Source organism: Acanthopagrus latus, chromosome 17, assembly GCF_904848185.1.
Source record: "Acanthopagrus latus isolate v.2019 chromosome 17, fAcaLat1.1, whole genome shotgun sequence".
NCBI classification, from domain to species: Eukaryota; Metazoa; Chordata; class Actinopteri; order Spariformes; family Sparidae; genus Acanthopagrus; species Acanthopagrus latus.
Window position 1 is genome coordinate 7366999 of NC_051055.1, and position 104166 is coordinate 7471164.

Here is a 104166-nt window from a genome sequence, read left to right on the forward strand (position 1 = left end):
CACAACAGATGACCTTTGGGGTTTAACAAGTGTTAATGAAAAGGCATTTAAAAAAACTTGATACTTGAACTTGATACCGCGGACATATTCGCAGACAGCTACTAAATTTCGGATCTGTCTGACGTGGAGCAATGTTAGCATTCATTTGAAGCCAGCTAGCCGTCAGCACACTGTTACAATTACAGTTAAACAAGGCGAGGACCCAAATGCAGAAAACACATGGGGGACAGGATTGGAGAACAAAAAAAACAGAAACATACCACGGGGAGACACTAGAGATGACACGGGTGGGAAACACAGGGTGGCATCACAGGAAAAACACGGACGAACTCGGATTGAACTGACAAAGGCATGAGGAAGAACAAAGACTAAATACAGACACTCTTACAAGGAGATCAGGTGCAGGTGGAGCGAGGGAAAGTAACAGGCGAGGGAAAGCAATGCAAAAACACAGGAAGGAGGGAAGACCACAGAGAGGGAGGAACTGAAAAGCAAAATGCAACACACACAAGTGTACAATGTCAAAATACAACAGGAAATACAAGAACAAGAACCGGGATCGTGATACACACAGTGCTTTTCAGGTAGCTTAGGTCGGGGCTTTTATTGATTTTGCTGCGTACGATTAGAGCGATGGCGATGAACCATAACACTGAAGTTACGGGCCAAAAATAGCTGAAAGATACTAAGGTGCTCTGAAGCGGAAGGGAACGGAGGAGCTGGGGGTATTTATGTGGGTTTAATGACCTTTTTCACATTATGGTACACAGCCATTTGATTGTGTGTGTTCAATCATTGACTATAGCAGCTTTAAGGACGAGCAAAAATGTACTGTATGAGGAACGCTCACAAGCTTTGCCACAACTTTACAGCAGTGTATACTGAATCCCTGAAGCATGCATTTGCCATCATCTACATCAGTCTGTTCAGCGTTCGTTCTGTGCAACCTTTGCACCAGGTTTTCAAACAGCGTGTGATGTTAGCGTGGCACTGTGACATATTGATCAAAAAGAAAAAATACAGCCTTTGTAGGTTCTTTAATTTATCCGTCAGGTGGACAAACTCAGGTGGACCCTTGAGCAGTTAAGGAGATAACACAGCAGGCGGATTTACATGCTGCAACTGATGCGAAAAAAAAAAAAAGGGGGCCACCTCGCTCATCATGGCCACATCAAAGAGAACCTGGTTATTAATGGGCAAGGAGAGCCCTGGAGGCTGCATTACCATCACATACACCTCGCTGTCCTCATTTATAATCAGCAACGCACACACAGTGACCGCAACGCACGGCAGTGCAAACACACACCGTGACCGCACAAGCAGGATAAACTACCTTCCCATAACAACCAGGAGATGTTGTTGCCTCTCACAATTAATTAGGTAACTTATTTAGCTCAAGATGCAATATGCATGCTAACTTAATGGGTTATGTCTGGTTTCAGGAAAAACAAAAAAAAAAAGAGAGAGAAAAAAGCTTTGATGTTTACAAAACTTGGCAGTAAATCACTGGCAGCGAACAATTACAGAATTAATGAAGATCCGGAAAACAATAGCCGTGGCTGCTGTTGCAAATACATGCATGTTAATATCTCAAAAACGCATGCATGCTAAATGTGATGTCGGACATTAGTGTGCCTCAGAGTGTATTCAGGCTTATTATCAGTGCTCTCTTACTGGTCTTGAGTGCCTGGAGTATGGAGTGATGGCTGGCTTGTCTTTTGTTGTCAGTCCATCAATTCAATCTATTTTGGACTGCGGTCCATTTTTTTTTTTTTAGACAAAATTGAAACTTTGAAACCATTTACCACATACAATACAAAATGAATGAAAAGAAACATACATATATACAGTACATAGTGAACAAATTAAACAACACATTAATTATGGGCCTGTCATTTCTCTGCCTTGTGTAAAGTATTTCAGTAAAGCTTTTTATTAAGGTCCTTAGGAAACAAGTGTAAGTTAATAAATAATGACCCACTTAAATCTTAGTAGATGGCAGTAGAAATCATCCCCATATTCATATGGTGACATAGAGTGGAGGGAGGGGGCTGATAACTACAAAACAGACAGGAAGGCAGCTAAAACATCCAAAACTCAATTTTATTTTTGTTTCAGAAATGATCATATAGATTTTAAATCCTGAAATAAGTGGCACTGCCTCTGGAGAAAGTATCTGCTATCAAATTTTCCCCATAGTCTTCAGTGAGAGTCCTTCCCCTCTCTGCTGGCACTTAAGCCATATTCTTTCCAGCAAACCGCTCTCTCAGTTTTTCAAGTGTGCCTTTTTCAAACTGCTGTTTTCAGATTTCTTCATGGCTGTTCAATAAAACTTTGTTCTGTTGTCATTCCTGGATGTTTTTTTTTGATGTGTCATTGTCCTCCTGGAGGGCCCATGACCTTCAACAGAGACGCAGTTTTGTGACACTGTTTTGTAGCACTCCAGAAAAACAACAACAAAAAATGCAGAAGGCAGAACCAGAGGCAGCAAAGTGAATCTAAAACGTCAATGAACTTCCTCCACGTTCGACTGATGGTACGGTGTTATATTCAAACACGAAGTTTGTGTAGTTTGCCAAAGAATTTCGGCTTGTTCGTTGTGTTTTGGCAACTTCCATTTGGGCTTCTTGTGTGTCTCTCTCAGCAGTGGGGCGCTCCTGGGTTTCCTACCCTTTCTGACGGCGTCCTCGTCCAAGAACTTTGCAGCACCACGGGCCTTCAACTTCAACATTGTGTGTGGTGGACCCAGGGAACATCAAGGTCTCTGGAGATGGACTTGTAGCCTTGAGATTGTCTTTGATCTTGTCTATAATCTTCTGTCTGACATCTTCAGGCTATTCTCTGCTCTTTTCCCTTTTGTGCATGTGCATTGTGTTATGCACAGTAACACAACACAGCTAAATGAGTACTTTGCTCCATTCAAACTGGCTGAATGACTGATTATTAGATAGGGGCGTTAAAGGTGGATCACCTGCTTCAAATCCAATCATTTCTTGCAACTTCAACAAAAAAAGGTCCAAATAATATTATTCTTTATATTATTATCCTTTTTTTTTTTTTTTTTTTTTAGATTTCTGTGTGGAATAGCTAGGTGAAGTAACTCATTTTTATTCACCTTTTCTGTTTTGCTCCTCTGTAAAGACAATAAAGGCCGACCCAGTCTTCGAAATTAAAATTGGTGACGTACATTTCTGCAAACCTCTGTGGGTTTAAGTTTCAGTTTTATTTTCACAACGCTGTGCACATGGTCTGGTTACATTTGGGCACAAAAACACTGAAATTAGGAGAACATCATGTTTTGGCCTAAAATGCATTTTTTGGTCGGCACAAACATGGCTGGAAATTGTCTGAGGTCTCCTCAGAAATATCTGCAGTCTCCAACTGTGGTGACTGGTTCGACCTTCTCACCTGAAACTCCACCACCATTTCTTTCACCCCCCGACTTGGAAGTCAGGTCATAAACAAGTAATGTGAACATGACACGACATGTTTTGTGGAAACGTCTTATCACATGTAGCCTGTGATGCGCACAGATGTGATATCAGTGGTTTGGTTTGCCAATGTTAATGGATAATATTTTATTCTGGCAACAGGGCTGAGAAATGCATGTGTTGGTAGCATACAATGTTTTAATTTCACAGTGTTTTGTATTACTGTGTGTTATTTAAAAAAAAAAAAAATGCCGGGGTGCCAAAAATTGTTCCAGTCTATAAGCCACACTAACATCACCCCAAAAAGGGTTCAGAATATCTTCAATATGCCTTTGGACAAGTCAACTAATATGGAAATTTTAAAACCCTGTATGGGAAAATATTCTGTGCAGTGCAAATGTTCCGATTGGGGGTCATTAATGACGTCTTTGGACAGACTTGTTTGCATGGTGGAGCAGAAGTGAGGGATTTAGGTCACATGCAAATGTCTTGCTTGTAATATTTTCAGCATGTGTTGATCCATCTGGAGCTTGCAGCAGAATAATAAGCACAAGCCTGGCTAGCATGTGCCGACATTCAAAAGGCGGCAAAGACATGCTCAACAGCTAAAGGCAACATGCTGTGTAGCTTAACTTAACTGGGCTAAAACAAGTTTCATTTCCCTGTTGGATTGTTATATAGGTGCACAGTATCCCTGTCCAAAGAAAAGCAAAAACCTGGACCTGTAACTTGTTGAATGTTGCCTAAAATAAAGGTGCAACTCTGCAAACTTGCATCGCTCACCAGGGCTACAAAGTGTCCTATTTCAGCGGAACACTGTGTTTTTCCAGGGATGAGAGCTGCAGGGAGTGATGTCTGTGCACCCTGTGTCGCTACGAAAAATTAATTAAACGCGACTTTGGGTCGTGATCACACATGTCACGTTAGATTTCCAGCGCAAGAATCCCCATGCTGAGTGCAAGGCTTCATCTAATTATGGAAAAGTTGTCAAGGCGTTGGCGCTCCTGCTTGGTATCTGCGCGTGGTACCCGTCTGAGAGACAACAGGCTGTCGGAAACCTGCGCCCACCACTGCCTCTCGGGCTAAAACCTGTGCGATGTGCAGGCCTCACGAACTGTCTGCGAAACGGAGGCGTCTCCTCGAATTACTCGTGGAATCATTCATGGGAACAGCAGAATGGTAGAAAGCTGCTGAACAGGGGTGGTTTTGATAATCGTCCCCATTCAGTCCACCACCAGCCAGGCAGGGCACGGAATTTGCTGAGAAGGTCACTTGGTGTAACAACTTGCGATGTTTCACAACACAAAAAGTACCAATATTTGCATTGGGTTATTTATATAAGGCAGGTTCTGGTGCGCTAAAGAGTATAAGGAAAAGAAAAGAAACAAGGAAAGAGAGTAATTTGAGTAAATGCAGTCATTGTTATCGATCCCATGGGGTTAAGTGCCCCTGCTTAATGCCAGAGAGGTCAAAGGTCATGACTGAAGCTGATTACGTGCTGCTCAGGCACACTTCAGCAAGCCGAATGTGTCAGCGCCACTCTACTCTAAACGAACACTCTATCTTTGACTCACAGCCAAGATTTGAGCCTGTACAAAAGCCTCAGCTACCACATGAAACAAGAAAATATACAAGAGGACGATCACATTTCACTGTCTCCATTGGCAGTGGTGTGCACATCCAAAAACATGCTATTCACTGAAAGCTGAAATGCTACTGCATCAAATAATATTACTGGATGTGACCGTGATGACTTGCAAAGAGGCTTACAAACATGACAGTTAAAATTTTGATGCACGGGCTTCATAAACCCCTTTACATTACAAAATAATGTAAATGATGCAATCACTTAACATTCCAAGTATTAAATGTATCGTTTTTGACTACCACGAATATATATATTTTAATTCCCCCGTCTTACTTTATGAATTCAATTATTTTGTGTATTACTGCATCATGTTCACACACATTGTGGTGACCCAGATACGCAAGTGTGATATGAGAAGAAATAAAGACACACTATCAAATCGTTTTGTCAAATAATTATTGTAGCAGGGATCACTTCAAAATAATCATCATCATCATCATCATCATCATCATCATCAATATTTAGGTTTTATCTTGTTGATCCAGTTAATGTTAGCCAGCTTAAACAGAACACGGCAACAACTAGCTTGTTATTATGGGACATATTTCCCCCTCGCTTTGGAATAATGAGTGATGAAATTTGTCTTCGGTCATCAAAAAGTCTGGTTCAGGTAAAAGAACAACATTTCTAATATGATCGTATAATAGCCCATGACAACAATTGATTGATACTGAATTACTGCTGTCCAATCTCATGTTTAACGCAATGGGGTCAACTTTGTTAACACACTGACAGCAACTTTTGTTATCTCTCCAGCATCGGCAAAAACGATCTTGTCTCAGTTGCAGAAGATCAAATTTATAACAGATTCAGAGACTGCAGCCATTCATTTCCAGCTCAGATATGGTGCTGAGCCTCTGTGCTTTAGAGGATTTTCCGAGGCTTGGTTGCGTCAAACCCTACATGACTGCTTTAGCTCACCTGAGAGGACACTGAAAGACTCCTGCGTGGGCACAGGGCCTCTGTGATTATAGGCAGTTTCCATGAAGTACCGACAAGATGCAAAGGTATAAGGGGATTTCAATCTTGTCTGATCATCAAGCACCCCGCTTCTCTGATGCGGTGGCTGCCGTGAAACAAAAGCAAAGCTAAAAGGAGGAAATGTGAGGTGAAACATGGTGGTGAGGTGAACATGAAGACGTTTATTTCAATAGGTCGATGTAAAGTTTCATGTTGGGTGCATTCTATACTGTTTACTGGTTCATCTGTATTCTGCAATCAATATGTTTCATTTCTCCATTCAGCCACTTTCAGAAGGGTACATCGTGCCCTTTGTGAGTGAGAACAACAAGCGGTTTATTGGTCTGTATAAAGTCCTTGAAGTGTAAACTCTTGTCTTATAGAGTGCAGCTGTGTGTTGGATGACTGGAGCTGGAACTGGAAACTGTTTTCAAGCAGTTAAGAGCGGTATATTTTCAAATGTTGCAAGTGCTCGTGACTCATTGTGTGAGATACTTTAAGATGGCAACAGACACTTCAAGGTTTTTTTTTTTTTTGCATAGAAAATCAAATTTAAAGCATTATTTATTTATTCATTTATTTATCTGTTTTTTTTTGTTTGTTTGTTACCACTTAGAATTCAGATAATACCTCTTTTTACATTAACTTTCTCTTAAAGATGAAATGGAATTTAGAGATCGCTCACATTTAACCAAGATTTATTTTATTGGTAAGGATGCCCATTAGCTGTTCCCTAAAAAATATAGCTCCTCTCCCTGGGGTCCACATTTTAAAAAGCAGAACATACCCATGTATGAATATTTAAGCTTAATACACTGACAAAAATAAACATGACTGAAATAGAAAATTGAATATATAATTGACATATCACAAACTTCTTGCTGTTGTTGATCTTAGACATCTTGGTTTATTAAGATGTAAGTGTTAAATGTTATTAAAAAGCTCACTAGTTTATCGATGCTGGATCAGATGTTCTTCTCCTCTCCAGTCTGAATCTCTTCATATGTGATAGCAGCATATATTCACCAGAAATGAAGAGACCAGCAGCAAGTAATGGGTGGTACCATAATGCAATATATTCTATTAAACTGATCATAGACAATTGTAATATCTACATAGGTTTTGTCCAATTTACCCCTCATCATCTCGGGCTATATCACAAGCCATAATGGCCTTCCACTGGCCCAGCCATTCAAAGACTGCACAATAGAGGAGCCTGAACAATTATATGCATTCAAAGATGTAGCTGGTGAAATGAGCCCCTGAGTAAATGCTGTGATCTGTAGCTTAGGGTATTGTTGCATTTACAGCAGCCATTATCTTGTGTCATTATGCATCAGCAAAACAAGTTTCAGTAGAAATAAAGGAAAAGGTCATTGAAAACAGAATGAACGCTGGAGAGTAGTTAACAACGGACAAAATGTGTGCATTAAATTTCCGCTACACTACAGTGTAAGGCCTTTACTGATCTCTGCTCAAACAACATGTTAGAGCACCCTCTGCTGGTCTTTACACTTGTCTGCTCTTCTTCACAGCTCTGCAACTCTGGGCATGTACATGAGTGAAGGGTATCAAGTGAGGCAGTTAAAATGATCATTTATAGTCAGAGTAAAACAGTGTGTGTGCAATAGTTTTTAAATGTGAAGTGGCAAATCCTGCAAACTTAAATCATGAATTGTGATTTGAATTAAAAAAAGAGACACATGGCGGCTCCTGAGAGGAAAGTGATGTTGTCTGAATTCTGCTGTGGCCACACAAGGATGCAAGCAGAACAAGCTGAGTGCGTGGTGGTGGTGGTCGAGGGCAGACTGGAGCAGGGTTTCGGGCTTAATGCCAGACAGGCGGCAGGGAGGATGGGTAGACAGACTCACACAGGCGACATTCCCTCAGGGGCTTTACTGATTGGCACTGATCACAAGGTCTCAGCAATGTGCCATTTAATGTGAGACTGTAAACAAGGTCAGAATGATGTCAGCTCGCAGCTGCCAGTCACCCGGCCCGACTGCGACCAGCAAGGTGCCACAGAGGGCTGCAGGGTGAGGCGAGATGAGCTAGTCCTCTACAGTGTTTTAGCTTTAGTGAAGTGGCTTACATGCTACTTTTGAACAGTGGCTCCCAACCAGGTGTAACCTCCCACAAGGGTAATACTGCAAGTCGCCAGTGGGTAGGCAGTGACAGAGGAAAGATTGTAGCACAAGTAAAATGAGGAAATAGAAGATTCCGAATTTGATGACATATATCTACATATTTAGACAACTAAAACCACCGAATGCCACACATTGTGCCTGAGAGTTTGCGAAAACATGCTAGCAGAGAATTATTAAAAGGTAATAGCTAAAAGCAGGCCTGTAAGGCAAGTAAACCTTTGCTAAAATTGGTAGCTAAAAGTACCGGTTTAATTGTTAAGAAAAATACATGACAACAACAGTTCATGTGTTATGGCTGACCCAGCTGGCTATGAAAAAGCCTAGCTTAGGAGATAAAAAGCTCAAGAAGTCCAGCTAATGAGTACATGAGATACAGTGCAGAAGGTACATTTAGTCATTTATTAATTTAATCTAAAAGTAATGATAATATAACAAGCTAAAAGTATTGTACAAATGGTCGTCTTAGTTAACTAATTGTGGAGGGTAAATGGTTTGAATGCTGGCTAAGTGGATAAGCTAGCTAACATGGTTAAATGGCTAAAAGCACCAGCTGAATACAGTGTATAGCCAAGCTGTTAAATATTAGCTCAGCAGTGCTAGAAATACATTTATTTTCTAAAATAAACAGATAAATGGTACAAATAGATGGTTAGTAAATGTTTAACAATGAACTTTACTGTAAGTAACAATGCTACTGTGCTGAATTACACCTCAAATCAACCCCAAACAAGTGTTGACAAACAACATGATTGCAAAACCTCAGATAAGTTCAAACTTTACGTTTCTTTAGGTTCAGTCAGACCTACCGTGTTTAGGCACAAAAAAACACTTGGTAGGGGTTAGGAAAACATACATACATACAACATCTTGTTTGCATAAACCTTATCTACATTGTTAACCAATATGTTATTATGGCGACCAGGCTGGTTCCAAACAGTTCACACAGGCTAAGTTTCATTTGATAAATTTGAAATAGGATTGAAATACATTGCTAGAATGCTAAAAGTTGATACACCTATGTAAACTTATAGATGCATGGTTTGAAAAAGTTGTAACAGCTTCAGAAGAAACATCTAGTATCTACTTCTAGCCAAGTAACAAAACCAAACTTAACACGCAGACTTCAGCCACATACTACTTTAATGTAGTATGTTGAATACCATCCAACTGAAATCCATTCAAATGATCACGTTTTGATCATGACTGGTGGTTTTTCTGTAAAGCAGATGTCTGTCATCTTTTCTATGTCGGCACATCCACAACCAAGCGGAAGTTGTTTGAATAATACCATTTACAGTCAGACGGCTGACAGCTGGGTGGTGTTGACATTGAGACATATCGATCATCATGTCAGAGTGCTGGCTGCCCAGGGCTGAATTTAAAGGGAGGCCGAAGCAAGGAGTGGAAAACAAATGTTTGCCTCGCAAAATGGTGCCTGGGGTGAGACGCTCAACATTGAAAGCTGACTGGTCTGCTTGCCTTTCTATTGATTTTGCACTGGGATGGGCAACGGGCCAGCCAAGGCCTCTGGTACTGACTGTCTGGCCAGTGATCGATTAATTCATGTAAAATACTCCTCAGCTTGAATCAAATAACACTAAACAGGAGAGACTCAAAATGCACTGTTGGACCAGAAGCCTGTTTGATTAACCAGCTGCTTTCAGTGCAGCTTCAACGTACACTCACACACACCTCATATTGTGTGTGTGTATGGCTCTGAATATTAGACTACATACACCACAGTTAATGCCTTTGGTTTCTATTATAATTGCATAAAAAATTATAGTAATTGATTGATTGATGATATTTTATATTACATGCTGACCAAGTCTGAAAAGAGGAAGTTTCTTGTTAAAATCTGATGATTAAAAAGACATTTTTTCTGCAGATGGAGTTGATGAGGAAGCCCCAGTAAAGGGGCTTATTGTGTTGCAATGACAGAAGTTGGGCTCTGGAGGGAGCCAGCGCCTGCTGAGACGCACCTAAAAAAGCCCTTGCAGTGCTTTTTCAAGCAGGTAACTCACAGTGAAGCAAACAAAAGAATAAGTGTGACATTTATCAAGACAGCTGGTAGGATAAAGGAACAGTCCATGCATTCTGGATTGAAAAAAGGAGGTTGTGCCTCAGCAGTGGGATTCTTGTGCTGGAGTCAAAACATTCCAAAGAAACATGGAGGGGCAGAACATCTCAAATTTCCAAGTCAAGGAGGACAAAATACTCACATACCACTTTTTATCATTTGGCTCACATCACATTTGATAGAAACTAACGTGTTTCAACACAGAGACTTCTTTGTCTATACATTCTGATAAAGCTGCAGAGAGGAGAGTGAGGTGTGATTTAAAATTTTTACAGGAATACGGGGGGGACAAACTACATAGAGGCTACTTTAAAAATGTTAATATCTTTATTGGACGTCCACTTTTGTGTCCTAGTCTAACACTCAGTGCATCCTCGCCCTTCATTGGTACCAAAGCAGTAGTCTTCAGACATGGATGACATTCATCAAAGCCTTTCTTTATTTGACAAAGAGTTTTTTTGTTTATAGCCTACGCCATCATAAAATTACTGCCTATTACAGTACAAGTAACCTGTGAAGGACTTTCCCCAAATATATCATAGTAAAATATAATGTGATAACAACAATAGTGCAATATTCCAGAAGTTCTGCGATATACTTTCTGTTCCACATTTTATCATTTTCCCTCCTTTAATTCATTTATAAATACCTATTCATAAAGTTATTTTTAAACTTCAATGCTTTTCACTACTGGAGAGGAGGACATCAATGACACCAAGCACAGTAACTCTACATGTGTTGTCACCATTTATTTCACAGTAATATATTAATGAGAAAAATTCTACACACAGCCGGTTTCTTATTCCAGCATCTCCACTTGGGATGATATTGCATGTCAGTAGGTACCCGTGCTGCTCCAGGGCTCAATCTGTCCCTGTGTCCGGTGCGTTAAAGTTTGCACGACTGCACAGTCATACTGTCGGCAGGCCAGCGGTACGAGTCCACGACAAACTCGTCATAATCGGTGCTGTAGGTGAGGGAGCGCACGTAGGCCTCTTTGTCAGACGGCTCCGGACGAAGCGTCGCCATGTTGTGCTCGTAGGCGTACTCCATGATCTGTAACACACAGGTGTTGGGAAGATTGAATTTTGTTGCAGTTTCACAAGCCTTCAAACAAGTGGACTCGCACAGAGACACGGTCAAGTGCTTCTGCTCGTTTAATGTGTGATTGCCGAGCTCTCACCCTGACAGCCAGTTTGAGTGAGACATCCCTGATAGTGCTGAGGGAAGGATACAACCTGCCCTCGTTCAGGTCCTTCTCTGTCACCAGATCAGCAAGAGCCTGTCAAACAGTAAACATGTAAAAAAAAAAAAAAATTGGGTGGTATGTTAAAATAACTTCCTAATGCAGGACTTTAACTACATTACTAATAGTTATGTCACACTCTGGTGTTTATGAAAATCACAGATTTCCCCACTTACACCAGATATATACACATATATGTCAGTGTGTTACCTCTGCTGCAGTGAGGAAGATTTCCTCAGAAATGTGTCGGACGGTGCAGGCGGTGACACCCAGGCCCACGCCGGGGAAGATGTAGGCGTTGTTTCCCTGACCGGGGAACAGTGTCCTCCCATCAGGCAGCGTGACAGGGTCAAATGGACTGCCACTGGCAAAGATGCCCCGCCCCTGAAGCAAAGACAGTAACGGTGGCAGTTTAATACTTTCATCCGCGAGGAGGAGTAAAATCACTCATGGTCAGGTACAACAGAGTCTAAAGGGGGGACTACCTCTGTGAGTGTGTAACACTGCTCGGCAGTGCATTCGGCTTTGCTGGTCGGGTTACTGAGGGCAAAGATGATTGGCCGTTCGTTGAAGGAAGCCATGTCCCTGATGATCTGCTCGGTGAAGGCTCCGGCAACAGCTGCCACACCTGAGACGTTCATAGATTCCACTTTAGTCTGCTTCTTTAGCAGCTTTTCTGAGCTTTTCAATGTTTTAACTTCGCAGACAGGATGTAAATTCAACTTCAGCATTCCTATATAACCTTACAGTCTGTAAATGTACTGTCAGTCCTTTCTTTCAGCGATAAATCACTGAATCCATCATTGTGCAGTAAAACGACAATGTCTGATATCAAAACATCAGATGCTTGTGGTTTTACCAATGATAGCTGTGGGTTTCAGTTCCCGAACCACATCCTCCAGTTTCTTCATGTGTGGGTGCTCGTGAGCAAACCTCTCCTTCTCGTGGGTCAGGTGGTCTCGACCCTGTGGATGTGGAAAGGACAGATGAGGAGGAGGACATTAAAGACATGAAACCATCTGTGGAAACACCAAAAGCTCTTCAAATTGTACTTGGAGCAGTTGTTATTGTCCCCAGTTTTAGTGTTGAAGGTATGACAGATTCTTGTAAAAGTTCCTCTGGTTTGGAGGATCACCAAGTTGGTAAACGAGAGAGAAAGAAGGAGGCGAGAAGAGATGAATCACAAAGAGGAGAGGTGAGATGGAAGAGAGAGGATTACTGGTGTAGTGGAGGGAACACTGAGAAAGCCAGGAGTTGAAGATGGTGAAGAGGAGGAAGAGGAGGAGGAGGAATAAGGGATGAATGACATGCATAATGTGGACAAAACAGATGTGTAACAGATGTTAATGTTCATCTCCTGGAGAGTCTTTGCAGTGATTCCAAGAAAAAGACCTCTGTCATATAAATTAATGCACCATGGGTGATGTTTTTTCTTCATTTTGGAGTCGCTGATGTCAAACAGCTTAGGAAAATCCACAGTTAGAGACTCTTAACCTGTAAATCAACCTGTGATGTTTTGTGCATCTCACTTTTTGGACGGAGGTTCCTGTCATTTGTTCTTGAAGGCTGAATGTATTGGACTATTCATTCTGGTCTATTACGACTGTCAGATTATGACAGATTGGCGCTTATGCCTGCATGTCGCGCGTTTTGCAGTTTTTTCATCCGTGCACCTTGACAATGAGTCCCTTGGAATCAACCATCCAGATCTTTTTCAAACACTCTTCCTTAGCGAGCCCCTCCTTCTCCATGGCCATGGTGATCAGCTCAGCAATCCCCATCGCTGCCTGGGAGTGGCACAAAGCGGGAGAAATCAATGTCGTCAAAGAGAATATCTCATCTGATATCACACAAGTTGTTTCTTGATGACCTGTGGCGGTGGCCTATGGCATACACTTTAAGTGTGTACTTTAAGTGTGCTGCACATACCTCCCCTGCCCCTTGGAAGACAATCGTGTGGTCGCACATTTTGCTCTTGGTGATGCAGAGGGCAGCCAAGAGCCCAGCTACTGCCACTGAAGCAGTTCCTGTGGAGTAACACAGAGCAACATCAGTTTTATTCTTCTCTTAAATGAAAATCGTGTCGGATTTGCATTTATGTGTGTGTTTTGAGTGTGTTGAGTTACCTTGGATGTCATCGTTGAACGTACAGTACTTGTTGCGGTACTTGCTCAGCAGACGGAAAGCATTAACATTTGCAAAGTCCTCGAACTGAATCAGGCAGTCCATTCCATACCTGTGAACAGAGGAGCTGCATTTATACCTGAATGAACCAACAGGAGGAGTTGAAACGGGCAGAGGAGGAGAAATAATGGGGATGGCAAAAGCTAATTGTCATCGTAAAGAGGCGAGGGGTCATTAAATTGACTTTTGCACACACTCAAACACACATAAACGCACTTGAAGAGTCAGTCTGCTCTCAAAGACTTTATTTCCGTCCTCAGGGGGGCGCCCTCTCACTGCACGACACAGCACAGTGCAGATGTGAGGAGGAGATGCTGGCTTCAGTGTTCTGAACATTCACAGTTGTATGGAAATGATGTTGAGTAACACTCTCTTTTTGTTAGAGGCCGTGTCTTAAGTGAAAACGTAAAGCCACAGAACTGTGTACACTTTTGTGTTTATTAGACACTTGACAAGATGACACCTGTTTCCCCCCGACTTTACGAGAGCACCTCACAACGAGCATCAGCGAGGGAGGTCAAACCTCCACAAAGGAGCAGAATAACAGAGATGCAAAAAAATGCGAGGGGAAAGAACACAGCGCCCACCCAGCCTCCCTGTAAAGCAGCAGAGTTCGATTTTACAAGATGCCGCTCCGACCACCTTTCACGTGTAGTCAGTGCAGCAACACAGAAGCCCGTGCCAATAAGCTCCTGCAAAAACATCATGCAACAAAAATAAGCCATAAGCCCGGCGTTATGAGACTGTAAATTAGATTTAGCAGCGACAAAGAGGAATCCCAAGTTCCCATGCCTTCTGAACAGATGGACTTCTGTTGAGGAATTTACTGGATGTTTGCAGAGTGACTGCTGCTGCTCTTTCTCCAAGATGAAAGACAGGTTTTTCAGCTGGACCTGGTGAAGGTGTCCAAGAGAGCGCAACGGCTAAAAAGCTAGTGACTGATAGATGCTGGAAAACTAAAGTCAATGAATGCAGATTTCAACAGTGGCACTACTTCAATCCAATTTGCAACTGAAAAAAATCCTCTATTGTTGAATAGCTTTTTTTCTGGACATAGCTGTCCTTGCTAGCTAATAGCCTATTTTGTACCCCAATTTTGCCACCCCGAATTAAACTGAGCACATTTAATCAACTTAAGCTAGAAAGCTAATTAAGCTAATGTTAGCTATAAGACCTGGTTGAAAATGTGTCTGACTTTTAGCGTTAAACGACTCTTCCAAAAATAGGAATCCAATAAAAAGGGTCATGTGTATTGCAGTGTAGAGCTAATTTGTCCAGGTTTGCTAAGCGCTGCAAGGGTGATGTTTTTATGTCGGCTAACCTGACAGGTAGCATCGCTTCCTTCTACACTATACACACTTAAGTATAAACTGATCAACATTCGAGTTGGAAAGTTAGCGTTACAATAATTTGCAACTAAACATGTCAACGCTTTATAATACAAATGTGGGGTATATACTGAGGAAAATCTCCTATGCTCGTGTAAACCACTGACCTTATTTCAAGCATCACATTTAAACTCCAATTAAAAAAAAAAACACTGACTTCTAGATGAGGGAACCTGATGAGTGATGAATGATAACTATTAGTTTTTTAGGACTCGTTCTAGGATTTCATTCGAGCATTACACTGTTGAGCTAGTTAGCTTACTTGCTTGCACAGGTTAATGTTAGGCTTTATTGTTTACTTTCAAAAAGGGTGGACTTACTAGTGGGTTAACAAACGTAACACTGTCATGACTCTAAGATTCCATAAAGGACCCAGACGAAGCTGCCAACTTTCCCGGAAAACTCTGATTGGCTTCTGTAGTATATAGACTGGCTTCCGGACAGTGGGCGAGCGCTTCATTGTGTATGTGACATTGTGCATATTATTTTAACCTATTACTAGTTTCTCAGATGGACACAATGGGAGGAAAGGGTGAGGTTCTTCTGAAACGTGCATTGAGAAGACCAAAGATCACGTTTCACCAGTGAGTGATGGAGGAACTGGCAAAGCAAACAGGCTGAGCCGCTCCACACACCACCGTCCCCCAACACCTGCAGCCCCGCCAGGGAACAACAGGAGGAGGTGAAATCCTTCCTCGTCACGTTTGTTTTGTCACCGACAAGACGCTGTTTGCTCCTGTTTTTCCGTCATTTAACTCTCTCTTTCTTTCTGTTACAGTCCTTTCATAAAACCCCACCTCATGCCTTATAAGGATAAGGATTCTCGTTTGCACGGTTATTGTACAACTCACTAAAGCTGTTTCCCACTTGTTACAGCGGCTGCTAAACTGCTTAAATTCTAAGCAGGGGGAGGACGAAGCTGAGCGGAAGCGGAGGGGGAAAAGAAATGCAGGATGAGAAGAGACCTGAGTTCAACAGCAATAAAACTTCATGTCCTGATGAGAGACTGCCATCGCTGGGTCACTGTTTATCCTTCGCTCTGCCACACTGCGAGACATGGATTCCTAACACGGAGACTGACAGTCCGACTGACTTACTGCCAACACGGCAGTAGCGCTGAGGAGAGAAATGTGTTTTCTATCAAGCAGAGAGCAGTACTAAAGCACTGAGAGCTTGTGCGAAGAGGATGAATAATGAGGCCAAGAAGGGAGCTATAAAATTTTCATTGTGTTGGGGCTTTAGGAGACGCAGACAGGCGACGGGCGAGGATAGATGTGGCCTTGCCCCACTGCCAGCGCAGCGCCCTCCTGGTATGGTTTGGTGCAGCTCGCTACTGGAGAGGTCAAACCAGTTCAGGCCGAACCGAGCTGCTCGTGCCCAGAGTCCAACAGGATGGATTTAGGAGTCCTACTTCCATCCTGCATGAACGCTCAGCAAAGACGGGGGATTAGATTTTAGGGCTTTAAATAAGAGCGGAAACCAGTGCCAGATACTGAATTTGGTGTTTTATTTAAAATGACAGCGCAAAAAGATCAGAGACTCCTGACACAGATCTCAGAATAACTGAGCAGTGAACACATGCATATTTAAGGGCATCCACTGACCGTAAGCTACAGAGGGACTATCTGTGGTTGTGGCGATACAGAGAGAAGGGAACATCTTCCCAGTGCAGAAAGCTCTTTGGTCCTTGGTCTGAGCCAATAAAGACAGGGGGAGTGGTTTTGACAATGTGTGTGTGTATGTGTGTGTTGCCCAGAACAAAGCTCTTCTTGGAGGCCATTTGTGTTCGTCGTCCCTATCCTGCATGAAAGTCTGTTGTCTTTCCCTGACGACGCTCTGAATGGAACGCCAAAATCTGACAATGTGCCTCTTTGCCAGCTAAATAAAAAAAATAAATACCCTGGACAAAGACAGCGGGATTTGCTTTTTTTGTCTAAGCTGAAGTATCAAGGGCAGTAACCTAAGCAAGGCAGGGCACACACAAAAGATGAAAAACACAGAGCACGTTCCTGACAATGCGGAGAGGAATCCATTCATGTGTGAGAGGCAGGGGAGGAAGACGGACGGACTGGGAGAGAGACCATTCTCTCACAAAAAGTACCATAATTGCTATAAACAGATGTTTGAACCGGGAATTCTGTTATGGATCAGTTTCTGTAGACTGTTTTGGATCGGCACAGGGTAAATAAAACTGAGTCATCCAAGTTTATTAGGTAACATCTGAAATTACACCCTGCAAATCACACTATCATTGTTTATGGCATTTAAGTTTTGAACAAAACACTCGCTCAGTACATGTTACTGCATCCTGGAACAAATCGTTACAAGGGACTAAGACAAGAGACAGTCTTTTTTTTTTTTTTCTAACTCACTGGTACTTAGATTACAATTATGGGATATGCTTTTATTGTAACTAGGTTACAACACAGACAGTGGAGGAAAATAGGGGTGAGGGTGCCAACAGCGCAATCAAAGTTATGGTGTCCTGACAACTTAAACTGCACTATTATGATATTCTTACAAAGACATTGTGAAAACTTTTTTACAATGCCAGTGACTGATGCACATGAACATTTGCAGGGGAATAAAAGATCGGGCCCACAGGAAGAAGGATGCACCTTTATACCTATAAAATATGTACATGTACATGTAACATGATGTTAAAATATAGGCGATGTTAAAATATAGGCGATAATTCATGTTGTCTTTGCGTCCAATGCATCCCTCTGATGTTCTGGTGTTGTTGCTAGAGAGCTAATAAGTGACCTTGTAACATAAATCCAGACTGAAGTTTACTAGTCAGTATATCCACATTATTCCCAGTACTCACGATCTCCCATTATCGTTCCCCAGGAAATTTGTATACAGTATAGAAAGCTATTTTTCACTCACAAATGAGTGTTTTGAGTGTAATCTATTTCTAGGTTCCTCCTGAATGGAAACGTGTTACCCAGTGCAGGCTGCCATCTAAAGCTGTACTGCTCACGATTCCTTTATTAGTCACGATAAAAGTCATTGGTTGATAGAAACTGTAAATAGCTACATATGGTGACGAGTCTATCTTGACTTTGAACTCACAACAAAGGTGAGGACTTGCTGTAACCTCCACTGTCGAGATTTGGCAGTAAGATTTCTCTCCGTCTCTCTGTGTAGCACTTTGTCAGCAGCAGTGTCTGTTCAGTGAGTTCTGAGACCTCAAAGGTCCTGGTGGGAAAGCTCTCACATCTGTCACTGTGATGTGAGAGCAGGCGGGAGAAATCGGCCTTTCACCTGCTCAAGGATGTGAAACAGTGACAGTGAAAAGTCTTGGTTCTGATGTGGCTACTCAGGTGGCTCCCAGTGAGTAAAGTCATATAACCTTTGCCTTTCTCTTGATGAAGACTGCAACACAAATGTGCCTCATTAAGCTACATCCATGTGGTAACCTGAAGAGACTGAAGAGAGAGAAATGATGTAAAGTATAAGTATCCACTTTATGTGAAAAGGAGAATTATAACCTTACTCTGTAGGTTCTCTCAGCTTTACTGAACATTTTAGTGTCTTTTAACTCCTTGTGTTGTCTTTGTTTTTGGCCCTCCCTCACTCTCACTGCTCTAATACTGAAGTTTTCAGATGTAGCAGGCAGCATTTTTTATGGACAGTTCTGTAAAGGCCCACTTTACACTACCTGCTCATCACCAAAAAGCTAACAGACAAATGTAGGAACTAGCAGGTGACCATCACGGACCATTTAGCATGTAAAAGCGACATATTTGTCTTTGGAGTTGGCGGAGACCGACACAGGAGAGCAAATGTTGGCAGATTCTGCAGAATATGGAAATAGAGAACCGTTCTTGAAAAAGTTGTTGTTAATATGCCAGTGTGTTGCATCAGTTGTTGCAGGGTTGAATCAAATCTTGACTACCCACGCTTCATCAAGACTTTGTGGGAGTGTTTCGATCAGATTTGACTGACAGTTGCCTTGAGCAAACAACCTCAGAATTGTTATCACAGTTTGTTATGAATATTGCCAAATCCTAATTGACGATTAGTAGTGATATCAACTCTTCCCAACTGAGCTCTACCCACTGTAAACCAGTGAAACGAGCTCAGGCTGAAATCTCAAACGTGAAATAAATAAAGCTGTTCAAACTTTGGCAGCAAAGACCGCATCACTTATTGTAAGAAGCAAACTGAGTAAATTGAGGGCCTCTAAAGACTTTCACCTCAGAGACTTGTGGAAACAACCACACCAGCAGACAAGACACATGGTGATGAGACATAAAGCCATCTGGGAAACATTGCCAGGACAACACAGAGCTCCTTTGCGCTTCAAACTTTTATTTTGCTGTGATTCATGACTTAGAACAATGATATGATACGATATGAGTGATATAAAACCTAGATTCATTGTTTATGGAGTGGTATTCTTAGTTTCTGGGTGCTTATTGCCATACCAGTCGCACATATTGAGAATAAATGCTTGTGACATTGTTATTAATGTATGATAGTATGAAAAAGAGGGTGAGACATGAGACGACTGACACTCTCCCATGTGGCGAATCACTCAGACGTTTGGTGTTATGTCTGTGAGATGAGTGACCCGGCTCCCGCAGGAAACACAATCCAGCTCCATCTGAGACCTGATGAAATCTGAATCTCCAGCTAATAGGAAGTAGGTGGATGTCATTTATATTTCCAACACTCAGGGGGGAGACTAAAAGCAGAGCTGAAGGTATGAGAGCATTCAGAGCCAGGGAGGACCTCTGCAAAGAAGGTCACAGACAAGGGTGCTCTGTCCAAACACAGCTGTCGAACCTGTGTGCACACATGTGTGTTTGTGTACACACACACACAGGCTGTCTGTTACCGCCGTCCCCACGGGGCTTCATGGCTTTTCGTGGCTGAAGCCTTAATAAATCCCCAGCCCCCTCTCGCTCTCCAGAGAGCCAGCATCTCTCAGCACACATTATTTCTCAAATCCCCGAGCCGTCATTAAAGACAAAGACGCATTCTGCATTCTTTCTCCTCCGCTGCTGCTTTCATCCATCCATCCATCCATCCATTGGTCAGTCTGTTCCTTACTCTCTCAGTGCCAAGACTTGATGGCATTCCTGGAGTCTGTGCATGCTACAGCACTCAGGGTTGCGTGGAGAACACCCTCCAGCCTGTTCTGTCAAATACTGTACAATGGTTTCTGACATGAAATGTTTCTGACATCAGGTTGAGTTAATGAGTTAATGAGTCCACTGGATTTTTTGACAACCCAAAAGTATAACTGTAATGATGTATGTCTACCCAATTTCTACAAGTACTGTACATCAATAATACAGAAAGTTTTGGCATTAAAGTGTCTTTAACATCTGGGGAAACACAACATTATACATTAGAGAGTGACGAAGGAAATTGGTGAATGTGGCTGAATGTAAAGCTAACATACTGGCATACTGTGGGTTAAAGTAGTTGTGTTTTAAAGGAAATCTGTTCATGTTAGTTCCAGGAGTTTGATAAGAAGTAAATATGATGCTTAGCTTAGCACAAAGAGATAGAGACTTAGAAAGATTGAACATCTTTGTTAAGTGTCTATGGCAACAGTACCACATGTCGCATGACCACTTCAATGTAAAACGATTTATCTGCCAACTCTGCAACTCTAAATCTGCCCATAACAAATACACATGAGGGATTAAGTGAGACACAATGTGAAAAAACTTTTCCCTGACAGAAAACATTGAGCTCAAAGTTTTGTAACCTTTGCTGAGCCTTGGTTCATCCTCTCCATATTGTTTCGGGTGTGTGCGGGAGTAATGTGATCAAGGGATATAATTCATCTCTGCCTGAAGACAAACGCAGGAGACAACACCTGCTGATTATTCAGATGGAGCAGTGGCGCTGGAGAATGGGAGGCTGGCCTGAAATCAAACACCAACTACTCTCCTTCAACTAAGATTTATTTTTAAACCGCGGATTAAAAATTTCCTCGCCAACCTTTGCTGCTTATTGATGATGAGTCAGTCTGAAGTATTTACGTTAAGTTTCTTAGAAAACTAAACATGAATATTACTTGAAAGACTGCAGAGCTGTAATCATTGAATCAATCTCTGAGCCCGTAATTACTCATTTTCCGCCAATCTGGCTCCTTTGGAGAAAAAGCCTTCGCTGTTCCCTGTAGTTGAGAAGCCACCCAGTTATTAGATTCTTGGCTTCCTGTTGCCAGCTGGAGGGGGCCCAGACCCAGGGCTCTCCCACTGGACTCTGGTCTCTCTGGGTTAGGACGAGCCTTAACCAGGCCCATGTGTGTGTGTGGCTGTGACGGCTCCATGGCACACAGTGATCAAGAGTTACACAGACGTGTCGGCATGCATGCAAATCAAAGATATACAAAAAAGTCCCATTAAGGACAGAACCACAATAAACACACAAGGCACGAGTCGCGAAGGGAATCAGTATGACTCACTTAAGATATGATCAGTGTCTGAAAACCAAATGAGGGACAATATGGAATACTAAACTCTTCAATATGTCGCTCAAAGAAGCCAAAGCTAACCCCTCACTCTGATCCACTGCTGAATAAAACAGCTTTTAGCGTGTCAACATGTTATCACAAGTCTGAATGATGCGACCCCTGGGAGGATATGGCAAGATATCTTCATTGGACCAGGACCATTGGAGTCAATACAGAGAAAAACACAGATTCTTCCACATACCAGAGCTCCCCCACTGTTCCTGTAAGCACTGCTGTTTGCAAGCTCAATCATATTCCCTAAAATCGATCCAGTGTTCCATTTCCAAATATCGTCTTTACAAACTAAGACGCTCACCCATTGTTCCTGATTCAAAAAGCTGTGATGGACTGATATGCAAGTCTGATCACTGTAGACAGTTGTTTCAAAATAGATCACATCACGTTGCCAAGAGTTAAAAAAAAAACAAAAAAAAAAACAAATGTTCAGTAAAACTGTCCTCTGAATAGCTGGTAAGCTTTGCCCTCCAGCATCTGCCCGGAGAGAATCATGCCACAGAAATCAATAGCAGTGATGGTTACCACAGATCTCTGATCACTTTTCAATGAGCTCATGTTTCCATTCAGCCAGGAAGTAAAGTTTTGATTGACATCGCTTAGCAACTGAAACTTAGTGCGAGCAGTGAGATTCTGAGGTCTGGAACTCTAGTCACAGATTATTCGGTTTTAGCTCCTTTGAACTGACTTTGCTAAACTGCTTAACATATTTCTTTTAACAGCACCATGTGCTGTCTGTGTTAAAATGACAATAGCAGACAGTGTGGAGGGAGTGGGCAAATGATGAATTCAAGGTCAATGTGATCGTACCTGTCTGACACAGCCTTCATAAATTCATCCACCAGGTCATCATAGGCCTGGCCTCGCACTCTCTTATGTCTCAGGCCAATATACAGAGGGTCCTTCAGCAGCGCCTGCAAAAACACATGGAGGAAGAGGACAGAGCATGAAGCCAACAGGAAGACCGAAGAAGGAGCCAAGAGAAAATAAAACTTGCAGTTTTTATTGCGACATCTCAACTGGACATTTTTGTCTTCAAACTGCACCAGAATAACTTGTGCCAGTTAAAAACTCCAGTTGTGCCTACATCGCCCACAATGCAACATGGCAACTGAAAGTTTGGTCAGTGACAGGTTTGTGTTATACTAGTGAGGGCAACGAAACCCAGCTGAACACATGACATCTGTTTACAGTCAAGATGACAAAACAACAGGAGTACAGTTTCCACTTATAAATCATTATTTAATATTTACTATGATTAAACTGGAACAATGAAGTAAGGAAAATTCCTATTATCCCCACAGTTAGTGCCAAATTACATTATTTCCAGGAAACAAAAATATCAGCAAATTAAAAACTTATTAAATAAAGTGCTACCAATATGACTTGTTAGGCTCAAGTACCAAACAAACTGAATCCTGCACTTCCTATAATGCAACTTTTTAATGTCCGTTTATTAAAACAATGTTAGCCTAGTAAATGCTGACCTGCTGTTCATTTATCATCATCATCCTCATCCTCATCCTCATCCACATCATCATCATATATTCTCATCACATTTCAATGCCTACGTAAAGAAAATCACATGTGTGTGTATGTGTGTGTATCTCCTGCAAGCTCATACAGACTATAAAACTCTCAGTATCAGGAGCAACAGATGAACTTGGGGAATGTTTGAGACTGAAGTGTGTGTGTGTGTGTGTGTGTGTGTGTGTGTGTGTGTGTGTGTGTGTGTGTGTGTGTGTGTGTGTGTGTGTGTGTGTGTGTGTGTGTGTGTGTGCGCAATTTCTGTCCAGTCTTGACATTTGCTGGATGTGAAAATTAAAGAGAGAGGAGAGACGTATACAGTGTGAGAGCACACCTTCACGTGTCTCTGCAGACCTTAGAGCTCTGCTATTAATGTGAAGCATGTGTGTGTGTGATCCTATAGCGCTGAGAAACACCTCCTGTCACATCACCTCACACAGTCTGAAGATATATGTATATGCAATTCTAAGCCTGTAGCAAACTTACTAATGATTGATATTACAATAAATGGTTTATCATAATAGCAATACAGTTATATATACATATATATAATGTAGTAGCTTGCTGAGCGACACGATCAGCAGAGTATGAATCGCATCACACACATGCTTGAATTCGCATATTTGTGCAAAGTACAAAGAAAGTTGGACCCAGTGGTAAAACATTGTGCCATAATGCTACTTTTGGTCAAAAACTCCACAGGGTCCCTTCAAGCATCAGACAAGGCTATTGTTATCATTTTGAGGAGGGCCTGAATGTCTATACTAACTTTCACAGCAATCCATCAAACAGTTGTTGCTTTTGGAGTGAGATGATAAATCTCAAAATCACAGAAGCCAGTAGGATTAATCCTCTGGTGACTACGAATGTCTATACACAATTTCATGGCAATGCATCCAAAAGCAGTTGGGGTATTTCAGTGGGCACCAAAGTGGACCAAGAGACCAATGTGGCAATCTCCAAGTGAGAATATAAGGAAGACTAGTTGGAAATTCATTGAGCTCCGAGGACAAGGACGAGGACAAATTAGAAAGATAGATATAAATACGCGACTATATGGAAGATAGGCGTCTCGGTCATCGTTTGTTCAATTCATGTCAACCAAAGAGTCCTTGAAAAGGCAAACTAACAGTGTGAAACAGATGAAAAAGCAGCACCGGTGAACCTTTGCACCTTAGTATTTTGATGAATGAGAGGGATACAGCAGGGAAGCGAGGAAATTTAGAGCAGAGGTTGATGGGAGGCCATGTGTGTGAACCAGTGAGACAGACGGAATGAAAGAGTGAGTGAGACTGTGATGAATCAGGTGGAAGTAAGTGCCACGGTGATAGAGTGCTCACAGACTAATCTGCACATATTTTATCAAGTAAGTATTTGACATGCTGCACCTGTCTGACAGAGCACGGCTGTAGATTCCTCTCTGGACAGATTTTGGAAGATAGACTCGTCATTCAAGTGTGCTTTGACTTTCAGGGAATGTCAGTCCCAAAGGCTAGGGAACTGTATCCGGAGTGTTGTCGTGCCTCATTGGGAAAGGCGACCTTTACTGCTGGAGATGGATAATTAGAGGGTGCCACTAAGATGAGCGTGGCTTGGAGAAGGCTGCGGCCACCTTTCCATGGCAGGGTCAAGAGTTGCCATGTCCAAGAACAGCTCAAGAGGTTTATTTCAAGCAATATTTATTTGAAGTTGACAACTCATTTCCTGGCAAGCGTTTAATGGGCAGTAATAGGCTGGAGGTGGCCAAGTTCAACTGTATCCAAAACAGGCAAAACATTTCATGTGATCCCACAGAGAAGTGGATTGATATCAGAGAAGGCTTCTGGAGGTAATTTTCAAAAGATGATGCAAGAGCGTGCAAGGAGAAAGATGAAAAAAAAAAAAAAGCTCTTTTGGAGTGGTTCACCTCTGCAGCGGAGTTTCACTCGCAGTTAATGTGCCTTCATGATGGTGAGGTTCAGTTTTGTTATTTGGTCCATTTACACACTGACAAAACTGCATTTGAAGGATAAGACCCGACTTCAGACAAGGTGTGGGCTTACACTGTAGTTACAGTGCAGTTGCCACAAAGGTTCTGGCTTTAAAAAATGATGTTAATAATATCTTTTTAAAGTATTTTATGATCCCCGAGCTTTGTGGAGACTTGGATTACACCAGAAGAGCTGAATGAAGCAATTTTATGTTTTTTTGTTTGACTTATCAAAATAAGTCCCCGTCTACTTTAGTAACTTGGAAGAATGCTGCAACGCTGATTTGCTGTGAAGCTCCAGAAATGTTTTGTGGAATACAAAATGCCTTGCGCCTTTCCATCAGCAAGGGGGTGAGTGGATAAAGATTGAACTTTGACCGTTTAGGTGAAATTACCGTTTAAAGTAGGGGTGACCAATATTGGTAGAAAAAAAATCATATTGTCAATACTTTGATAGATATTACAAATGATTCACAATAAGATGGAATGGTCATTTTTGCACCACAATTTCATTTTCATTTGCAAACACAACATCAGCAACATAAAATCATGATGATGGGACATTTGCTGAGGACTGTACCAAACACACATGTCACTCACATCAGGAGAACAAGAGCTTTATTAAAAAGTTAAAGCTTCTACGGTTTGGATATGGCACCAGGCCACATTGCGAGTAATTCAGTAATACTTTGATTAATTATGCAGTCCTACTTTAAGGGTGAAATAGACGGAGGTGCATTATAGGCGCATGGGATCAATCTGAGTCACTTTCAAGTGGGCTGACCTCATTGACACTGTGCTGAACTGTTGACATGAGTTGTCTCTCTGTCCCAGATTATCTGCTGCTGATTGGCTAAGTTGTCCTTTGTGCTGTACAGCCCCTTTCCTCTCAGAAGGGATTAGTCCTCGTGTATGGGTTTACAGTTCATGCTTGCAGGAGACCCGCAAGCTCCACTTTCACTGTTGCAACAACTGCTGGACTCATAATATAAAGTTTTATTTGACTGCTTTGTTGTTCTGAATTTCTGGTGAGGGAGTGGTGGTTAAAGTAGTTTAACATTAAACTCGCAGTGTTAAAAATGTGGCTGCAGCATTTGAGAAAAAAAAAAGAAAGAATCTGAATGGTGGAACGAGGCCAAACATCAAGAATAGACTGGACCTGTTTGGGGTAAAGGACACCAGACAGACACTGGACACATAAAAACCCACCCGGTACAGGCACACAAACAGCATATTGTCCTGGATGACATCACTGACTCCCTTCTCAGTGTGTGTATTGAGGTTATTCCAGGTGACATCTGGCCCAGGGATACACACACAGAAACAGTCTGGAGAGATAACCAGAGGATGCAGAGAAAACATTCTCTGAAGATACGCATGTCTCTATGTCTTGTTTGTACTGCATGAGTTAAAGAGATAAGGGCCGTCCAGGTAGTGATAGTTTATTGCTGGATCTCACACGCCGTAACACAGCTACCACTTTCCCCTGTAGGAAAAATAACAATTACACAGTATCCCAACAGAAATTTTACAGGCCCTGGGCCATCTCATGGTCTGATAAGATTAAAGGAGTAGGTCATTTCAGGGAATATGCTCATTTGTGTTCTTGATGAGAGTTAGAGGGGAAAAGTGTTATCAATCTGTCTGCATGTCAAAAATGAAGTCACAGAACAGGAAGAAATACTCAATGTTTAGATTTATTTGGGGATTTTTTTTTGGGACTACAAATTACTGCATTTTTTGTTACTTTGGATGGAGCAAAGCCAAGTGTTCCAGTTCTTTTACTAGGACAGCTAACCAGCTTCATGTTTAGCATACAGACATGAGGCTGGTATCATGTATTTATTTCCAAAAATGTTGAATTTTTTGACTACAGAACAAAAACAAAAGCATATCTTGGTCAGGGGGTCCAGCTGATTCACTGTTTGAATGTCTCCCTGCTTGCCTCTCTCTACCCCCATCACCACTCAAGGACAAATATAATCCCATAATAACAGTCATTTTAATAATTAGCTACAGCTACCACTACCTCATAGCCTCCCACCTCCATCTGCTCCCATCGTGCCTGCATAGGCCGGGCAGGGACGGGTACAGAGGGGCAGCAGGCTAGCCCTGCTTCCCATATGACGCCAGTCCAGAAAAACTACACACACACACACACACGCACACAAACACAATAGCCCATTTATCCCATTACAACTCATTTAGCCTGTCATCCCTTTAGAATACTAGAAAACTGGAAAAGTCATCCAGGGCCAAGCAGACTACAGTAAAATCCATTTTATAAGTTTTTCCTTTAATAAGCTGAAATACTATATTTGTGTGTGTATTTGCTTGCAGACAGATTTGCTCCTGTGCATACACGGTCTATAATTGTATCCAGTGAGTACCTGTATCTAATAATACTCTAGATAAATAGTTGAACATTTTGGGAAATGAGTCCCACTGAGCATTTTTCAGTTGAAAAGACATTCAAAAAATGTCTCTGGTGACAAGACAATCAAAACTGCTTTTGTTTTTTTTGTTTTTTTGCGGTTTATGAGACACACTCCAAAAATGACAGTACCCTCTTATTTGGACATTACAGATGTGTTTTTAAAAGCAATAACATCAACTGTAACTTTGGGAATCAGACCAGCAACCCTCTGACTGATTAAAGGCCATGTTACCCCTTAAGCCACAACAGCCACTATGTTTCCAGTTTGTGCAATTTGCTCCACAAGTAATGGTTTGGAGTTGTCAAAGCTGTTATGCTCTAAGTGCTTGAGTATGTGCTTTACAACAGTGAGCACAAGACTGTATCAGTATTGTCTGCCTTTCAACTTACAAATGCACAAATTAAAAATGATTACACAACTATGTGTTTTTTACGACAGGTTGATGTTGTAACCATATCTTAGCCAGTTGAAAAGACAGCATACAGACGTTAGACAGACCCATTTTATACTAGAAATAAACACTGAAATCCCAGTCTGTGCTCACTTGGTATTGTCTTTATTCTAATCCGATTGATTTAGAGCTGGTCTCATTTCCAGTGTAATACTCACTATTTTAGTCCTACTTTGTATAAAATAAAACCAGCTATGTTAACAGTTGACAGATTCAGCTGTTAATCACAGGAGCATGTACTTCCCCTGAAACCACAAATTGTAATTTTAACATTTCTGTTTGTCTTGTGTCGTTAAACAAACGATTTACGATGTGATAATGACTGCGCTGTAGAGGTGTTGGGTAAAGAACTGTAATTCTGAAACTCTACAAACAAACAAATCAACAAACATGAGGGCGGTATCAGTCCTCTCTTGATACATTTGGAATAAGATCCAAATTTATGGAGAGAAAATGAACAAATATAAGCTGCAACAGACTGATCACAAGTTCTGCATCCGTGCTCACAGACACGTCCCTTACAGAAAACCACATGACTTTCGCATGTTTTCCACATGTACTGTATCACAGAGGGTCCACGGTGGGCAGCCGAGGAAGATTAGAGAGGAAACCAGGGAACACGTTATCCACTAAGACATGATCCAGGTTCAAAAATATCAGCGAATAAAATTAGAAATTGAGGCCTGGTTACTCACATTACCAGATGCAGAATATCTGATATAATATATCAAAATAGGTTTCACATGTAATACCATAAGTTTTACATATATGTCTCATAGGTTTGACAGTGGCATTTACACGAGTCTCACATGCAAACCCATAGGCTTCACATGGGTATCTGTGGCCATTTCACATATGAATTTAGATGTTTTTTGCATGTATTCCCATAACTTTCACATTTAAACCCATAGGTTTCACATGGGAATTTACATGGGCTCTTATGAATTATACCACGAGAATGTTCCAAACCAGATTTCAAACATGATATTAACATGTTTTCACAAGTTACATTTCCTATGTGCAGAATCACATGTGACCATATGTGTTTTTGCACATGAGATTTCCGTGCGTTTTCTCCTCAAGTAGGTATGAGCAAAACTCAAACAGGAATGGATCAAAGTCTCTGAGGCATCCCGTTAAAGTTGTGTCGTGATATCCATGAATGTCTTAAAGATTTATCTTATCTGCAGATAGTATAATCATCCTAAGCCAGAGCCACTCAGAGGAGTAGTGGACACACTGTGAAATGCAGATGCCAGGACTGGAAAACATCCAAAGGTAATGCTGAGGTGCATTCTGCAGGCCTGTACAGATAACGAGCAGAGGTGGAAGACTTGGCAGAGTGAAAGATGATTTTTACTCTCTTAATCCTGGCCCAATGGTACAAAATGGACTAATGGAGAAATATGATATCTTTAATGGGCTTTCTGGGAAGACTGCGGTGTTTCCGTTGTTATAATGCAAGGGCTGTCTGCTGTGACCCGGAGAACTCTGATGAAGTGTGTACTGGGTAAGTGCTGTCATGGCAGGATCTCAGGCCATCAATGATGCCATCACCTGCATGAAACCAGCAGGTTTCTCTCATTCTTAGAGGCCAATCTGAAAACTCTTCCACATTCTCTCTGCTAGTTACGTTTCTTGCTTAATTGTATTTGCTCAACTATCCCCATTAGCGTCTCTCATCCTTAATCCACTTGAGACATTTTCTTGGGTTGAAACTGAACTCCAGCAACTGAGTCATGTGAAGACTGTCTTGGAAAACGAAGGGCAGCTTCTGACAGGCTGAGCTCAGCTGTATCGGGCATCTGAGGTTGCCACGCCCTTGGCCAAGACCAAGAGCTGTGTATATATAGAAGTGCACACAGACTTTTTTTAGTCGGTTTAAGGCTACACGTGCCTCCCTGCACGCAGTTTGAATCATCTTCCAGGGACGCTGTCATAGAGAACAGAGACCATAGGTGTATAACTCCAGCGCTGTTGGCTGCAGCACTAACAGGCTGGCAGAGGGGAGAGGTGCTTTCCCAGCTGGCATCCATCAGAGGAGCTGCGCAGCTCACTCATGTAAGGGGTGTTTCCTGGTTGCAAAATGCAGAGATTTGTTTTCTTTTTCTTGACTGATTTCTGAGTCTGCCTGGCCAAGGTGGATAAGGATCATTTCCCTGCTGGCATACTGTATCATGTACTCACTGTACTCATGGCATATTGTTGGAGCAATATTTTGAGTTTAAGGGTCTGGGGCAGTAAAGTCGAGAGGTGAGCAGGAAGACCAAACACACTTGATCATTACTACTTGGGGCTATAATGACCTCGTTTCAGGGATGATTAGAGTTCCATCTAATTGAATTAAATCCATCTTGAGTTGAGTGAGACACTCTGCCAGGCCCCAGCTGCTCTGGAGCAAACCTTTGGCCTCTGCATAGAACGTCAGCAACAGACAAGTAAAGCAAACAATTATAAACAAAGTATTCCAGCATGTGATTGGTACTTTGCATGGCACCATCTACCACCAGTGTGTGAATGGGTGAATCTGACAAGTGCTGATTTTGAGCGGTAAGTAGACTGGAAAAGCACTATAGAAATGCAAGTCCATTTACCTATGTTTCATGTGTAATGCAATTAGAAATGTATGTGATATAGCATTGTATCAACAGTGAAAAAAAGTACAATATTTTCCTCTGAAAAGAAGTAAATCACAAAAAAAGTAAAAAACCTTTTGGTGATGAAAACACATGCATGACACATGCTTAAAGTTCTGTAAATGTGTGTCACATTACACCTCAGCTCCTACCTCATTGTCTGTGCCCACATCCAGCATAACGGGCAGGCACTGCTGTGGCGGCACACCTCCACAGGCTGTGTACAGGGCCAGTTTGCCCACTGGGATGCCCATGCCATAGCAGCCCAGGTCCCCCAGCCCCAGGATCCTCTCTCCATCCGTCACACAAACAGCCTGTTGATCAAACATGAAGTGTTAGCCACAGAACTGCAGTAGCTAGCCACACCAACCACGTAAACGATTTCAATATGTGCATAATGCCGCTGCATGTAGGTTATTCTTGAATTAGAATTTTACATCACATTTATACACAATTGAATAAGAAAAAAAAAAGAAGCAGTTCTGCCTCCATGCCTCGTGAGCTCAAATCTTCTTTACCAAAACAAGTCCACCCTGCTACCCAGAAACATGTTTTTTTCCCCTCTCTGTAAGCCAGGTCCTCCTACACCCTCCTGGCTTTCCACTCACTAGTCACTTTACTGTTTGAGCAATAAATGCGTTCCTCCAGGTTGATTCCACAGCATGAAACAAATCAGTTGTGCAACAGTTAATATCAGCAGCAGGAGTGCTTAATTTGAAGTGCTCCTAATTCTGAGGGTTTTTTTTCTTTTTCCACCGTTGGAGTGACGCAGATAACTCTGGCACAGCGTTTTAACAGTCCCTTCCTCCCACAATCTGACAGATTTAAAGGGTGTCATTAGTTTTCCCACTTGTGTTTAAAATCAATAATTACCATACTTAACACCATTAGCAGCTTTTTCCCCCCTCCCCCCAACTGTCACTGGTTAATATGTGACAGGGTGGCTGCCGACGCTTATTCAGTGGGCGACTACCTCGGCTCCTGTTTGCCCTCTATCCGTGTTAATGTTAGAAGCTGGCCATATTAGTTGAGTTTGTGATAAGACCACCCCGACAATGAGAGGCGGCGTGTCAGCGCTGAGGTAAATGCCCTGCTGTTGACAGCTGCGAACAGGTGGCCGAGGCTGCAGGTATATTTGACATGCCAGGAATGCCGACTGGTTTCGTCATTCTTAGTAGGACTAGATTATGACTTGCACATAGTTGCTCTTTACAGAAGATTAAAGGAATGTTTCAGGCTTTTGGGAAATTGGCCAATACAGCAGGACAAGAGAAAAGATACATTCTGGCACATTCACTATTTTTAATAACAGCCCAGTGCTACATGATTCACTTCTTATTACCAATAATACTGATTACTAATGGTAGTGTAAATGTGTTTTCTATCCTAATCTAACCATTGAAGGTATGTAGCAGTGCTCTAATTTTACAAAAGCAATATTTTTTTCATAATAATTCAATTTCACATGGGAAACCATGTGCAATTCAATGACTGCTCAGTAATGCAGACAGTCCAAGACAGGTCAACCTTCTCCAACTTACAAAAAGACAAAGTATCCCAATATAGTTTAAAACCATTATAAGTGTTGTATTTCATTTTAGGTTTTTCAGTTGCAAAACTTTTCTATGCTAGGATTATATTACAGCAAGTCTTTATTTCATCACTGTGATGATAAGTATCATGGACTGCTTTCACTCAAAATTGTTTATCCCCGAGTTGTGAAACTACTTCAGATAATGTGTTCTGCAAGTGTTTCTCCATAGAGACAATCTATGTATTTTCCACATCATAGCAACGTGTTCCTGATCGATGTGTGGCGCTTCCTTTCCTGCTGCAAATAAGTATTCTGTGTTGCTTGTCTGTTGCTCATTATCCATTCAGTAAGATCATATCAATAAAAAAATATACAGTATGTTGCATGCTAAATTCAGGCACATTAAAGACCAAGCCCGGTCACTTTCCATGTTTTTGAATTGTCAGCAAATTCCATGGAAAGACCAAAGCCAATTTTACGTTAGTCCACTCCATACTTCCATTTCCTGTCTCTAGCTCTCAGCTCCAAATCTATTAAATCCTAGAACAGACATGAAGCAGGTCTTTGTGATCAAAAACGATTTGTTTTTTTTCTAAAACAACTTGCCACTGTTGTTTATAATCAACCTCACTTAGCATGTAAGGGATACAGGATAACATGCATATAGCATGTACTGTATATACACCCCCTTACTGATACTGACGCAACATGGCTCATTGCAAGAATGTGGCACTTTTTCATTGTTTTATATTTTCTGGACAACAATGAAGCTCTATTAATAGGATCAGTTCATTACTGGTTTGGTCTTGTCATGGAATAGGTTGCCAGTAAACATTTATTGTATTCCTATCTTCGTCCTCAGCACTCAATTAATGTTGACATGGGGGGCAATTGATATCCTGAAATTTTGCATTTTTACACACATACTTTGCTGTGTTATCCTTTTTTTGGTAAAGTCGCACGAAAAAAAGACTCCGATTCTAAGCTTTCTGTTATGCGGGAGTGCTGGAACAACATGACTATTATCATACTTCATCCCTCTGTTTGTGTAATATAATTTACCCTGATATCCTTTTCTGGCCAGTTCTGGAGGAGTGTAGCAATGTGGCCACGGTCATGAATAGTGATGAAGAGCCCCCTGGAACACAGGAAAACAAACAGAAGAACTTAAGTCAGCAGAGGGGAAAGAAAAGAGAAAGAGACCACACTTTTTTTAACATGTTCAAAAGGCATCACAGGGCACACCGCTCATTGGTCTTCCTCTTACTCACATGAGATTAATGTCAGACTGTATGCTAATGAAGCGTAATATCACTTAAATAATCTTGGCACAATCAGTGGCAACACAAAAAACTCAACCAACTCATGACCACTTTGTACCTAAAAACTTCTTATCTGAGATTTAAAGGGAAAACAGCTTTAAGCTTGAACTCAGAGACTGTTTGAAGTTAAGCTGCTATTTCTTCTCTGCTTTTCTTTCTTCTGACCACGACTTTATTGAATACTGATGGCACCTGGGATTTGAATGTTAAGCCCAGAGCCCAGGGCCTCTGTGGGGAGTTTGCTTTGGACCCTTGAGGTTCCCCAAATATTCATTTATCTTAGTATCACCCCCACCCACCAACCCTTTCCTGTTTCCTTTCCTTGCTCCCTCGCATCAACCACCTTCCCTCTAGGACAATCCCAGGATAAAGAGATCATCTCTATGCGTGGGGTCCAGATGCTGTGTCTTTATATATGGGGGCAACACCTCCTCCATGTGCCAGTGACAGTAAAAACATCACTATTTGCAAGAATCTGCTCATAAAGTTTCAAACCCTTCCCAGGTCAATGCTTGTGGCGGAAGACAATGGGGAAACGTCAAACAGAAACAGTATGACGCGCTGTTAAAAGTAAGAGTGAAATATAGTGAGATGAAGAGAAAGACATAAAAGTGTCATATAAAAATGCTTTGAGAAGTCAGGGACACGGAGCGTACACTGTAAGCATCGGTTTCCACTTAAGACGGTAGACATGAAGAAGTGTTCAGCCATGCTAACGCTCGGTGAAGCTGTACTTAAGCACTGTTTTGGGCTAAATGCTAACATGGTGTCATCTGCGAACTAGCAAGTAATGCACAAAATACAGCCAATCTCATCTATCATGTATTTGTGTATAAACAAGTTTGGAGAAGTGATAATTTTGACCTGATGATGGCACAAGATGAAATGCATACACCCCTGTGCCAGATTTTATGGCAATCAATGCATTTGTTGCAGTTCAAAATCACAAAACAGTCTATCTAATTGAAATCATGATCCACAATCTAAATTGCACCCTTTAGTCTCAATTTTGAAATGCCCTGTAGACTATAACTAGACGTGAAATAGCCTGTGAAAATTAAAGCCCAGTATTGCACTAAAGATAGATATAGATCATCTAGTCATCAAGTTGGCTACTTACATCACTCTGTTGGCATGGTCACATAGCACAGATCTGCTAGTCACTGAGGTGATGTGAAATTTGGAAACAAAAGTTTAAATAAACACCTCAATCAGGATTGATCATGATCTAAAATTGTCAGATTGCCCACCCCTGAGTCCGAGGAGAAGTCTGAGGACCACCAAAGTGAGCTGACTACATCATCTGGTTGCAACGAATGTCTACATAATTTCATGGCTACACAGTGAACAGTTGCTGAAAGATAGCAGGCTGGAGGATGGAGAATGGATGACAGACTGACACTGCCATCCATTGACAGTGTTTACACCTTAAAATGCACTTTTAGAGTTCAAGCGGCTCTTCTATTCTCTGAATCGAAAACAAAGTTGAAGGACAAAGTAATACAATGTAGCTTTTAAAATAAGTTGAAGCTCACAAGTCCTCACTTTTGAGTGTCAGACAGTTGATATTGACATGTTAGCAAAAAAAAGTTTATGAGTTTTCTATTATGAGTATTTCTTTTGTCCATCTGAATCTAAAAACCTGAAACCACTGAATGTTCTGAAACGCGTTTGACCAAAGCTTCCAATTAGGTTACAGTAAAGATCATCTGCAATTCACTTAAATCTATATTGATCTGTGGCTTTTGTTCTGTCTTTAAGAGGTTATATTTCCAATAGAAAAATGAGAGAGGAAAAAGGGGCAGTCCAGTGTTCTACATCCTCTGATTTCAGCTTCTCCACTCTTGGTCCAAAAGAAAAAGACATTTGAGGATGTCACCTTGACATCGACAGATTAATTACTAATGGAAAATGATTGTTAGCTGCAGCACTAGGTTAAATGAAAAGGGGGTAAAAGAACATGGCAATAATTTCCCTGTGCAAAGAGCGCTGCAGGTCAGATAAAGGTCAGGAGGCCACTGACATCTGGCATCAGTCATTTTACACATGTTTAAACTTTTATGGCAATGTAATGACGCACATCTGCATACATTTGCCCGTCGAAACATGCGTGCATGGAACTGTATTGTGTCAGATGATTTAAAAGAGTCTGCACAGCTGTAGGGGGACCTGTAGGGAGCTGGACTAGTTTTGTCTTTCTGCAGTGGACGTGTGTGTGAGAGAGAGAAGAAAGAGGGGAGAAAGTGCAGCCTGCTGCGTTTGTTTACTTGAAGCCGGGAGGACATGAGCCACTGCCGGCCACAGCAAAATGAGAAATTTTGGGAAAGAACAGCATCAGAGCTCAGAGGTTGACCTCACGTTATGATTGTTGGAATACAACTTTTTGAGACAGATGAGAGCAGACAAGGAGGCCGGCAATAAAGCCTAATTTCTGTCAACCTGACGGTTACCAAAAACATTTCGGGATCCACTTTCCATCGTTCCTTTCCGCCTCCAATTTTCATTTTCTCCCACTTTGCGCTTCAGAGGAGTTGTCGACCTCATGACCTTTGACCTTTGAAGTATAATGATGAAGAGCTGCAGGAGTGCCTGCGCCATATTTTAAGATCAAAACACACACACACACACACACACACACACACACACACACACACACACACACACACACACACACACACACACACACACACACACACACACACACACACACACACACACACACACACCACACACATATACACACAAAAACACACACACTCTTTTAAGAAATCACATTGGACATCTTACAGTACCCAGAGCATCAGAGAGCTAATCTACAGTATCTCATGATGTGGGGAGCCAGGCTGCTTTAAATCCATCATCACCGCCTCTCGAGATAATGATGATCTTTTGAAACGGAAAAACACACTGCTTAATGACGGTATACAGCAGCTGTCACGAGGATGTGTATGATATGAAAGCATTTCGTCTGCAGTCCAGAGATCACTACGCTGTGTGTGTATGTGGTAAACCGGGTTAGGGTTAGATGTGTTTAATGTATTTGCTGTGAGAACATTGTTGCGAAATGAAGTCATTTTGGCTCGTCCAAAATTTCCTCAAGGGGTTACTGCTGGGTTAGGATTTGCCTTTCTTGTGGTAAACCCTCTGCCCTGTCTGATGAGCAAGTAGCCTATCCCTTTATGAGCAATGCCAAAAGAATTCCTTTGTGTTTTTTGCCATGTATCCACTTCTATTTTTAGCTTACTATTTGAACTGTTTACCTGTAGGTCTACTTTTAGAAGGCTATTTAACAAATTTCACTCTGTCAACCATTTACACAGTTTTTTTTTGTTGTTGTTGTTTTTACCTATTTCACTATTGTTTTATTTATCCAAACTGTACTATATCCATAACTTACAGCCCACTATGTGAACTGTTTATTTATTACACACTATTTCAATCCTTATTTTTGGCAAACTCTTTCAATTGTCTAGTCAGTATTTTTCAACAATTTATCCATCACCTGTAACTTGTTAACAAGCACTAACTAACTAACTTTACACATTAATTATTCATGGTGCTACAGCTGACTCATAATGTGGATATTTTTCATTAAATTAAATTTCAAACGAGAGTGTGATATATTTTTCAACATATTGATGTCTTTAGCCTTGAAATATGTGTGTGTGTGTGTGTTTTTGCATGTCTGTGTGAGCGTGTGTGTGTGTGTGTTTGTCAGACTGCTGCTGCTGAAATAACCACAATGTCCCATTTTCTAGCTGAGAGGAGGGCCACAAAGCTCCGAGCTGCCATGTCTGGCTCCTCCTGTAAGAGAGTGTGGTGAGAAGAACAGAGAGGGTAAAGAAAACAACCTGATGGCCTGAAACAGCCCCACCGCTGACCTGCAGCCCAACACAAAACACACCCCGGGGACCGTGGAAGCTGGCGGGAGGAAAAGCTGCTTTCCACACCATGACCCCAAAACACTCTTAGCCCCATGAGGAAGCTGACCTCCGCTCGCTGACCCGTGTCCACACAAAACACCACCAGTCCGCCATTCTTCACCTCCACTGCATAACCTTAAACTTCGCCATGCTGGACGCCCTCGCTTAGCAAGCCACATAAGGTTCAACTGACACAGTGGACACAAATCAGGGAGAAAAGACTGTGAAAATAGTGTTAAAGGTCACAGTCATGCACTGTGAGATTTCTCCAACTAATTAAGCTCTGAATCTGCCACAGCAGACAGGTTTTAATGGTTGGTCGGTGTCCCCTGAGAAAAATTATGACAATGTATTTTCCACTTGATTTTTCTAAATGTGTTTGAAAGGACCTAATTGGAGCCAACATCTTGTAGTGTGACTCTGACCAGAGGGAATTGGTAAATGTCAACTAAGTGACGAGGACAATTCTTGTTTTGTGAATGTGTGACTTCAACTTTTTCACCCAGATCTTAGACAAACAAGTGTCAAAGATCTTTGTAAAAGCTGAGGAAATTAAACCTATTATAAGTTTTCTCATGCCAGAATGTATAACATCCTGCCAATGTAAAGAAAATACATTATTCAAAGGATATTAACAGATTTCTAGGCGTTGGGCCCATTCGTCACCTCATGAAATACAGTACATGATGGGCCCCAAACCCTTCTCTCAGGTCCAGTAGCAGTGCTGTTCCAGTGGTTTCTTTGGCATGAAGCAATGCCTACTTGTGACCCCTCAACACAGGTTAAGCTGTTAGGTACATTTAATATGTGTTAAAGTTCACATCGTAGAACCTAGAACTGGATATTGAGCTACTACTCGAAATGCGTTACCCCATCTTTTAAAGTGCGTGCACTGGCCACTAATGATTTATATCATGATGTCAACTAAAGGTGCAGTGCGTAGGATTAAATGGAATCTTCTGGTGTGGTTACAGATTGCTTTCAAATGATCACTCCTTGTCCCATCCTCCACTGAAACCAGAAAAATAAACAGCCCACTCTTGAGCGCTTTGGTTTGTACATTATGGGTTACCGTGGAAACACGGTAGCGCAACATGAAAGACGAACTCTTGCCTCCTTAAATGTAAAAGGCTGATTCAGGTTAGTTTCAGGTGATTTTACACAAAGGAAAACAAAATTCTAAATATCATATTCTATTATTGCCAGTAGAGCCCCCTAAATCTTACGCACTGCGGTGCACGCACAGTTTTGTAAGGAGTATAAATAAGGCATGGCAAAGCTCAATCATGCTTGATATATTTGTCGAGTGTTACAGGGGAGCAGTCCAACCCATTTCTAGTATTTCACAAGAAAAAAAAGAAAGAAATAGTAGAATCTGCAGAAACGTTCTCCTTTCTCTGATTCACCTTGAGAGCCCTCATGGTTTCTCGCAGGATCCCTTGTAGTCTCCTGACACCCAGATTGACAACCAGTGAAATATGGAGTGTGCGCTCTAAAGTAAACATGGGTGAAAAGCATTGTTATAGATTGAGAACACTATAATTTGAAGTTCTGGGCATTTTGGAGAGTAGGAGTGTAAAACACAGAGTTAATCAGATAGCTAAGCATTTTTCTTTCTACACTGTAATTTTCTTTAAAGACTTACATAACTACCACAGTGGCTCATAAAAAACCCTTACAGTATTTAGCTCTTAAAGACATACTGGGATTTCTGAGTGAAAATACCAATAAACCATGTCCACTGAGTGCACAGGTCTTATGAGTCAAATTCACATTGAACCGTGAACATTTCACTGTATACAAACTTAAGTAATTAACATTTGAATGAACTGCTCAGTGATGTTACCTGCACTGGACAGAAAACAGTTAATCCATCTCTGTACCTGGTCCAGCCATCAGCCAGCTGGTGCTGTCATTGGCTTTGGAAAACCGTTATTGTTAGACTAGTTACTTTCTCATTTACCCAGAGCTGTTGGACACACTGCATCTTGGTTATGCAACAAGACAGGTTATGAAAGCCATGTGAAGCCGTGTGTCTCTCACGTGAGGGTTATGACAGCACATTTAAAGCAAACACAGTCACTCTCAGACAGCAGTAGTCCTACCAACACACTTCATTATGTCCTGTAGTATAATGAGGTCCTATATATATGCAACAAACAAACAGGGACTGAACAATCAATGCACTGTAAACTCCAGCTCAGTATGAACATTGTGGTACATAAAGCAGAGGGGTGTCTGCAGAGGTACTGTCTGCCTTTGAAGGAAAGCAAAATACATGTATTCAATGGCAGAGCTCCCCCGTGGAGATCCACGGCTTTTCAAAACAGGTTCAGACAGGAGCATCACTCCAAAATTAACAGGGGATCCTTCTGCCAGACCAGCTGCTGGGATATCTGAGACATCGTTTTATTAAATCTGGGAAGTTCAACAGACACAAAAGCACACACTTGCCAAAAATAAGAGATTAACATTTAGAAATTCATTAGAATAGCCTAATCTGCTCCAGTTAAAAACACAGTAATAAACCGCAGATTTTGATGTGAGGCCATTAGTTACCAGACATTTGCTGTGTCAGCCTTTTCAAAGAGCGCTCGAAGGTGGAGATATTGTTATTTTGGATAAGCACTAGTCTTGCTTAAATCATTATCTGTCTCAGACTCCAATCAGACAAAGTCCAGTTAATATATTGTATTATTCTTGCTTTGGGGGAGACCTATCCTATAACACAAAGAAATCATTTTGTACAGAATTTGGTTTAATTGAGTTACAGACATAAACCTGTCTCTGTCACTTGTTAGCAAAATGACAAAACTGCATTCCCCTTGTTAATCTGCCACCCCCCTTCATCCTGAGTTTGGACCTTGGTCAGCCAATCAACAACAACCAACGTTTACTCAGCGCTACAGAGACAACACGGTGGGACCACAAGAACTCCGATTGGCTGCTTGTGTTTTTTCATAAAGGTTTCTGGTGCCAGCCATACAACATTATACCTTTAATTTAAAATTCACTTTATTTGGTAATTGTGTTAATCAATTACATGCAATTATTTTATTAATGAAGTGTATGAACTGAAATGCAGACTGGAGGTTCTGACTTGGCTTTTGGTGTAAATTAAATGTAAAAAAAAAAAAAAAAAAAAAAAAATGACACCACAAAATAATGAAGTAATTTGTTCACTGAACAACAGATGTTTCTCATGAAATAGCAGCAGTGTGTTAATCTACTTGTGTTAATCTACTTTTTTCTGAACAGCTTGTGGTCTAGCTTGCTAATTTCTGACATGAGGAATGAGAAATGAGTAGTTTGTTCACCACTTACACTCTCAAAGTACTGTAGCTTCCTCACCACTGGGCGTATAAGTGCTCAATAGCATTCAGATAAATCATCAGTGGTTTCAATACGCCTCAGTTTCCCAGCAGCCAAAGTAGGAAACAAACAGCAGCAAGATGGGATACGAGACTTCAGCTCATGACTGGAACTAGCTGAGTCTTGGTTACATCTCTGTCGAGGTAAACCAAACATTTAATCTCTAGCCATGATGTGACATTAACCAGCGTCGTGGGTTTTGCTCCACGTGTTCATTTGTGTTGAATCTCAGTAACCAAACTGTCACTACACTGAAAGACGCTGGTCTCAGCCAGCCGTCCGTCTGTCATCATATCAGGTGAGTAGAGTGTTCTCTGAGGTACAGAGCATCATCAGACATCAGACAGCCCAGCGCACACGCTCATGCACACAGACATACAGCACAAGGAGACGGAGTCATTTCTATGACTGGATGTGGTATCTGACCACACACTGTAGAAATGAACTGACAGCACAATATTTAAGCAGGGAGACCGCCGGTTTCAACTTTCTTGCTTCCTTCCCTGAGTGCTTTTTAATAAGTTAATGGCTTTCCATGGAAAGAGGGGAACTTAAGTTGACTTTATGCACAAACTGCAACATACCTTTAAGTATCCACATAACGGGAGAGCAATAGTCAGTGTTACTACTTAAGCTGTACCCTCAGTTTTGCTCATACTGATCATTTCCAAGGCAATTACGTAAGTGAAGCCAAAGGAGTGAAGCTGTTGGCATCATGAACAACGCTCTAACGCTGCAGCGCGCAAATCAGCCAAGCAACTGACTAAACCAATGGAGGAGAGGGAGAAAAGTTGGTGAGAACAGGGGGCCCGGCTGTGCCAATCAATAACCATGTTCATGCTGCAGTCTGAGCTGCTGCACACTCTGCCCATTTTAAAAATAACTAATTGCAATGGAAAAGTTGACCGTCTAAGAAGCTAAATATGCAACAGGGCTCCAGGAGGAGGAAAAAGTGCTCTGTAAACACAAAAAGAAAAAAATAAATAGAAACGACAAAGGGATCCGGGCCGCGGGTGAATAATTTAGCATCAGCTCAACAAACACAAAGCTCCAGGCCGTAATCCACCTCTCCATCTCTGTCCAAGCACAAGTAGACCTTCAGTTCCCTGGGGTCTGTTGCATCTCAAAAATATGCATTGGTACAATTCCTGAGGGGTGACTTTTTGTGTATTTCATCTAAGAATTTATCTTAATAGCAAGTAGCAACTGTACCCAGTAATTTCTGTTGAACCCACAGCTCCTCATCACTTGGGAACTGAAACGTGATGGGCAGGAATTCTCTTTACAGTCCTTTTCCCTTCACATCCTCCTCTCTACACAGAGTATGACTCTGTGAAGACAATGCACTCTTCTTCTTCTTCGCCGTCAGCCTCCCACCCGCCATGGCACGCTCAGACTGTGTCAGGATTCCATCACATTATGAGGATTCAACACGTCGCCTGAACCACCCTCTCTTTCTACACAAGCGAGAACCAGTTCCAGTCACCAGCCTCGGAAAACCATAACCCACCCCCACCTCATTCCACTGCAGCCCACTGAAGTCGGCCCGGGCCTCCGCACAACAACTAATCTTCCCTCGTGAAGCTTTTCCAGACTCGCACATGAAGGAAACTCTAGAGAATTCGAAGCCAAAATGAACACAGTTTAGCCAATCTGATTGGCCTTTCATCACTTCGGGTAACACGCTGAGGCAAAACATAAGACGGCACGGAATCTCTGACACAGCCAGACCTGCAGGTGAAGGAAAATAGCAACCAGACTCTGTGAGTTTCTGGGCTTTCAAACTGTCTTCTACTGTAGCTGTCCGGGCGAAGGAGAGGCAGTCCAGAGTGTCCAGACAATTAAATGTCCAACTTCTCTTCTCAGCCAGCCTTACATAACTCATGGTGCAAGAAACAGCAGGAGAAGGCCAACTCCAGCTCAAAGGCCCTGCTAAAGGAATCAGAGGCGCAGACCTGATGAACCCAGCAGTCTATTAGAGGAGTTTCAAGCCTCCGTAAGCAGGTTTTCCATGATTTGTCTTTTCACACACATTCTGACATTTGCGGCACGCCAATGACGTTTCGCGTGGGCTGCAAAGTCACACTCAAGAGTAACCGGGCAGCGACTGCACGAGGAGGAGCTGAAGCGTGTTTATTTGCCATTGCTGCTTTGTGTTAGCAACAGTGGTCAGGACTGGATCGAGAAAAACTTTATATCCCCTGAAATTCAAACAGGTCATCCTTTCATGCGAAACACACATACAGATCATGGTGATATGGGACAGGTTAAGAGAACATTGTTAAATCATTGAGCCCTGCATGGATGACAATGATTTATGGCCGATTGTGTTCTCTATGACATTCACAGAGAAATGTGTATTCAATTTTAGGTATGTCTGGGGAGGTGGCAGGCGAGCCGCTAATGTCCACTATAAAACAGATGGAGAACTGCTTTAAGAGTCTCCAATTCTTCATGGCTGAGAGGCGAGGAGATAATTCATGTGCTATATGTTACTAAGCGAGAGCCATCATATTTTACAACACAGGCAGTTGGTGAAAAACAATTCAAATCTGCAGTCCATTTTATGCTCTCAATACTATTTAAGTAGGTTGCAAGATGTTTCAGAGGCCTTCACTTTTGTATTGATGTTTTGTAGTTATCTGGAATACTCAGGTAATCCATTAACCAATATATTGATCCCGATTAACATATCTTTGCCAGTCTGTGGAAAAAAGCTTCAAAATGGCAGATTTCTGCAGTACGTGTACAGCATACTGTACTGCCCTAACATTAGATAGCTTGTGTTAGCAACATTAACATTAGCCAGCTAGATTGAACTTGAATATTAGGTAGCATTTGCAATGTTAATGATAGCTTGTGTGAGCAAAGTTAACCAGCTAGTGTCAGCAACTTTTACATTTGCTAGCTAGCGTTAATAACATTAGCTAGTGCAACAAACTGGCAACCCCTTAAGGGGGCAGCTGATTCAAACAACTATGGTGTTGTGGCGGGAATGTAATGGAAGTGCTAGATGGAACACCACATTTAGCCTCTGACTGTTATCAATAACATTTCAGGTATGCTAAATTTCAGGGAAAAATCATGTTTTAGGCTGCAATGAAGACTTTTTACAGTTGGGGACACAAAAATTAGGGTTTGGGTTAAAATGACTACACTTCTTCAAACTGGCAAAAGAAGTTACTGGCTTTAACATATAATTATAAAGTAAATGTTGACTGCACAACATAATGGCTATAAGATTAATGACACCATCGTTGTTTCAATAAGTTCACAATAAACCTTCTGTCATTATGCAATTTTGTCAAAGTGAAATCACAGGAAAATAAAGGCTGACTGGCTATCCAGTCCAGATCTAGAATTTGTCAGTTTTTGTACAAAGAAACATTAAGTAACTTTTAACCTTAAAATAACAGTTTTAAAACCAATCTAATGGTACAGTGTCCTGTAATAGGCTGACTGGTGTCTCTGTCTCAGCCCCTCCACCCTCCAAACACTGTGTAACATCAGTAAGAGGGTAGGATCACATCACGTTATGTACTATACATGTTTCCTACAAGACACAAGTTTTTAACACATAACACTGTTATGAGAAAATGAGTTTTGTTTATGGTTAGCGCCTACATTATGTCTGACAATTTGTTACTGTTCTCAGTTACACTGAAAGACTGTGGGGGGCGCCAAATTGCACAAAAGGCCAATTTATAATGTTACTTTAAGGTTAGGGTCCTTTGATGTCATTGGTGGGACAATCACCATGTCTTTAAGGTTTTGGGATGATTATGGTCATGATTAGAAAAAAAAAAGTAAACCAAAGTCAACTGTTTTTAAATTAAGAAAGTACTCGAAAGTAGTATTTTGCCACATCTGGTGAGAGAGGAATTACGAAGCTATAATAGCTCCCCATTCTCCACTGTGCTAAGCTTAGTGCTTCTGTATAGGGAGTGAGTAAAAATAAATGTGATCATTACAAGATTGATTATTATCACTTCATAAACACAAACAAGGTGTTTGTTTGTTTGCTGCAATTAATTGTGCAATTATTTTGCATTTACTTGCTTTTTAGCAACTCTACCTTCCATCATCAAAGAGGAGCGTGGGTGCTATTAACACATTACTGGCCTGTAGGTGACACTTTCCAACTCTAACAAGGAAACTGGAGCTGCAGCTCTCACTGATGTAATGCTGAGGCCTAAATCAAGTGGATGTTGGGGGTGTCAGGGGAGAGGTCACGTCTCACGTAATGACAACAGATCAAAGAGAGTCAATGGAAAGTCACCTGGGGTCAACTGCCATTCCTGTAGAGAGGTCAGAGCTCAGACAGAGTGCTGGAAAGCTGGTCTGCATCTCCAGCAAAACTAATCATTTTCCATGAGATCATCCATAATAATCAGAGTTAACCCAAAGAACTGTTGTGTTTAATAACGGTCATGTCTCCTGCAAAGTGACACTGAAACCCTCAATACCCCCTGTGGGAATGAATGCGAAATTGTTCATCAATAATACTAAACATCCTCTTCTCCTTCCTGTTCAACGTAAACTTTCTGTATATACACCATCAAAAGTGCACTTGGGGTTAATATAGTTTCAAAGGAGTGAGATAATTGTCTCAAAATCCAGTGTGCTCTGCCAAAATACACTCTACATAAATCACATTTGTCATGCATATTTACATATAATGTTATTACAATAAATAGCCTGGAGTCAAATAGTTGTTGTTGTTTTTTTTTTCAGGACCAGTAAAGCTATTTTTCTTTCATTGCTCAAATATGTTTAATTCTTATCGGCTAACAGGCATTATCAATTTGTAAAGAGCTAAACTATGCAGCCGATTAGCTGCGCCGCCTTAATGTATCAAAGGATGAGGAATAAGTGCGTCTACTACTGAAGCCATGCCGAAGAAGCCTTTTGTGAGTTTTAGTCGAATAATGTGGTGTTTGATTGCTCACAATCTTTTAAAAAGTTACTCAAATTTAATGAGTAACAAAATGTTGTCCGTGCTGTCCTATAATGTTTTATCTTGAAGGCCCAGTCAATATCAAAGATCAAGACCTCCTATGTATTATTATTATTATTATTATGTACTGTTCATAGTAACGATTTGTAATCTTTTATTAGATCTAGCCCGTTGGCATTTTTTGCTTTGAAACGTGCAAAGTATGAAAGGGTATTATGGGTATTAGACCATAATAACAGGCACTGAATAATCTCTTTTTTCATCTCTGATTTTGGTAGGAAGTCGGAAGTCGGATCAGGCCTTTTTGCACATACCAACTGTCAAAATAACTTTGATTTTCCACCAGTTACATGTAATGCTATGTTAAAGTCAGTTGAAATGAAGCGATATTTGCAGACGACGTTGACAGTTTGGAGGCCTTCTGAGTCACGCAGCCCTGAGAACAGATGCATATCTTCAAGCTCTCAGATTCCAACCTCGGGCCAAGTGCATGACAAAACTACAAGCGTTCACAGCCAAAACTGAGCTGCGAGCTGATGGAATTGTCAAAACACAGAGAAAATTAGCTTTTAGCGTTTTCTTGCCCCATCCATTAAGTTAGCAGAGGGCCGTTTTTAAGTGAAACAGGAGAAGCAGAGCAGTTAAGAGATTATAAGGTCAGATACCGTAGGCCTCATATCATTCGCCGAGGTTTTATCTAAGAGCAGATACGAAGGTGGCACAATGTGATGGTGATTAATGTGTGACTCTGCTGACTCAGCTCTTTTTTGGAAGTGAGGAGTGTCCAGGGTAACCATGAGGATGACCCAGATGCAGTCATGGTTCTTAGTGGTCTGCTAAACTCGGAGTGTAAACCATCATGCCTCCAAATAACAGTCCTCTGAGTTCATGGCTTTTATTCAAAAAATGTGTTTGAATGTCCACAAAAGAAAGCAAGCAACCCAGAAGTAATTAGTTTCATAATTAAATTCAAATTTGACTGAATAAATCAGTTGAGTGTGTGTATATGTGTTAAACTGCAGTTGTGTTTCTCTGGTGTAATCTACAGTTGCCATGGTTGCCATGGTGATGGTAACTCTTCGGTCAGACAGTTTTATAAAGATTTCAGCCGAGCACCTCTCATGCTCCTGCTCCTGCCTCAAACACAATGCCTTCTGTCACTTAGTAATTGGAAGCAATGTTGCAAAAAGCAAAAAAGTGGTGAAAACTCAAACTTATGAACATATTTGTTTAAATGTGGTATGAACAGTCGTTAGTGACTACTATAATAAAAGATTTGTGTGTGAGAGACATGTCAAGAAAGGAAGGGGGCCCATCAAAACTGCTTATGTAAATGGCCCAGAATGCTACACTGCTGCATCAGAGGACATTATATACATTGCAAGTCTCCCTTTGCCGCCCCCTCACTCCCATGGTAATTTTTGGTTGCGAAGAAAAAAAACAAAATTGCCTCTGGAACTGATGCATAACCTGCCACACCTGGAAAAACAAGCACTACAGTAAATCAGATGTTTAGCGGGGCTCAGTGACCACAAACTGTCAACCTCCATCGTCTTCACTGGCCCACGCGGTCTTAACAGCTTCATTAGGTCAATGCTGAGCCTCGTCAGAGAACCAGTGAGTGGTGGCAGCTGTTTGGACCTGATCAGGTTGGGTATTTTTGTAAATTTTGCATCATTCCATCAGACCGTGTCCTGAGTTTTACACTACACCGAAAAAACGAAATTGCCTCGGATTGTCGGTTACAACCTGCCAGAAAGGTTGGACTGTGACTCCGGGAAATTTTGGTTTAGAGTTTCCATTCAGTCCAGTGGGAAACAAAGCTGCATTTGACAAATTACTGAGGCATTTTCCATTCATGATGGTAGTGGTTTGTATGTGGTTAGTGTGGACAATTCAGCAGATTTAAGATGTCACGTTAATCTTTCAAAATCTGACACATGTATATCTTTTATAACTCTACTTTATCTTATGCTAAATCCTGGCTGTTAGGGAATCCCTTCATTTTTGACATATGGGAATTTTAAAACTGTTGCACCACTGCCTCTCACTTCCTACTGTGCATCTGTGTAGCACAGGCTAATGGGAGGCTTGTTAATGATGGAATTGATAATGACATTGTTGGTGATATCCAGCTTGTGGCCAGAAATCCATCCTAACATGGTCAAGATGTGACCTCTGACAGTATGTGTGACTCTCCATTTAACCCCGCATACATCTGCATTGCATACATACTGTATTACATCACACATACCCATGTGGCTGATCCAAGTCACACAGGAATGAGGCCAGCAGCATGGAACGACACTGCTGAGGTGCTGGCAACCCTCCTACACTAGCTTTGGAAAAGCCACCTCCTGCATGTGCTTTGGCGCACAAGCAATGTGCACACATTTCAGCTCTGACAAGTGCAATAAAGATGTGATATAGGTTTATTTCAATTTGCAGCCTCTTTGTTGATTTATTGGGCCGCCTTGGGCTCTGCAGCAGTAACTGTGGCAAAAAGATAACATCGTTAAAACATACAGAGCGCATAAGTACAAAGTAGTGGAAGTGGCCAACATTTGCAAACATAGGGTTATTCCATAAGGGATCATAACTCACCAACCTCTCCAGTTCTAGCTTTTATGGTTTTCTCAAGGCAGGGAGATGACAGCTACAACCACACTATCACTGTTTAGAAGGTGTTAGACTTAATATATTTAATATTTTGTTTTGAATGCATTGTGAAATTCACATTAAAGCCAGAGGACGTTGCCAACCTCTGTGACATATGCTGAATGAATTTTCTGCTGCATGCTGCTAAGGGTCCGCCTCAAAACTACAAACCAGGCTGAGTGTGAGTCACAGATAAGCTTCATGGGATGATCAGCGAGTTGTATTTTCCAGTGTGGGCTGCTGAAATATTACTACTGAGCCCCAAAATTGGACCTGAGACGGTGCAGGGATAGCAGCCAAACAGAACTGTGCTCTATAATTTTGTCATTGGTGGGAATGGAGAGTATTATATTAATGCATCATTCAGCGACTCCAGTAATGTCAAACTGAAACCCCACTATTGAGAAAAAAAGGTCTTTGGGGAAATATTAGAAATGCTCCCTTTTGAGTCATAATCTGAAGGGATGTGTCAGTGTACTCGCAAACTGGCAGGCTGAGCCCTGCCAAAAGGTTGACAGATCGCTATGACCTGCAAGGCGGGGATTACACAACCGATGGAGACCCCCAGCGGCATTAGAGAACTCAATCTGTCATATTTTGAAATTCTTCTTGATCTCTTTTCAGTTTTGACAAATGTAATTTGAACAATGAAATAATTTCCAAATGTTAAACTGATGACAATGGCAGAACCAAACTAAAAACTTGAGGCAACTGAGTCTCTTTCCAATTCGTGTTCTCGTGTTTTCTTCAAATAGTTGAATGTGTGGGTCTTTTCACCAGCTCTTTTCAGAATGTCTGACATGAGACATTTCAACTAATGAAGGGAAACAGCACAATGGATTTGTGGTACAACAAATCCACAAACAATTGTGCCCACTAGAACATATATTCAAAATCAAACTAAGAAAAAACATGGTCAAACCCACTGCCTCGCTATGAGATAACATCATCCTTGTTAACATGCTTGCAGATTAGCTCACCAGATGTTAGTGCTAGTTCAGCAACTGCATCAGGCGGCTGTAGCTCAGGTGATAGAGCCAGTGATTTGTTATTAGAACATTGCTGGTTCGATTCCCCTGGTCTGCATGTTAACATGTACTTGGGCAAGATACTGAACCCCAAACTTCTCCTGATGTGCTGGTCGGCACCTTGCATGACATCCACCACCATCAGTGTACGAATGTATGAATTACTGTAAGTTGCTTTGGACAATAGTGTCTGCTGAATGCCCTAAAATGTAAAATGTAAATGTTAATGCATCTGTCATGTGATCATTGTCTTGCATGCCTTACCTTTCCCAAACCCTGTAAATTACAGACCACAAGCAGATTGCGTGTTACTAGCTATACTGCGTAGGGGTAAGGACCTCACCAGCATCTAAACTGACATTAGCAGGTTTTAAAGCTGATGAAATGCTAGCTAGTTATCTAGCCAACGAGCTGATGTCAGTTTTCCCTGGTCCAAGGGGCAGGACCAGACATGTGAGGTTGGAAGGATATATTAGCAGGAAATGTGGGCTGCTGCTCAGAGTCTGTGGCTGTTTTGTTGTGTAGCAGCCTACTCTGACTGTGACAGACCACTGACATTACTGCTTTATGCAAATATAATTCAAATGGAATTGAAAATGAAATGAAAATGCTCCAACATGCATATGTGCTTCATGCTGGGCTCTGAAACAACACCAGTATGATCATGACAATGATGATGATTTATGTTGCTTCAGTAAAATTCACACCATACACAGTCTGGCATTCTTAGTCACTTCGGCGACAGAAGATCATTTGACAAATCCTGGGCCAGACAACCACAGTGTTCACAGACCCTGACTGGATCCTGACCAACCAGAGTGTGACCGGAGCCAAACATCTAAAAAGGTGAGGCGAGACGGTTACAGAGGCTGCCAGGCATGCTTTTAGGCTGCCTGAATGAATACGTTTGCAATGATTTCATGGCTGTTCCTTCGAGACACAATGGAACAAACTAGATGTTCTCCTAGAGAGCCAAATCCAACCACCTTGCTCCCTGGCTACGCTACACCACTCCAAGTCATGGAAAGTTATGGCAGTTTGAATTAGCAAAGGCCCCTGGTCCTGCAGGTCACAGACAATTCTGCCAGGTAGTCTTACTCAAGTAGACAGTTATTCAAAACATATATTTAGCTTGATTACTTTCCATGTTTGCACAGTAAACATGGAAAGTTATGCTGCTGTGGATTTATGTTGGGTATTAGCTGATACATGAATTTATTATACTAAGGGATATGGCCTACTGTGTCTTAAAGTCCCTTTGCTTTCACTGGCTCTAGAACATTCCCGGACATGAGCCTTACATTGTTAAACAAGGTCCAGGGTGGAATTAATCCCAAATGTTTGCCACGCTCCTCCTGAGGTCGGTGTAATTCCAAACCACGTCTCTCCTCCCTACTTCTCCAACGCTTCTCAGGTTTGACACAAGCACATGAGCCTTGTTCATGGTCTACCAAAGGCTATAAATGCGGTCAGCAACTACATCAGCAAAAGTTGAGCAATCAATCAGATTAGGAAACAAATTCTCTCTGGACTTGAGTTATGTGGAGTTACTGGTGGTTTCTTATTGATGGGTTTAAACAGGTCATCACGGTTCAACAACCAGGGTTGGATTAATGATCCGGAAGGCAAGGCTATTTTCTGTTTACCCTGGATGCTCATCAATCCAAATAAAGCCGTCTCTCTCACACACACTTGCAGTGTTACACTGTGTGTGGGCCTGAGCGGGGTGAGATCAGGGCTCAAAAGGCCCTAATCTGAAAGGTTGGAACACTTCATCATCCGGCATGTGCCACACCAGAGGTGGCCGAGGCAGCTTCAGCTGATGCCTTTCATTAGGCCTTTATAACCTCCTGCAGCACGCCCTCTGGTTTAGTCTATGACCGGCCTTACAAGACCTAATCATCATGTATTACAGGACGTCTTTTATGTAGCCGATAATGAACCAAGTAGCACTTTACTTCTGTGTGGTTTCCAACTCCTTTCCGCTCACATAAAGCATTACGTCGCATATTACAATGCAGGTGTTTGCATTTGATGAACACCTGACTGGACAAATGTGTCGATCGCCAGGCCATCCCCCAAATTATTCTGTGAATGCTGTCAAATTTAGCACATCTGTCAACTGGTTTTAATTATTTTGTAAAAATTTGAGGTAAGAAATAAGCCTGGTAGTTGATAAATTCATAGTCTCAAGAATGAGACATGTCATTAAAGAGTACAGTACAAAGTACATATATTGCCCAAAATGTGCTTCTTCTTAAATTCAGGTTTAAACGCCTTCCAACATTTTCACTTTTAGTCATGTATGACTTGTTTTTATAAAACTGTTAAATGACAAACTGTGTGTAACTGTGTGAATATGGACAGGATGTTTCCTCATGATGAGCCTGGCTCTGAGTAACATTTTACCAGGTTAAATGAACCAAAAAAAAAATCTATGTTTAGCCTTTTCATAAGGTTTGTTGACAGCAAATCAAAAACAACAATTAAAAAACATTTTACATCATCCTTATCCTTTACATATATACCTCTTTACAGTGTTAAGGGAAAAAGGGATACACTGTTTGATTGGCGGTCCAAGGTTGAGCGTCTGGTCTTCATCCTGGCCCGTCTCCAGGGAGATGAAGAATGCCTGTCCCACTCTCAGGCTCCTGACAGACAGCTGTAGTAGCAGTAGAGTTTCTGACACTTGACTCTTAACCAAGAATCCGGTAATGGCCTACCAATGATCATCTATCTCCATCAGCAAGATGGATTGGTTCATGTCACTTGCCTCGAGAGCTCCTTGAAAAGTCAGACTCTTACTTTTAAAGGACGTATCACAAGTTTATTTAGACTCTCCATAGTAGTGCACCACAGAGGGGCGAGGTGACACTGGCTGTGACTGAGGTGGACCTAATTGCTTGTATGCAATACTTGGGATCATTTTTCTGCTACAAAACATTATCATTTATCACAACTGAGTACTTTCAGCTGTCAAACAAAGTACACAACCTGCATTTATGGTGAAAACAGAAAAAAACTCTGTGTAGTGAGGACAGACACACTTTCTCTGCTGAAACACTGCGTCCGCTCATGAGCTTACGGACCAATAAAAGTAAGCATGTTCACTAATCTTCTGATGATGTGAATGTGTTCCTTTTTCCAGCTCTGCTTCCTGCCTCTGCCCCATCTAAAGATCAGTGAATCAGCCGTGTTTTGACACCTAATGGCGCTTGACCTTTGGCCTCCAGTGCAGAGCCTGGTGTTAGAGTGTTTAGTCTCCCTGAGGCAGATTAGCGGGTAAAGTCGGGCAAGGCAAGGAGAGGCTGCTGCCGCTGCTTCCACACAGAAAGTCTTTATACCTGAATGCCAGTGATTACAGACCTAATCTGCTGCTATGGTGGTCTGACGGGAAGACATGCATGCATGCACGCACACACACATGCACATTGGCATCAGCATGGTGGTGAGTAAAATGCCCCGTGCCCTGTTACTCTGCACTTCATTCACACCCAACAGGAGCAGAGACATGAGCTGATCCCTTAAGATCATATACAAAAAAAGATGGAGCATCTACAGCTATGCTAGCATTTCTGTGAGGGAATAAACAGGCAAAATTCTTTGCTACATGTGCAATATCACGTTAAAGTGGCTACAGGGAACTTTAAGTTTTTGGTTGATTTGTTGATTCTTTCAAATTGTGACCTGATGATGGCGCCAGACAGAGCGTTATTACTATTCATCTTGTCTGTACCAAATGTCATAGTAATCCATCCAATTTTTGTTGAGATATCTTTTTTAAACCCGCAGAATGGCAACAAAAATACATAATGATGCATCATCTGCGAACCATGAATATCTGTACCAAATGTAATCATAATTATTTCATTAACTGCTGATATGTTTTGACAAAAGACGAGTCAATGGAAGCGCTAAAGGAAAAATTAGGGGTCACCTATCCATCCTCTGGGGATCATGAATGTACTTTTTTCTTCCATTTGCTTGAGATATTTTGGTCTGAACCAAAGCGGTGGATCAACTGACCAACATGCCACTAGCATGGCTAAAACCAAAGACACCACATGCCATAAATACTGGCTCATAAGTACCATCATTTCAGCCGGCTCCATTTACTCAGGCATGGTTAGCAGAGAGAAACAGCCGGGCTGAGAACCTAAATCTGTCAGAGACAGCGGGCTTTGTCCCGGGTGTATTCTGCTAACTGATCCCCCTGATGCACATTTCCTAGAGGCCCGACTCCAACCCCCGAGGCCTCTGGCAGCAGGTCCTGTCCGACTGCGCTGTGAGATTGAGGGAGTGTATAAAATGACTCCTCCGGCCAGCTCAGTGTGAGAGGAAGGGAAGCATGCTAGGAATATTTTCCACATATTTCTGCAGAGACGGGGAAAGAGGGAGTTGTTGGTAACAAGGTTATGTGCATGGGAGAACTCGGGTTTCCAAGTATTTTAAATATACCCAAGGTAAGCATTTATAATAAAACTGCTTCGACAAAATTAGGAAAACTGGGGTTTCGCAGCTAATTAAAAACATTTGTGCTGGTAAATTAAGGCATCACGAAATAATGTGTTCGAAAATCCTGGCTTTGCTAAAGAATTGATGCTCTATAAAATACTTGGACTGCCATAATTCTGTGATCCCATTCCAAAGTAGTTACCAGTACTGTTTTAGCACCATTTGTTTTTTACCAGGCTAATTGTCCAAATTTAGCTTGATTGTTAAAAAAATCAACTAATGACCATCGACTTTAGTTAAATGCCTGCTGGCTAACAACAACAGCTAACCACACTGAGCTGTCGTGTGGATTATTGGCTCAAATATCCTGTTAGATTCATCAGTGATTACATAGCTAACAGCAGTAAGTGAGCTAAAGAGCCCGTGCAGGACAGTTGACTAGGGTGGTCTAATTCCTATCAGTCTTATAAGAGGAAAAACAAATCCAACGCTTGTAACCAACCTGAGTAAGTTAAACTCAAGCAAGCCGGGCCAAGAAAAACAGAGCCAGGCCTTGAATGCAGCAGGGAGAGCAAAATAATTATCAACTCTATGTTATATCTGTCTCGATGCTTAGGTGGTGTTGCTATCAGATAGTGAGAGACTTGGACCTGATGAACCTAATTGAGGGAAAAGAGATACTAGAAGAGAGGTGTGTGCAAGAGCGTCTGTGTGTGTGTGTGTGTGTGTGTGTGTGTGTGTGTGTGTGTGTGTGTGTGTGTGTGTGTCGGACAGAGTGACAGTGTGTTTATAGCAGAAGAAGAGGGGAATCCAATGAACGCCGGTCTGCTCGGAGCTGAGCCAGATCGACTCAAGGTGGACCCTGAACTGATTTTGACAGCTTACAGTGGTTAACCTCGAGCTCGGCGGTCTGACCAAAACCACCACAACCTACATACTTGGCTCAGACTTTATGATATTATAGACCAGTTCCAACATCACTTACACATAAAGATTAAGAGTCCTTGAGCTTTAGGTTTCAGTGCAATACACTGAATCATTTGACAATCTGCTCTAGCTTTGGTAGATAGGCTTGAAGACCCTTAGGCTTGTCAGGTTTTTGAGGTAATCCAAGTCGCATCAAGCAAAGTCATGTTCACAAAATTCTTGCTTGTGAAACAAAACAAAAAAGCCAATAAGACTGCTGTTAAATGTCAGTCTGCTCATCTTATAGCCAATCTGATGCCACATTTATGTGTTGCTATCTAGTGACGCCACAATTACCGTCTCAGCAGAGTCAAACTGAATGCTTTTCCTGAGCATGAAAGCAGAGTTGGTTGTAACGTGTAAGCAGAGAGAAAAAATATTTAGGTTTCTGTTTGACCTTTACAGTCTGGATGTAAAATGTCGTACATCTGTCGAAGCCAAAAAACAACACAACTTTTTAATCAAGAAGCTCACCATCCATAATTTCTTGCGTCTCACATGAAATTGAAAATCTAAAACATCTGAAATGATGGGAGTGGAGTTTCAGCCAGGACACATGCAGAGTGTACCCAGCCTAAAAAGCAAGATATCAGCGGCACACTTCAGCAGATGGCAGTTGCTGTTTACTCCATTTTCGATATGCAGACGTTTGAATTTAACGTAGAGGAATCACGGGAACATTATTGTTGTGTTGATAACAGCACAGCACAGGAAATGTGGTCGTGGTGATTTTCAGGTGAAAAGACGTTAAGCAAGCCTATTAAAACTGGAGTAAATGTTCATTTCATGGTTTAACAGTTTACACGTTATACAAGATCTCCTGGTTATGTTTCCTGGCGAAACCCACTGAGGATTCTTTCACACTACCCATCACAGTAGCCAGGTTTCCATTCAAATGAAGAGCCAGTTTTAACAGAATTGTTACTGGCACAAGAAAATGCAAAGTTTTGTGCATTGCCATCCACAGCAGTTAATTAAGCAACAGCTGGTGATGCTGGTATTAACCAGAACTGCCGTTAAACCATCATGGAACCAGTTAACTAAAAGAGAAAACAGAGTGCCAGTCCAATGTCAAATAATGAAAAACATGTGGAAACATGATTGAAATATGGATTTTCTATTGATTTCATGTGTTAATTTGAGGAAGATTACAGTCTCCTCATCGCTCCACAAACAGTAGAGAGTCTCGTCAGTGGAGACATCTAACTGGCTTGTCTAGTCTTTTACCATAGCATCCCATTTCACTTTAATCCATACACTTTTCAATAAAAAACACTTTGTTTGGAATATTTCGAGATGTTTTTCAAATTTTCTAAAAAGTGTTATACCACAGGTTCCTCAGTGATGACTACAGTAATGGCAGCTTGTTTCCTCCTGCCCTCAACTCACATTTGTCTATACTTCTTGAATTGACAAATATTTATACATTGTGTAAGCCAGATGGTGGTAATTGGTGCAAAAATGTGACCAAACAGTTCTTTCCACTGCTCTCTATGTGAGGAGAGGCCGCCTGAAGCAGTGGAATATTGGTACCGCACAGCCAGCAGTAGAAGTAAACTGCTGGCTGATACCAAGCGCTGCAACAAAAACAATGAAACTGCTGATACAATAAAACACGTAATAACCGAGTGGTGGGAGAGTGATTTGGTGGGAACATTGAAAGAAAACAGCATCATTCGCTTCCTTTTGGCCCGCCGCCTGCTCGCAGCCAACAAGCTAAAACCAAATCCTCATGCAGATTGTTTTTATCTTTTAAACTGCAACTTGGAAATGTCTCTGTTATGATTCAAGATAGTTTCGGTGATGTGAGTGTGCCTCACCTCGGTCTCGTAAATATCAGGCCATACTGCTGACACGCCAGGCCCACAGTGGGGGTGTAAATGATGGGCATGAACCTGTCGATGTCTGACGTTATCACCCGGTAGAAGAGCTTCTCGTTGCGGTCCTGGAGCCCCATCAGAAACACATATCTGGGAGTGACAGGGAGGAGCAGGGAGGGAAACACAGCATGTTAATCTCTAACATCTTGAGGACTCATACCTGCAGAACTGAGGAGGGGTTTATTAGAGTCAGATGCTAAGTCCTGTGTGTTTGTGAGTTAGATACACCGGGCAAGAATGGAGGGACTGAATGGAAACACTTGGAGGGGATGTATGAGAGTATGAGCATATGTCCATATGAATGCTTTGTTACAGCCAGTTACAAAAAGCGAAGACAAGAACTTTGCTCACATGTCCAACAATTACTTGTGAAGATTTGCTTTGCTTGTGTTGCAAATAATTGGAAAAAAAACACACAGATAGAAATCAGCCCCTCAAACAGCCTACACAAGCCCTTTGTTCCGATCGTGGATTGACCGGGAACCGAGGGTTTGCATGTGACCCAAATTAAACAGAGCACGCCAGAGAGAGCTCTATTTCTAATCAGAGAAGTTTCCGTAAGGCCAAGAGCACAAGGTGCCTCTTGTTGAGGGGATAAAAAGCATGCACGCCCTCTCTGCTATAGGTTAGGCCACAGCTGCTGCACAATACGCGGTGGTGACAGTCGCTCTTGGAGAGAGCTGTTTTCATATTTGGAGAACCAAATTAGTTTCTGACACATGCAATTCATCACATGAAGGATCTCTGTTGACCTCACACTGTGCTGTTGAAATCAGTTTAGCCACAGACTAATTACTTGCTATAGACTCAAGTATATACAGTACTGAATGTCTCTGTTCCTATCTGTACTTTTCTATATCAAAAGTCATTGTCCAATGACAAGCTTTTTCCAGAGCTTTCAACCGCATGTCAAACTCCAAGGCTGAATAACTTCACTTGACTTGCCATGGAGATGCCATGTGTGCTATCTCCTTGAACTGTGTAAATTCCATCCACTAAGGAGGACCACCGATCCCAAACATCTCTGTTCAAAGAGTTCAAAGTCTAAATAATACCAAGAACTACTTCTACTTCCGCCTGTCGTAGTCAACTATCAGCTCTATTAATGCATGAGGCACCTCTGACAGAAAGAGGACATTGATGACAGCTGACCACACACTCTGTCCTGTGGAGTGTTTTCAATCCTCAGAATGGCAACAATGCTGTGTGTGATGTGTGTGGCAACACCACAAACCTCGTTGCATCTGAGATGTAAACCCTTTATAGAAAATGATGAGGTTACGTAGGGGATGGACTAAAGGAAAGGAGAAGAACAGCAGGTACTATAATCCAGGTATTCTAAAGTTTGTGTGCAGATGTTAAAACAACGGGAGGTCCCAGGATTCTTAAAACTATCAAATGCTGTTTAATTAAATTTTGTATGATATATAAGTGTCGTATCTGTATCATATTGGTATCTGTGATACAAGCCTGGCTGGAACTTAGTATTGGATCCGAAATAAATCTGTGGTTTTGCAAGTCAGTAGAAAGCTAGAGAAAAACTGTCTTTCTGTGTTTTCGTTAGTATGAGTTTCACGTGAAATGATACAGTAACACAACAAGAGCACATCAGTGTCGGTGCATCAAGTCTTCTTCTTTTCATTACTAAATATCAAATGTCATCAGCTCATGTTAATGAGTTTTCATTTGCGTTTGAATCTGAATGTGGGCAGTGTTGGACCTTTGTCTGTATTAATCTATCTGGCTGATTCCTTATTATAGATGCAGTATGTAGGATTTCAATTAAAAAACATGAATATCTTAAATTATCATGATTATGTGAATGATATGTCAAAGTAGTCTACGCCCAGCATGGATCCTTGCCTGCCTCCAGCCTGAAAACCTCCTCCTTTGGGTGGTTCAAGGCTCCTGTGCTAGTGATGTCACAGTTTGTCTTATTTCTAATTCAGTGTGATTTTAAGCTAAGAAACAAATTTAAAAATAAAAGAGAGTTGATTTTAAAGATAATGCATCTATTAGTCAGGAACTGTTTCTTTAATATCAATTTTTGTTATTCATGCTTGACTTAATTTTACAGTAAAGTGAATATTTTGAGGACGTTCATTTTTCTGCAGCCCTCGGAAAGACATCTTCACTGTTAGTTTCGAGACAACTCTGATTTTGTGATTTCACAGGCAGGGTGAAAGCATGCCGTGACAAGTGAGCTGCTCTCCTTGCTAAATGTGTGAGGTCCCTCTTTGAGAGTGAAGAGCAAAGACATCAGACAGACCGAAGTTTGAATTGTGTTCACAGCTACCTCGATGACTTCACTCCTCACTGTACCTCTGACTCAACAAACAGAGCTAATCCCCACATCAAATCCTAACATATCACTGCAGCGTGCTATTGTTTGATTTGATGCTGGCAAACATTAAGGAGGGTTCCTTTCCCCATTCGTAACCTTAAAAGGCGTGAGCTCTACCCACACCCAGGAAACAGGATTATTTACAGTACACACTGCTTTATAAAGCAGGATCCACGCTGACTTACTGAGTGCACTGTTTCCTTTAAAGTCAAGGCAGGTGGGACATAATCTATCTCCTTCTTAATCTAGCTGAGCATGAGTGATCGACTGGCTCATTTTCAGCTTGTTACTGCTTTCTAACAACCTCACTACGTATTCCCCTCAGCTGTGTTCCACATACTGCAGTATTTCAGTTGGCAAGGCATTTGAACATCCATTTCCTCTGTTGGCGACACAGTCACAGTAGGTACTTGAGTTACTCCATCATCACGGATCATAAACGCATGGGCTCGCAGAGCTGTCCTCTTCGACGCAATAATTCAAAGGCGAGCTCCGCTGAGGGAAAAAAAATATCTAGATATCTGATTAAAATAGAATGAGAAGTAGCAAAGGGTCTGAGTTATGGTCATAAGGAATACGTGACAGCGTCCAGCAGCACATACCAGAGAAGGACTCAGAGTTGGGGGAGCAGACTGTAAGTAAACACAGTGAGCTCGACCAACAGCAGACAAATAGCAGCCCTTAATCCAAAACTGGAACGCAGATTGTCAGTGACACTGACGGGGCATGGGAATGGCAATGAACAGCTCCTAATGACTGTTTTTAGATGTTGATGTTGCTACGGTGGAGAATGAGGCAGCTTATAAGAAGGTCTACTTCCTGGTGACCCTAAATCTTGTCTCAGAAGCAGCTCACTCATCCTTGACATTGGGAGTGACAGCTGATGGAACTGTTGACTGAGAGCTGGAGACTGGAATGAGAGGCAATTTCACGGACAGACAACATCCGGCTATAATTCAGAACAGTACAACGGGCTGCAACTTCAGTTTAAGGGCTTGATCTTCATGATTAAACCAAAATGTGAGCATGAGGCAGATTCGTTACATAATGCGAACATAGCTTTGACTCCTGAGCGTCTAATGAAGCATGCGAAACTGAGCTGAAGTTTTCATTTGGTCGCTGTGGAGGTTATAAAAACACTCATGAAGGAGAACAGGGAGGAGAGGAGAGAGGAACTTTGTCGAGTGAAATATGCGTCTGGAGATGGATTGTAGATCTCCGTGGGCTGATCGCTAATCCGCCTCTCGTCTTTTGAAGGCTTCCAGATGTACGGTCTCTCACTGTGCCCAGATAGGAGTCTACCAGAGAACCAGGACAAATTCTGCTCTGCTGATTCACCACTGATCAAAGACACAAAGGTATCACGTCACAGTAGTAATAGAGGTGTTTGTACATTAGCCTCACCTGTCCAGGTCGTCTTTCTTCATGTCGTAGTTCTTGAGCACCCGGAGCAGCTGGACTTCCTGAGTGATGAAGCAAGGAGGCAGCAGACCATGGGTCCCCAGCTGGAGACGCTCCTCCAGGGAGAAAGCCATGCCCTGTGAACACACACAAACCACCTCCATTATCCTCCACCACTGTGACATCTACAGGGACGTCCAGACCTTTGAGCTCAGCCGTAGTTTAGGACAGGAAAGTCTTACGGTTAACCTTCCATAGCCACCAGCCCGAGTCACTAACCTGACAGTATCTGACTCCACACAACTGACAGGTTGATATAAAACAGAAGACTGTGGGTTGTGAGTATATTTTGTAGAGCAGTCAATCTCAGGCAGTTTCAAACAGTACAAGTTCAGATGAAGTTGGATGATTGTAACTGCTGATCGCTTTCATAGTTAGAGATAAAGATAAGGATGCCAAGCAAGAGCGGTGTCGTTGGTATTAGGATCTACTTCCATGGTGATGCATTACAAACCTTTTCTAGTTTTGCATTTCCTGCTTGTAAAAAGGTCCAGTTTGGAGGTAAACTGATCGTTCAGTCTTACACCAAACTTGTCAAATACTGATGCTTTGGGTTCCCTGACTTTGTGGCCAGCCCAACCCACCAAACCAAAGCAACGATATTCGACAAGTCGGTAATGGGACTCAACAATCAACTACCCTCTGAACTCGACCTCTACATCTTGTCTAGTTTGGTCATTTTGTGTCTTGTTTTATTTCATGTGAGCTCAGTGAAATGAACTCCTATTAACTACACTGACATGGCAATTAAAGGAATGTTTGATCGATACTGCTTTTACAACAGTCCTCTCAGTAAGCTCAGGTTAGAACAAAGACTGGAAACAGGTGAGACAGCGGTCATGGCTGCATAAGCAGGGAAAAGTTTTGAGGCTTCCTGATTTGCTTCTGACTTCTTCGTAGATTTGAATGATGTCATGCACATATAAAGTTGCAGGATCTGGGAAATTTAAAAAAAATATAATATTACAAAATCATAGTTAAAGATTAATAATTAGTTTAATTTGCAATTCAAGGTATCCTGATATGTTTTACAGACCTCTCGCAGGATCTCAGTTACAGTAATGCGGTTGGCCACATGGACAAACTGATGGTGCCAGTAATAATGAGTCTTATGAGGGAGTTTTAGAGGTGCTGGTTGGATTTTTATCTTTTAATTTACCTCCAGGCAAATCCAGGGATAGTTGTTCCTTTCTTTTTCCAGTCTTTATGCAAAAGTAAGATAACCATTCTCAATCTAACAGGTAGATAATGAGAGTGGTATCAATCGTCTCATCTTACTCTCAGCGAGAATGTGAGTAAGTGTATGTCTCCCAAAATATTGTTGAACTTTTGCTCAGTAGTATTGATATTTATGTCCCAAGTCCAGACGGCCATGGTAAGGGGTGCGGGGTTAGCCTAGATAATGGTTTAAAACATCAACCTGGATTATTCATGGAGAATAATAGGTTGCGTCAGCCACAATAAAATAAACCAAACTTCCTCAAACTAAGGCCCTAGTCATGATCAATCTTGTTGCATTCTTGGTGTTTTTCCCTGCCGGCTCAGATACGCTCTGAAAACTCTGTTTGAACTTTGAACAATCGCATATTTAGGAAAATATTCGCCAGTCTTTGCTGTTCAAACATTCCTGAGAGATGAGAGAAGCCGAGTGTCAAACGTGTCCTCTGTTCGGCCGGGGTGTTTGCTCTCAGAGGGGCTCCCTCTCAGCCGTTCTGTGTTCAGAGGCGCCGCTGCTGAGCTCACATTCTCGTGTGATGTCCACTTTCACCGCCGAGCATCCTCAGAATCATACAACAAGCCTCAGACCAATAACCCGCTTCACTTGGACTTCTTGCTTTCATCCCACTCACCCCGGACCTCTGGACGGGAACATCGGAAAACGAGCACACGTTTAAAGAGTCTGACCTCTGACCTCTCGGGTGAATGTATGGATTTCACTTCAGAAAGTGGTGATGGGGAGAGATCGGGGAACTTCAGCTACAGCTCCTCTAACATAAAGGAGGGAGGTTTGTCCCCATATCACTGGGAACAGGCACTGAATCCATATTTAAAATGGGAACAGCATATTCTACTATTCTCCGCAAGTGAGGCATGATACGGTATGGTAGGCAGTTTAATTTTCTCTCCATCCATTAAAGACCAGCGACCCGGTGAAACCTCAGCCTCAACATTCCAGCTACTGTTGCTGACTGTTGAGACAGAAGCGAGGCTGCGCTGTAAAAGTCTCTGATTTGGATCACGTCCACGGATGCTTGGCCCGGCCACCACAAGTTAAAGCCTTTCCAAGCCACCGGCACTTTCTGTGTATCTGGTTGTGTTAAAACAGTTCTGAGGTTGTAAAAATGTGCCTGATCACACGAGAGCGAAGTAGAAAAGCATACGACATGGAATAAGGCAAGAGGAATAAAATTCAGCAGTCTTGACGTCAGAGGAACCATCAGTGCCGACCACAGACGCGCTTCCAAATCTTATTAGTCTTACATTTTGCTAAATTAAAAAGCAGACTGCTTTCAAACTGTTGGTTTTAGATTTTATCTGCATGATTCTTGAGGGTAATGATGCTAAAAAAAGGAGGGAACGAGTCGAAGGAAACGAGTAAAAACATGCCATTTCCTCGCTGGCAGAACATCTAAAGAACTGAGTTTTGTTTGCTTACTGTCTGCAAGCTATCGCTAATTACTGCATGTCATTACATAAGTTAACACAGAGAAACATGTAAACACCAATTCACACAAGCGATGTTAGTTATAAAGTTAGCAGCGCTAAATCACCAGAGCATGACGGAGTAAAACGAGCATCGGTTATTTCAGACACTCCCGATCCGTCCGTCGCTCTCAGAGGCTCTAGGCAGTCTGTACTTAACGGACCTCAAGTAGACAGAAGCAGCTCTGAATTACAACCTTCCCCAATTATCAAAAAAGATTTTCTATTTTTCAGAGAGCCAGCTGTTCACTTTAGACTCCGCGTGTGTCTGTGTGTTTGGAGCGGCAGCTGGCCCACGATGCACCCCGGCTCTGCCGTCTGCCACAGCTGACCATGAGGGATATATGGGAGAGAGGAGTCCAAAAATACACGAGGCGAGCTGAGCTTAATATGAGGCTGTAAAATGGGACTCGGTCCTCACACAGACTCCTGCTGCTCTTTCATTAGCTGAGATACACTTACTGGATTCTTGGATTCTGCTTCCTGAGAGCTGGCTGTTGCTGACACAACTCACAGTGGGCACTGAAATGCTAACAAACCCACAAGGCACACATACACACACATACACACACAGGCACACATGCGTGAGTGTATACACAAGGCCATAATTAGCAGACACAAACAGCATTATCAGCAAATTGTATTTAAAGTCTAGAAATGAAAGTCTTTGCGAGGCCCTGTGGGTGTTACATGACTAGATCATCTCTTTACAGAGAGCTTCTTTACACACTCCACCAAACCAAACACTGTTGAGAAACCAGGCACATCACAATGGCCCCCAAAGCAGCACAATGCACCCTGCCACACTGCAAAAAATGCTTAGAAATGGGATAAAAGAGCTCAAGGTGTCGACCTTGCCACCGAATTCCAGATATTTCCATCAGCTTGACCGTCGATGAGATGAACCAGAACAATCAAACCAGTTAGATCGAGGCAGGCCCCATCTTACAGGCCACAGGACTCCAAGGGTCTGCTGCCAGCACCCTGGTGCTAGACACCAAAGGATAGCCCGAGAGGTCCTGTGCACAAGCCTCAAAAGGTCAGTGCCACGTCCAATCCACTGTGGGGCCTCCATGAATCAGACATGTTCTGGCACATGGCATGGATACTCTGACATAGATATGGGGATTTGGGGTCAGATCCACACCTTGAGCTCATTGTCACATTCCTCAGGTCATTCCTGAGCCTTGTGGGAGCCAGGGAGCATTGTCCTGCTTGAGGGACCACGACCGTCAAGGAGTGCCTTTGCCATGAGGGCTGTACTTGGTTTGCAATGGTGTTTGGATGGGTAGTGCATGTCAAATGGCATCGATGTGAATGCCAGGACCCAAGGTTTTCCTTAACGTCAAAGATGGAATTAGCATCGAAAGGAAATAACAGAAGTACAGGAACTTCAAAACGATACTACGAAACGTAGCTCTTATGTAACTTTAATTTAAAACTGTAACTGTAATTTAAAACCACACTAGACACTACTCTCACGACAGATTAAACTACTTAACAGATTTACACACACAGGCACCTAGGGAGATCTATGATTAGCAGCCATGCTGCTTTTATTTCTACCACTCTCTACCTACTAGTCACAATTCATTTCCACTCATCCATTTCCAGAGAAATGGTCTTACTGACGACATTTCCACCTACTGTTTTGTCCTAAAATTGACCATCTATCTTTTTTTTTTTTGCCTTTTTTTGTCATCATATCACATGCAAGTTCCACATATAACAGCGTTCCAATCCAAATTCTGCAAATTCTGTTGTATATCATACCCGATGAGGAGGGAGAAAGGGAACATTTTGAGGGTTTTTGTTAAAATGTAGTATTATTTGTATTCATCTTGTATTTTTTATTGATTGTCAGTATTTTGCAGGTGTTGCTACAAAAACAGCTGACTATGTATTATATCCATATATAATGTGACCTTGGGTGACTTGAAAGGCGCCATCAAATAAAATGTATTCTTCCTCTTCTTCTTCTTCTTCTTCTTCTTCTTCTTCTTCTTCTTCTTCTTCTTCTTCTTCTTCTTATTATTATTATTATTATTATTAGTAGTAGTAGTAGTAGTAGTAGTAGTAGTAGTAGTAATGTGTATATACTATAAATTACTGTATATATATGTGTCTATACAGTAAATTACTGACATGAGTTTGCTTCAAAAAGACAGGAGAAGACAACATTTAAGATGTAAATCTAAAATAGATAATATAGTGTATATCACAGTCAGTCAACATGAATGAAAAGACCCATGAAAGAGTTTGATGCCTCATTAAGAATAATTACCCACACAGCTATCTGGGCCCTCAAAGTCTGCCAGTGTCACACATGAAATAGATACCATCCATGGAGCTGGACACAAAATGACCAATTAACATCCCCCACAAAGGAGGAGGCAGCTTGGCCGTCCCAAGGGGGAAACCCTGGCCTGTAGAGTGACTTCATGATTGAAGATACGGTTAGTTGGGTGAGGGTCGGGCACCAGTGACGGAGGGAGAAAGGAGCAGGGGTGGGGGGTTTAATGGCGAGAAAGATTAGCAGTGCACGGTTCGTAGACTTTGGGTAGGAAAGCGTGGGAACCGCTGATGCCATATTTGACATCTCTTTGACTTTTGACTTTAATGTTGGCTTTGCTACGCCCTTGTCCTCCGCTTGTTAAATAGAGCTGCCAATCTCTTCAATTCCAAGGTCGCTTTCAGTCAACGTGTCCATCAGTCAAGGGAGGACTCTGTCTGAACGTAGGCCAGGGAAAATACACTGGAAGAATGGCGATCCAAGATGGGTAAGCTTTCATGTGAGACAGCTTCACACCCAAAATATTTGAACCGTTAAACTTTGGCAGGACATAACCCGAAAACTCAATCCAGCAGCTCTGCTCCATTCAAACAAAAACCTCTGACCTGTCACTCACACATACTTTGACTGCTTCTGCTTCTGACAGTCCCTGGACAGCCTCTAGTTTTAAAGTTAAACTTAAACAAGCCAAACATGCAAACATGTGATTCACAGGTTTATCAATCATAAACAGAATAAATGTCAACATTTGTCTTGGCTGCATTTTTTGGTTTACGTTCCCTCCAAACCAAGTATAGTGACAAACATACACACCCACACGTCCAAAGCTAACAGCGAAAATAAAATGCGCATACACACACACACACACACACAAAGACACACACACACACAGTCATGTATCCACACAAAGCATCCCTGTGTTTGTTTGTCTGAGTACAGGTTTGACGCCTGCACTCTCTCCCCTCGGCAGCCCTAAACTGGGCTGGGCACGATAAAGCCTCGAAAGCTTCCACATGTCCCTGACCACTTCACAAGTGCCCGCACCCTGTGCCAACACATGTGATGCCCGCAGCTCCATGTTCCAGAAGCCGTGGTAACAACCCAAACCTGTAATCTAGCCACTGGCCAGTGCCACCCCTTAACCTCGGACCGCTGCCATGCCCAGCCCGAATCCTTCAGCGGAGAGGAAACGGCTAATTAGTTCACCAGAGGGCCAAACACGGAAGATTAAAGGACAAGCTCTTTGAGACTGATAAAACTCCTTTGCCGCCTCTCTTCCCCTGCGCTGCCCAGGGAGTTCAAAGCAGTTCACTTTTTTCAGTGTAAAGATTTAGAAAATTTAAACATTCCACGACTTCAACCTTTTCATTTCCCTCAGCCACAACCACACAGAGCTGTGTCTCACAGCCCGGCAGAGCCACTCCCTTCATTTACAGTTAGACTTGTCCTCCAGCTAAATTCCTTAATGCCACTGTTTGCTTTAGTCTACCCACAGGAGAGCCCCACTTATCACAATATTAACACTGAACTGAAAAGTATCCCTGCACACTTTCCTTGAACGTTTTCTCATATTTCACGTCCATTGTGAAAAGTCCTCAGGGAATCTGATGAGGCTTCCCACTGTGCGATGCCATAATTACAAATAGGAGTGCAGAAAATATAAGGTCTTGGCATTCAGTCTAAATGCAGTGAACAGAGGCTGCAAACATGTTTCTGCATGGAGTAATGCAAAGGCTGCCTTGTTTCACACACATTCTGTTGGCACTAGGGGTGTCCCAATTCTTCTAATCGACAATTCCATTATATTTTTTTTTCCCCGCACTATCAGGCTATGCTACTCAAAGACTGCCATCTGGATTTGTAAAGATGAACAGACCACTGGTTTTATGTCCTGACAACTGTCATTTACTACATTTTCAATCATTTTCAGTCATTTACTATTTTTTCAACAGTTTAATTTCATTCATTTGGCTTCTTGCGGGTCAGGCAAGCTCGAACAATATCCTATAAAGAGTTCAACCAAAAATACATATAAAAGGTGGAAATTCAGTATGTTGCGAGGTTTGGTTTCTCAAATCTTTCCCAAGCCAATCAAAAAGGGATCTTTGCCAAAGCTATTCATATGCTCTGTTCAGTTTCAGCTCTTCCCCCCTCAAGTGGGTCAGATCAGACAGCTAATCTGTTGTCTTCGTGCACACAGGAGAAGTGCCTGAAAGTGCAGCTGCAGGGTGCTGGTATGCTAGCAGTACCATCTTTGTTGTGTCTTTTGTTTCCTATGGACGCGCGTTTGATGTATTGAATTGGATGAACAACAGTCAAAGCCCATCTCGGTTAATTTTGAATATAAACTGTGGGACCAGTGGTTGGTGCATCATTATCATTTTTGATCATTACTGATATTTTAATGTTCTGCAACACACTTGGAAGAGAAGAGTGAGGGAAGGGATACTCAGTAGACTGCAGTCTGCAACCACACCGCTAGATGCCACTAAATCTTACAGGCTGGACCTTTATCAAGACAGAGGACAAATTCTGGAATTCGGAAACTTTTAAATATGAGAAGAATATGCTTTTTTTTGGGCTAATCTAGACAATAAAATACCCGAAAAGCTTTGGTTACAGTGCAGCATCGCCTCACAGCCCATGTTGTCAGAACATACAGGCCTATTCCCAATGCAGTTTTGAGACTGAGTGAGATCATGTCAGATGGAGCGGTAAAGCACCTCCTTAAAATGTGTTTTTATACAGTGGAAGAAAATTAAATCATCTCTTCCTTTCGTGGTTGCTTTTCTCTCCTTTTATAACAAAAATATGGGTTAGTGACTCACTATGAGACTAAATAACTGGTTTCAACGCACAATTCTGTCAATGTGCTGACAAAGGAAAACTCGGACCAAGCACTTAAACCCTCAAAAGCCCTTCCATTTTCTGGGAAAACGTTGAAATGATGTAACGCCACACAAAGCCATGATTGATTCCCAGATAAGAACTGAGGAGGAGACCTTCCTGCTCACAGTCCTCTTCCCTCCAACACATTAATCCCACTTCCAAATAAAAAAATCTGTCAGATCTTTCCTCCTTTTTTTTTTTTTTTTTTTTTTTTCTTTATCCCTGTGTTCTCTCTGAGCTACCGCTTCAATGGAGATGCCCTCTGCTCCCGGAGAAACAACCCCTATTGAGGGAGACCTGAGCCTAACACGATAGGGAGGCCTTCCCCTATTGAGCCTCTCTCAACCACAGTCGCAGATCAGACATGGAGACAAAAGCCGGCAGGCCTTCAACAGAGACAGGGCTCAAATGTTTGGCACTGAGATACGGCCTGGCAGAGATGTGTGTGGCCACAGAGCACTCCTCTATTCAACGCTGTGTGGGAGAGGGAGAGCTTTCTTTTCACAAGAGGCAGCGCCGAAGCACTACAAGAGATGGCCTCCTTGTATGACTTGTTTATCAGGAAAACCACTTGCTGAAAGCGATGTGCAGTGATAGCCATCTTAACCCCACTTCCACTCATGTGTCTGTCTTGCATTCAGTCTGCATTGCTGCCACCAGCTCTTCTTTCTGTGCTCTTTCTGCATGTTGAACTTAATGATTCAGATCAAGTCAACAGCATTTATGAGGCATCTGAATACAGAGTGTCCCAGGGTGTTTCACAGGGTCCAAACAGAACAAAGATGAAGGCAAGTACAGTAAAAGCAGGTAAACCACATCAGTCACAGTGAAGAGCAGTAAAGAGGTTTAAAAGGTGTTGATGTGGAGCATTTTACAAACAGGAAATTTAATCTGCTAAGTCCAAGTATTAAACCTTGTGTTTCTGGTCTTTTTTTTAAAGGCTGAGCACATTTACAGATATAATGGACTGTTTTAAAAAGGTGTATTAACTACTTTCAAATAGACATATCTGATCAGATGTGAACTGGTGTGTTACAATCATTTCTGATTTCCAGCAAAACATTTTTTGTTCTTGTTTTTTTCATGTTGCCATCTAACTTTTGTCCACAGCACAGTCAGGCCTTTTCTCCCATTAAATTGGCTAGCAGATGTTGTAAGCTCACCACTAACCCACTACTAAGTGCAGCGCTAAGCAAAAGAACTAAAAACAAATCATTCTTTCAGATGCTCTGCCAAAAGAAACAGACATGGAGGTGTTTGATTAGACTGTGACTTACTTCCAAGTTTGAAACATTTCTAAAGATTTTCTTTCATCCCAACGTTGTGACGTACTCTGATTTCAATACGAATGTAGTTACAAGATAACAGTTTAACCAACATTAAATAAGTAAACTTATTTCTGTGATGGAGTGTCACCATTGCTTTCCCTGAAGCTCTACAAACCGTAGAATCATATAATATTTCATATAACTGAATTATCATTTCTGAAGTTGGCAGTGGCACTCTTTATTTCAGGCGAGGAAGGACGCCTCCACTATAAAACCCAACAGGATCATTACCAAAGTGTGTCAATCTAAAGAAATGTTGGTATTTGTTCTCTATCCCAGTATCACACCAAATGGTGTAATAGATGGCCGGTTGACCGTCTCACTGTTGCGTTTCGCCCTGCCTACCTTTGAAAAACAAGAATTCCTCATTCCATGATCAAATTCACAATGACAAACACACAACTGGTTACATTTGTACACAAGTCACAAGTCCAACAAAAGTCATATTTCAATGCTAATAACATCAACGTCAATCTCAGGTCTGGCTCCAGTACAAGTCACGTGACTCAAGTCTACACCTCTGCTAGACAGTCATGGATCATGGAAAAGCAGGGATCAGAATCACTGTGTGGGTTTTAGAATCATTCAGAGATTCAAAACCAAACAGAGCCTCATAAACAAAGAAGTCTTATACATTTTTATAAACCTGAGTCTAACAGTGGATTTACCCCATGTAAGCAAGTTCAGCCGCTACAGGCCGGCTCCTACATCATGAGTCAAAAGTGAGTGTAAATGTTCTATGATTTGTATAATTTCACTGCTCAGAGGGCAGAGAGTGGAAACCTTTGTGTCGGCAGTCAAATGTAAAACCTTTCCACAGTTGCCAGTAAAACAGTTGATTTTGAAAGAACCTGAAATGAAACTGCAGGGGGCCTAACATTTGCGTAACATTCAACAGGACTGTGAGAAAGTCATCTCCAGCGGTCAAGTTCGCCCACACTGTTGTTGCACCATAGGCCAGCGTATCTGGATTCACTTCTGCTGGTGATGTCAGAGCTCCTCAGACCGGCAACCTCTGTGCAGCTGGCCAAACAGGGAACGGAGGGCCGCTGAGGTTGTTCCCATAAACACCACTGCCATCAGCAACATCTACTCAACCCCACCATTACCGCCACGTGTTCTCTCCACACTGCACCAGGGCCATTACAGCTGGACGTGCAGCGTACAGCGGCCCCACAGTTAATCATATCGGTGCGTTCAGCAGAAACGTTTCATATCTATGCAGGAGAAGGAAACAAACAGTAAGATGAGGATTTGGCTTTGGCCTGAAAATAAAGAAACGTTTTGCCCTGAGGGCTGAGACATGCCCACGTAAACATCTTTATTCTTAACCCCGAACATGAAATGTGCCCCAGACATGCAAAGTAGGCCCATTTGGAAACCAAAGCTCATGCAGGAGAGCAGAAATATGGAGTCAGCAGAAACTGAATTAGAAACTTGCTATCACAGGAAGCCTCCTGATGAGTTCACTGGTTTGGCTGACGGTGACCCACGCTGGGGGAGATGCTGGCCAACAGCTGGAGGAAAGACTGAGTCACGCGACTCGAGCCCTGCTCCAGTGTTTGTAAACACACACACACACACACACACGTATGTGCATGCACACTTGTACACACACAATGTAAAAGCAGTGATGTGAATGCAGATTTAAGCCGGGTCTTCACAAACACACAGCTTTCTGCTTATGCATGCAGACACGCAGTGTACACACAGGCAGGTACACTCTCTGATGCTTTATAAAAACATGCATGCACACACACACACACACACACACACACACACACACACACACACACACACACACACACACACACAAAGCCTCCTTAAATCCTGATTCACATCACAAAAAGATGAGTCTATTTAATCCTGCAGCAGGAGAAGACCCACACTCCACGACGTCCTCATTGTCCGGCAGCACACGGTGGCGTCCTCTTGTTTTATCAACAGCGGCATGTGTGTCTAGACGCTGTAAAAACAGCTGGTGGGGGTAAGAGAGTGGATAGCCCAGTGGAATGACAGATTCATCCCATAGTTATCATAGTTGGGATTAGAGGGTAGAATCCAAAAAATGAGAGAAACGGCGGGGCTGAAGAGCGACAAAAACAAAGAAAAGAGCGGGAGAGAGGGGAAAGAAAGTATGAGGCGGGGACGCTCTTTTATGGAGGTCAGATCAGGCTGCCAGCGTCTGGCTGGTGGGGTGACTGGATGTTACGGACCACTCGGGCCGGGCCAGCGTTCACAGCTCTTCAAGACTGTGATCAGCCGGCCGACGAGGCTCGTTATATAACAGCAAAAGCTCCAGACCGCTCACCAGCACCACACTCAGCTCGGCCTCTCTGCGGTGCTGCCACGTAGAGACAGAGAGAAGGATGCAGGACTGCAGAGTCTATCAGAGATCAGAGGCTGCTTACTGCTCTGACGTGGTTTGAGCTGTAAGCAGAGGAATCGTTTAAAGCTGCCCTCGGCAAAATTGTTTGGTAAAATGACACATGTTTCACTTGTCCAAGTTAAAGACTGCGACTTTTCAGCAAAGAAATATATCCGCCACAGAGTGAGGTCACTGGCAGGGAATCTTCCCAGAACACAGGAAGCAGTGAACCAATAAAGGGTCTGCGAGCACTCGTCACTGATGGTTTTAGAAACTCCAACTTCACAACAGATTTATACCCCTTTGCCCTCTACCAAACCTGCTTTCAACCCACGATGAACTCACTGGATAACAATATGAAGCTGTGCACATTTACCCAAAATCATGTCAGCTGGTTTCTGCTTTGTCATCACATAGACAGATTACACCATGCAGGCTGATTTAAGTCTGATCAAAGAATTTGTCTGATTAGAGGCCTCTGAATCACAACCCACATCTCCAATTCAAGTGAGTCTGGTATTGTTCCCACTGACAGCTGTTCCCATCAGTTGGAGAAACAGTTACACAATCAGAGCATAGCATCATCTCTCTACATAGCAAGCAGACTACCGACCTATCTTCATGAAAAAACGAAACAGAAATACAAAGTCGACAAAGTCTGCAGTTAGAGGTCAGAGTGGACAGTAGGGTAAAACAAACACCAGACTTTCATGGAGGAGACCGCTGTTCGTGTCCGGTGTGAGACCAAATGTAACAAGGTAGTGATGTCCCGTACATAATGTTTTTCTAAACCTAACCAAGTAGTTAACCTGGTTAAACCTAAAGGTCCAGTACACGTTACTGGTACACTGCAACAATCATGTCGTTTTAGGCGTTGGTTTGGTTAGGACAAAACTAACTGAGAAACCCAACAAGAAGTGAGCTAAAATTAAGACAATGGACAGCTGAAGTGAAATGAAATGGTAATTCAGACAAACTACAGAGAACTATAAGAACTGCCAGTTGCCTTAAAATGGCATTTGTCCTCAACGCATTCATCCATGTCAGATCCCAATAAAGAACCCAAAGCTGTTAAATCTTTACGAGACTATGGATCGCCAGCCTTCAAGCTGAATCCTCTCATTGCATGGTGATATACGATGCTAACGCCAAGTCCACAAGTTTCTGTCCACAAATACAGTGTTTGTGTTTCCAGAAAGAAATCACAGAGAGAGTGAACTGGATGACCCAGAACTGATTCTTATGGATAAACAGGAGGACAGGCTGAGACTGACACCTTCACACCTAAACACAACACCAGCATGCTGGGCTCATCCATAAGACCTGTGTTGACACTACGCCTATGTCTTTAAAATGAGCTGTTTTCCACCACCAGTGCCATATGAATAGAAAGTGGGACACTGAATTGATTCATAGTAAAATACGGCCCAAAACAAGAAAAAAGCATGCTTCTCTTGTAGGTTTCAGTGTTCCTGGTTTGTTTCAGTAATCCATCTCCAAACACAGAGAAGCCTGGTGAAAATGTCCAGGGATGTCACGTGGAGGCAACACTTGATAGATGACTGTAAGTAAAAAGGCCCGGGAGAGCTTCTTTGCAGGCATGACACCAGCCAGATCCCACTCTAATTTCTCAGGCTGTGGGAGTGACCTGGCTGACCAGGCTCCCACCACCTCCTCACAAGTGAGTTTCCTCCACAACAGCCAGCCCAGGGCTGCCGTATCCCAGTTTTCACCCAGACACAGCAGACGCATGTGGAAATTCCCCTCGCAGATTACCGTAAAATATGACCATAACGCTTTTTCGGTTCCATCGAGAGAGGTGAGAGGTGACAGAGCGAGAAGGTGTGAGTGTGAGAGAGAATGTCTGAGAGGAAAGGTTTAAGAGGGGGTAAAGAGAGAGATGGGGAAGGGATGAGACAATGAAAAGGAAAGAGAGGAGAAGAGAACAGCGGGTCAGATGACTTTTATTGAGAATCAAGTCTGTGAGTGTCGTGGCGTGCACTATGAATACAACCTCACCTGATCTGACCTTAGCTGCGAGCAATGAATCCTTCTCATTCTCTAGTGATTTATGGAAAAGGTGTTGAGGTTTATAGAAACTAAATTTGTGATGAGCAGCTTCAATCCACATTACTGGTATTGGCCTTCATGTACCCTTTCTTGAGATGGAAAGAATGGGAAAGAAAGTAGGTGTTAAACCTCTGCAGTGCGGTCTTTAGTGGTTTCCGGTGCACAGCGGAGGCAGCCGACAAAACCCAGTTCAGTGACGTACGATGTGTTCACATGTGTTCTCTTACGTTTTACATTAGAGTAAGTGGGTAAGTGCGTGTTGGAGGAGTGATGAAAGGGAAGAAAGAGAGAAAAGGGGGAGTGGAGGGCAGAATGAATGTGTTCATTCATGCCGCTATGTGCACGCATGTGTGTGTTCATGCTCACCCTGTGCGTTTGATCTGCAAAACACACAGCAGCCCTGGATCTGAATGGAGGTGAGCACCGGACTGGGTCTTGTCAAACAGAAACCTTCACGCTCAAACTGTCGATCGGTTCAGTTTAACTCTCCATTCCCCTTTTCAGAAACTGTTCCTCCTCCTCACTCTCCTCTCTCTCTCTTCCACTTGCAAAAGAGAGTAAGGGAAGAGAGAGTGCGCAGTCAATCATTCCACACCATATGATAAGATATCCCTCATACCATGGGGGGTCTCGGGATCAGTGTCGGTGTCAGTCATTTAAATTATAAACCCATATGCAGCCGGGCCGCAGGTGTTCTTGGGTTTCAAAAAGGGCAAATTGTGCGGATTTCATGGTAAACGTAGACCACATCTTTTTAAAGAGCGACATGTTGGGCCCACGCTTCACAGGAATGCATTTCCTGATTTTGAGGAAGTAAGTCTAATAGCATCACTGCGCTCATTGTTCCAAACAGCCACAGCAGTCATCCTACACTATATAAATTCTACAGGCATCAGCAATCAAGTGGAAACAGTAGCAACGTTAGACGGCCATCCGTCCTTAAACAGAGTCATCCCACTGTGGCTGCAGAGCAGCTCCCCTACGGCCTCATGGAAATGTGACCACAGTTGTGTCCTAATACTCATTCAAACCAGATTGTGAGTACATACATTCACAAAATAGCTCTATTGATGACTTTTTTATCATCACGTGGAGTAGAGATTGTAAAATAAACATTTCATTCTCAAAGATAATTCATCTATATTTTGATTCCACCATATAGGAAACAGATCCCATTAAAACCATCAGCCACTGTCTTAACACTGACTTCCCTGTCCTGTGGCACTCCACTCCAAGCCTATTAGTATGTACTGAAGACTCAGATCTCACAAGTATACGTTTTCTTCTTGTTTCAAAAGCTAATTCAATTCCACAAAGAAATTGGTACCGTAGTTTTTACCAAAATATTAGTCAAACAAGAGGAAACATTCATTTTCAGAGATGGAATAATCCAATTGTGTACTGAGAATGTGAGCAGTTCAGCAAGTGTCTGTTTCTGCTTGACTTGGCCTTGACTGTAATGTGCATCGCATAGGGCCTGACAACAGTCGAATATCAGCATACTGTATCCTTGGTTCGTTTTTAATGCAGACTGTACCCATTAAAATACAGGTTACTGTCAGATGTGTGGGTTTTTGTTCAGTGTGAAGGGTACAGATGATTCACTGCATCAGCTACGCTCTCGTTGCTGGGAGGCTGCTGGTGTCACTTTGCTTCCATAGTAACAAATGTTCTGCCTTATCAATGTAAGTTATTGATCTGCAGTGAGAACATTTTTAGATTTTATACTCTGTTATGTCCCCAACTCTTAACATTCTAACATTCAATAGAAAAACCGCAGAAGGGCTGAAAATTGTGTGAAACTTAAAACTGCAATTTTCTAAAAACCATGAATGATACCAACAAGCTGAACTCATGTAAGAAAGTGCCAGGTCTGATTAACATCCGAAGGCTGAAAATGAATTTCTAAGTGAATGTATGAATGAGTGGAAAGAGGGCAAAGGCGAGTGGGTTCGAAAGGTTTTCTAATTCGCTTCCATTCCAACTAAGCTTCAAAGATATTTGGAAACATTTCTGATGTGATTTCAGTGTTGAATAAAAGCACAAGTGTATGAAAAATGTGGAACATTTGAAAGTTTTACTAGAATTTCTGAGTTAATGTATGAATGAAGGGAAAGAGGGTGAAGATGAGTGGGCTGGGAAGGTTTTCTAATTCACTTCCATTTTAACTAAGCCCTAAAGACGGTCAAATATTTTGAAAAAAAAAATGATGTGATTTCATTGTGGGACAATACCAAAAATGTATGAAAGATGTGGAACATTTGAAAGCTTGAATGGACTTTGAAGCTGTGAGTCTAAACAAGAAACAGGAAGTGTGAACATTTTCCAAAGAACAGCAGCAGCCAGGTTGTGGAATGAGTAGAGTAAAGTTTTGAGTTTTGAGCTTTGAAAATAATTCAAGCAGTGATTCCTCTGAAACTAAAGCCAGCAGAGCTTTTCACGTTATTTCAGCGGAGCAGGCAGATCAGTCAGGTTTACACACGGATAGCACATGTTCACTGGAAGTCTGTCACAATGAGTCAAAAGCAAATGTAAGCACACGGCTGTCAAAACGCTCGTAAATTTCTGAGAATGTACACAATGTGTCATAGGAGTCTGAAAACTCCATTGGGTTCGACACCTGCTTTAATATGTTTCTGTCCGGGCAAAGCTGAACAAACCGAGTGGTAGCCTCAACATCCAAGGAGTGAGACGGTCTGAGGCAGAAATGTGACAACACAGGTCAGAGATGTCTGCGCTCATTTCCCATGGAGGTGAAGTGATGACACGCATCCTGTAAGCAAACAAAAAGGCTTCCCTGCGACCCCTTTCTCTTGGACACGCTGCAAAATTTCAGAGCTCCACACATGCCAGAGGATCATACGCTCGCTGACCTCCACCCTCTGACACATATGACTAGTTTTCTGTTTAACGCATGACAGGTGCAACAACCATTCCTCTGACACCTCACTCGATACACGATACAGCACCTGACCTAAAGCTAACAAACTATGCAGTCACAGTCTCCATAAAAGCCTACTTGAGGGCCTTGAATGAGTTTTATGTCATTGGAAAGTAAGAGTGAAGGTTTTCTTAAACCATTCGAATTGTACTCACAGAGTGAATGTGAGTACTATTTAACAGATTCTGACTCCAACCTGCAGGTGAAGACTGGAAATCTCTGCAGGGCCTGGTCTACATTAGCTTGCGTGTGCGTGCTTGTATGTGTGACTGCACGTGCATGTAGTTGCGCATCTCAGCGAAAGTAAGCAAGAGGGTGCGTGTGTCCATTTGGCATACTGAGGGAAACCTTGAGACACCCCAGAGCTGCCCTGAGGTCGGCCTACACCGTTAAAGGGGAAGTGCCCTCGCTGGTGGAAATTCCATTACAAAGGGCAACAATGAATCTCCTGTAACGACTTCATGGTAACACACAGTGCCATGAGGACCACCACACATGACAGGGGAGAGAGGTGACATGTTTGTTGCTGCTTTTCATTAAACATCTTTAACCCTATGTGACCTGTGTGAATGTCTGTGAATGGACATGACAGATATGGTGATTTATTAAAGCACCTCATTCAAAGCCCCACAAGAGAAGAACTGAACACACAAGAAAGTTCAAATATAGAATCTACAGTAAATCATGTCATTATTAGGCTAAAACTGGCCCCAAAATGTACAATCAGCCTTTAATTATAATGATGTAATGTTATCACATGTGGCAATCATTACACTAAAAGGTTTTATTATACAGGAAATCCAACCATCTATTGGGTCAAATGTTCAATGTTGCAGTCCTTTACTGCTGTAATATCTCTTGGATTGGACCAGTAAATTCAACATTAAAAACTCAATGAGTGCTACTTAAATGGGACGTATGGTGCTCATTCTCGGGTTCATAATTTTATTTTGGGTAACTACTAGAATACTAGAAAAGCTCTGTCTTAGTTCCTGTCTCTTTAAGTCTCCCCCCCGGATACTCAGTCTCTTCTGATTGGTCAGCTCACACACGCCTGAGCCAACAACAACAACAGAGGAGCTATGCTTAGTTCTTAACTGCCAAACATGCTGTCTGCCTGTCGGTTGTTCAGTCCACCACTTGGGTCCAGTCTGAAATATCTTATCAGCTGTTGGATGGATTGTCATCACCTTGGTGCAAACATTCATGGCTCCTAAATAATGTATCTAATGACTACATCCCCTGTTTTTTCCTCTAGTGCCACCAGCAGGTCCAAACACCACAGTTCTCAGTTGATGACTGATAATGCGTCTCGAAATTGCCTGACTTTTCATGTATAGCCCCTCCATGTGTCCGACATCTGGGGACTGACATGTGGTTTAGACAGTAATGCATCTAGCACCATTATCAGGTCAAAAGGCTAACTCGTTCGGTACTTCAATTTACGACCTAATATCTGCCTAACAAATATCTGACATTCCTATTGATGTTAAGCAGGCGTGGAACAGCGCAGCGTAATAACCTCCAGAAATGGCACATGAGAATGGGGTTTAAACATTTCCCTCTGTCATCTTCCTCAAGAAAGTTGCCATATGACCGACAGTAAACGTGTCTGGCTAACAGCAGGAGCACTTCCTTGAAGCCCTTAACACAGGGACACTTTTGGTCGAACGCAGAGGTTGTCAACATGTGTCACTCAGGTCACCTTCAAACCTAGACTGTCTCCCAGAACACAACAGTGTTTCCCAGACACATACTTTACTTCACCTGGGCAGGCCCAGGTTTGTATGGGTGATCACAGGTTCAAATCCCCCACAAGCACTGAACCTTCTTTAAGCCTACACCCTGCATGCTCGTTTGAATGTTTGAGATCAGTTTTGTCATCTGTTCAGAGATATTTTGTAAAATGAGGTCTGAGGTTTTTTTTTAATTAAACAGCAGGGGCGAACTGTCTGCTTTTTAAAAACATGAAGACCTTAATTTGCTATGTCATCCAACACAGACCTCCCTGTTTGATAACGATATTTTTCATCCATGAATGGTTTCTCGATTGATTCCAGAAGATTGATTAATGGTGCTATAAAAATGACATGTACTGTGGTAGATTTTATCGCCCACTTGTATTGCACCATGCCTTCTATCTCTTCCATAATGACACACTGTAGCTGCCAGTATCCTGTTGTGGCTTTGTGGCAGTTAAAGACAGCTCATTATCTCCTGTCTTTCTCCTCCCTGTGTTAGTAGACCATCAGTGCTCCGTGACAGACAGGACTGAACGATGAGCCCAATAAAGCTGCCAGAGCGAGAAACACCAGACCACCTGTACAAAGGACCAGACAAATGGGTCTTTCATTGCAAGATGTGAGACAACAGCGCTGTGGCTGATCATTACTAGTGAAAACCCAAGTGAAGTCCAAGAGTGCATACTGAATATAAACTACAGTGTAATTATGTTACATTCAGTGTGAAATTTTACAAAAGTCAATGCACTGTATTGAAACATTTCATGACAAGATGTGTGACATAAGTAAAAAAATTGGAGTGGATTTCCCTTACATCTACGGTAAAGCATACTATGATTATTATTTATAGTCTGTGTCCGATCTTCACATTTGCTATTGGTCCACAGAGAGCCACAGGAAAAAGAGAAGGAATGTATAGGGCATGGATGTCACATGAAACACACAAAGAGACTGTTAATAATTTGTAGAGCAGAGCGGAATCAACGCCTCAGTGGACGGTCTGTCCAATACCTCAGAAGATGGGGCAATGAGTTCATCAAATATTTGTCTCCAGGTAGGTATAGTTATGTTTTTGTGCCTATTATTGACAAGATTATATGTTGATATGGTAGATATCTTACAAAGGCAAAGTTCAACAATAGGTCAAATACTACAGAATGAAGGAAAATGAAAATGGAATAAGATATAGCCAGTTGTAATGTAACTTTTTAGTAACTCTTACAATAAAAAAAATAACATAGGAATCATTTTCCAGCTTGAAGTAGAGTGACCTACCTTATTCGCACTGAATATGAAGCTAAATGTTTAGTCACTGTCATTTTGTGTGTGTGTGTGTGTGTGTGAGCTACAGTTTATATTCCTATTCCATTTGAAGCCTTACAGTACCAGGTGCCCTATTGTGTCCGAATCCTGTAGATTTTCTTGTCAAGAGGCCAGATGCCCCCCCATCTGTTTCCTGCTAAATGGCAACCATAACAGTGTTCTGAAAAAAAGGCCTTTAAATCCATCCCTTCCTCTCAGGAGGGAGAGGTATAGCACATATCTGCCCCGATCCCTCTCGCCTAAAGATCTTACAGCTTCACAAGGCTTGTCCCATTGAATGCCCTCCAACAAATGTGCTGTGCATGGCCTGCTTGTGCACTCTGATTCCTCAACAAATGTCGTCATTAGCAGACCAAGCGCTATGGTATTCAAACTCTGTTCAAAAGGTTGAACACATTAATCAAAGATATCTCGTGTTTTCTCTATCAGTATCATTGCACTGCAGGAACAATGCTGAACGATATCTTATCGAAGTAGCACATGCGTTTTGAACTTGTTTTGAACTTGTAACCTCTGTTTCTAAGGTGGCAAGTTAACATAACATTAGTCAACTATAACTGACCACACAATCAAATGTCAGACTGGCTTCATGAATACTTTTAGAACATAGCGCTGCAGCCAACCAGATGTCTGGCTAATGGATGAACTGGGTTGTAATTAGCATGTATGAAGCATTTGAAAGTGCACTTGAAACATCCATTCCAAGGAAGACTGAGGTCAATTATGCTCATCTAATTGGCTTGTGGCAGCAATTAGCAGCTACATCCGGGGATTAAACTAGTGTGGTAGGACGTGGAGGAGAAAATAGTCCAAAAATCAAGATTTTCTGGGAAAAGAGAGAAAAATATCATCTGCAGCTTTGAATTTATGTAAACTGTATTTCACATGTCATATTTATAATCAAGACCCATTAAAAAGTCTTTGAAGTTGTGCGTGTCAATTTCCCTGGCTTCAGTAGCATCCATAGTCTATAATCTCATAATGCTTCAAGGATGCACTACAACAGCAAATCTTTTGTCCAAATCTGCCATTAAGAGAGCAGACAGCCACTAAGCCTCTAATTTACTTCTCACTTTAATGAGTCATGATCCCCACCTAGAAACACTGAGCCCTGAGGCTAGCCAAAAGGAGCGTCTTAAATTCCCCATCCTGAGCAAATATGCAAGCGCAGGGCTCCTTAAATCAGGAGGTGTCAACTTGTGAATGTACAGACACGCTTGTTGGTCAAACAGCCTTGAAAACCGAGCTGCTGTTGACTCAGGGAGGGCAGCCTTGAGTGGGTGGAGGTAGCGGACATGTAGGGTTCTTCAAACGCAGCCAATCCCCTTGAGGCAGCCGATTCATGCTCCACAGGCCAGGTCCCTTAGGAGCCTGAGTGCTGCCGGGAAAGTGTCCAAGCCTCTGAAGACATCAGCTGGTGGTGCTCGGCATTCATTGGCATTTTCAGGTGAGTATGGGCCTCGACAGCCATGCCTGACTTTACAAGAGCTTGTGTCTCACTCCTGATGAAAACATACATACAAAAGCATCCATTATCTGAAACGACCAAGGAAACCTCTACAGCTGAGTCATAATGAGTCCATTACTTTACAGGAAAAAAAGAACATGAGGAAAAATCCTTCTGACTTGTTTTTAACTTGTCTTTACTTGCAGTCGGTGTTGACTGGCTGACCTGTCGACCTGTCTAATAGCACAGGAAATCTCCTATTAATCCCTTTGTGGTCCTACAGAGAGCCAATCCAATTCAAGAGGCTGCCTCAAAATAACTGTCTAATTCAGTAGCCGGTGTCCAGTAAGACCAAATAGGTGAATTACCCCACTCACCTCTAGGAACTCACAAAGGCAGGCAGGTAATCAGTGCTAAAAAGGGAACATGTCAAGATAATGCCAGGGGCCCCACTAAAATGTGCCTCTCTGTTGTAACTGACAGATCATTGACGATAACAAAAATGCCTTCTGTCCACATGACCACCTACACTGAAGCTGTAAAATATGTGAAAGAAAAGAATTTGTCTCTTCACAAAGCAAACATTACTGCTGCTAAAACATAAGGAAAAGGCCATAGCGCTGTCACCAGTAAGGCTGTAGCTCATGCTGAAGGGCACAGCTCTTCACTTCAGAGAAAAAGAGCCATACATACAGATTGTTTTTTTTTTTTAACTTCCTTGGTGGTGTTGGCTCTGTAAGAAGTGAGAGTATTTGGGGTCAGGACAGGGATAATGGTAGGGAGTGTGTTTTTAACCTGTAGAAGATGAAGAATTTAGGCCCCATCACAGCCTCTATAGGCTTTGTGGCTGAGTTGTAAACTGTGAACTATTGTACCCGATTAGCTATCTGCTAACATGCTAACCAGCAAGGAGAGCTCCAGGCCTTGAAGCCAGCTTGTGTAATCATAAGTTTATATTGTGTAAGAAGACAGTGGATGGATATTTTTGTGTCCTGACCCCATGACATGACTCTTAACACAACTTGATCAATTTGGTCTGATAACAGAGAGTGGAACCATTTCAAGGTATGCATAATTTTACATCCAGGAAGTAGAACTTTTTGGGCTTGATGCACCACTGAGCAGCGATTATAGGGATGAATGGGGCTTCAGATTCTGTATCCAGATTTCCCCTCAGCCATTACTATATTACAGTTCCTCAAACAAAATACACATTTTACTAGAGGTTGACCAATTATCAGTTGATTTAGTCCTCCTCCGGTTTAGAATTAAATACATAGTTTTGCTAGAGGTTGACGGATTGTCAGGTCCAATATTCAGATTTTTCCAATCATCTGTATCTGTGATTTTTCTGTCAAATTTTGGACAAAATAAACTAATTTAATAATGTGCTACTTTGGCTCTGATGCAGCATCTTCTCACACAAAGCTCTGCTTGCAACACTATCTGATTGGTAACCTGTCACAATTAATAGCCTACAAAAAGTGAATAATCTGAATCTGCAAAGTAAATAGATGTATCAAATAAATGTAGTGGAGAGGAAGTGTAAAGTAGCAGACAGTGGAAATGTTGTAATTTACCTTAAATTTGTACTTAAGAGCAGTATTAGAGTAAATTGTATTTAGGTTTCCATCACTGGCTGTCGTAAATTTTGACACAAAGACTTTTTTCACTGTGAATTAATATTGGTCCCAAATATTGATTTTTTAAAATAACTTTGAATAATTGTTATCTGGCATAAAAAAGCCACAGCAGTCGACCCCTAATTTCTATCACCAACTCTTGTTTCATTACTGTCATTCTCCACCAGAGGTCGAAAACAAAAGTGGATGTTGCAACACAGCTAATAAGCTATGATAGCCCCATCATTTTGGACTCTCCAGCTCTGAGTTCCAAAGGTTCTCAAAGGTCAACACTGCCAAGATGGAAAGGGTACAAAAGCTCACAAAAGTCTTTGCCTGACCAGAAGTATTTGTGTGGATTTACTTTAATCATAGCGGATTGAATTGATATTTAATTCTGGTTTTATGAGTCCTTAAGCCTGTTAACTGAAAGATTAACGTCTCTTTGTCACATAAAGTCACAAAAACCATCAACCTCAACAAAAGGATCAGTTCTCATGATAGCCATCTCGCTGACCAAGGGACATGTATCCTCCATGTTTCTGAACGATGAAACAAAATACAAGCTTTGAATTCTTGCTGCTGTATCTTTGTTAAGACATGGCAGGACCTCCAACCGCTCTAATATAACGGACAAAAGCAGCATTGAAGAGACGACGAGTGAACAGACAGGAGGGGCTGAAAGAGGTGGGATGCTTGAGATGAGCTTCATAGGAAGGTGATGAGGCTCAGACTGTCTCCCTCTCTCTGTCTGGGACAAGCTAATGGCTTCTCCGTTGTCCTTGCATGAATGAGGACCACCTCACAAACAAAAAAACGAAAGCGAGCTGAGGAGGTAGGGCTATTAAGGAGGACCTGCTGCTGAATAAACACAGAATCACAAGTGTGTGTGTGAGTGCGTGTGTGAGCATAGACTGTTGAAATGACAATCTGATCATGTTACACTCTTTATTTGAGCCAGCCCTCGACAACACTGATAAAAGCACTTACAGGGCTGCGGGTTAACAACCTATTTAATGGGGTTTATGAAATGTTGAGTGTGCGGATGTGTGTGTGTGTTTGTGTGTGTGTCCGTGTGTGTACATGTGTGTCTGTAAGGCTCAAGTCAGGTTGGTTAGCGGAGGGGAACGAGGGTGCACTTTCCCTCTGTCTGGCCGATCCACTCCAGTCCATCAGAGGAATGTCTGGTCACCAGCAATGTGTGCGGTCAACCTGAAACACCTGGCCACACCTGGGACTGCCCACACACGCATGTACATTACACACACATATCCATGGAGCTCCTCGGTCCTCCTAGTGAGGAGGATTGACAAGTGCAGCTGCTGGGCATAAAGTCAGAACAGAGGAAGTTTTGTCCCGTTTTCACCGCTCAGTTAAACGAGGGCTTGTAATCTGACTGCCAACATCATCAAGTTCAACCTCACATAACCACTGTCATCCACCTCTAAATAGCCTGTAATATACACACTCATACTGGCATTTTGACATGATGTCTGCCCCACCCAGACACAGTGCAGTGAGGTCAGGATCCCCTGTGCAATGGTCTTTGGAAAACGTACTCACACACCGACAGGACTGTCTGATCGAGATCAAAATAAATGTTGGCTCCGATGAAGCTGGCGTTTCCACACACACATTTGGACATGAAAGGTCTTGGCTGAAGGCTTGAGAGTTGTTGAGGGTTTTGGTGAAACTTGAAGGAACCGTTTGAGATTTGGGGGAACTACTTTTCCTTGAAGATTTCCTTGAAGTGAGAAGATTAATATCATGTGAGCTTAGCATGACTTAGCTTAGCACAAGACGTACCCCAAGGAGACTACTGTAGATAATGCCAGAAGTCCAGTTTAACCTGGTTAAGAAGTTACGCCTTGCAAATAAAGTCAGTTAAGTAACTTAAGATACATAATAACTGAACTATTCTTTAAAACCAAAAAGCTTCCATATCGTCCGATGTTGACAACACGTACACTGATACTGATATATCTGTGTTGGCTAAAATCAGACAACTGGTATATTGGTCGGGTGCTAATGTCGGTTGGAATGGCATTAGAATTGCAGGTATTTGTTCATGAAACATAAGAAAGTACTGGATATATTAACATCTCAATAAATCCAATATTAGATTAAAAGTCAGGGAATCATCACAGTTATTATACTTTCATTATGGAGGGTTAGGGATTCATACAATCCATCCAACATTCAGTCAAGAGATGTTACTCAAGCCAAAAACCATCAGGGGATCATTAAAGCCAGTATGCTTCATCCACTGAGGTACATTAGTTCAAGTGCAAATCTCCATGGCAATCTATCCAATAGTTGTTGAGATATTTCAGTCTGGACAAAACTGACTGACCCTGCCAACCAAGCTGTCACTGCTTCAAGTCTTTATGCTAAGCTAGGATAATTGCACACTAGCTCTAGCCTCATATCTGTAGACTACGTGCTATCAGTCTTCTCACCAAACTCTCAGAAAGGAAACATGTGAAAAATGTTGAACCATTTAAAGGACTAATGGGGTAAAACATGACATTTGTCAGAATTAGCATCATTAGGGTCACTGTTTGCTTACTTTTGAAATGATTTACTTTAAAAACACTGCTCTGTCATCACAGATATCCATCAGAGGATTTGCCCTTGGATGTGAAATGTTGATCATATGATGGATAGGAGCCAGGAAGCTGAAAGACTGATAAATGTAGAAAGATTGCCAAAGGTCCGTGGGAAGCCTGGCTAGCAGCATAAATATAGCATTGCAGTGATAAAATGTGATGAAAACTGTCAGCAGATTGCTTTATAAGTCTTGATTATGCAGAAAACAAAGTTCGTCTTTGTGTCACACCGACACCGTGACCCAGCGGGAATCAAAGTTCCAGACTGTACTGGTTAAAGTCAGCGTCGGGTCACCAGGTTGGCACATTTTATACCAGTTGTGACATAACTCTATTAGAGCGCATGCATGCACCGTAATAAAAAAAATCTTATCAAGCCTTGCTAGAGACACAGACCGGCTGGAGCACATTATGTTTCACACGGAAAAGTCAGCAGATCAGTCGGAGTGCGGCAACCAACAAAGCATGACACATGCACAAAAGAGCAGAATCAAGACATACACACAGACAAAGACATATTTCCATTTAAAAGCCAGACATTTCTGGTGCCATTTGCTTGTTTGTTGCCATATTTATTTGTGTTAGTCTCGGCTAAAGGAAAAAAGGCAAAACTGGTGAGGCAAAAAAGTCTTTTCTGGGAGCAAACGTTGGTGAGTGCAGCAGCCAAACCAAAGCAAATCTAACATGAGAGTCTAATGACTTCCAGTTACTACAGAGGGTTATCAGGACCGTCGCCATTTGGCATACCAGCACATCCTCCATGCCCAATCAGATACACTGTCGGGCTGAGCTGGCCAAGAACAGTGATTGTTAATTCTAGTCTTGCAGTTGACTGGCCATCTCGCAATGTCATGTGTGGAGCCTGCGGTTGCAAATGGGGCATCCAATTGCAGCTCTGTTTGGGCATGGGCTCTCCTTTTAATTCAGCATTCGTAGGCTCTAATGGTGCGTAATGTTGGTGATTTTAAAAACCTCAATAAACAAAACATTACAGTTTAATCAGGGGGATCAACGGGAGTTTTCTTTGGATTTAGCACTATAAGCATGAATGACAGCACCATCTCTCACTCAGGGGCCAACGGCATCGAAATGTGAGTCTCTGTGAGTCTACTATTTATCATTGTCAGGTTGAGTTGCAAATGTGCCTTCCAGACAGTTGCTGTGTAACTGTAAAACAGGCCAGCAAACAGACAGGGGCCTCAGTTCTCATTCTCCCAAACCTTTATGAGTGACTGCACTTGTTACAGCCGCCTTTGCCTACAGTACAGAGCCGGTGAATGGGCATCTGTTGGCCTCCAACACACCAGCAGCTCAGTGCAGTGTTTGAGGTGAAACAGCATCCCTGATTGGGTGCTAAGAGCATTTTTAGGGAGGTTGTTGTTGTTGTTGTTATTCAGGGCCGCGGCAGGCGGAACCAGCGTCAGAGAGACGCACTGAGGGCCGGGATCCACACAGATGCCTCATTAAGGTGTGATCAAGCGGAGAGACAGAGAACGTCTGTGGAGCGTGGCCAGCGCTCGCTTCCTCCCCACAGAGAACCCTTTCTACACGTCGCACCCCACTTCATCTCTTTATTGCACAGCGAGCACACACAACCTATAATATCCGGTTCCACCTCTGGAGAGGGAGGGAGGGGGGGTGAGCGTCAGCCAAGGAGTGAGGAGAAGTTGTGCGTGCATGTTTTGCACATGCATCGGCCCCCAATGCGTAAGTCCCAGAGTGTGGAAATTAAAAGGAAATCGAAGCCTGTCGACGTGAGGACAGGCTGCTTTCAGCGCTGCGTCCCTCAGCATCAATTAGCAGGTTGTGCTGTGACTGGCTCCTGTTAGAGGTGAAGTGGGCCAGCTGAGGGAGGTAAACACACCTCATCCCTAGGGCTCGCTGAAATCAGAGGGAGGGCAACAATGTGCCACTGGCTGAGCCACAGAAGCGAGCCTGTGCCTGCCCGCTAACACGCTTTAGCAGTCATTTCCTACCTTCTCCTCCAATTTCCTCGCCCTGGTTCGTGCACGGAGCTGACAGTGGATGGTTCACCCGGCTGCATAAGAAACCTTTTTTTTCAGGCTATGACTCTCGCCTGTGTGTGTTTTGGGTCACTTTAGTCAAATGATGGTTGAAGTCATATCAGATACAAACACCAACTACCAATTAAAAATGATCAGGTTATTTCATAGCATTTTTTCTGCTGTAAGTGATTAAATAAATAAGTCCATTTGCATTAACACTCTGGTAAAGTCTGGTGAAGCAATGCAGCAACAAATCTGACCAAAATCACTTTGTAAAATAAAGCTTCAGACTTCAAACAGCGGTCAACAAGTTGTCTGATTGCTTGAAATAAAAAACAACACTTGTTTTCTGCTTTCTTGTTGTTTCCCCATTTAGTACTTAAAGCTCATTAACACAATACATTCGGAAAGAACGACCTCCCAACATGGGAAATGGGACCATCTAAGAGAGAACGTGGTTTTACAAATCCCCCCCTCATTTTACTTGGTGATTGAACAAACCGTCTAAGCAGGCTCCTCACATCCTCATTTAAAGCCCAGCTTTTGTGCTTGTGTAATTAGTCTTATTAAACCACACTTTTTCCAAAACAAAGTTAAACTGTGAGCTCATTTAGGATAGCCCATTTTAAAGGGAGAAGAAAAGCCTCTTGTAAACTGAAGAACAAAGTCGACGGGCTCTCGTAACACTTACTCTTAACATTAGTTAAAAGAAAAAGTACGGAAATGGAGAAAAGAGAGAAGAGCACGAAAGAGAGTGCAACCCTTAAAACTGTGACTAAAATGATATTTGTGTCCTAAGACGCTGATTTAAACATATCTTCAATCTTCCATGAAGGCTCCGATTCAAATGTCTAACACCCAAATTGCCCAGATTTGGGTCTTAGACATTTGAAGATTTGTATTAAAACAGACAAAATATGGTGTAACATCCTAAGTGGCAGACCAGTCAGGCTTCCACATGAATTTAGGTCAACCCATCTAGCCCTCTTTAAGAGCCCTGTTGTACACTGGGGCCATTCAGGGTCCCCAGGTGTAAATTGAGACGTAAACAAACAGTTTACTGGGCCAAGTTTAAGCGCTGAAGCTATAGGTCCCAGATTGACCTCTACTGCAAACAGCCATCAGGTTAATATGAAGAGATTTTAAAGAGAAACAGTGTGAAATCAGATCAGTTAGGCAAATGCAGCCAAAACAAATTCAAATTTCATCAACAGAAAATCAAAGGGGGTTTTTAAGATGGCGTCTTGAAGAGTGACTGGTATCAACAGAGCTCTCAGACTGAACCACAGCACGATTTCTAACATTAAGCCTGAGCTAAGAGCATCAAATGGTGCCAATATTAACATTTCTGTTTATTTTCTGAAGAACATCGAAAACGTATAATTACAAAAACCTCTGCTCAGGTACCAAGCGTATCCTGTGGCAATGCTTGATGATGGTGTAAAAGTAAAAACACAGTGGAAATAAAACTGGAAACTGCAGATTGTCTGCATTCCAAATGCATTAAATGTTGTCTGCAGCCAAGAACTTTGTTTACTGGGAAGCATCACAGAATTTGTTGAGTCACAGAAGACGGTGTAGCACTGGCAGCAGGCTGAGGCTGAGCACTCGTCCTCAAGTTATCAAAAATGCCACAAGTGCTTACTTTAACATTACAGACGACAGATAAACATTTAAAGTGGAAACAGACAACTTTCCCCCAATAGCGTTTTTAAGTGGTATTATTGTTGGCATCAGATTGCGTTCTGTTTTCCTCAGAATAGCAAGTAGCAACAACACGGGACAAAACGTGAGTTTACTGATCGAAATGGTGCCAGGCTGTCAGCCGGACTGCATCATCACTTAGCTTTCAGTCAGCCAGCATTTCATTAACTTTAATTTACACAAGATTTCGTGCCTGGTGGCAGACCGAAAAGGTTAGTTTAAGTCATTATTGTTATTGTCACTGTTCTTGAGCCGTTACATTATTCAATCAACATTTACTTTATAGTTACGAGTTAAAGCAAAAAACTTGTGTACTGTCAGTTTAAGCAAATTACTTGGCACAAATATTGTTTTTGGCAGTTGTTTGGTTGACTTTGTTCAAGTGTACCCACACTTTGGAATAACTTCTGTTAAGGCAATCCACCATCTTAAGTCACTCTTGTATGCAACTGTATCACAGAAACAGTCGATGCCTGTGTTTTTGCCTACTACAAACTCAGTCCTCACAATCTGATCACTGAATTTTTGATCGCTCTGGCAGAAAACTGGATATGCTGAAGAAGAGAACACAATGTGCCATTTTCAAATAAACAAACAATCACTCTTGGCAACATAGTGGTGATGTGTCCCCAGATTAAGGGCATATTTCCCATAAAGCTGCATTGCTTAACATGCAGGATGTAGCCAATCACAGAGTAGGGCAAATCACGCTCACGAAAATAGTGTGATCCAAAAAAAACACTGCTACGGCTGGGTAGCATGGCTGCGCAACATCTGTATATATTTTATAATCATAATATCATTTTAGTATAAATATATATATTTGAGTAATGCCTGTTACATAGTGACATACATAAGTTACAGAAGTAAAGGCTCGACTCCGAACCGGGCCTTCTTGTGGGAGAGAGTAACTCCCTTCGCTGTGGACTCTAGGCTTTTTCAATTTACCACACCTTTTAAATGCACCAAAATGCTACATAACACAATAAAGGAAAGGTAAAATACCCGAGAAGCAAAAAGCAAACAAACATGTGTGGCTCTGGAACAACATCTAGATTTCAAAGGGTGTCATATTTGTTCTTATTAGTTATAAAGCATCTGCGCACATGCCTCCCCTCACCCTACCACACCATGCACAATTACACTCATGAAAACAAACACACAGGGCTGATGTGCAGCATGTGGAGGTCTCAGGAGTGGAGTCATTAACTCGCCTGACAAATAGGTCTCTGTGCAGCACCACCACCCCTCTCCCCACACACACTGGCCTGTTTGAACCTCACTGTCTCACTTATCAGCTCACTGCTGACACCACCCAGGCTGGCAGCTGCTCAACTGACTGCAACCTTTATCACGCTGGGACAGCTTTAATGCTCAAAACTGTGAGTTTATGGTGAAATAAGACAGAATATCTTAACGATTAAACTCAGCAGGCTTTAGGTTTTCAATGTTTGCCGGTAGCTTCCAAGACGGAACGGATTTAGCCAGTGAGAGCGCAAAAAACAGCTCAGAGGGAAAAAATAACCCACTCAAATGTTCTAAAATTAGTCTGACTTTGACAAAGAGCAGCCCCACTAGACTCCGTTTGTAAGGGCACACTTGACATAAGAGTGGCCCTTTGCTTGGATGGTCAGTCAGCACCATGGACAGAGACCCCGTCACCACAGCTTGACCTCAGGGGCCCCAGCCCACCACACAAACCAGGAGAAAACACTGGAAACACTGGCTGCCACGGTCTCTGTTGTTAAGACAAATACATCAGACTAGTTTTACAGCAAAAGCTGGTCAGAGGAGTCAAGCTAGAGCCTCAGGAGACTAGAATGGTGGCTTTTTGTTTGCCACAATAAGACAACGCAAAGTCATCAGCTGGTCTCATGATCTAAAAGGAAGCTGCTCCACATTATTAGTCACATGATTTCAACACTGTTCCTCATTTTACGATGAGAAGGGAAGAGGGCAAAGGAAAGCTTCAACCTTCAGCATTCATGAGGCCTGACAAGATATCAGCTTTCACAGTGAGCTCACTGCAGCAGCTTGTCACAATATGCTGAATCACATACTGTAGTGCTTCATTGTGTGAAAAACCGCACAACCACCGTACACTGCTACAGCCTTTGTAAAGCAATACATGACAGGGCAGTCCTAACAAAAGCCCCTCTCTGTGTGACCACAGAGTTTGGTCTCTTTAAATCTAAATATAACCTGCTCTAAAGCTGATACCTAAACCTCCTGGCTAATGCTGAGTTCATGTGCTCCTCGAGTGCTCCGGGCAGGATGCAGACAACAAGTTGTAAACTTGTGCGACTGTTCAAATGTTAAATCCATACCTCTAAACGCATATATTTTTGATAGTTGCTGCTTACGTAAGGAGTAGATGAGGAACGTCCCTGTATATGTAGAGCAGTTTAATGCGTTAGTAAGCTAGGTGTCGATATTTAACATTAGCACCGTAGTTACTAGCTAGCAAAACTGTTGTCGGCCTGTAGCCCATAGCTGGTTGAGCACCACCACGTCCGAAAAGTGAGCTAAACAACGTTAATCACTAATTCTCTTCTTTTAACAGTTAAATTGACGCTTGAGTTTGCCGCTCTATTCAGAGTTGTAATATTTCCCACAGCCCCTGAAGGCAGCAGCTACTAGCTTGTAAACCTTGTCGTTGACAGAAACTAGCCGAAAGCTCCACGACTGCGTCCCCAAACTCACCTTGTTGAGGTGGGGGTTCCGGGTCACATCGTACCCCCTCTTCTTGGTGTAAACGAAGGTTTTTCTCTTCTCCTCGGACTTGTGCATCTCTGTTTCCACCGACTCCCGTCTGACTAGACCGTGTGCCATGTTGTTGCCTCTTTAAATAGAGCGACGGTGAACTATTATGAACTCAACAAGTGGATGCGCAGGTCCAAGCACGACCACAGACACTGGGCTCTTCCTCTGCTGGTGAGGTCCGTCGATTTAAGGAAGGCACGGTGTGTCCTTATCGATGAGGCTGTTTTTATTGTTTCGTGTTATGCACTGAAGGTCTTGATGTGGGCAAAGTCCCTCCCAGCAACAGGTGCATGGAAGTTAGAGTAACATAGTGGGAGATGTAGTAAACCAAAATACATCCTTTTTGGTCATTATGCCTTAATTTTTACATTAAGTTAGGATTAAATGTTCCTAAATAAATTAATAAAAACTCTAATAAAATTCCAGTGTATTGACAGGGCTACAGGGGTTTTTCATGTGCAAATATGCATTATTCTGTCCAAAATCAAATAAATGAAACATGAGTGGACCACCATCTTGCCTAAAAATGAATCCTTTCCACTTACTCTTTTATCTACTGTTAAAGGTGCAATATGTAAGAACTGGCCACGTGGCGGATTTATACTCAAAATAAATAGTGGGAAGCATATCGCCAGAGCAACCGCTAACTGCTGCTAACTGTTGTTGCTGCTAGCAAGCTCAGTTAGCCATGCAGCTCACGGTCTGGACTGGAAGCTTGGGGACCAGGAAAGTTTTGGTGTTTTTGTTTGGTGACGGCGGTGAAGCAAGGTGTCCTCACAGAGCCCAAGGACAACACCCACCCCCGCCACAGTCTGTTCACCCTGCTGCCCTCTGATAAAATTTACAGAAGTACCCAAATCCATACCACCAGACCTAGGAGCAGTTTTTCCCAGGAAGTGACACTCCTCAGTTCATTACCAAGACTCCACTGTCTGAATAAGATGTTGCAGGACTCGCAAGGACCCTTGTTTAAAAAAATGACCTCGTACCTTGTGTTAACACTGCTAGCGAAGGATCCTTACAGTGGAATAGGCCACGGCTAGCTGGTTAGCATGCTAAACGTTGTAAGTATAGCTGCAATATAGAGTCGTAATATCAAAACTGTTATTTCTTGATGCTCTGATGATAATTTTTGTCAAATTTTGAATGATTTCAACCAAAATCTTTACATATTACACCTTTGAGGAGATTTAGATTTGTTAATCAAAAGTAATATAGGCCTATATCTTAGGCTAAACTGAATATAAATGATCTTATATTGCTGTCTTTACAAACAATGTATTGATTTTTTTTGTTCTAAATTTGAATGAGAACTAAAGGCTAGGCTACAGGTAGCAAAAGAAGTAATAGTGGCAACAGGAGTTCTAGTTGTAGCAGTAACAAAACTTATACCAGTACTATGTCATAAAACAAGCAACATTTCTCAGAAAGAGAGTAAATTTGTTAAATCTAAGAGTAACAGTTCCTGGTAGCGCTTTATAATAACCATCATAAATAAATGGTTCATTTACAGTTATTATGATTAAACTATACTGAAATGCTTTTTGTTGTTTGATAATGATGAATTGACTATTAACTAAAGTTTAATTAACCATAAATGTACCATTTGTTAATGATGATTCTTAACAAGTCTGACCCAGTTCGATTACTGTTCCATGTATGATGTAGCTTATCACATTGTTTTTCTCAAGTTTTAGATGAGTCATGACAACACGTACCAAGGATTATTTTACAACATGGTATGTGAGGTATCTCAGGGCTGGATATTTGAAGCCAAGGTCAACCTTCAGCCTTCACACTGTTTTAGCAGCAGAGACTTATGCAACATTAGGCAGCAGCAGAGAGTGTGACAGTCTATAATACCGTGGCATTCTGGGAGCGGGAGAGAGGTTATTTAACCCTCAGCCGATGTATCTCATGTTGATGAGGTGACTGCTTCAAATTCCCTTTGCTCTGGCCTCAGACATAGCTGATCTGTCAAATGAATTCATTGTGACCATTAAGGGACTCACAAATCACTGTCCCTACAGTTTCAGCTCCTAAAATGATTTACTTGTTCATATATCTGAGCCATTTCAGGTCCCATTGGTTTTTTTCTGTCTGCATTACCAAGGATTCCCTGTCAGTGTACGTCATGGCGATAAAGAGAGGTTGAACCCTGGGTGAACACGTCTGAATGCATATTTTTATTGAGGTTGTGCTTGTGCCAGGTGGTTGGACTAATAAATGGTATCTCGGTCTTGTCTGCAGAACTGAGAAGATAAGGAACTAGGGGTCAGTCTACCTCATCTTATCTTCCACTCTTATCTTCTCTGGCTAAATCAGTCTGCTTTTTCTGCAGAAAATATGTTTGAACTTGCTGCATTCACACATCATGTTCTCTCATAAATCATGCCACATTGTGGCTGTGTTTCGGTTTGGTCTTGTCACACTACTATTAGTGGTGAGATTTATATGTCTGTTTCTTTTCCAATAGATGTATTCATGCACTGTTGAACATAAATAATAGCGGGAACAGTTTTCAAAGAAGCCCTGATGTTACGGTGAACATTTTGGGCTGTTGATGTTTCCCCTGACAAAATTGAACTGGCAATGGACAACTATTTAGCTTTAATGTATCATCACTTTGATCATTTTTAACTTATCAGCATGGTGTCTTCATTTTTCCATCAAAGGTGGTCAAATTGCATTACAAGGGAAACACATCTGCCGTTGCGCAACCAAAACAGAGGCATTGTTTTCCCGGGTTGCTATCCCCAGGTATCCAAGGAACAACTGGAATAACTGTGGCAACCACACTGTAAAAGAAAAAGAACCTCGCTGATGGAGGAGGCAAAGAAAGCAGTGAGGGAGAACGACAGAAACCAGAGTAAAACAAGAGTGACAAGATGGGCAACAAGCGACAGAATTTACCGAAGACATGGTGAGCAGTGCTGGCTCAGGTGTGTATGAGCTGACCAATCAGAGTAGATAGGTATTTGGGAGGGTGGCTTTAACAGACAGGGGCTGCACTGGACAGTGTGAGAAAACTGATGCATTTTTTTGACCCCCCCCCCCCCCCCCCCAAAAAAAAAAAAAAAACATTAGCATAATGTATCAATTTTTAATAAAACAAGGTGTTTTTCTCTGCCATTCAGACTGGGGTGCCTGGTTAAAATTGGGATTCTTGCAATTGTTTTTTGCTTTGGACAGTAGCCAGTTGCCATGTTGCTATGTGGGAATTGCTGGGAGGTTGGAAAGTTGTATATTTCCACTTTAAATTCAGCTTCGTACATTGCACTCGTAAGACAAACAGGCCACCAATACAATATCAGCAGGCTGTTGAGGTTCACATGGGGTCACACTGGGTTTGTGTTGTTGGTTCTCTCTGGCAACAGTGTCAGTGGCAGTCTACTTTGTCCTCGAGACCCAGAGTCAACATCAGACTGCTGCCGCTGCCAGTGGGCAGACCCAGCTGACAGTTCAGCAACTACCAAACACTGCATATATCATGCAGGTTGTATCTTAACGCCTTAATCCTGAAAATGCTCTACCCCTCAAAGGTTGGGATGTTTAAATTGAAATACATAGCTTGCTGCAGCTGTATTATGGATGTCAAGTTGATACGGATCAATGCGTGAATCAAGCCCCTCCTGGTCACCTTGTTTAGTTGACTCCCAGTCTGTGTTTGAATGACTAATCCTGATGACAAACATCTGCCATCTGTTTCTGTATCAGGGGCTGGAAGTTATTTTTGAGGTTCAGGCAGGAAGCCAGTTGGCAGTGGGAGGGCACGAGGAATGCGACGGTAGTTTGGGAAGCGCCATCAGCCTGCCCAATGAGGGTGATCACAGCTGGATGGTGTTGAGGACGCTGTCCTCTAATTCTAATATGTTTTATTCTCCAACAGCTAAAAGTGTATCGCTCTGCCCACATATCATTTGGCAATAAAACGTGTTCGTTTGTGTTTGAAAATTGCATTCAAATTCTGTTAATAGACAAAAGCTATCACTCCTCTTCTGTTTATTCCAAGTTCTGCTGCTGGTGTTGGAAATAATACTGCCTGGCTTCCTGTGCCCCAGGACAGGACTGTCATACAACAGGTGTTTAGAAAACCAGGTGTGCATTAAAGGTTCGGTTTAGGCCCCATTTAACAAAATACAACACTACAGGTAAATCAAAAGAAAAATCCCCCTTGGCGATGTGCCAGTGAAAGCCTGATTATGATAAATTCAGCCACTACACTCAACTCCACTGTCCCCTCTGCTTCTGAATCTATAAAACCTATGGTTTGTATGCTAGGATGCTAACATATGCACATTGGCACTAAACCTATGTATACTGATGGGAATGTTTAGCAGGTATTGTTACAAACTTTAATACTGGAAAAATCAAAATTTGGACCTGATGATGACAGTTGATGAAAACGTTATGTAGTCCAAATCATTACAGTTCATTCTGACAGGGAATGTCTGAATCAAATTACATGACAATAACTCAAAATTTCCCTCAAAACCCCAAATGTTGAACTCACGATCAGGAAAAGTCAGGGGATCATCAAAGTTATTATGATTCATCCCTAGCAGACCATGAATATCTGTTTCAAATCTCATGGTGATCCACCCAATAGCTGTTGAGGTATTTCAGTCTGGAAAAGAGGTTGTGGAATGACCAAGCAAAACCAGACGCTGTCATCCATGGATTCACACTGCTCGCATGGGAAAATATTGCTGCATGGCATTAATGTGGCTTAATACGCACCCAGAGGAATGATGGAAGCTCTCACTTGTCGAATTCGAGCTTGAAGAACTATATGTTGGTGGAGGATTTGATGTACTTGAACTTTACCGTACTCAACTGCAATCAGAGGCGAAATACTTTTTATTACTGGCCTGCAATTGATTTGATAACTTCATAATATGTTATCACAGTTAAGACCTTGTTGATAGGAGTAGGACAATCTATTCAGCAGTGTGTAAAGTAATTCAAATCTGCCCCACCTCTAACACTGCAACAGTAAAGTGATTTACACTTTAATGCTTCAATGTTTATGATTCAAAAATACGCTGTTATGAAATAAGCCATTCTACATAAGGACTATGTGTTGTTCACTCTTAAAAGAATATTTCTACAGTGGCTATTTTTTTCTTACGTAATTTGAGCACTTTTTCCACCACTGCAAGCTTTCTTGGTTTACAGTTGGTTCATGGCAAACAGTCAAGGCCATGATGTGGGAGAGTGACAAAGATCACTGTCAAGCTGATTGGCTGCAACTGGGAGATAATAAAAGACAGCACAATTCACCGTCATCAGTTACTAGAGACGTAATGACTTAAAATGTAACGCCCTCCAGACATTCCTAGATGTAATATTACCGGAGTGATTGGTGATTATGTAATAAATATGCTAACTAACGGGGAAGTTTCCCGCACATAGCCTTCACTTTCACTGACATCACCCCTAATCACCTTTTCGTGACCTCAGTTGAACCAGATGTTTTATGGACATAATCTCCTGTTATTGCGCCTTAATAACAGGTACACACACACACACACACACAAACATTAACACACTCACACACGCAGTCACCATCCATGCAGTCTGCATCATGCACAGCCATCTTTTTTCATGTCTGTGTTTTGGCTCTTGTTTATCCCTGTGGGGTTTTTCTGGTCAGGAAGGGGAGGAGGCAGTAGACAAAGACAAATACAATTACTGAGAATCAAATCACCGCAAACACATGGTTTTCTCTCGTACCTTCATTATACTCTGCTGCATAGAGACAGCAACACCTGGCCATACTTCCTGAACCCGAGCTGATGGTAAAGGATCCCCAAACGTGGCCATTAAATGTAATTACAGACAGACTATGGAACGGGGGAAAACCATACCTTAAGACTGCGTTAGCATCTGCCTGCATGAACCATGGGACAGAGAGTTCATATGAAAGGTTTGTGTGGGTTGATATGCTGGGTTAGCAGCTCTTAAAGGTAGACAAAGGAGCTGTCACTCCTGCTATAAGGACAGAATACATAAAGAAAATTCAACTTTAAGTAATTTAGTTTGAACTCACCAGTTGTCATTGACCCGACACATGACTAACGTGACTTCCAGAAGCTAATGCCATTAGTTTTGCTATGATGTGCCTTTGTGTCGGGCACCATGGACACTATGGAATGAAAACATTCAAAAAAATAACTAACATTATCAATAGAGTGTGAGGAAACAATAGTGTTGATGGTGCGTCTAAGACATCTATGCACTGTGTTGCAGATATATTGATATCAGCATACTAAAAAGTTAGCTCATGCTAGTCCTGTCTGACCCTCTTGGGCTCCTCTCTACTCCATACCTCTCCTGTCTTCAGCTGCTGTGTATCCTCAGCCCTGGAGTCATACTCCTGGTCATAGCCGCTGTAAATCACCCCCTATATACTGTATGCCCTGTCTTCACCTGGCATCCGTCGTGTTCAGTCCTAGTCAGGTGTCCAGCCATGTTTACTGGGATGTGGCCCAGTGCAGTCGCCCACAGTCTCTCCCCCTGTCACCCGAGGCTGCCCCGCAGGCCAACTTCTGTCAGCTAAAGGAGCTGCTTACCTCCATAGCTAACTGAGTTACTTGCAAATGGGATGTAATAAATCCAGCTAAAATTAGCTACTGCAAAGAGTATAGTGAGCAGCAATTAATGGTTATGATTTTCCCTGACCATGAATTTCCTAGTCTAGTTACTGCTGTAATTATTATGGGTAATATGTAAGTAGCAGTAATAAGTAAGTATAATAATAACCTCTAAGTGGGCCAAGCTATAATAATAATATTTGTAGTACTGTCTCGATAAGTTGTCATCCTTGATCTTGAATGAATGAGAGGCTGTGGGGGTGTTACACAAATTACACATTTATCTCTTGTGTCTTTCATTTTAATTGGTATTAATTCATCTTTAAACTACCATATCTTGCATTACAAACAGTTTGAATAAAGATGTTATGAGTATGCAAACTTAATTGCTTAAAGCTGTTGGCTGAGTTGCCAACGTCTGTTCAATACAGAGACAAACCCCCATGTGGACGGTATGATAAAAGGCCAGGCTCGCCTTCATATCTCAGCATACTAATACAGCTGTCAACTGAAAAATATTCCTTTCTAGCTGAATTCTTGGGAGATGCTATTCAAGACTTGGAACAAATTAGAAAGGGGCGCCCATTAGCTCAGTTGGTAGTCCTCACTGCAGCTGCCCAGGGTTTGAGTCCGACCTGTGGGCCTTTGTTACCCCCACCCCTTGCCCCCCATATCCCATTTCCTGTCACTGCAGCTATCCTATCAATAAAGATAAAAAATCAATCAAGATAAAAAGATGAAAAAAAAAAATACTATTAACACAAATCAAACAAACATACTTACTGGTAGGTGAGAACCACTGTAGCTGTAAAGATAGAGAAATGTGAGAATTGTTTCAGTGGTAGAAGGAAATGCTCCAACTGTTGAGAGAACTGTTGAGAGATATGAATGTGAGACTATGAGAACAGAGAGATTCTGAATACAAAGGATAGAGCCACTGGTTGAAAAGGTCAAAGTACAAGGGAACTAGAGAGCTTAAGGTGAAACCGTCCCTCTCACGTGCACGAAGGTGTGCTCACCTGCCTTGGCCTCTGGGGCATTTTGACCTTTTAACCTCTTTAATCATCACAGCCTTGGACCAATAAACTCTACCTACAGTGAACTCTGGGAGGTTTGTTTTCCGCTGTGGGTTCACCGGCTCACAGATTTCCCACAGTTTAACCATTCCACATTTAAGAACTGGCATCACAGGGTTCGATCTGGCAGAGGGAAAATCTGAACAGGAACCACATTTCCGCTCTTTAGGATCTTTAATGAAGCCAGAACTGATGTTTGGACCCTGAACAGAACACACACCAGAAGAGCTGCGAGGCGTCAGGCCCACTGAGCACCTTCAGCACCAGCAGAGGAAATGGGTGGATGTTTTGGAGGGGTTCCTGAGGGACGTCGCACTTCCAAGTCAGCCGCCATACATACACACATGTCATACATGCCCTCGCTCCCTCGCTCTCGCTCCCTCTCTCCTATGAGTCCATACATGACCTTCCCCCCAGCCCCCCAAATCAATGGGCCCTTTCACTGATCACTCTTCATAATGACCCACTGTTTGGGCCCACGGATATTTTGGGGAGGTGGAAAAAGAGAGAGCTTTAAGCTGCAGCTTCTGTCTTGCATTATTAGAGAAAGCTGAGTTGACATGAGTGTACTCTGAGAGGGAGTTTGATCATAATATGCCAGGTTGAGTCGAGGAAGCCCTGAACATATCCTGAGGAAGGTACTGCTGAGCCTGTGCTTTAGCAGGCCATGTGAATGTGCCAAGTGACCCGATGGAATTGCTTTCAGATTTCCACTGTTTCAGTTTTTTTGTTTTATTTTTGTTTGTTTTTTTATGACAGTAAGGCGGTCCTGCTTGGTTCTCATGTACGGATTTAGTTTTTCCCCACATGCAAATGTTCCACCAAAACAAGTTCTCGCCCCCTACACTGTTTTGCGAGGGCAACTTAAATATTCTATGACCAGTGTGTAGAAATACAAACAAGAGAGAATATTTTTTCCCCTTGTACCAGAATAATAATGAGTTCAGACCATTTTCTTCGGTGTGGAGACATTTCCAGCAGGCAGTTACCCCGCTAGTGTGCCAAAAATGTTTGCCCATCTGTGAATTAGGCACTTCATCATCTGCGACTCCGCATATTACTCTGAGTTGTTATTCAATCGCTGGGTGATGTACGAAAGGTTGTGCTGATTTTAAAGGACTAGCAAGTTTTGACAGTCTTGTAATCCACCACCTGGACCCATGAAAGAGAGAATGCTAATGCTAATTAGAGTTGTCTCCTACACAACAATGACTGTGCTGCGCTAACGTGACTCACAGGTGTAATCACGTTGGCATCAGTGGTAATGTTAGCAGGCTAGTTAGCCTAGCTAACATTACCACTGAAAACCAAGAGAAGACTAGCGAGCAAGCTATTTAGCCTAGCTTGCTTATTTTCACTTTGGTAGTGAAATATAAACAAAGCCAGACAACTGTTCCTCCTGAGCGTGGAGTCTTAAAAAAGAACAGATAGCTTAAGTGGCTAACAGTATAAAACGCTAGGTGTGCTTATTGGAAACAGCTGCAAAAATTCCTGTATGAATGTTTTCAGGCTATAAGGGTGTTAGTTATTAGCCTACAGTCAGTAGTGCTCCATGGTAATTGACAGCATGTCTCCAGGTAGCCTATTGCTGTGAGACTAGCATGGGAAACACTCACCCACAGACTGGATGCTGATTGGCAGTTTACACAAATACGGTATGAATTAAAATCTCAGCTCAATTTTAAGTTAAGGCATAAAGTAAACAGTTATTTTAAAATAAACCCTTCCACAATAGTGTTTAACAATAACTCTGTCTTTTCTGCGCGTGTTTTGACTTGCATCCATGAACGTGTGGGTGTGTTTTGGTCCTTTTCATGATGACTGTGCCCACAGAACAAGGTGTGCCATGGAAGTCAATCTGACTGCAGGATGAAAAGAGCTGTGCAGAAGGCAGGCCAAAGTTGCATTGAAAAATCACGGAGCAAAGAGTCAGCCAGAGACACAGCAGAGCTTCTCCAGTCAAACTACCAAATGGCATTTGGCAGAATGAGCCAAAGAGGCGTTATCATTGCACTTCAACAAAAAGCCCTTTCTTCTCCTGGAGAGAGGACAGAGATTAGTGTGTTAACCTATTCGCACAGCGTGTTTATGTAACCTTTCTGACCCTGCGGAATATGTGAGTCTCTCTGTCTTTCAACATGCAAACACACGGAGGCTTTTCTGCTTTCCTCGTTTCATTCTTATTGTATGAAATCATTCCAAACCTGTGAGGATCTGTTTGCATATTGATGTCGGTGTGTTTTTGTGTGTGTGTGTGGGTGTGTGTTCCCGGATATGTTTGAACGTCTCAAATATCCTAAATGTGTCCTGCACACAAATTTATCATGTCAAATGTCCAAAAACCACACGCAAACGATGACAAATGGGGTTATTTCTTGTGTTTTCGTGTGAAAATTTTGAATTTGCTTTGATTGTATTAAGAAGGGCTTAAGAACCCAATGCTATATTTGCATTTGAACATTCACTGTGACTAATATCTGCAACATCCGAGCCGAATGAATACCTCTTCTCCCCGTATCCTCCCTCCTCTCACATGTCTCAAGTGCTGGCAGCACGTTGTGAAATCAAAACACCTCCACCGTCCAAATCCTCACTATAAACAAAAGCTCTGTCAGGGATAAATGTCACATTTCGCTGTGTTTGTCTCAGCGCGTATAAACAGTTTCATCTCAGCGCGGACACACTGCAGCTCTGTTGCCCTTCGGCTCAATAACAGGCCTGGATTGTTGGTTCCACTTTCCTGCGCATGGCCAAACGAGCCTCACTGATGGTGCATCTACTGTATAATCTGCAAAATATATGTTATTGCATAGTGGAGGAACTGAATTCATGTCGACCGACATCTTGAGCAAACTTCTGTTTAAATGTTTAAATCGCCCCGCCTGGTGTGCACACATCACTTTTTCACGATAAGAGATAGGCTTTGGGATGTTTGTTTTGCTTCCTCTCGGTCAAGCCCAGATTTCTCAGCTGTGCTAAATGTTTTGACACTAGTGGGACGAATGAGGAAGGAAGACACTCAAATAAAATACATGTTCACTGACCAGAAATTAATTCAAAGCTCTCTAAGATCTTGAAATGAGACACAGAGGTAAGTGAAAGAGCACCGAGGGAGCTCGCTATTTTCGATTCCGCTTCTCAAAGGAGGCTCGACTCACAAATTTGGGCAGCTAAACTAACCATTACTGGACCGGAGCACAAATTAAAAGATCATCAATCATGGCTGGGAACCGCAAGTGTCCAAATACTGTCCGAGCCATGAAAGAGGCAACAGGCACCCCAGTCTCTTCCTCACCTGTAGGTCAGCGGAGAGGGGATTAACAACGTCCATGGTGGATGTTTCAGGTGCATGCAGGCATGTGATGTGGAGTGATATTTTTACATTTTTTATTGCAGGAAGGGATTACAGGCAGCCCGTGTAAACATGAGACCACACACACAGAGGGAGTCATAGATGATGATAAAGGAATACATTCTGATCTGTTTGAAAGGACAGGCTCAGTGTGGCGCGCTGCTCTGCATATCAAAGTGCTGCATGCTACCTGAACCGGGGAGGTTTATTTTCATGCCTGTTGGCTTGTCAGTTAGATTTCCTGGAGGGGGGAGATTTGAAGAATGAATGATAAGATTTCCATGCAGTTTAGTGTGAAGACATGCATTTAGCACTGTTGGTTTCACTGTTGATGGAAGTTTGATTTCCAGCTTCGGACAGCTACTCTCCAGACACAACAGCAGGGACGGTCATTCCACTTCTTCGGTATGACTTAACTAATTCAAGATCTTACCGACATGAAATTTTTATACAGATATCCATCCCCAAATATGTGTCCTCATGACTTTGCCGATGCCCAGACTTCCCAGCAGCTTGACATTTCTGGTTTATAGTTCGGTGCAACCTTGATGATCCCCTGACTTTTCGTCAAGTTCCAAACTTTCCAGTTGCTGAATGAGCGTTAGTTTCACAGAGGCTCTGGTGTGACTCTTTTCAGGGGGAAAAAAAAAACTATTAACATGAAAGAGAGGGGAGTTTGCATTTAAGGGATTGGGTCAACTTGAAAGAGTTGGCAAGATATCAGTGTGCATTGGTGCAGCGGCGTGGATTTACTTGATTTTGGATTATCTGACAGAGAGAGCCCAGACACGTCGGGACGACCCAGCACTGGTGGGCCTTACCGGCAACAA

At 42.2% G+C, this 104166-nt stretch overlaps 1 protein-coding gene across 1 annotated transcript; it reads right to left on the reverse strand.

The window, feature by feature from the left end:
- Positions 1–10682: 10682 nt before the first annotated feature.
- On the reverse strand, positions 10683–92771 carry me1 (malic enzyme 1, NADP(+)-dependent, cytosolic). The gene is made up of 14 exons (XM_037075464.1): positions 92253–92771; positions 60448–60581; positions 56640–56789; positions 33201–33276; positions 30757–30918; positions 22394–22497; positions 13639–13748; positions 13442–13539; positions 13186–13299; positions 12372–12477; positions 11998–12140; positions 11723–11896; positions 11450–11548; positions 10683–11322 (listed from the first exon to the last, which is right to left on the reverse strand). The coding sequence occupies exons 1-14, from the start codon at positions 92379–92381 to the stop codon at positions 11155–11157; spliced, it is 1767 nt and encodes a 588-aa protein (XP_036931359.1). The 5' UTR covers positions 92382–92771; the 3' UTR covers positions 10683–11154.
- Positions 92772–104166: the final 11395 nt, after the last annotated feature.

Excerpts from the sequence above, each read along its gene's own strand:
- me1 (XM_037075464.1), bottom strand. The coding sequence starts at position 92,381 with ATGGCACACGGTCTAGTCAGACGGGAGTCGGTGGAAACAGAGATGCAC. Across the intron at positions 22,498-30,756 it reads ATGTGGGCACAGACAATGAG|GCGCTGCTGAAGGACCCTCT; the intron begins GTAGGAGCTGAG and ends GTGTTTTTGCAG. Across the intron at positions 11,323-11,449 it reads CACTCAAACTGGCTGTCAGG|ATCATGGAGTACGCCTACGA; the intron begins GTGAGAGCTCGG and ends TGTGTGTTACAG.